Genomic DNA, 121800 nt, shown 5'->3' with positions numbered 1-121800 from the left:
ATACATACTTCCCTCTTTGCTGTGATATTGTTGGTGGGTATAGTTCAGTACAAAGAAATTAGTTTCTACATGAAACTGCTCACAATAAGGTCTGTGGATTATTTTGAGTAACAGGGTCATGATTACTGGAAAGAGACAAGTTTTTCAAATGTATTTTTTGCCGCTTTGAGCTCCACAACCCAAGTGCCGTCTTGATATCTGAAAGAATGCAGACATCCCCATGGCCAGTATCTCCAAAGTTCAACAATTCACACTAAAACAATCTAGATGGATAAATAGCACTACAGATAAGAGTGAAAACATGCCTTTTTGATTTTGGGGTGAACTGTCAACTATCATCCTCAAATATCACTAACACATTTTACCCATGGGGTCAATCTGACCCCAGGGATATTTGCCTCCAGAAGATGATTTACAGAAAATTGTTGACCAAGTTTTTGTGTCAGGCACTTTGTTTATTTGTGGAATACATAAATAACCCATTGATAATGAAACCTTGACTTGTCACCATCAGGCACTAGAGGATTAGAGGAAATTAATTAGAATTAATTTATCTCGAAAAGTTTTCATCCAAATCTTCTCAAATTTACTGACAACATTAATGAACACAAGAGTATGAACCCTATTGTTTTTGGTGATGATGTGACCTTTCCTGCAGCGCCACCATCAGGTCATACTTTCAGTTTTAGAGTTAGTGTATCTTGAAAATCTTTCATCCAAATCTGTTCTAATTTGGGGTGCACATTCATGACTCTCACAGAATGAACCATATTTGTTGATGTTGGTGACCCCCATTTCCTCTCATAAACACGTTTATTTACTTATTTTTATCTCCTTTTTTCGTAACATATTTGTGGTTAGTCACTATAAAGTCTCACTCACCCCTCCTCTTTTGTTAAACTTTTTTTTTTGTTTATGATTTGTTTTGTTTTTGTTTCTTTTGTCTTTTTTGGTTGTTTCTTTGTTTTTTTGGTGTGTGAGGGGGTTTACATGTTTGAAAATTCACCCATTTATGAAACAGAAAATCATAACGAGAACATCAGTCAGATAGTCAGAACATGGAACAGTTCTTTATGCCCACAGTCAAGCTTCTAGTCTGCACTACTTTACACAGGATGTGCAGAGAGTGTGTTCATGCTCCTTGCAGACATGTTTCTTGCATAGCGAACAGGTCATGCTGGTCTTAGAATCATTTCGGGTGGGACAAACCTGACACCTGCCAATATTGTTCCCCCTCCCCCATGTCATGTGTCAACTCAAAAGTATCAACTCTGCACCTGCAGGTGTGGGGATGTTAGGTCACACAGACAGAAGTTTTACACAGCTAAAACAGCTTGGGGTCAAATTGACCCCAGAGGAACACTGATGCGCGCAATATGTGTTCAGCACATTGAAAAAATATCATCATGATAATTTTATGCTTAATCAATTGTACCCATCAAATTAGGAAAAGTCATGAAATATGAAGCCAAAAAAAAGAAAAAAAGTCAACTATTATTTTTTGAATGATAAACATTGAATGGGGTCAAATTGACTCCAAGGATAATAGGAGGGTTAAGAAACGTGCATGATTTTCTCTGGCAATGTCAAATGAAAGATGCTAAGAAATGCCAAGAGAAAAATGAATTCAGACATGTTCCATCCTTTTCAGTAAGAGAATGACACAAGGACAAGTATAAATATCATTGGTGACAGAGTTTATAAGAAATGTGGTTGTACATTTGAGAAACTAATAATACAGCACCAGTGGTGTTAAGTAGTGGCTAGTGGATGTCTCAGCCTTTGGCCTATTTATTCATGATAATTATTATAATAGACAAGCTATCACAGCTTACAGTAGTTGACATTGACATGCTGGTTTAAACTGCTACACATAGCACCTTTAAGGAGTAGCACAACTGTTATTTTACAGCCTACTTTGAGTGGATTGTTCTTTTGTACATCAGAATGTATAAATGTAAGACTATCAGTGAATTACATTTTGCCAAAGACGAGTTTTGCAGCTGCAAGTCGGAGCAGGAAATCAGAACCAAACACTTTACTTCATATAGAGTTTCTTTAACATTGGATCTTCACTGTCATGGACGTGGTTTTTGAGTGCCGTTGCGCAAACTTACTCAGATGTTTATAAGATCAACAAGGCACCTTGTCTGCCTTCATCGTATTTCAGCTCTGCCGTAACTGTGGAGGCACACGTGCAAACCAATCAAGATGTTCAGCAGAGTCAGTGCTGTATCTCATGGACTACCATACCATCAGTAAGGTTGAGCAAGAACTAAATCTAAAAAAAAAACTAAGAGGCTTTAAGCCTGACTAGAAAAGAAACATCTTTGCTGTCATGTGCATGGGTTAATGTTCTAATGAATGTATTACCTATTCTTGAAATGTCTATGTCAAATGAGCTGTTCATCTTTTTCTATGAAAATATTTTAAATGAAAACTTTTTTTTTCTTGCTTGTTGGACATTTGCCAAAACAGTAGAAGGGGAAGGTTTGAACACATGCATCAGAATCTAGAGCAGGGATATTCAACTTGCTTTGTCCAGGTCCACTTTTGCAAAATGAAAAGAGGCCAAGGGACAGGTACAACATTGAAAATAAGATTATTTGTCAGATAAAATTAATTAGCATTAAAAGACCCATAACCTGTCTATAAAAATAAATTACCTGACTTATTAAATTAACTTAACTAAAGCAAGGGTAGGCAGATATTTTTCTGCATTTAATAACTGCACCTGTATTGAGGTTGTAAATGCCTTGTAACAGATGTTTTATCACCTTTTGTTTTTCAGGAAAAAAAGAGTCAAAATTGTCTGATTCCAGCTTCTTCAATGTGAATATTTCTTATTCGTTGCTCTTTTATGACAGTAAACTGAGTATCTTTGAGTTGTGGATAAAACAAAACATTTGAAGTCATCTTGGGGTTTGGGAAATAATGATCAACATTTTCACAATTTTATGACATTTTGCAGACCAAACAAGTAACAAATATTCAACAGCTTAATCGTCAATGAAAATAATAATTAGTTGCAGCCCCACCATGAACAAACTGCTCACTGCTCAGGGACAGAATGACAGTAATATTCAGGCTATGCTCTTAGTATGAAATATGCATTTTTGTCAGCTCCTCTTCTGCTAATGGTTCCCCTGCAGAGCTCACTTTTGATCCTTCTGTACTCTGCACATCCTCAAAGGCTCACAAAGACCAGCCTTCTCTGTTGCTAGTGGCCATTTATCCCATCATACAAAACTGGTATATTTGTCTCCCCTTCCTGGGACAAACAGTGAGTCAGTTAATTTTCATTGTGAATTAGAAAATGGTCAGAGGGTCACTTGGCACTCTTTCGGGTGACAGATTTGGCCTACGGGCCGCAAGTTGAGTATCACTGATCTAGTGGTTTATTATTTTCTTTTGAAACAGTGCCTGTGCTTCAGGTTTTAGAAACTTGTGCATGGTGAGAAGAAAAACAGATGCATAGTCAGATGCAAAGAGGGATATGTGTGATATATTTATGTACAGTATAACTTACTGTAAGCAAAAATAAGGATTATATGTAATTGTACATACTAGAAACAATACAAAATATGGTGCTTCTGGCGTGCAGGGTTTTTCCTCAAGACAGAATTGTTTTCAGAAAATCATTTAATTTCACTTATGAAATGATAAAAAATTGGAATGACTATAACTAAATACTGTATCAGAATAAATCTAATTTATCAACTGAATATTCTGCAAGACTCATCTTTCTGTTTTAGCCTCTCTTGTGCACAAGAAGTAACACAAGGGAGAAGGTTTTGTTGTTTCTCCTTTGGACTCGATGTCACCCTGCTTTTACTCTAAGTGAGACGTTGTCCACCGTCGCTCTCGGCTGTCTCTACGGATCCTGTGGTGCCATATTCAAGCCATCTTCACCGGTGATCGGCCCTGACGGGTGCAAAGCAGCACTGCTTCAGAACATGTCGCGAGCTGGTGAAGAGGAGGTGGGTGTGGAATCGGGAAAAGGGCAACGTCCAAAAACATCGCCTTCCACGTCCTCTCGTTCCCACACGCTGTGACATCTCAGTCACGCTGCTGGAACACTAAAACAGGTTGTCAAGACGCCACCAACAAAAAGAGCAAATCTTCCCTGAAATGTATTTGTCTATTTTTAAAGCCGGAGAGGGGCGGGGGGTGGCTTTTTGGCTCGGGGACATGTTGCTGAAGCATTAGATGTGATTTAATCTCACTTAATGAAAGGCTCCCCTCCCCCTGTGTGAGTCAGTTGTAAGAAACTAATGCTGGAATGCTCATTACTCACCACCTACCTACCAGCAGTGGAGGTCAAACTTTACTCCTCTCACCATGCACGCCATGGTCACTGTCGGTGTCACCTTGGTTGACACCACACTGCACACACCCTGCGTTAAAACACAACACGCTCAACACGTTTTCTCACACAAATGTCCACACACTTAGACTGCACATGCCTCAGGCTTCGCCCCTCATTGTGCATCTGCATCACCACTGCTTATCAACACCAACACAGCACATGACAAAGCACTGAACAACACCTGCACAAAACCCTCTCCTAAAACAGAGCATGTGTTAAAAATATTTCAGATGTGTGTAAGGAAAATGGTCACACAGTAATAACTACAGTACAGAGAAATTGGACATCAGGCCCTTCAACTAACACTGTAGGTCACAAGTATTAAATTTGCAATGCTGAACATTCATCAACTATAGTTGAATTAAATTTTTTCCTTAAAACGTTTTGCTTTTTGTGTTAACAGCATTTACTTTGTGGATATTAACAATTCCAACTTTCTGCTGTTAGCGTTAGGAAAGAAGCTCGTGCAACTCTCAACCAATCAGATTCTGGTCCTCCCTCGTGTGTTCTGTTTTTACTTCCTGTCTTTGTCTGTTTCCCGCCCTTTGTGATTGTCATGTGTTTCACCTGTTTGTCCACCTTTGTCTTGTTAGTTCTCCCCCATTTAGTCCCTGTGTTCCTCAGTGTCTTTGTCGGTTTGTGCTGCTTGTTTCCCATGTCTGCCAGCCTGTGTCCTGTGTTTACCCTCATGTGCTTCTGTCGTGATATTTTTCCCCTGGACTATTTTTGAGTTTGCCTTTTGTGGATTCTGTTTTTCTCTGGATTTTTACCTCCCCTCAGTGTAAGCCTTCTTTCTTTGTTTTATTTTATTAAAACCCATTTGAACTGGTAATCTCCCTGGTGTCTGCCTTTGGGTCTTCCTTTTGTTAAAACATTACAACTATCAGTGTCACAAATCACCAGTGCCTGTTTCAAGCCAGCCAATCAGATGGTGAAATGCCACCCTCGTCACGGCAAGTACATGGCTTGTTGCCTTTTGTATCATGGTGATGTGGTGCCCAAAGATGTGAATGCTGCCATTTCCACCATCAAAACCAAGCGCACCATCCAGTTTGTGGACTGGTGTCCCACTGGTTTCAAGGTTGGCATCAACTGCCAGCTTCCCACTGTAGTTCCTGGTGGAGGCCTGGCCCCGGTAAAGAGGGCTGTGTGCACGCTGAGCAACACCACTGCTATTGCAGAGGCCTGGGCCCGAGTTGACCACAAGTTTGATCTGATGTACGCTAAGTGTGCCTTTGTTCACTGGTATGTGTGTGAGGGTATGGAGGAGGGAGAGTTCTCTGAGGCCAGAGAGGACATGGCAGCTCTGGAGAAGGATTACGAGGAGGTCTGAGTCGACTCCATTGCGGGTGAGGGAGGGGAGGAAGGAGAGGAATACTAGTTAGTGTTAATTAATCAGCATTATTTCATTGATTTGTTCTTGTTTTTAAATGCATTGTTTGTAAAAGCTTTAGTTTAGCTATTGTAGCTAGTTTAAATAAAGTTCCAGAAACATATGAAGTTGTCTGTTTTATTTATAAAACTCTTTCATTTTTTTTTTTTTCAAAGTGACAAATTATCTTTCTGTCTGAATCCTGGACCAGTTTATGTAATCAGATAAGGAAACTGCAGATGTAGTGCAACATTTTTGTACATTAATTAACATACATTACATCTAAAGTTTTGCAGAAAACATGATATCCACAGTGTTTACACTCTACTTTTAAACCCTTGGAATGAGTTAAAAGTAAAATCAGCATATTTAAATTATGGCTTCCCTCATAGGAATTCTAGTCCTTTATGGTAACGTGAAAGAAACCCAACAGCACCCTCTGGCCATCTGAGAAGATGCAGTACAGTATAACATCCAGGACCTTCTGTTCAGAAAATATCTGCAGCTATTGTTGCAAATTAGTTATTGTGTCTCACAAAATAATTGTGCCTTAATAATCAACTCTTGAGATAATAGTGAGATCTAAAATAAAACTTGTTTGTTTTACATTAGATCTTACAATTGTCTCAGTGGTCAAATTAAAGTCTTGTTCCATACGGTCGACAAGGAGAAACCTCTGAGATATTTATCAGCTCAGCAAAAGATCTCTTGCTTTGGTTTTGTTTTACTCCTTTTTTCTCCTAAGGGGAGTTCAGGAGTTCTCCTTACTGGGTTCATTCTTTTTCTTCAGACTAAGAATCCTGTAATAAATTCCCTTTGAATTCATTACAGAATTATTCTCATTGAGTGTTTTCATTATTAAGCTTTTTTAATCATGTTGTAGACAAGATGGGATTAAAATACAATAGCAGCAAATAAGTGGCAGTATGTCACTGCAACCTACTGCAAATTCACGTGACCAACACTAAAATAATGAATTTTTCTTGTATGTGATCAGATGTTGAACATATATAAACCTGATGCCAATTTCTTGCTTTTTCTGAAACTTATAGAATTCATCATTGTATAGGCTATTAAAGTAAAATTTGACACCCCTTATTTAGTTGAATGAAGAAAATAAGCCATTACATTAATACTGAGTCAAAAGATGAATTTGTTGATGCTAATAAATCTAGATAAACAACATGGTTCCAGTATTCCACACTTCATCCAGGCATAATCATCATAATAACTTACAATATCTAACTACCATTTTCAAAGTTTGTGTCACTGTAAAAGTGTTACACATACCATGCATGGTAAGTATAATTCGGTAAGACAGGAGTTTGGGCAAAGTTCTTATGTTCATTTATGTGAGTTTGTTTGTGTACAAAACACCCAAATCTACTACCATATATTTTAGTTTTTATTAACTAAAGCAAATTTTATTGAACGCCTAATTATATATTTTAATTACAGCGACCACCTCGGTGATTTTAACGACCTTTTAAATTTGTTCAGCATCATTGTGCCCATTAATCTCATCAGCACCTGAATGTATTGCTGTCTCGATGCTCCCTTTAAGTGCTGCTCGTAATTTCCTTTTCGAAGTCATCGTGAAAAGTATAACTCCGTAGTTTGTTAAAGGTGAAACTGTCGCAAGTGTATAACTCATAACTCATATAATTTCTCTGTTTAGAAATTATACATTTTTACTGTCTAATAAATAAATGCAGGGGGAGAAATGGCTATGTATGTAACAAAATAAAAGCCTGAAATACCAATCTTCCGGACAGCTTCTGAAGGCAGCAGCAGAGCCTCGTTTCAGTTCTCACTTCCTCCGAGCAGCAGTAACGGCAGCTCACTGGTGCAGCCATTTTGATTGTAAGCGCAGCGCTGGAGATAAACTGTCTGGAAAAGGTGGGGGTTATGTTACTCAAAGCACAGCACCGGTATTAGTTTCCATTACACTTTCCCACTCATACGGAATTATTTTTAATGTAAAGGCATTCTCGTCGACCCAGTGAGATAAAGGTGCTACGAGTTATTAGCTTTTATCTTTTAGCTATGCTAACGTTAGCTTGGGTGAGCTTTCTTAACGTTAGCTCATAAACGGATGACCAGAGGCAGCTTTAGAGGTTTGTACTTCACCGGCCCCGAATTTACCTTAGTGTCATGCGTCAATATTGACACAGGACCTCGCATAACACGGCATTTGCTTCCACATTAACACGGGAAAAGGTCCCAAGCTAACTGGCGTTAGCTAGCCGGTTCAGCCCACTGTAACGTTAGCACTGTTATCGAAGCTAACGCTTGCTCATTTCTGGCCATTAGATGAGGCTCAAGTGTAATGTTACAACACATTAAAGTGCTGCAGGTTTTGTCTTGTTAGCACGCGAGGTGCTGAGACATCAGATCAAAGTCTAAATCTAGCTGGGTTGGATATTTCAGGTGTGAATCCAGAAGAGAGTGATGTGGGACCAGGGAGGACAGCCCTGGCCGCAGTGGCCTCTGAGCCAGCAGCAGTGGATGCAGTCTTTCCAGCACCAGCAAGATCCAGGTAAGTGAGCGATGCACATGCACCATGAAAGCACAGAGAAATGTTTCTTTGCACAGCTTATTACTGCTCGTACTGCCTTGATAATAAGTTTTCCCAGACTTGTAGTAGTCTCTAGATGGTGCATTTTCCAATAAAATATGTGATGTATTTTCTGGCTTTGTGAAGGTCAAGTGGACTGGGCTGCCCTGGCTCAGGCATGGATAGCCCAGAAGGAGTCGACAGGAGCAGAGCAGCCGAACATCCAGCCCAATGGCCAGGACATCCCAGGACTTGAACCTGTCGGACCAAGCAACCACGGCGCCTTCCAGGGTGACCCAGTATTTGGCAGAATGTGGCAGCCAGGTACAAGTGAAGCCCCTTAAACTATAGCAAATTTTTCCAGTTGGCACAGGGAATACATACTCAATAGCAAAACGTTACTTGAAATAATACTGATTCTATACTCGATACTGAATAGATCGCAGGCAGAACATCGACAAGGGACATTAAGCCTGGACATATAATATTCTGTTGTGTGCACACAGAACATTTACAATGAAATCTTAACTGTTCATTTTAATTGTATACATATGAGGCCAAATTGCCATTATATGTTTATATTTTTATCATCAAAAGTCAATAATTATGCCCTGCAAAATGCCCAGTATTATTTTATGAATAGTTCAAAAACTACAAATCATGATTCTACAAACAGGCCATTTCCACATAATTGGTCTAAAGCAAGCCAGTCACATTTATTATCTTTATGGTGTGGTTATCATGTTTGCTCTGGGCACTCTTATGGACTCAAAATTTACAGTGGGAGCTTGTGTTTTTTTTTTACTGACCATTCTGTATGACACTGAAGAACTACCAGTCTAAATGACATGTAGCTGGTGCTAGTAGCCCTATGCTGTTTAGCTATTTAATAACAGTTTAAAAACATTTTTAAAAATCACCAATTCAATATTCAATATTGCTGACAGTGTATTAAGCACAAAGTGAAAATATTCAACTTACCTGAAAATTATGCCTGTGTGAAACAACATTTCACTCCTCTTTCCTATGTGAATACACCAGTATTGACCTACAATAAGTGTTGATTGTTGGGAAATTCTGATATTAAACTGTTTTAAACAAAAAGTATTTAAAAATCACATACATTATGGAATAGTGTGCAAAAATATTCGGTACTGACTTACAGTCATTTATTAGACCCAGGAGAATTTGTGTTTTTTGAATGCAATTTGTGATCTTATGTTGACACACTTAGATAAACTTTAATGGCTTTACACCAAGCCCTTCTTGAGCAGATATTGAGAAGTATAAACAGTAAAAATTCCTTTTGTGGGTAAAGCTGGAAGTTCATATTGCTTTGGCTTTTATGTATTAATTGTTTTGTCATTAACAGAATGGGGAATGCATGGCCAGCCCCCACCTCCTCCACCTCCTGAGCAGGCCTGGATCCCTCCAGGGTCAGGACCAATGGATGTGGTGAACCCCAGTGAGGACAGCAACAGCCAGGACAGCGTGGAATTCAACTCAGAAGCCCACCATGGGGTTTACCCCCAGAACAGCCATGGGTATGGGGCACAGCCCGACAGCTACGCCATGGCCCCCATGGCCATGAACCAGTTTGATTATCAGGTATGCAGATGCTACAGTAGAAACTGTTGAAGCGTTTGGGTTTTAGTGTGACAACCAAGTAACACAGGAAGGAGCAATCCATAAAAACTGTGCCGGGTCCCAGCATCTAGGTGTATCAGTCATTGCTTTCTTGATGCAGAGGAAAGTGTTGGCTTATTGAGGATCCAGCATGGTTTGGCATAATTTTATTAGCTGATTTTTTTCTTCCGTGTGTGTTTTTTTTTTTAAACAACCAATCTGGCTTTCTAGCCCAGTCAGGAGTGATGAATGAATGTGAGCTACTTAATATTGGGAAAGACAACAACAGCCCCTACCTCAATGCATGCCACTTGGTGGCAGTTAAGAGAGGACCTTCCATACTTTGAAATAGCTCTAATTTTCAGTTTTGTGCCATCTCCGTACAGCATGGTGCCGCCTCATCTTTTGGCCCCACGCCCGCAGGCTTCCACTCCCCATACTGGCAGGGTCCCCCAGGGAACAGACGAGATACCAGACCACCTGGGTTTAGAGACCGTCCCAGATCCCCCATCCAGCTCCCTGTCAAGCAGGAACCCCCAGCACCTCTAGGTGAGTGTGTTTTTCTGACCAGTGACCGGCCAGTCAGTGCCACATATCCGATTCTGTGCCAGTCATATACACACACATGCTCAGCACAATGGTCATGTCATGTGCCCATAATGGCACACCCATCACAGCGCTGATCACAGCAGGACACACTCAGACACATGCATGCATGAAGTCAGTGTTAGCAACCAACTCCAAGAACAGGATAAAGAGAAAACAGTCTACAACAAGACAGAGCAGATGAAGGTGTCACCAAACAGCGGTAAACTTTCTAGCTCTTCAGGCTAATGTTAGCCAACAGCAGACTGCTGTTCACAGACTGACAATTAAAATCTCACCTCCTGTTCTGGCTGAAGAATAAACAACCAACAACAACATGTTTGAGAAAAGGGAATCAGTGCATCTCTAGTTAATAGTTCTTGTGAAGAATATTTTCTGTGTGTCAGCATTTTCTGTGTGTGCCTTTAAACATCCTTCATTAGTCAGTGTGGCTCGGTATATTGGCTTTCATGTCCAGTCAACACATTGGGCCATAGAGATGCTCAGTTAAAGTGCCAGCTATCTTTGAAGCGCAGCCAAGTACCCCAGCTGCACAGATAACAAAAAGAAAAACAATGGACTATAGTCTTGTGTGTGTGTAGATGATAGATAGACACTGTTTATGACTATCTGTTCATTTTTAAAAATGCCAACTGGACAGTCTTTGACCTAAGGGTGACAAACAATGTCCATATGACTCATTTGGAAAGCATCTCGAACCCCCCCAAATGGCCACTCACTGGTATGTTTTGATGCAGGTGGAATGGATGAGTAGAGGAGGAGACTCACCAGAGTCTCCAAACAGCATGTAAGAAGGTGTATTGAGTGTCTTTATTCAGTCAGAGTTTTTAGTAAGTGTTGTGGCATTAAGCCCATTTTCAAATTTTTTTTAAGTCACAATACTCTTAAAATTGGTAAAAACAAATTCAACAGAGGTCATTTTACAAGTTGCCGTAAACGTGAATCAGAAGGGATTTAGGCAACAGCACCATTACAGTATGTGAATAATTTGACCTGGATTTCACCTTCAGATGCTGTAAAACGGCGCACACTACCTGCATGGATCCGAGAGGGCCTTGAAAAGATGGACAGAGAAAAGCAGAAGAAGCTGGAGCGAGAGCGGATGGAGAAGGAGCGCGCAAAAACCGCAAAAGATGACGCCAAAGAGCATGAGGCAGATCAAGAGGGTGATGGGCCACGTGTGCCCCGCAAGAGTAAATTTGTAAGTATTTGGTTTTCTTTGATTAAAAAAAAAAAGGTTACAGTTGTGTGTTATGTTACTGATGAAAGGACATCCAAGGGCATGAACTGCTTTATTAATGGAAAGTGAGTACTTGTTTCTGTCTGCATCAGGACAGTGATGATGAGGGAAACGATGACAATGACGATGAAGAGAAGACCTCCATGAAGAAAGACTTCTCTGGACGGAGTCCGTCGCCTCCTGCAGACGACAGTGAACCTGAAATGACTGAGGAGGAAAAGGAATACCAGCTGGTCAGTTTGACCATTTTGATTATTTCTTCTGCATGTCGACTGGGATATACTGGATTTTATATGTTTTCCCTCCTGTCTTTAGATGATCATCACAAAAACACTCCTGACAGAGATCCTTCTTGAGGTCACTAATGAAGAAATCCTACATGTGGCGAAAGAGGCGCACCGGAAAGCCACTCGAGGTCTGCTCTTGTCTTTTCCAGTTAATGCATCATCTGTGCTTGTCACCAAGACATTATTTTAAAATCTGAAGAGATTGCATTATGTACATCATAATCTCTTTAAATTGAACTCAATTATACCCTATAATATGGGGTGATTGAGTGGCAAACATAGGAGTATGTCTGAAATGCATTTTCAACCATTCTCTGCTAATGCATCAGAAGGAGAGAGAGCAGAGCAATAACAGTATTGAAAACATGGTCTACTGGTACATGGTATTGAAGGTCCTGCTGAAAGACTGTATGATATGACTGAACAAAGTCTCAGCACCGAGTCTGACCAGCATCCAGCTGTAGATACAAGTGACTTCCTCCCTTGAAGAGACTGTGCATTAGTACAGATTGGTTCTTTCCCTCCTGTCCGACTGTTTGACTTGGATTGTGTGACAGAATTTTGTTTGTTAACCCTCTCTCTTTTCTCCATTTTTTGTTTTCTTTTTATTTATTTATTTTTTCTCTTGTTACCAATGGCAGCTCTTGTGAATAGTGCTTTATCTGTGACCCCCTTCTCTAGCGACTCTTGCCTTTGAGAAAATGGCAGTATGTGTTTTAACATGTTGTTCCTGTTGTTGATGTGAATCAAAGCTCCTGCAAAACAGCTGGCACAGTCAAGTGCACTGGCTTCTCTGACTGGTCTCAGTGAGTATCCCTTTTTCTGTCATCGGGGGAAGGAAAATATTTGATATTTTAATTTATGGTGGGATTAATAGGAACTTGGAAAAATCTATTAGCACAAGACATAACATCCAAATACACAACCTAATTTTGAAGAAATTACAAATAGAAGAGGAATCTCAGTGACTTGGGTTTAGTTTTGCATTTGATGACCGAAGCATGCTCTTGGATTAGTTTTTATTTAAGGGCTGTGTATTTGTTTTTAAGAGGTTTATTAGTGTATAGTATAAAGTCAGACAGGATTGAAGTGCCTTTCATTGGGACCTTTGGCTGGGGTTGAGGGTTTTCAAAAATGAAACCTGATTATGTGAATGGATCCTCATCCTCTCCAACACTCAACAACCTGGGGGCTCTGTTGTGGCAGGTGGGCTTGGTGACTATGGTTCAGACGAGAGTGATGATGAGGATGATCGCAGCGTGCGAGGGTCTGAATCTTCCGACACAGACGAGGAGGAGTTGCGCCACCGCATCCGGGAGAAGCAGGACGCCTTCCGCCGCAAAGAGCGGGAGATGCTGCAACTGCAAGAAAAACAAGCACAAGAAGCTCTGCTTGCTCGTGGTAAGACATGATGTTCACATCTCTGTGAGTTAAAACCAGGAACACACTACATTGCTTTATTCAAACTAGTGGTGACTTGTTCTCATCTTGAACACCGCTTGAGATTACAACTTTAAAGGGATAGTTAGAATTATTTGAAGCGGAATTGTAAGAGGTACTTGTCCACAGTCAGTGTATTACCTAAAGTAAATGGCAAATGGCTCACCCCCAGAAGCTAAGCAAAGTACTAGAGATGGGTCATGATTTTTGAAGCTTCGAATAGTCATTAAATTATAAAAAAAAAAATGGAATAGCTCATGTGACTCTCATCTTTTAAAATCTATTTTCTCTTGTTCGTTTCCCCTGTTTTATCAGCACATGGAAATATTGCGGTATTACCAGATCTCAAGTTATTACAGGCCCATGTAGTATTGCGGATGGGACATCTGCAGACCCTGAGATATTTTATCGAGGCAGTGCTAGACCACAATCTCCTTTGTTCTGCAAGTCCAAATCACTATTATCGCCAAAGGAGTTTGATGGCTTTGAACAGTGATATTTGTCTTACAAAACGGTGTTGTCCTGTTGTGACAAAAAGGCCATCTGAGGTCAGTGTAGTGCTGTGAAAGTATTTGAAATACAGCATACACTTAAACTGACATTTATGTTTTTTAGGTAGCTAAAATTTGTTTAACTGTGACCCTGTCTACAGCTGTGCATTGCTTAGCTTTCCTATACTAGTACTGCTTCTACAAACTGGAGTTGTGCCAGCCACCATCTACTGGAGGTAATACACTGAACTATCCCTTTTAATAAATGTGAACATTGCGTAGTGCAGCCATTACAAAACTTCAAACTTCAAAAAATCTTCTGTGGCCCACCCAAAACTTAAATCACAACTTTGATCAACACAATAATCTTACTAATGACAAGAATATAAGATGCATTTCGACATTAATGTGACTACTCACCAACACCTGTTAAATTAACACATAAGTAGAATCCCATGGCTTTGTTTTATTAGTTCTGATTACTTTTTAAAAAAATAATCAGAAAGATGTGATTGTAATTTCAAAGATAAAAACATTGAAACATTTTTTTTTTTTTTTTTTTAATGACCTGACCCCACAAGGGCCACCTGCAGGGCCTTCATGGTCCAGCAGTGGACCACAGCCCACACTTTGAGAATCACTGTTGTAGTGTGTTCCTTGTCTGTACAGCACCTGATGTTTCAGGTTTATTTTTAACCTCTATGCTTGTTGTTTGTCTCCACAGAAGAGATGATGAAGGAGAGATTGAGCAGAGAAAAGGGGGAATATGATGAGGGCCAGCCAGAGAATCTACACAAACAGGAAGTAAAAGAGAGGGAGGCGGAGCCCTTGGTAGAGAGGCGTAGGTCCCGTAGTGAGAAGGAAGATAGTGAAAGTAAGCACTCGGGCAGAGGGAAGGAGCGATCAGGGCGAGGCAGCAGTGATTCCCCAGCCAATGGTCACAGCAGCAGCTCCCGCTCCACCTCCAGCCACAGCAGCCATCGTTCTTCTTCCTCCTCTTCTTCCTCCTCAGCATCTTCCCGTAGTTCTTCTCGATCTTCCTCCCCACAAAGGAAGAGGAGGCGTAGCCGCTCCTCCTCCCATAAGGCTCGCCGGCGCAGCCGCAGCCACAGCTCCCACAGGCATCGCAGTGATCGTAATGAGAAGGGCAGGGACAGAAGGAGGAGCAGTGCTGAGAGATCAGGCCGCCACAAGAAAGACCGTAGTGATTCCAGAGAGCGCAGGAGCCGCAGGAGTAGATCCAGGTCCAGAGATAGAGACAGGGGTAGAGGCAGGGCCAGAGACAGCCGGAGTCGCAGCAGAGACAGAGAAAAGGAGAAGGAAAGGGATAAGGAGAGGAAGAGGAGCCGGGATCGCAGAGACAGCAGTCACAGTCGTAGCAGCAAACACAAACAGAAGGCCTCCAGCAAAGATAGAGAAAGGAGGAGGGAAAGGAGTCATAGCCATGAGAAAGACAAGAAAAAGAAGGATAAGGACAAGGAGAAAGAGTCTGATAAAAAGAAAGAAAAGCCAAAATCCAAAGAAAAAGAAAAGGAGAAAGAAAAAGGAAGCTCTGTAGTTGCAGAGGAAAATGGCAAATCCAAGAAAAGGAAAGAGAGTGATTCATATACGGACTCTCAGAGTGACAAGCACTCACGACAGGACAGCAAAGCCAGCAAGAAGGGCTCCGCCAAAGCTAGCAAGAGGCGCTCAGACTCTGACTCAAGTAGATCCCCATCCCCAGAAGTTAGCAAGGAAAAGAAATCTAAAAAATCCAAACGTAGTCGCTCAAGGTCGACGGAAAAATCTCACAAGTCTGGTAAGAAGGCAAGCCGCAAACACAAGTCTAAGTCACGATCAAGGTAGTATTCGTTTTTTTCTCTTTTTTTCTTACTGTATGTTTTCATTGTATGTCTCATTGTGATTTCTCTGGAATCCTTTTAATCAGTATATTTTTAATAACTTTAAAATGGAAAATTATGAAAACGGTTGAGTGAATGTTATGAAACTGTACTGTCAAATGCAGTCACATCTGTCTTAACTGTTAAGTCAAGTCTGGTGCAATAAAGGGTTTTATCTATCAAATGCAAATTTACCTTTTACTGAATTTCAAACAAGTCACAAGAAGTCTCAGTATTTGCCTCCAGGACTCTGTTTTGTAGCACCTTGTTAAAATGTGGAAACTTGAGGTCCTAGTTATGCAAAAGTGAACCAAACAAATTTCTTGCCTTATACTGTGCATGGCAGATTTGCTTCTCTGGAGTCAGATGAACATAAGTTTTTATGGAGATGATGTACAGTTTTTTGTACACTGTATCTGGTGGGAGAGGGGTAGTTGTGCATGTTTGTGTGTTGTAGTCTGCGTGGGAGAGTGTGATTGGTGCAGTATTAATGTCGTGTCCACGCCTCTCTTTCAGGTCAGCATCCCCCTCCCGTCGTAGCAGACGCTGAGGAGCACAGTTAACCTCCTGATCTGTGCACTTTACCATTTTAAATTCCATGAGTTGAGCAGGCTTGTCTCATTATAGAGGCAGTTGTGTAGGTGAACCCCTCTCATACATTTCTTTCATCTTTGTAAATATGTTATTTTTAAAGTGTGACTGATGACTTTTTGAATGGTAGGAGTTTTCACTTGTATTGTTATGCAAAGCCTAATAAGACTCTATGGACACTAAAAACTCAAGTTGTATCATTTTAAAGCATAACAGGATTCAGCTTTTTTCTCCCAAACATTATTGTAAGATGTCCAATAAAACTGTTTGTTCCTTGCCTCGCCTCACAGTCTCTTTTATCTTAATGCAGACAGCATTTCTCAACACACAATGTAGATTCAGAATGGTATAAATCAACACAGAATCACAGGTGCGACCACTCTCTGTAGGTTCATAATGGTTTATATTTAGTTCACTAAGGACTGCATGTGTAAGAACAAAACACTAAGAGGTCAGGGGGTTACATCTCTAAAAATCTCATCCCAGTTACATCAGTGATGGCTTTTATTTCTGTAAAGACCCCCTCCAGTGAAAATAGGGATTTGTGTTTCAATCTTGTTAACATATACATGTGTTTTTCATGTGTTGTAAGAGATATCAGGAGTGAATTAAGTAATAAATATAATTCCCAGAGTTTCTTGCCTTGAAATAGGTAGTGTGAAAAAAAACCTGGCTTTAGTCAGGAACAGTCCTATGGGACTATTTATTCTTATTTATTTATTTGGTGGTGGTGGTCTGTTGGGGTGTTGCATAGTCATAAATCCTTGATTACTGAATCAAGGAAAGGTGTAGAGCTGTATGTAAGCAATTTTAACAGGGTCTTTGGACTTAGTTTGCAAATAAATAAGCTACTTTATCACTTCTTGCACAGCATTTTATATTTTCTAGCAGTGCAGATTTTGGCCTTTTAAGATGCTTGCAACAGTATAATTAGTTTCTCATTTGAAGATAATGCTGCATTTCTAGAAAAGGTGGTGGGCCTTTTCACAGCAGCCATATTGATATGAATTGGTAGGACAGCCAGGTGTGATCAGTTCCCTGAATGGAACAGAACCTTAATTAATATTATTGGTAATACCTGCGTTTATCCTTGTATTTCGTGTAAAGTCCTGATAAAGGTGACACGAACACTCAAAGGATAGTAATGATCCTTGGAGAGCGCATAGTTTGCTATACAGCACGACTACTTGAAGCTTCTGAAAATCAATATATAAAACCTGTTGCTAACTAAGTAGCATATTTATCCAAATCATCATTCATGACCGAACCTGAACATTAAAATTGTGACATACATTTTCTCCAGCCGCTTGTTTCTCGTCGGTACCATGAAGGGTCTGACCACTAGGAACTAAAATGTATGTTGTTTCTACCCGAGCACAAAAGATGTGAGCACGGAGGGTCAAATTTACAACAGAAGTGCAGTGAACAGATATTGCAGTAGCCAGCAGCTCAGCTGTGTCATGACAGCATGTACTCGAATAAGTTTGGCCGCCTCATGTTAGGACTGTACAGCCGAAAAGCGGCCGCTGTGTGCGGGGTGATGCAGCGCAGTTTCAGCTGGACTGCGGTGTGTAAACAGCGGACACTGTGGCTGCAGAGGAGCGCCTGTCTCAAGAGCCAGCGACACACCGTGCCCTGTCACTCAAGGTACAGCACTAAAGGGGGTGTACCCAGGTTGTAAGTTTCAAATTTTGATGCCTCTAGAAGTTGTTTTGAATGTACCACTGAGCTTTTAGCACATCTTGCTAGCTTGTCTTGGTTATGTGCTGGGCTTTGGACGGAAAAAATAGGAGGACTGCAACCACCGGTTGTTTTCATTGTCTATCAATCTTTCAATTACTTTTTCAGTTTGTCAGGTTGTATTAATTACATTGTGAAGACTGTCCATCATCAACAACTTTGCGGAGCCTAACGGGATTTTACATTTTCCACTTTCTCCAACCAACACACCCGTCAATAAAAAAAAAAAAATCTATGATGAAAGTATGACACAAATTCTTTACTTAAATAAAAATAGAAATACCAGTCTAAAAATACTCCATTACAAGTAAAAGTCCCGAATCAAATTGTCACTTTATTAAAAGTACATAAGCGTTATCACTATCACACTGTATACTTCCTGTAAAGGTGGGAGTCTTAAATATGCAGAATGGTCTGTTCTTCAGACTATAGAATACCTACATACATGTTTTTGCAGTAATCCCCCAAATGTGGTTACCAACCTCTTGACAAAAATTTGTATTGAAGGCAGGATATTTACATTTTAACAATATAATACAATATAATATAATTATTATAAGTAGCTATAAATAGACAAATAGAACAAAATCTATATTAAAGAATTGTATTATTTAGTTGTATAATTGATTAATATTTTTCATTTTAAAAAAAGGATCAAATATACTTGCATTTTCCTTATAATGGTAAAAAAAAATCTGCATTATGTGGAAATAAAAAGGTTTCACATCACAACATATCAGACAACATCCAAATGGGTACCAATATAGACAATATAGCTCTGATTGGTCAATGTCAATCTGTTAATATCAGTCAGGCTTTAATTGTAGAATATTATAGTATTCTGTTTTTATTACAGACAACTACGTGTAAAAAATAATTTAATGTTTGAGTTCCTCAATGTGGAACCAATTTTAAATGCTTTGTATACCACCAGTAGCACAGTACTGCATCATATAAGCATATTATGTTATGTTTATATGAAAAGTAGTGTAATTGTGAAATAAAAGTACAATATTTGCCTCTAAAATGTAGTGGGGTAAAAGTTACACCTCTAATAACATTAGACAGACATACTTAAGCAAAGCACAAGTGTATCAAAATGTAAGTACAGTACTTGAGTAAATGTACATAGTTGCACTCCACCACTGGCTAAAACCAGCACATTTTCCACAAAAGTTGCATATTTTGCTTGATTATTTATAGGTCATCAGAATTACAGGCAGTTAATTTCTTCTTTTCCCAGTTGATTAATTTACTAATCATTTCAGCACCAGTTGGAAGATATATAGTATTATAATAAATATAGTAACTTGGGTCCCAAAATATATTTCAAAGGTTGTATTTAATGTGATTAATGAGTTCCTGTCTTTTCTGCCATGCACAGTGTTCGTTCAGCCTCCCACACCACAGTGGACCCCGATGAGGTGAGGAGGTTCCAGTCACTGGCCAGCAAGTGGTGGGATGAACAGGGAGAATTTGGAGCTCTTCATGCCATGAATGACCTGAGGGTGCCTTTTATACGGTTTGTGTTTTTACACTATATGCACTTCAATATTCATTATATATTTTTTGAAATGCCAAGAAGATGTCACACCCAAGTCACTGTCAACGCAGGGGCCTGATTGGCGGAGGCGTCAAGCAACTGTGTCAAAACATGGCCTGGAGGAAATCCAGCCTCGTGGTATTTGAACCCAGAGAACACAAGGGGATGCTCTGAAGTAACGTACATTAAAAGTGACAGGATTCCTCCACATGTCAGCATGTTTTCAGCCAATAGCGATTCCGCTGCCCCAACGCTGCATACATCCATGTTTGGGGGGCTGCAGCTGTTTTGATTGATAAGATCTGCTGTAGGGGCCCCCCACAAGATAACCATTACATTACCCATCCAGCCAAGAGCCCGTTGCTGCCCTCCCCTCCCCACTCTCTCCTGTTGGTGGTGGTGGTGGTGATGATGTGTGTTTATGGTGACAGTATGACAGATCCAGTGCCAGTGTATGTCTGAGTGCGGCTGATTTGCTTGATATTGGTCTGCCCTCAGGGTGTGTCTAAATGAGACACAGCACCACTGCTACTGTTGCTGCTCTGTACCTTTTAGACTCGGACAGTCTTACTATGATTCGGTTAATCTTGACTTTCAATCAGGATAAGAATTCATAAGATTTTGTTGATACCAATGTCATTATTGATTCTGCTTATTGGTCTGATTATTTATTGTCTCCCTCCTCTGTCTGAATCAGATTTAGTCTAGCTGGCTGTAGCAACAGTCTGTTATCATCTAAAGTGGATGAAATGAGAGAATATTTATACAGTGTGGGTTTTAAAGGGATTAGGGACTGTAGATCTTTAGGTTGGAGCCACGTTCATGTGTGTGTACATCGTCTGAACTGGGAATGTGTGAAGTGATGGTGTGTACGTGCAAGTGAACATCATATCGGGGCTTGAGACTTGGATTATGCTAGACGAGCAGTATGGAGGATTTTTTATTTTGTTTTTGTTTTCTCAGTTGTTTTTTTCTGTTTGAAAAGTGGTCACCATTCATTTGAATTGTTTTTGGATTCCGCAACACTGTTTTTCTGTGAAACTCCAGCAGTATTTTGTGGAAAAAAATATTAAACCCAACCTGCAATCGGCATGAGGGTGAGAAGATAATGACTGAAATTTCATTTCTGGGCGAACTATCCCTTTAATTTAGTGTGCAAACACACAATGCATGCAAACACAAATTGTATAGATTCAGTGGTCTGTATGCTTAACAATAAGCCTTTAGTGTTTTGCACTCTGTATTAAAGGACAGTATTTTTTCCCACAGTAGTTTTGCACATTGAAACAGTGTTTCTAAATGACATTTAGAAGTAAGGAAATATGTCTCTATTTTTTAACTACAGTTTGACAGTATTTTTTCTTATCACAGTCACTATAGTTGTTATGTGAATAATAGTTGATCATGTGCAGATGGATGCATGTTCCACTCAGACTGTAGCTAAGTATCCTTTGTCCATTTCTTTCTGTGTTGTGGAGGTGGGGCTGAGAGCGAGTTAGGTGGATGTCTGCCAACACCTAATCTTCCTTCCACTGTTTGCACGAATGCTCCTGCAGCCCAGCAGAGCTTTAATGAGGATGATGCATTCCCAGATCTTGGCCTCTTCTGCATGCTTAATGCCCGAGGCAGGGGGTCATCAGACAGTCGTGTGTTAGGAAGGCAAGTAAGGTAGGGAGGAGGGAACACAGGGATGATTCTGTAGCCAGAGGATATTTGTGGTTGTTAGCTGGCTGATGCTGGAGCTCACGGTGAAGTGGGGGTGGTTGAGACAGCGGATGGTGTAAGCAAAATGTAGAAATTCAAATGATCTCCAGCCTCCAATAACCCCTCCTTATGCTGAGCAGCAGGCTGTGAGTAGCCTGTCACTACAACCACTGCTGCTGGACGTCCAGCAATCAGTCGGCCACTACTAGATTTCTGGGGTCAATACTGATATTAAGGAGTAAAAAAGTCTAAAGTTGATACATTAAATTTATCACCAACTATTCTGATAATCGTTAAATCCTTTTGAGTCATATTTTCATTTTAAAAAATCTACAAATTCTCTGATTCCAGTGATCAATATTTTTCACAATTTTCACATGTTATAGACAGAACACCTCATTGATTAATCAAGAAAATAATCATTACTTGCAGCCCTTATACATGATACACCAGTATAGGGTGAATAATATCAGCTGACTGATATATCTGTCTAGCTATATTTGGATGATAAATTGTCCCAGAAGTAATTGTTATTGTTATTGCCATTTTAAGATCATTTTATTTGTTGTGGGAATCTCTTGGTACCTCATGATTTGATTCAGTTCTGTTTCCTTACAGCTGATCGCTGCTCCGCTCTGTCTCTGGGTGATAGTATAAAAAGTCTTCAAAATACACTTCACATTCGTCTCACAGACGCAATTATACAGATATTAAATAAGAACATGATTGGAACCACTGCCTTTTAAGAGGATTAAGTAGATCTCTCGTTAACCGCTGATAATTCTAGCCTGTGTCGATAAAAGCATTTTTTCAAGCCTCTTCAAAAATTGTGAATCACTGCAACCATGAGAGGTCCTTGAGCTTAGAGTCAGAAATATGCACAAAAAATAATTAGCGGCTGGATCCAGTAGTGTGTTAGATTAGCTGCAGCCACACTGGTAAGTCACACATGAGACTGTCTATAACATGATGGCTGTATGCTGATGATTTGAAATTGAACCCACTGCTCATTTACCTGTTCAGGGATAATCTGCTGAACGTGCACACCACGCGTCATCCTGGGAAACCGCTTGCAGGACTCAGAATACTGGATGTTGGCTGTGGAGGAGGACTGCTCACAGAGGTAAATATATCTGTGTGTACTCTGAGAAAGATGCAGACCAAGTGCAAACAAAAATATCTTTCCCTCCTCCTGTACATTCTCTGTCTGCTCAATTGTTTCAATTGCTACCTTTCATGTCACACTGAGTCTTTTCTTTGCAGATGGCAATCTGTTGCAGTGTAAGATTCTGCTTTGTTGCATTATAGTGCCAGTCCTTTCTCATACATACCAGTGGCCAGAAAACATTTAAATGTCAACCTAATTCTCGTTCTCTTTTGATCTGACTGGTCTCAGTTTGGTGGATGGGACAGTCGGTCATTTACAGTTGTTTATCTGTTTGTTAGCGGTGATAGCTAGGCAGCCGGGACAGCCCTTCTGTCTCTGCCTTCATTTGAACTGAGGACATACCAGCAGTGTTGTGTGATTTGAGAAGACAAAATCAGGTCCTGTACTTACATGGCTCCATCACACAGGCTGCCATATTCAGACATGCACACAAAAAAAAAAAGAAAATCAAAAAAGCGTCTGTTAACATTGCAGCTGTGGTTGTGTCTCTGAGTGTCTCATCACTACAACCCCTTCCATCAGAAGGGATCAGCTCTGGGAGGATGGAGATAGACCCCTGGGCGAGTGAGTGCAGCTCACCACACAGACCTGTGTGTTTAGCTTTTGTCCACAAGAGGGTGTAGTAATTCACATGTAACTCCTTCTCACCCTTATTACCAGGTCTTTAAGAAGCTGGTAAAGCTGGGGAGGTTTTACACTCATTTCTTTATACTGAGTTCACTTTTTCAGAAACCTTATGACAGTCTGCAGTCAGTTGGACTAAACTGTGGATCACTTTTCATTGCTTTGACACAAAGTGCATCTAGTGACCACACCTTTTAAATTTCATGAATTGTTTCCTCACTTGAACTGCATGACAAAATTGTTTATAGTCCATTTGCCACATTTATGTATTATTTTGAAAATCTAACATAACAGGAAATGACTATAAATTTGACTACAATACGCTACATGGAGGCCTGCATCTAAAAAAACAACCCCATTGAGGAATTCTGTCCCTCACAGTGGAAAACATATCATCCATGGTCTCATTTGTTTAAGGCAATTCGACAAATGCATCATAATTAATTTTCTATTTGTATATTGGTATTTAAAAAATCAGCTTGCTATAACATTTTTGTACCATAATTTTTCATTATAACATGTTTACCTCTGAATTTTAGGTGTAAATGGAGCTCTTATAATATAGATAAGAGATTCAGTTGTTCATGTATGTATGTTCTTTAAACTGTTGTTTATTTGATAGTTTGTCCTCATTAATTGTTTTGTATTGTTTTTAGTTTGTTTTTTAAGAAATTACACTTTATATTACAAAATGTACATCAAGACAAAATAAGTTTTGTTGTCCTCTCATTCATAGATTTTTTTTTAAATTTATGAACTTTGTAAATTTTGAGCAAAGTAAAGTGTGCATCAAGAGCAATGTAACTTATGCTGCTGGAAGTATTGAGAGATAATAATACAAAAATTAGTGAGTTTTTTTTTTTAGAAGAAAAACATTACAGGGTCACTAATTCAGTACCTCCACAAAATCCCCAATTTTTACAAGTGGATAACAAAATACAAAACATACATTCGTCAGGATGCCATGCCTGAAAAATCAACATTTCCTGAATATAATGTGGAAAATTGTGAGGGCAGTTTAGTGTTAAGTGTGCTAGTCAGTGCTTTGTGAAACTGCCCAGAAGGATCTTCACACTGGACTCCCAAAGAAGTGCCAGTGATTGGCTTCCAGAAGCCCACACTGTCTCCAGCACTTGGCATCTCCTCCAGTAAAATGTGCTTTCTGCTTTGGCGTAATAAAGAAACAAATAAAACACCATCCATCCATTCATCTGTTCATCCATGGAAATAAAACACTCAGACCCAAATTCCTGCCACATGTGAGAGTTGGTACATTTCCACTGGAGTTGACACACATCCAGCTAGTCCTCATTTGTCATTGAAAGATTTGATATTGTTATTCTCATTTTTCTTTAAAGGGGTCTTGTATTGTTTTTAAAACAGTGTGGTGAAGCTGAGGAGTTTTCCACAGTGTGGAATAAAGTGTACAGCTAAAACATGTTGCTCTAATAAGGCATGTTTTTTTTTAACTTGACACACAGCAGATCAGAGTTTGTGACTTGTCTTTATCTCCTCCCTCCTCCTTGTTGTTCACAAGCCCCTGGGTCGCCTGGGCGCTAGCGTGTTGGGTATAGATCCAGTAGAAGACAGCATCAGCACAGCTCAGCTGCACTCGTCCTACGACCCGGACCTTCGTGACCAGGTCTGCTACCGGGCCTGCACTCTAGAGGAGCTCTCGGCAGATGAGGAGGAGCAAGAGGCGGGCCGGTTCGATGCTGTCGTAGCATCAGAGGTGGTGGAACATCTGGCCGACCTGGAAACATTCGCCTACTGCTGCAGCCTCGTGCTGAAGGTGTGTCCCGGGATTTTCCTCCAGCTGTTAGTTCATGTTCATGTTTCTGCATCAATACAGTATGTGTGTGTGTGTGTGTGTGTGTGTGTGTGTGTGTGTGTTCATCTGAGCATGTGCTGATGTGCATATGGTGATTTTTGTTGTGTTTGCATCTGTTGTGTGTGTTTCTGGGAATAGGTTAGCATGTGTTGTTGTGTGTATGAATTGCATTGAACATTGACAAGCTTTAGCGAAAGCTGTACATCAATACTGAGACCAGATGATCTCATAGGTCAGTGCACCAGAGAAGATCAGAGGAAAAAAGATCTTAAAGAGTTTGGATTGTTTGAAGTGGGGTTGTATGAGATTGTTATTTATAGGCAGCGGATTATCTACAGAAGATGGCGGTCAGCACACCGCATGTTTGGAGAAGCAGGGAGGAGTACCAGTGAGGAAGTTTAGCAATGTTCTACTGTGGACAGTTTAAGTATGTGCTACATTTAGAATATTTTCTGTCTTTACTTAACTGTCGAACAAACCAAATATCAGTCCCTGTCTCTCAACAAAACTTCATTGGCGAAATTAGTAATTTTACCTTGCAGAACAGGAGTTGCCAGTCTACCGCTGCCTTGAACTGTTAGTTTGTTTGTGTTTTATTGTTACTTCGATATTTAAAAGGTTAGTTTAGATTCACACAATAACACAAACAAACTAACCAATCGGAGCAACAGTAGACTGGCAACTCCTGTGTTCTGCAAGGCAAAATGACTGATGTTTCCAGTGGGGTCTGGTGGAGTAAGAGAGTTCAGGATTTGGTTTATATAAGATAAGAGATTATTTTGTTAGTCCCACAACATAACATAACGTCAGTTTGCTGTTGGAAAAGGCTGTCTGACAACAAGGTTAAGCTGCAAAAATATTCTAAATTTAGCGTACACTTAAAATGAATTGATTTTTTTTTTAAGTGGGCCTTTTTTATGTGGCTAAAATACATTTTGTTGCTGATGCACCTATTAATTTTGTAGCTTCCAACACCAGTTCTTCTATGCCTCTCTAAAATGGGGGTGCATCAACCACCATTCACAGTGACTACAGATAAGTACCTTATACAACCCCACTTCAAATAATTCAGATTGTCCCTTTAATGCCTCTAGATTTGGTTTAGGCACAACTGGACTTTCTTTCTCCCTCTCTCTCTGTCCCAAATCTCCCACTTCTGCCCTTTTATTTAAAAAAGAAAACGTAAAAATGTATCTCACTTCAGGGCATGCCTTTACTTGCATTGTTTGGATTCATTTGAAAGAACTGCACTCTTGCACTTTTATTCTCTGTCTCTTCCACTCTCTCTCCCTGTCCTCTACCCCCTCCTGTTAAATTTGTTAATCTTGACCGAGGTTGAACCTCTGGGTTGGCACTGCTGTCCTCTGGGCTTGTGCACTGAAAGCTCTAAATCCACTCTGTAAATAGCCTGGTGACCCAGGTGGATAACCTCAATTGTATATGTAGTACCTGCAGGGATGTGTTGTCACTGTAACATATGTTTTCTGAAGAAGTATTACCAGTAAAAATTGTAAATTATTAATACTCCATAAACTAAAACTGTTTCCTTTCCCTCTATGCAGCCAGGAGGCTCTCTCTTCATCACTACTATTAATAAAACCAACCTGTCATACGCGCTGGGTATTGTTGTAGCCGAGCAGCTGCTGCGCATCGTTCCCAGTGGGACGCACGACTGGGAAAAGTTCATCAGTCCAGTAGAGCTGGAGCGCCTCCTGGAGTCCAGTAAGTCCTTCTAATTTACATACGGAGAAGAGAGCACATATGGTGAAAATGGTTTCTCTTGTTAATGATACACAACAGATTTTTAAGTGTTAATAATAGAATGAATCAGTTAAACACCTCAATCAGACACTGCCTAACTCTGAAACATGTTTCATTGTGTCTACAAGGCCTGGTTTCAACAAATACAGGAATTTATATTTTTGAAATACTTGTATGTCTTTCTACACATGTTCATGTGATATTTCCACACAGGTCAAACATTTTTGTTTTAATTTTTTCTTCTTTTTTTTTTTCTTCTTTACTAAGAAAAAAGTTGCCAAGCATTAATTGGCTCATCCTGAGCAGTAAGATTCTCAGGTTAAATAAAGAACACATGGTTACACTTTATTTGAAGAGGTGTGCATAAGACTGGCATGACACTCTCATAACCATGACAAAATACCTGTCATGAACATTAAGGTGCCTTTAGGAATGTTCATGACTGTTGTCATTAAGAATCATTTGGTCAGTTGTGTAATTTCCAATGCAAATTTTACATTGTTTGCGATGAACCTGCCTGTTATCAAACTGGCCTTATAACCTTTAAGTCCAAAATATATCACTTAAATTAAGGTCTGGGGAATTATTCATGACACTGTTATAAAAGCATTGTTTATGTATAATAAAACTCAATGACATCTTTCAAAATGTGTCACTGTAGTTGAGATAAGTGAAACACAAACTGTCACAGCAAAGACATGTCAAACAATGTCAACTTTGCATTAAAAAGACAAGAATTTCATCATTTTTAGGGGCTGACATCATGTCCTGGTTCCCGCTATAAATGTGGTTTGAATTAGCAATATTTCACTGTGCTCTTACCTGAACAAGACAAATTATGTTACTGTTTTTCCCTTATAGAACATTAATTTCATTTACATTGAAATGGTTCTCCTTTATACAAATTAATTTAATTTAGAGACTTTCTGAGGCTGTTGCCAGCTACTAAAATCAGCTGCACTAAGACTGTCATGTTCTTGCAGCACCTGGTTTTAGAAAATATTCCATTTTAAGTATAAAAAAAAAAGAAAAGTTTGTCTTGTGTGTTGTTGTGATGCTCTCTCCTCTTTTTCATCCTCTGTCAGACGGTTTCTCAGTGCAGTCTGTCCAAGGAATGCTGTACAACCCAGTATCAGGAGCCTGGAGCTGGACTAACAGCACTGCCATCAACTACGCCCTCCACGCTGTCAAAGTGAGAGACGATCCCCAGCAGGACCAGGCTGAGGAGAGCAGCCCCCGCCCAGAGCAGCACACTGCTGCCACACACAGCTGAGTCAAACAACTGGAGAACAAGTCTGAAAACACAAAGCTCATGTGTTCATGTGTGTGGAGTCCTACCTTCCCTGTGGTGGACTGAGGTTTTTGAAGGAAAAGAACAAACAGCATTGAGATAAAATTAGAGATGTACTGTAGTTGCTGATTGTATTGTGTTGTTGACACAGACTGTTTAAGAAATGTTTAGTGTTTGATGAGCTGTACAAAGCAACTGGACATCCTCTAATGACTCAGTAGCAGAGTTACATAATCACAGACAGTTTATGATGTTCACATGCATGATTTTCAGTATACACTGTACTGAATCAGCTCTGTATTTTAGCTTGAGTATTTTGTGATTTGCCAAATCCTCTCTTAAAATGGTCCTTTTGTCAGTAATATTTCTGAAGAGTGAAAGTACAACAGTGAAATGTCTGATTTATTTGGAGCTGATCGCAAAAACAATAAATATGATTCTGTGTTGGTTTAGGCTGCACACTGGAAAGCTTCCTTTTTAGAAGACATGTCCACACACACAGAGGGGACACTCACGTCCTCTGGGATTATAATGGGGTCTCATGTGGAAGTGTTACATAATACAAATCAAGCCTGTGGCGAGTGGAGAAGAAGTCATGCTTGCATGATGTTCTTAAAGAGACTCATAACCAGACTGCAAGTGCTTTCAAAAATGATTTTGATGATGCAACAGTTAATAAAAGAGACTCTGGGGACTGAAGGGGTCCTTAAGAGGTTTGTAGCAGCCGATAATGTAGTAACTGTGTGATAATGTAATGTTATTACATTATTGACATAATATAATTTATTATTAGCTGGGTTTAAAAAATAAATAAATATCTAATAATTGGAGCCAATAATGCAATTATACACTAATATCACTGAGGTTGAGTTTCATTTATTATAAAGATTCAGACTTCCATAACACCCTTACAACAACCTTATAACTTCTTTTAAATAGCTGCTGAAAACCCTGACCACCCCTCACCCCTGAATCTTCACTCTGACTCTGAGAAAACACACACACACACAGTCACACAGACACACTGTCTGTCTAGGAATTAAGTCTATTTATATATTTGTGTAACTTGATGGGCAGGACTCATCTCTGACTTTGTCTTTGATTCAAATATTCACATTCTCAAATTAAACTACTATCACTGTTTTCCATGAAAAATATAATCTGTGTTACACTTTTTAGTAACACTTTATTTACAGGGTTGTGTATTAGGCTGTCATTCCACTGTCATAACTAACCCTGAAGCAGTCTTCATAAATGTTTATGGCCACTGTCATTTAGTGTCATTCACTCAATTATGTCACTTTTAATGCAAAGTTGACATTGTTTTAGATTTCTTTGTTTTAAGAACTTGACAATCAAGCCAATAATGTCTTTGTTATGACAACATGACATTAATCAAGACAATATAATCTGTCAGTCTTTGTCATGACATTGTCAAACTAGAAGAAATTGTTTATGTTTTATGTTACTTTATGTTTTAACATTTGGTTACACTATCAAATGCTTTTGTAATGTCATGAACAATTTACGAGATTTCAACTTAACATTTAATGACACTTTTGACATGTTTGTTAACAGAGTACAGAACCAAGGTGATTTAGCTTACACAGTTACCTGATGACAGATAGCGGTTAGCTAGTTTACTTATGGCTAAAGTAGGCTACAGTGTCAACTGTTAGACTGTCATTACACTGCCATAACCATGTTGGCACCTGTCATAAACTTGAAGGAGCCTTTATAAATGTGTATGACCGTTGTCATTAAGTGTCAGTCTGTCAATTCTGTAACTTTTAATGCAAAGTGATGAGTATGTGTTTAAGTTTAATAATATCAAGTTGTCATAACAAAGACATTATTAACTTGACCGATGATAATGTCAACTTTGTATTAACAATGGCAAAATTGACCAGACACTTAATGACAATAGTCATAAACATTCATAAAGACTCCTTCCAAGTGTCATGATGTGTCAGTCTTATGCACACCTCTTCAAATAAAAGGGTTATCTATTTTTAATCCAGCAATAATGTATCGTGACGACTCATAATGTAATACCTTGTTACATTATGTGCTAAAAGTTGTTATTGGTTCAGAATTTTTTTTTTTTCAGTATTTGCCAGTTATTACATTACTGACTTTTATTAAATGGAGAATGAAAAAAAAAAACAATAATACGTTATGAGCAGTTATTACATTAATTAGCTGCTATTTCAGGGATCCCATTAAATCAGAGGGTTTACTTCTGTTATTTCACTTTAGCGGAAGTTATCAAACTGAATGGGCTCTATGAGACTGATGATCAAAACCACTGTATTGTACATGAATAATGGATATATTTCCAATATTTTCCCATCTGTCCAGCTGCAATAAAACCTGCAGTGGACTGTTGTTCCCACACTTGCTCAGCTGTCTACCAAATCAAACGCTCCTGCTCCAATGCGCGCTCCTTAAATCCGCGGGAGCGCGCACCTAACTTGCAGTAGCCATGGCTGCAGACAGTGAGGACTTTAAAGCGCATCACCGAGCGATAGATTAATGCCGATCATCACTTCATCCTGTCCTGCCTAAACACCCATCGACCTGGACAGACTGTCACCTGTTGACCGACGGGAGACGGGATTTCACTGGCATCAAGGTGGTACTGCTGGTGATGTAAGCTATATTATCTTCTAGGAGATCTGCTTTTCTCCCAAGTTGTCTCCGTCCTCCTCTCGGCATGCTTCACAAACAGACTCCGAAGACACCTGGTGGATTTATCCGTCAAGATGACCGTCCTCATACACTTCCGAAGTTGTCCCAGAGTGAGTAGACTTTGCATTCTGCCTGATATTACATACAGTTAGGCTACAACATGTCTCCATGTTTCTATTCACTGCTTATTCATATATTATCAACTCAGTTTAGACCTACCACAGGTGATCAGTGACCTGCTTTGAAAGCGCAATCACATTAGATTAAAAGGATTTGTTTTTGTTTTTTTTGCATAGTTTTTAACTGAGCATAAAGTGTATTAGAATAATTTTACAATAGTAGTTTCCTTTTTTTTTTCTTTAGCATTTACCTGTACAAAGCCTGTATATGTGTGTTTGCAGTTTTAAACCTGCAAAGTTAAATAAATCCTACAAACTGCGAAAGATACCATGTGGGTGAAGAAGCTCATGGTAACTGAGACTGCTACATACATATAATTTATTATTTTTTTTTATATATATATATGATATCATACAGGGAACATGTCGTCATGTATTGTTGTTGGCCAATGGGCAGTGTGTTCACCGCGGTGAACCACTGCTTTCACTGGGATGCGGGAGGCTCGTCAGGGCGGGGTTACTCCTCCACTGGAGCAGACAATAGGCCAGCTGCGTCAAGCTGCGCCAGTTTGGCACATTAACACCGGATATTCATCTGAGATCCTCTTGAAAATAAAAGCATTAAGATATTACACTATTATTCTTGGCTGCTGGCTGTTACTACTAATGTATGTAAATGTAAGTTTAGAAAATAATAACCTTTTAATTTTTGGCAAAAGACAAGAAGAATACCTCCCATCAGGTCTCTTCCTGATTAAATAGTTTAGATTGTAGATTGTATGGAACAGTCAAATAAGTTAATATAAAATGCATAATGTGTATGGCCAACAATGTAAATGCTACTTGGAAAAGGCCAAATAATACAGCACTGCTGAATAGGATTGCTTTAGCCTGTTAAAATAAATGAACAGCAGTTTGGACACAAGTGCTGTGGCTGGCAACTCTGTTAGAAAAGACAGATCACAACAACCGGTTTGAACATTATTAACATTTAGAGCTGAAACAGTGAGTCACTTTGTTGCTAAACAGAAAATTAATCAGCAGCCACTTCCATCAGTCCAATGAGTCACTCCAAGCAAAACATTTCCTGGTTCCAGTTTCTCAACTAATGATCTTTCTTTTCTTTATCGCCTTTTTTGGTTTCAGACTGCTGATCAGATATAACAAGCAGTTTGAATGTGGCCATTTTGGCCGTGGGAATGACATTTCTTTATATATTGTAGATAAAACAACATCTGGAAATGAACTGGCTGATCCAGCACTGGGGACAGCACCATGGATTTATCAGTACAAAACACAGTTAGACCACTGATATTTCAGAGCTATGATCGTGGCCGTAGATTACTTGCACAAACCTCAGTCAGATATAGGATCAATAAGTCAGGCAAACTGGACTAACATACTTAACTAAACAACACCTTTGCTCCTGCACTCTGTCTGCTGCTTGGGTTTTTTCCATCTGAAAACTGTTCACCATTCACTTAAATTGTTTGGGAGATTCTGCAGCACTGTTTTTCTGTGAAACATGTTTTGTGGCCTTCAATTGGCATGAGGGTGACGAGATAATGACTGAATTTTCATTTTTGGGTGAACTATCCCTTTAGGTCCTGGAGCCTAACTTCTTTCATGTGCTCAAATTATCTTCTGGTTACAGCGGACCATACTGCCTTTGCTTCAGTTTCACTACTTCAGTAAAAATATAATTATTATTAGTGGTGTTGTTTGCCAACATTGGACAAGGCATTAAAATAACACTAACGCAACCTAAACCGTGCCATTTATTTTGAAAAGCTGCGAGCGGAAGTCCGGCTGCTGTATTTCACAGTTTCTTGACACCGCTCACTAAAACCTGCAAAGGAAAGCTCGGTGGGTGCTGCTGAGCATCGTCCTGGGGAGGGGGAGTAGAGATGTTTACTCCTTCAGATTTTCTGGAGAAATTTCAGCCACACCGCCGCCGCCATGCCGTAGACCACCCGCCGGGCGTTTAGATGAAGCCTAACGGGGACTACAGCAGGGAGGACGCGGGGTGGCTCTAACCGAGGGAAGGGAGGATGTACTGGGCTGCTGGCTTCGCCTCTTCCCGGCCGTGTGTGGTTGAACTCGGGCGGAACCACAGCCTGCCCCTCGGGCTGTGCGCCTCCGAGCAGCAGCAGTCTTTGTATGGCTATATCATCACCTTCCCTCTGCAGGACTACGGAGGCATCATGTCGGTTCTGGGCTCGGACTCCTGGTGGAAGAAGACCCTGTACATCACCGGAGGGGCCCTGCTGGCTGCTGCAGCCTACCTACTGCATGAACTGCTCGCCATCAGGTAGGGACCCATCTGTTTCTCACCACCACTTTGTGTTTGATTCCTCCCCCAGATGTGTAATTGTTAATCTGACAGTGAGCGCTGGGTGCCTCTGATAAAACCATGAATGGATATATGGGAGTCAGTCCTTCCATAGGATGTGATTTCTGCGCAGATCTCGCGTTGGTTGCTGAGGTTTCAGTCCATGTTTTCCTCCTCCCAAGGACACGACACTAGATGGAGAGAGAAAAAAAATGAAATAATTAATAATAAAAAAAAAAAAAAAAAAAACGAGTCACGTTTCCGCTCGTGTGCCAGCTACCGTGCCCGCTCCGTCGGCACCTGAGCGTGTCTATATGAAGCGCTCCTCCTCGGGCGCTGCGGAGTCACACCGACCTTTAATGAACTCTGCCGTGAGATACACATCTGCTATAGAGAAATATCCAAGAACATCCTTATATTTTCAGCTGGAGCTTGTAATCGAGATGTGACCAGTGCCTGTAGTGTACGGTAGACTGGGGACTGTGCCAACAGGGGACAGGGATCCACATGCTCCTTGGATGGTCTCATTTTCCAAGATGGGAAATTGTTATTCCGACGTTGGTGTGTTTGTGATTGTAAAGCAGAAACGTTTACAAACATTTACATTTACTCTGGTGTGCCATTATATCAAAAGACAACATATCAGCAACCCTTCCTACAAAATTTTCTCCCTCAGAGTCGTTTTTTCTGACTTGAGGTGTTTACATGAATTTTCCCACTTGGGAAATATTTTTTCCAATTATTTCAACCCCACGTGAATGCAGTCATACTGCACATGCTCAATTAAGCCCCCACTAGGAAGACAGAAGAAACACTCAACATCTGCTGCTTTGACAAAAATGTTTTGGAGGTATGAAAGTATTTTTTTCATGAGCTGCATTTTTGTCATACTGTTTGGACATTTTTTAATGAATTAATCAAAACCTACTTGGTTTGAATCTTTGTTTTGATGACTTCTAAGTGACATGTTTAGCATGTGTGTAGCTAGCACGTGTCTAGCATGTGTCTTCTGTCATGACTGCTTAGCTTGGGGGCAGTTTCAACTCATTGTTGCACCCATCCTTAAGCTAAGCAGAAATATCAAAACAAAACACACATCCATGTTGTTAAACATAAACAAATCATTCTTCCTGTCTCACGCTATAAAGACTTTGAATCTGCACATTGACCCAATGTAGGCCTGTGTTCTTCTCATAAACAAACAAAACTCAATAATTGTTAATTGACAAATACTACTAAGTAAATAAATGAATGAATAACACTGTAATGTTGATGTAAAACATGCATATTTTAGAATACAATACTTACTGAAACCAACATCAAAAATTCTTCTTAAAATGTTGCTACCCCCTGACATTGTGTTGCAGCTGTTGAAAGGTTAGTTGCAACATCGGACTTATTCCTTTTAAATAAATAATGTTATTGACGTGCCACAGGTAATCATCTTTAAATGGTGTGGGTAAAGCATGCACATGTAATTTTAATATTTTAAAAAACTGATTGGGCTAGTCCAAATAGTCTCTGAGTAACTGAGAGAAATGCAAAAACTGTTGCAACTGTCCCCAGTCTCCCCTAATCGTGATTAACTCAGAACTATATACGGTGCAGGGAATGCGTGTGTCAATGGGAGGATTATTTGGGGCCAGGCCAGTGCCGGAGACTAAGTACATCCTGTAACAGTGGCCTGGTAGTTTCTGCTTTCACTCCCCCTCCCCCCTGATAATCTGTGTAACCTTGCATTTCGTGCAGAAACGCTGCTGCTGGATCACGTGCAGGCTACTGAGGCTGGACCCCGCAGCCTGCAGCCGGCATCATCTGTTCGTGCCATGTGATGTGTCTGTTGGCACTGGCAGCAGCTCTGCCACAGTAGTCAGCTACTATTCTCTGTGTCCCCTCCATGAGAGATCTTTAATGTCTGGAAAGCATTTCAATTGGCTCTGCAGGGGGATTTCAGCAGCACATTTCAACTGACAGAGACATTACAGAACGATGGTATGCATATAGGACGCATCAGGCTCAAAGGTGCAGTGGACAAACATGTCAAAGGATAGGCTACTTTCAGCAGCCCGCACAGACATTTGGACCTGTTTCAGCACCATGTGGCTGTGGACAGCAACTTACAAGACTTGGAACAGTTTCAGCACCACAAGACATTGGACAGAGACACTACTGTAGAGCTCATAGTGTACTTTATACAATGAAAATTCTGTGTATACTGTGAGACACAGAATTCCATAGTGGGAGGCAGGCCTCACAGGGACTCCACACAGTGTTAGAGAAGAAATATTACATTAGTGATTGGTTATTTATCAGGAGCTCACATAGAATAACTTAAGTGCAACACCTCCATATGGCTGCATGTTTTCCAAAACTATTAGAAGTACAGTTTGTCAAAATATGGTTGTGTTACACTGAAGCCTCCACCAATATTCTTGAAAATCGGGCCAATAGTTTTTCCATAATCATGCTGACAGACTAGCTAAAGCTAAGCTAAACAACTTTGTAAGCATTGTTTTTCTCATCGACTCCGGGGATGACAAAGACAGACAAGGACAGCAGAGGCCTCCAGAGAGCTCAGACCTGCAGAGTCCTGACTACTGCCAGACTATCGCCTGTCGAGATACAAAGTGGTATTATGAGACAGGACGGGCCAAAGCTAGCTGGTTAGCATCCTGACTTAAGCAGAAATCTCTGCAACGCAATACATTTGATATAATGTCAAAGCTATTACTAAACTTTGTGGTCATTTTGGAGGCTGTGCTTTGGGATTTTGTTAAGTTGTTTTGTTATACTGTGTTTCTTACATTTTTTCAAACGTTAGTGTCTCTGAGGGTAGACTAAATATTAGATATATAAATCTAACCCTCTTACTTTACTTGACCTGCTGAGCTAAAAAGCTTTTCAACTGTTGGTTTTTCTCATTTAAACATACAAAGTAAATGGAGCAAAAACGACAGACATATGAGTTAAAGGTAGGGCAGTAATAGTATATTTAACATTGAGATATTGCATTAAAAATGTCTCAGTACCGTACCAGACTTTGAAACTTTATATCTTGATATAACATGGTTACATGTTACTGTTGCATTATTTTTGTTTTGCAATTGTACATGAAAAAAATCAAACAATTTTTGCTAAAGACAACTTATGACAATTTTTTGCACATTTAGGTCATGGCTGGCTACTTTTATTTCATTTCATTAAAGAAGGAAAGTAGAAACACTTCAAGTTATAAGAAAAAAAAAAAAGAATGTTATACAAACAAAAAAAAATGCTGCAGACATTAGATTTATATTTTTAAAAAGGCAATATTTTCAAGTTGTCATTTTTCTTTGTTTATTAATGTGATAAATATCATATCATGAAGCTTTTATTATAGTGTTATCGTACCTTGAGTTTTTAGTATTGTTACATCCCTAATTAAAGGTGTTGGTAACATCTGTAGAGAAATACAAAGATGTTTTTGTTTACAACAGCTGTAAGAGTGTGGGCTGAGATAGCAGACACAGTGTCCACTGTATACTGCATCCATTGTGTAAAAGCAATAAAAGAGCAGCCGTTCAGATGAAACAATTAACTGTTGGAAAAGTGAAAGTTAGGACGCCTTAACATTTATCCTGAAGTTTATGTTGTGTCTATTTGAGATTTTGCAAAGTTAGGATTCTTGTGTAATACGTGAAACATTAACTTAGGAATTGTTCATTTGTAATGGAAATTTTTCCTAAATCAGATTCTAACCCTGATCACCATGGTTTCCACACAGTTAAGATAGGAAGTTTCTGTAATAACGGCTCCAGATTATTTGGTACACCAGGCTAAAACTAATGCAGTCTAATACAACACTTCAGTTTTTGTTGAAACAGTTTGAGAGGTGTTGATTCAACTTTATGATGTAGGATTGTATTTTGTGGTGCTGTTAAACAGTATTTTATTATACAGACTCTGGGATTTAGCTCATACTCGTTAATATAAATTAGATATCAAGTGACCATCATCAGAAAAACAGCCACCACTGTAAACAAACAAATTTAAAAAAAAGTCAAAATGTGTTCTGTTGACATTCCTCGCCATCTTACAGATCCCACTGCAGTATGTGTGAAACTAATATTAGTAACTGCAAATTCAACTTTTATCCAAATATATATATATATATTTATCTGACTGTGTAAAAGCTGAATATATATGTAAAAGTACTGAAGTGGTGACTCATCCCTTTGCTGCATACTTGACTTACACATTTGATGAAGATGGCAAAATTCTCCCTCAGGATGAGCCAATCAGTACTGGCCAAAATCACTGGATTGGATATTGGGGGGAAAAGTATCTTATAATCCAATACAATCCATCAGCCTAAACTGTCATGTAACTGCTCCACTAAACTTTGAAAGACATGCAGTAAAGAGAGACGTGTCATGAGTAACACAGATGAGCCGCATGTGTCAAGTGACGTGAGTGAAACCTGTCAGCAGTGCTGCCATCATGTCAGTGTGTGAAGTTATTTTAAGCTCACTGAAGAAAAAAGCAAATCCACCAAGTGCAATTTATTCATTTATGCAAATTATTTATATGTCATTTTGAATGTCTGAGTGCTGATGGCCAATCAAAAATGCAGTTAAAACTTCTGCATGTGAAAAACCTGAGTCATTTTCTGAACTTGATACTTATTCCCTCCTTGGAGTAAAATATTTGATTGAGCATAATGTTTTTTAGATGACAAAGTTAAGCAAAATGCACCCATACAAATGTGTTATTAACAACGTAGCTGTTTGAGAGAAAAGAAAAAGACGGTATCAGATTGGTACCAGCAGGTTGCGGGATCGATATTGGACATGAAAGTATGTGGTATGTATTCTTTCTACATGTAGCTTGTACACAGACATGTAGTTTCAAGCCAATCTTTATTATACCAAATAAGGAAATATTTCATGTTTTTATATATGTTATATTGGTTATATATTAACAAATACTGTATGTATCATTTAATGAGCCAAAAGACGTATATAGTGTTCTTACTTGTATTTGATTAAATAACAACACTACATCCCAGAGAGGCCACACTTACTGTTAGAGTGCTTTTGAGCAAACTGCTATAAAACAATAATAAGAGAACTTCAGATAGACCTATAATGGAGTTGTGATGGTAGTGCTTTGTATAAAGTACAGTCAACACCACTCACATATATATACAGTTAGACTATAGTGTATATAGAGTAGGTCTAGTCTAAATATGAGGTCTATAGTTTTAACAAAATCTGACCCTTCAGGAAAGTCAGATTAATTGCAGGGTTGTTGTATTAGACTGAATCATTTTTAGATAGCTGTACTTAATAAACTGGCAACTGACTGTATTATTCATGAAATAATGTTAGATAAAAAGCAGAGTACAGACTGTCAGCTCTGTACAGTTCTATTAAATTATTCAGACTTGAAGAGGCAGTGATAAAAGAGATGCTAAACAGATCAGACAGAGTCTGTCTGTCTGCCCGCAAAATGATGCTAATACGAGTTTGTAAAGTTTAATTTTGCCACGTCCTGTGTGCTGCTTAAAGGTTTGACATTATAGATAAAGTCTGTATCTCTGCTTAATTCTGTGTACCTGCTTATGTAGCATACAAAGAATAGGAACGTAAATGAAACCCTTAACTTGTCCTTTATATCTTCCTCTTGTATCATTTCTAAAGGCTGCTTTTAAACCGTTTCCATTTTTATTTGCTCTTGTTAGACTTTCTTCCTGATTTTTTTAAACTGCTCTTGTTCACCCACTTTTAAAAAGGCCATCTTCCAGTCATCTTAACTATTTTAGGCCTATTTCTAAACTCCCATTTTAGCCAAGGTTTTAGAAGGCAGATCAACTGCTATTCATGATAACAATATTTTTGAGAAATTCCAATATGGTTTTAGAAAAAAAAAGCGTAGCCCTGAAACTGTTATGACCTTTCTTAAGGTCTTAAATGACTTATTTCTGGCAGCTGATGCTGGGCTGGCCATATGTCTATCTGTCCTTGATCTAAGCGCAGCAATTGATGAGATCCTCTTCGGCTAGTTTGAAATCTATGTCATGGTTTAGGTCCTACCTAAAAAACAAACACGAATTTCTGTGTGTATTGCTGATGCCAGGTGTTCACTGTGGGGTGCTGTGGGCCTAAATGTTAGGTCTGTTCCTCTGCTCCGTTTACATGATCCCACTTAGCTACCTTGATGTATACATAATATCATTTCCATTTTTATGCAGATGATAATCAGTTCTACCTTAATTGTGACCTTTCCAACAGCTATCAGAGCATTATCATCCTGCTAAACTGCCTCTATGAGAATTCCTGCAGCTAAATATAAGACAGAGATGTTAATATATATTAAGAGCAAGAGTATTAAGTGCAAATACTCAAATATGAAGTGCACTTAAGTCTCTGTACCATTCAGTAAATGAGTATTGCAGAAATCTCGGCGTCCCTGAAATCTTTTTAACCAAAACTTCAGCTTAGACAAACATGTTCAACTTAGTCCTGCTTTCATCATCTCAGAAACATTTCAAGGATCAGACCATTTCTTTCTGACTTCATAACTAGTTGATTAGATTACTGTACTTCCTCACTCCTCCGGCCCACCCAGAGCTCTGCTGCCAGAATTTTGACTCGGTCCTAAGAACCACAATCAAGACCAGGATTTCAAGATATTGCTGATTACTAAGCGTTATGGAAAAATTGTGAAGTTTCCATTAGTTTCCATGAAGATTTTTTCTTTGTTTTGTTGATGCCCTATTTTATGTCCATCTCGATCAGTTTAATCTGATCACACTTTAAATAATTGAATCTCCTTTTTTTGTGTCAGACGAGACTTTCAGTTAAGAACATTTACTCACCAATGCAGTTTTGGTGATGATAATAATAAAAGGTGTTACAACCGGAGCTCGCATTCACAGCAGTCCAGAGAAGACAGACAGAGAAAGCAACATCAGTAGAACAGTTTATAATTATTTGTGTTTGGACAGCGGGCACACAGCATGACTGTAGCTGAGGGACGGAGAATGTCCTGCAGTGTTTTTTATTACATGTGGAGCAGTGTGATGACTCATCTAGTCAAAAACCTAATTTCAATTCTAACAGAAGCTCTTAATGCCAGCTCAGCTGTGATGTTGATACAGAAGATCAGTATCAGCAGTATTTTTCCTCGTATAAACTCAGCTTGACTCATTTCAAAGGACGGACTGCCTTAAAATCTGATACTGTTAATATAGCTTTGGTTACTGTGGTCATTCAGGTTCCCTAAACTTCACTACATAAACAAGTACACAGAGGAAATCATTTATATATGACGAAATAGACAAATAATACGCAACATTTAATTCACTGAGCATTACAGATCAACAGATTGGATTTTTCATGGAGTTCAACGAGGACAACAAAATGTAGGTCTGCACAAAGCCATTGTTTGAAAGTTAATGAAGTAAAGCCCCCGCAGTTGCTGAAAATAAAGCATGTTGGTGGGAGGTTGTGAGGGTTTTAAAAAACCAGAGCACAGGGACACGGGGACTCACTGCTGTGTCACCATGCTGCTATTATAAACTACAGGTGCAACCTTTTCCTCCCAGGAAGGTTTGTCAGAGCCTGAAACTGAACAGCAAGTTCTGCTTCCTGTTTAGAGGCTGAGTTGTATTTTGTGTTTATCTCACATCTCTGCCTGACCTAGAAAACAGCCAGTAACACCAGTCGCTCTCAGCCAGGCTTGTGACAATTTAACATTTGAATCAAACAATACCATTACTGTGTTTTTACGTTTGCGTCAGTGCTCTTTTTACTATTGTTTTTTCTGGCGTCTAGACATGATCAGCCAAGTTAAAGACACAAAAACACATCATACACAACAATGACAGAGTGAGAAAATCCATCATCACAAACACACAGCTTTGAGGTTAAGTGCTTTTGCTTTTCTGCCTATTATCAATCAAATAATTCCTCAATATAGTATATTTTGGGGCTTTCTATGCCTTTAATTGATAGAGACAGCTGGAGTGAAGTCAGGAAAGAGGGGAGAGTGACAAGATGACATGCAGCAAAGGGCCACAGGCTGTAATCGAACCTACAGCTCTTGCAGAGGACTGATAGCCTCAGTCCACGGGTCACACCATCCACCAACTGATCTACTGGTTCACCCAATTCACCATGTCCAGTCAGAGCTGATGGTAAATGCAGTCAACTGAAGCAGTAAATCTGTTTGATAAAAAAAAGATGAGTTCTCCTGCTTGTGGAGTCTTGTGGACAGTGCCTACGCGTACCATGATGCATTGTGCGTGAGCTTTGGACGGCCTTGCTCTTGTTGCCATGTATCATCAAAGATGCCAAAACATAGTGTAAGTTGATAAATGGTCCCCTAGCATGACCCTTGGCTGCCCAGAGGCAGAGACTAGAAATCCAAGCTGAAACAGCCTGTAGTTCTTCCTTAATACCAACAAGATCACTGCAACATCACTGCTGCCAGGAGAACAGCAGATTTTGCAGCAGGAGGACTCAGCTTTCAATTGACAATCAAGACTGACTGGACAAAATGGGTGAATTTTGCCTTTAATGCCTTTTTATTTAAGGTGGCAGATACATTAAAAATTAGTTTTGATTTCAAATTTAAATGTACCAGTAGATATTTAAAAAATCTAACATAAACAAGGTATATTTAGTTATCTTATACAATAGGCATCACAAAATTATATGAGAAGGTAAGGTTAAAGGGACAGTTCACCCCAAAAATCAAAAATACAATTTTTTCCTCTGGCCTGTAGTGCAATTTATCCATCTAGATTTTCTCTTCTAGTAGAAAGATCTTTGGATTATTTTGAGCAACCGAATCATGATTTCTGCAGAGAAACACAGGTTTTGATTTTTTCAAATTGTTTGTTGTTTGGAGAGGCTTTGAGCAACACCAGCCCAGTGTCACCTGTAATCCCATATTGCTGAGAAAGCAGACATCTCTACAGCTGATTTCTCCCAAACCCTACAACTCACGCCAAAACTATCTAGATGGATTAATAGCACTACAGGCCACGGGGGAAATATGCATTTTTGATATTGGGGTGACCTGTCCCTTTAAGTAGACTGATCCAAAACAACACTGTTTATTTACTAAAGATTTTGTTGTCTCCGTCTGTTCTCTATTGCAGGAAGGAGCAGGAGCTGGACTCTAAAGATGCCATCATCCTCCATCAGTTCTCCAGGCCAAAGAATGGCGTGCCCAGCCTCTCACCCTTCTGCCTCAAAATAGAGACGTACCTGCGCATGGTGGATCTGCCCTACCAGGTGACTCTTAGCAAACTGTGTCAGGGTTGATTAAACACACAGCTGCAGGAGAGGACTCTGAAGTGCTCTTCGCTGCGCTGTTCCCAAACTACATTTCCTAGAGTTCAGCAGCTGCTTAAACGGCCTTCGGCGTCTTTTTTTTCTGTTCTGAAGTTTCTGCAGCTGCTGTCTGTAATGCTGCCTCTCCAGTCACTCATGTTAACTACCCAGTTCTTTCAATGTTTATATAATTATTATCCTCTTGATTAATGACAAGTAGGTTAATGTGTTGCCTGCTTTATTGCAGATGACTGTTACTGCCCTTCTTTTTAGAGATATACAGTATATTTATACATTTCTGCAGTATTGAGTTGACTGGTGGTTCCGAAACCTTTTGGCTTTTGACCCCTTCAGCCATTTCTACTTATGACCTTTCAATACAAGAGGGATTTTTCTTTCTCACGTGGTTTTATTTCAGTACTTTTTAGCTGAATGAAAAGATAAAATTACCAGTAATTCACACAAGTAGGGCTGCAACCAACAATTGTTTACATTAACAAATAATCTGTCAAATACTTCTAATACAAATAATTCTTGAATAATCAATTAGCTGTTTGTTTTTTTTAAATTGTCAGAAACATGGTGAAAAAATGTCAAATGTCAATGTTTGCCAAAGAAGTTCATTTTACTGAGTAGATATGGATAAAGAAACCAGAAAATATTCACTTGTAAAAAAAAATCTCAAACTGATTAATTGATTATCAGAATAGTTGGCGATTAATCTAAGAGTTGAGAACTAGTGAATTTCAGCTCTACACATAGCTACACTAAGATAAACTGGAAATAATGTGCTGTGTTTTTTCCTTCCTCCCTATCATGTTGAGTGAACTGCAAGACAAAACAAGAAATTTACACAGCAGAAGCCAAGTTATCCCAATTTTTACATCTCTAGTTTGGGTTTAGCTCCAAAAACAATCAATCCTACAATTTCCATAATGCAACTCCATAGCATCTTTCATTAGACCTGGGAAAATCCTGCATCATTCAAATTCTACACCTCCAGGCTCTCTGTTATAAATCTGCAGTCTCTGCTGACATCATCATGGTTATTTTTCAGACTTGAAATAGCTTCTCCAGAGCCAGAAAGAGTGTTACACAACTGTTGTCACAGGTTGAATAGTATCCCTCATGATGAGCAAACTTTAAGCCCCTTTTACACTGAACAAAATAAAACTCATTAACATCTGTCAACAGGGCACAATCTGCATTCATTCCCAGCTCAAAAGTCTCTGCAGTCACAGATATTTATCGGCTCCAGTTCCGATCAGCAGTGATGGAAATATGACACTTGTGTGGACAGGTTAATGTCACCGCTTTGCCTGCTATGAAGGCTTGTTGCCTTCGGTAACTAATGCAACTCTTTGTCATCTCAGCCACAAATTCAATCATTCTCCATTCAAGCAGCGTTTGAACATTGTTCCAGATCAGTCTGCACTGAGCTTGAAAGAGAGACCGAAGTAAAAAATATTCAAAAGTAACCACCGTTGTCACTGTCCTCCATGTCCTAAATGTGCGTCGTGACACAGGAAAAAAACAGAGAGGCAAACTCATCTGCTCGCAATGGGAAAGGAGTCAATCATCTATTTTTGGCAGGTTTGCTTGCGTTTAAAAACCTGCATATATGTGCTAATACTGGTTTAAAACAGTATTATTGTGTAAAGTCAGTGGAGTAACCTTTGAGGTCCCACAGGTTGGGAACCACTGAAATAAAACAGTGCAAAACATCCCATTTAAAAAATGATGTATCAGTCTAGAATATAATTTTTTTGTCCCATAAATGCACATACATAGAACCCTACATGTTCTCACATGAAGCTGTTCTCTGCAGAACTACTTTGATGGGAAGCTGTCGCCGCAGGGTAAGATGCCCTGGATGGAATACAACCATGAGCAGGCTTCAGGCTCCGAGTTCATCGTGGACTTCCTGGAGGAGAAGCTGGGCGTCAACCTCAACAAGAACCTCACCCCGCAGGAGAGAGCCGTGTCCCGGGCCGTCACCAAAATGGTGGAGGAACACCTTTACTGGTAAGTTACAGCTGTGTTGTGCTTTTGTTGCTACAACATTTCATTCTCCGCTGATTTCAATAGAAAATCTGATTATTAAGCAACTTTAAGCAGATTTTAAATGCAGAATACCCAAGCATCATCACTGAACTGTATGAGGAACCACCCACATAGATCTCATAGAAAAACAATGCCACATTGATTTTAAAAGCTAAAATAAGACATATTGAATCTCAGCTTTTTATTTTTTTAATATTCTTTTTTAAGCAGTCTTTATGCAGCCTTCCCTCCCAGCCTGACTCTGTCTTCCTCACCATCAGCCGTCCTTCGCTGTGGTGAGTCACTCTAGTGCCTCTGGGTGAGAAACACGCTGCTGCTGCTGCTGCTGCTGCTGCTGCTGCTGCTGTGGCTGCTAGGAAATTGTTTACCACTCCTCCCACGCCCAGAGAGGCTCAGAGTGTTTTCCATTACCTAAAAGCTCTATCCATCTTCCACTATCCACCCCCCTCACACACACTGATCTAACACTGTTTGGTCCAGCGTGGTGTGGTATTCTCCTTGATTTAATAACGTCAGGACACATTTTGAACTAAACTTGTGGATCTCAGGCCCTGCATTCAGGCAATTTAAGGCTGTCCATCCACTAAGAAAAGAGAGTAAATGAGCAGTTTAATGTGTTTAGAAATGTTGTAAAATATAGATGTTGGATTCCATAACATTTATCCAGTGCTTCAGAGGTCAGACATGTAACCCACATCCTCCCTCCCTCCTTCCTTGTCTCTCTCTGCTCCTCCACCCACCCTGTGCCATGTTTAGACCTACCTATTGATTGAATTATTTATGTTAGAGAAGGGCAGTGTGGCGGCTTCTTGCTCTTTTAAGGGCTACAGAGCTGCAGGCCAGCAGCTGTGACGGATGATGATCTCATACAGTTTCCCATCAGCCCCTCTGACAGATGCTGTTATAAGAATAAGATGACAGGAAGGGAACAGCAACTGTGGCAACTGTGCTTTGTACTTTATCCACCATTACTACCCAAACTTGAATTATTAGTCTGTTTTTGATCATTCTGTACTAATCAATATTTTTATGTTGACAGTGGATCAAAGTGCTCAGTGTGGTAGGGATGGGTCACTTAATACCTGACTGCAGTTACATTCAGCTCTTCGGAGCGTTTTAGCTTCTTTTAGCTTCCTGTTTTGGTTTTCCAGCCCGTAAACTCCACTCTCCTATCAACCCTGTTTTTAACAGCAGCAGGCAGCGGTTTTTAATTTAAAATCTTTTAATAAACCTGCTGTACACAACCTGCACAGCTCCAAACAGCAGACAGACATCATTAGCTGCTAACACTTGAACTTAACATGATAATTTATGGATGATTTAGTAGCTAAAGAGGCAGATTTTTTCAGGAGTCAGTGGAGACCAAAACAATGAACATTTGACTGAATCAGTATTCATCAGATGGACACAAACACCACCCTAAATGAAAGCTAATGTTGCTTTGTGTGATCAGGCAACAGCTGTTTGACACCAAGTTTGCTGCAACTTTGTATCGTGATAATATGTCAGACATTTTTACAGCTTGTGCTCTGCCCCAAGTGGACAAAATAAAAAAATAAATGCAATTTAAATCCAAGTTGAGTTCCATTGCTCCCCCACACATTATTTGACATTCAGTACCATTTAAACACCAAAAATTCAAACTGCCTCCTCAATTCATGACTTTTACAAATTAATTATGTCACCATCAAAACAGTGCCTGCATGACTTTTATCCAGAATGGTTGTTACTGTAAGAAATTAATACGACTATACACGTTATCAAGGCCCAAAGGCCGCATCCCCTTTTGGGGGACAAAATAGCACTTTCACATGTGTTAACCTGAGAAACTACAGTGAAACTAGGAACAACCAAACTAATAACCAAAGCGCTCACAGTGAGATTTAAGGCACATCAGATATTCACTGTCAGTGGTAAATACCTACATGATGCTGGTCACAGTTATTACTGATAGATACATAACTGGAGTGGGGGTGCACATGGGAGTACAGTCATAGGCTGCAGCAGCAGTAAAGATGGCTTCACCTCCAACTAAATCTCAGCCCAGTTCATACAGTTATTAGCTTGATTCAAATATGTATAAATTTCCAGATAAGGAACACCTGGCTACTGTGTCGGGTCATTGATCCACTTGGATGAGGGAGGACTGAAGGGGTATGACATCACGACTTACCAGTCACCCCTAGACAAAATAATCATTAAACATGTCTACAAAACAAAGGCTTATTTAACATGGAAGCGACGTACACAGAGTTGTCAGAATTGTAATCTAAATACACATCAGACTGCACTGATATCTATGGAATCTTCAGTTTTCTATCCCCCAAAAAAAGGACATGGCCATGACATTTTGCAAAGTACCCATTTGTGCTGGTCTGATGTATGTCTCATTATCATCACCATCATCATCACATGAAAGTTCAAATGCTGATGTTTAAAATAAGTTTGTAATTTTTGTAGAAAGGACAAAAAACTGTCCCCTGTTTGACTGGCTAATTTTAATTTGACATTTTAAACCGCTAAGAAGGTTTTTTTCTCTATTCAAACAGGTTTCTCCATGTCTGGAAACAAAAGACAGCATATCCTCTTGCCGTATCATATAATGTTACAGGAAGTCGCGTATGGTCACCTCTCCCAGATATAATACAGGCCAGATGCTCTAATTCAATTTATATTGAGCGACTAGTCACGTCTGGTGATCCAGAAGACTGCAGGCTGGAGACAGAGGCTCCTTTACAGTCGTTTCACGGCTCATAGGTTAGTCAGCAGCAACAGAAATATGACTTGAGGCTTCCAGGCTTCCAAACGAGCTGAGAGAAGCTCAGTCTGTATTTCCAATGAGGTTGTGTGAGAAAGTGCAAGTGTGTAAGGATAGAGCAGCTTAATCTTGTTAGTGTCTACACGCACAGCAGCAGAGTTCACAGTGATCGTGCCAAACATCAGAGACAGTTACTCTTGTGTTTTAATGAGGTAAACGCAGGTAAAACAATCATCTCTTATTGTTTTTTTTATTAAATCTGTAATTGTCACAAAGGAGGATATGTAGATCAATATAAGCAGAGTTAGAGGGGGATTCTGAGGCTTTGAGTCAGGCTTGTTTGCACACACACTGGATCTGTCTGTCTACCGCTCTGAGACAAATCTCTGCTTGACGTCAGGATGGCTCGTGCTGCTGCCCGGGTTTCCAAGAGAAGGAGTCTAAATAACTCAACAAAGAAGCTGCGAAATTCAGCAATGCGCTTTTGTTTTTAATCCAAATCTGTGATGGAATTTCTTGGATGTTTGCACAGTCACCTTTTCTCCTCTAACCTATTTCTGTATGAGAGGCAGCGGCAGGCTCCAGGCATTTCCTCATGCACATAACAGCAGCCTGACAGTTTGAGGGGCTGAATATATGATGTTGTTTGCTGGCAGTGAGTTGAGAGCAGCATGGCTGATAAATGGGCGGGGGCAGATGTGGTGGTGCACTTTTATTGATTGGGACGAGGTCAATTGTCCTGCCAATGGACACAAAGCTCGTTAGCAACAGGACACACAGGCTGAATCTCTGATCAGAGGTGGGACAAAGTCATCTTAGTTTTTGTACACAAACAAAATTATCTTTGGTGTCAGTATCTTAACATTATTTCTTTATGGTTCTGTCATGCAGCTCGACTGGATGCTGTCAGATTAGTTCAAAACAAAGTGGATGTGGGGCTTGTGAAAATGAATAGTATTAATGTTGATTCAGGAAATGAAGGGAAGTGAATTGACTGGTCACACATACTTTTTAATCTTTTGATTTGGTGGAGTGTCTCAAGTGTTTTTTTTTAAGTCAAAAGGCTCAAGTCCAAGTGAAGTCAGGAGTCCTTGGTGCTGGAATTGCTGATAAGGAATTGTGCACTGGCTTTTGGTATCCTGAAACTGTAGCTTCTCATCATATGTTGCTAAAAATAGCCTTGGATTAGAGCTGCTTTTTTGACTTTTTTTTTGTAAGAACACAGTGTGTAATATAGTTTCTGAGGACCCAAGCTCAAGGAACAGACAACATGCATAATGTCAGACTTCAAAAACTTATATAGACTTTTTCTGAAGTTCAGCCAGAATGAGAACTGAAGTGGTCTCAGACTTTGGGTGTTGAACTAACTAAATAACATTTAAAGGAGGCAGAACTGACTTCTAGAGTGAAGGTGGATGGTTGAATCTTTTACAACTAGGTGAACTACTAGCCCCCAGTGGGTTTCCAGTCTCCCGACATAAATATCAGGGATTATTGTTTTCTGCTGTTACAAGCAGCTTCACAACTTTGCAGAGTAGTTAGATGGTACTGCTATAAGATGCACATGATTATTGAGATGTAGCATCTTTGGTAACAATCACTTCCTTCAGCAGATCTCTGAGTGAGATTATGGTTATGCTGAATGTGATAACCTTTTGTCAGTTTAGAAAAAGAGTTTTTACTTGCCTTTTGCTGTATAAACATTGTTTTGTTGGTTTAGTACGAGTGATTATTCTTAACCAGAAAATTAATTTTGAGTTAATGGAGAAGTTGCACATTATTGAGTTATAGTGGAACAACCAGGAGCAACATTCTGTAGTATTGTTCAGGATCAGACATTAGGAACCCTCTTACTCCGGACATGTGTTCGGACAGCTGTGATATCAGTAGTTGGGTAACCAGTGATGACATGATGTTGTCTGCTGTGTGTGTTCTCTCAGGACGATAGCTTACTGTCAGTGGGTGGACAACCTGGAGGAAACCCAGAAGCTTCTGGCGATGAGTGGCCCGCTGAGCGACACTCTGAAGTGGCTGCTGAGCCACCTGAACGGCAGCATGGTGCGCAGGGAGATGTACGGCCACGGCATCGGACGTTTCTCTAAGGAGGAGGTCTACGCCCTGATGGAGAAGGACATGAGGACGCTGGCCACACTGCTGGGTAGGAAGAGGACTGTGTTTGTGTGTTCATGTTTGTGGGTGTGGATAAACATTCTTAAAGGGTCGTTTTTAAACCTTGGCTCTATTTTTCACATTTATGAGGTCTAAATGATTAATAGATGGTAAATGGGCTCCATTTATATAGCACCTTTCTAGTCTTCTGACCACTTGAAGCACTCACGCCAACATTCACTCCATTCACACAAACATTCATACACTGATGGCAGGTGCTGCCATGCAAGGTGCCAACCTGCTCATTAAAGTCTGTGGGTACAAAAAGTTTTGGAATTGCTCCAGCCTCAGTCGGCAGTCATAGCTGCAATGGCTGCAACATAATGCTTGGGGACAAATGCACCCATCAAAGTGCCTATTTTTGCCACTGACAGGCTCAAATTGTTATTGAGAGTTTCTGACAACATTATGGAAAGAATCCCTACAGAGAGAGACCTTTTCAGACAGCCTTTTCAAACGGGAAATGAAGCCCTTATATCACTTTCTTCAGATTCCTTTGACAAAAACAGCAAATTTACCTCACAGATCATGGTAGGTATTGGTCTACTACTGCCTCACTCTGTTAGTTTGTTTCTGTTATTGTGTGACTTTGGTGATTTAAAGTTCTACTCAAAACCAACCCTGTAATTACCCTTTAATGCCTCTTACCTGAACCATTTGAATGTATTCCATCAGGGCCACCACTTACCTCATCAAATGTATGAGCAGTAACCTGTGAGGGATTATCTTAACTCTGTTATATAATCTGATAACAGAATTATGAGATTTTTAGGATAATAGAATTACATGCATTAGTTACAAATCCCCAGGCATTAGTGAGAAGAGTTCTGCTTTATTTCTATAAGCACAAATGTATTCAGAGATTCAGTTTGGTTGATAGCTGTGGAGAAATCTGACTTTTTTCCCCCAGAACAGTTGCTTTGTTATTTTTCCATAACATCAGAAGTAAACAGTGAGTCTGTATTCAAGTTGAAATGAGTGTTGAAGTGACATATGTATCAAGCTAATTTGTTACAGCATTGCCAGGCCATAATGACCAAAGTGTAAAATGTTGAATGGCTCTGGCGGGCTAATGAAGCATTAGCGTTAATGACTAATAGATCCTGACACATTGTTTCAGAGTACACACAGTATGCATAGTGATACATCCTGGATGAAAAGGCCTATTTAAAATATGAGTAGATACTATTTCTTTCCTTACAGACAACATACTAAATTAAAGATTCATTCATATATGTGGTTTCCTGATGTCAACACAGAACATACTGTGTCTGTCATTGCCTCTGTGTTTGTTCTTACTGAGGTAGAGATGATATGAATGAAAGCAGGGCATGTTCTGGATGTCAGCCACAGGGATACAATATCAGAGTGTTCGGATGGAAACAAAGAGGCAGATGCTGGAAAGAAAAGTAATTTACATCGATCTGTTTGTGCCATTTCAACGGATGACCACTTGTAGTAAAACGGAAAGTTATTCCCCGAGTGGAAGCATCAGTACACTCTGCAAACATACAGCTTCTCTTTTAATGTTTTTCTGTTCCAGACTCACTCAAGTGCCGCAAGCCTGAATCTAAAATCTGTTACTGCTGCTAAAAGTGCAGCTGTTACAGCTTCGAGATGAAGTGATCTTATTTTGAACTGTGTTCTCTGAAGGGATGGGGAAGGAGATCATTGATTTAGCATAAATCACATTTAAGGCCACAAATGTTTTAGTTCTCGTAGTTCATTAACATTTGGCATTTGAAAAAAATGCCATGATTTCAGCGTTGGGGGTAATGTGTCCAACTAGGGGTACATGTGTACCAAGGGGTACTTGTGCAGCTGCCACAACAGCTCAAATTATTAAGAAAAAAAAACAAGGTTCATGATTAAAAGTCTCATACTTGAATTTAGGTTGAAAAGTAATAATCCAAACTCATGTATTAAGACTGAGAGTATATATGAGAGATATATTATAATGGTTTAACATACATGGTTTAAAAAGTTAGCTAGAAGTACAGGCCAAATGGCTAAAATAGTTTGCTAAAACTTTTGGAAAGTGGTTGAAATTAATTGCGAATGGCTAGGTAAGATAGCTAAAAGTAATGGCTGCAGTCAGTGGTTTGAATAGTTAGCTATGGGAGAATGAACATTTGAAATAATTAGCCAAAATTAATGGACAAACAGTTGAAATAATTAACTAACCAATGGCTAAACAGGTGATGTACTAAGCTAAAACTAATGGATACATGGCTAAAGTAGTTAGCAAGTACTGTAACTGAAAAGAACAGTGAAATAATAAGCTAACATTAATGGTTAAACGGGTGAGATAGTTGGCTAAAAGTAATGCATACAGTAAATTATTTAAATATTTATCTATGGGAAAATGAACATTTGAAGTAATTAGACAAAATTTATGGACAAACAGTTGAAATAATTTGTTAAACTTAATATGTAACAGGTGAAGTACTTAGCTCAAAATGAATGATGTATGGTTTGGGTTTTTTAGAATATTTGTGGGCTTATTGCCTTTATTTGATAGATGGACAGCTGAAGAGCAGACAGGAAAGGGAGTAGAGAGAGAGAGGGGGGATATCATGCAGCAAAGGGCCACAAGGAGTCCAACCAGCGGCCACTGCAGGGCTGATAGCCTCAGTATATGGGACGCACGCCCTACCAACTGAGCTATACAGGCACCCCGTAATAGACGAGCAATGAGTAATACATAAATGACTCAAATTAAAATTAAAATTATTATTAAAGCATAAACAATTGAGATACAAGTGGTACTTGTAGGAAATTAAACTGTATGAAAAACCTATTTAAAAATGAACTTTAAAATCAGTTGAATGACAGGTGGTGTTGATAACCTGGCACTTGACTTCATCTGAAAGGAATCTGACAAAAAAGAAGTGCTGTGACCACTGCAGTATTCAAATTACTTTTTAAACTTGAACTTGAATTTGCTGTTTCTTCTCTGTCCTGTAGGAGATAAGAAGTACTTTATGGGCTCAAAGATATCGACATTAGATGCTACAGTGTTTGGGCATCTAGCCCAGGCTATGTGGACTCTGCCTGGGACACGACCAGAGCAACTCATCAAAGGTCAGTGCATCTGTGATGCATTCAAACACGAATGAAACAGAATTTTATAAAATCTAAATAAATTGAACACAGGTATTAAATCATTGCATATTTACCATAGATATTGCTTTAGTTTGAGCTTTGTTATTGTCCTGTCTTTGCAGTGTATAAGCATTGTTTACATTGTTATTTCCAGTTTTCCTTGCTGGTTTGTCACAGATGCACTAGTCTGTTCCAGCCACTAGATGGCAACGATGTTCCACTGCAATGCAGTGTTGCTGACACAGGCTTTGATTGTTGCTTTCACATCTTGCACAGAGTAGGAAACACTTTAGTCTCTTATCTTTTCAGAGAGCAAAATCAGAGCATGTAATGTCACAAATGAAGATTGTCTGTTATCGTTTTGATGCATAATTCATGATGAAAGGGCTCATAATGAAGAGATAACACAAAATATGTCTCACAAAGTACCCTAGATGTATTGTCTTCCTCTGTATCAGACACCAGAGATTCCTCCTGCTGCTTTCCACTGTACCTGTAAAACCTGCTGTGTCTGATGTCTTCACAGGAGAGCTGATCAACCTGGCCATGTTCTGCGAGCGGATGCGGAGGAGGTTCTGGCCCGAGTGGTTCGTGGAGGTGGAGGATCTTTACTACGACGGAGACAGTGAGAGCAGTGGCGGCGGCTCCCCTACGGGCCTGCTGGACTTTGGCCTCTTCTCCAGGACTGACACTCTGGACGACAGCGACGCCGCCAGCAGCCACTCGGCTGGACACTCGCACACACACACTCCTGACTCCGACCACTCGCTGTTTGACTCGGACGTGGGCACGGGATCTGACAATGACATTCAGCTGAAGGAGGAGCTAATGCCCGACCTGGAGGTTTGACCTGAGAGTAATGGCCGCGATTGGCTGACGGATTGAGACGGACAGGAGGTGGGAGAAGTTGTGTCGGGTAGCTTGATAAATCTGGACAGGTTGCCAGATGACAGCTCTCACAGCTGAAGACACTATTCCAGCTCCTCCATCCCCCAATACTCCAAACGATACACCTTCCTGATGGACAGACTCGGTATTAATATGCAGAGCATTCAGACTGAACCTCATAACACACATGCTACTGTACGGTTTGTCCCCTCCTGTAACGTCAGAACTGTCCCCGCGGCAGTTTCTCTTTGCCTTATTTGTCTCGTCCCAAGATACAGAAGCCGGCGTCGTGAAAGGTTGACACAAAGGAAACATCTCGTCTTGTGAAAAGTGCGGAGATTACAGAGGAGTGTCGTCGACAAGACAGGTGGCACTTCACTTGCTATGAAACGATGCAACTAATCACCACTCTGCCATGTGTCTTAACGCACAAACCCGTTGGAAGCAGGTGGAGACTGATCATGTGGCTAAAAGGAACAGCTGCTGTGTCTCGGCTGTTAACCATCCGCGTGCTGGAGAGGAAACACAGATGACATCGAGTGCCAGTCCACGAGCTAGACTGATCCTCAAGTCATTTCCTTTCAGTGCAAGCATTTTGTGAGGGAAAAAAAAGGGGTGATCCACACACAAAATTGCAACAGAAAATCTAACAAATGTTTATCGCTCATAAAAGTTTCCTCAATAATAGTGGTTCTCAACCTGTTCAAGATGGTACCCCCAAGAATAATCAGGTTGGTGATTCCAACCCCCACCACACCTAGGGCTGGGTAAAAATTTTCAATACTGGATCCACTAACAATACCATGGCTTTGAACAATATTTTTTTTCTCAGGTTTATAAAATCCATTTTAACAAAAAGAAAATTACATTACACATTACAGAAAAAAATATTAATTTTAAAGGAAGAAGCTGTTCAGCTGTTTGACTCTCCGAAGCACACTCTGAAAAATATATTCTAAGGCAAATTATATCACTGGTACAGGTAACATATTGTAATAACTGCATCCCAGTCTAAAATATGTCTCATTTCCCATCATGCCTAGTGCTGGAGTGAATAGTTTGTAAAGTTTCCTATTTTATGTTACAAAATGCAGTTGTTCATGTGTTCATTCATATTTTTAAGCACTGGTGAGGCGGCTGGTTCATTTCTTGAGGCCAGCTGTATTTGACATATTTTTGAGTCCCTTATGTTGCATGTCATTAAGGGACGACACTGATGTCGCTGAGAGCTGCTTCACTGCTCTCATTCCATGTGGCTTGCTACAATATATTTTTTTTTCTCCACAACCATCTGGCACCTGCCAGAAATTATCCCACGACCCCCTTGGGGGTCCTGACCACCAGGTTAAGAACCACTGCTCCATAACATAGAAGAAGTTCTGAGAGATCCAAGTGGGGGTTCAAAAGCATTTGTTAACCATACCTGGGTAGCACCTTTTTGCTTGCTGAAATAATCATTTAAATCAGCATCACTATATTAGTAAACATGTATATATAGCACTCTGTAAATGAAATATAAATCAAATTAAATATTTAAGACTGCCAAATTGGCACTAATCAACATAAATGTGGCCAATAATAAATAAACTTGTTAACCTTATATGACAATTGCGTGTCCAAAGATGAGTAGTGCAGACCAAATGGCAAGTTGGGCCCATAAAGAGTATATGGTTGAAGCAAGTTGTTTCGCCCACCCCCTCCTCCACAGACTCGGGGAAGCTCAGGCAGGCTGCAGAGACACTGCAGGAGCGCAGGACGAGAGCAACATTGTAATTTGACTATAACAAATAATGATGAGTCCTACACTGTTAGCTGCTTATAACTGTCAGTTGTCTGTCAAAATAAAGCTAAGCTCCAAAAACGCAGACTCTGGAGTTGGAGAGTGACTGCCTGCCTTAACTGTTATAAACATCTACTCCTTCTGGAATATTATTAATGATGTGTTACAATGCATAAATAAGACATACTCATTCAGTGATCATTCGGCGTTAATTTGAACTCTAATTAATGTGAAATGAGCAAACAGTAACACAAGTTACTGTAAATATATTCCAGATTTGTCCTTTAAGAATTTTCTTTTGCACATGCGCTATAATGCATCCAACTCCATGTCTCATGTAAAACAGTATCTGGGTTATTATGGAAAGCACTGAACCCTATATCAAACAAAAGGAGATATACAAACATGATTTTAGCCTGGGTGGCAATAAGAAAATGTGACCACCACCCATGTCAGTATTTTTCAGTACTTTTCCCCACTTGGATTACTCTTGAAATGTTATAAATTTCATATTTATGAGACAAGAACAGTTGAAAAAGTTTCTGTTGCAGTTTTTGTGGCGTCGTGTCATATGACGTCTGAACTATTACTACTACTACTGAGTGTGGAAAGAATCTGTATCAAAACATGGCGTACTGTGTGTCTCTATCAGACCACCCCTAGATGTTCTTGTAGTCCTGTGGAGTAGAGGTCAGAAGGAGAGATGAGCAGACTTGTGCCTGTTTCATTTACTGTTGATCATCCTTATTTCTCTCCATTTAGTCATTATTTGCTTGCACTTTGTTATTGGTGAAGTTGGAGCTTCCAATCATTTGTTTAAACATCTTTGTTGAGCTGTAATGTGTATATTTGACCACTAGATGGAGTCAGCAGTCAGCCTGATGCCTCCTTTATTCTGTAACATCAAGGTCATTCCACCCTGATGACCTGCAGTCTGTTTAATGCAGATTTCTCCTGCAGTCCTAATCTTTAATATTGTGGTTCCCATTCATAGGTGACCTGTCAGTGTGTGTGTGTAGGTGTCATGTGCATGCATATGCATGCATCCAGCAACAAATCAGCCTTAGTTCTCTCAGACTGAAGTGGGTGGAAACAGTCTGAAATTGTTTTTGTTGTGATATGATTTATTATCAGTGCCACTTTATTATTCTTTCTATGATCTTATGTGTCAAATCTATATTTTTTTGTTAATATTTCTTTTCTTATTGCTCTCAAAGAGAGAAGTTATTTTGCACTAGTGGAAATTTATTTTCACCTTATTTCAGTGGGAGCAGTCTGCTGTGGAGGGAGAGATTAAAACAGGCCAAATGAATGGGAAACATAAATGTGTGTATCAGTAGTAATGCAGGATGCTGAGTGTTCTGGTAATGATTGTGCTGCGAGGGGACTGTGCTGCTTATGTTGGCTGTGTATGTGTGAATATTACCGGGCGTGAATGTCATTAATGAAGCAGTTGATGAAGAAGCCTCTGCAGAGGTGGTCAGAATACCAAATCAACAGAACTAAATGTCATTAGTTTAAAAACCTTTGGTTTTAAATGGACCAAAATGTTTTACCTGTTACATTACTCGTGGTGGAAGTGCTCGTCATGGCAATAGGATTGCTGTACAATGATTGTGGTGCATATAGAGTAGATGATAGTTAAGTTAAAGGGTCAGTTCACCCAAATTGCCACAAAAAACATGCTCTTACCTACATGGAATCGTATTGAGCCATACCAATAGTCTTGGTGTTATGTCTCGATTAATCGATTAATAGTAGTTTGGACGATAAAATGCCAGAAAATAATGAAAAGTGTTGATCACTGTTTCTCCAAAGCCCAAGGTGAAGTCCTCAAATGTCTTGTTTTGCCCACAACCCAAAGATAATCACTGTACTGTCATAGATGAGTAAAACAACCCGAAAATATTCACATTTAAGAAGCTGGAATCAGAGAACTTTTACTTTTTTCTTAAAAAAATCACTCAAACTGATTAATCAATTGTCATAATTGCTGATTAATTTTATAATCATTTAATAATTGATCAATCATTGCAGCTATAATAATATAGCTTTAACATCTAGTTTTACCAGCCCCCAAGTTATGAAAAAAAATCTGTAATTGCAGCTTTAAATTTTCATTGATAATTGTTTCAGTGCTGTGGGCACCACAGACAGAATTTTATGCACCATCTTTGAATTGGGGTGGAGACAGAAATCTTGGAGACTTAACACAAAATCAAATCTGTGTTGGTTTTTTTTGCCATTTCGGTGAAATGACCCTTTAAATTCAAAGCCTGGACATGTGGGTGAGTTACAGACAGAAGTTTGATCCAGACACTGGGACTCTTGAGACAACCTTCTTCCATCATGTCGTCCTGTGGTTCGTATCCCAACCTGACCCGCCCTGGCCTGGCCTGGGTTGGCTGCTTCTTTTCAGTCGCCTCATCCGGGCTGGGCCTCGTATACAGTTGGACTGCTTTAATCAAGCCATATAAAAACTAAATGTCTTGTTATTGGAACCATGTCATAGCATTACTGCTGGGGTAATGTAAATATTGTATGTGTGACAAAGTGTACCATACTGTATGTAGAGCTGACTGACTGATCAAACTACCTATGGATGTTGCAGTCATAAACTGGAGCGACTGGATGATTTCAATAAAGAATAGCTGTGACAATTTTACATTTGCATCCATATCTTGCGTCTCAGGTTAATAAAAGGGTATTTATGTCATGAAGCTGCTTTTATTGAGTTCTGCACTGTAGTTTAGTAATCATCATACCCCCCAGATTGTGTTATATTGTCATACCTCTAACTGTATTTCATGTATGTGGTTGTGTGTTTTCAATCAGGATAACAAGTCGCAATCATTCAGGTGCGGAGGGGGGCTGATTAAGACTCTGCCAGCCACTGGAGACGAGATGGGAGGAGGAGAGAAGAGCAGGAACTGGAAGAGGAAAAGTTACAAGGGGGGTGAAAGAAAAAAATTTTGGGGATAGGAAGAAGTTGAGCCAGGGCAAAGACGCGAAACAAAAGGTGGAAGTAACCAGGAGCGAGAGGAGAAGGAGGGATAAAGAGGAGGAGAGGAGCAGGTGGTGGAGAGGAGAGAAGGGGTGAAGAGGCCAGGACTGAGGAGTGAAGGGATGGAGGGATAGTCACTGGGGAAGAGGAGAGAGGAAAAGGAGCATCAGGAGTTTTTTGGAAGGGAGAGGTGGGGAGTAAAAGTTTAAGAGGAGGAGAGAAGGAAAGGAAGGGAAGTCGATGGTGAGGAGAAAAAGCAGAGGAGAGGAGAGGAGAGAATGGAGGCGAGGCGGTTGGGCTAGGGGCCCGGGGAGGAGAAGCGAGGGCCACGGATCAGGAACCAGGCTCCCGCGGGACGGAGCAGGTGCAGGCTGTGAGCGAGGCCTTTGGGCCTGAAGGGGCTGCCAGAGCTTAAAACAATCTGCACTGCTCCTTTTTTAATTTGGCTCCGTGAGCAGCCCACCCTGCACACTGACTGTCTCTGCCTCTCTCTCTGCTTAACAGATCAGCGATCCACAAAGAGGGGTAAACACACACAGAGCAAAATTAAAATCGGAACTCCCCTGGCACAGCAAAACAAATTAGAGCAAACAAATTACAGAGAGTCAACACACAAACAGTGGAGCATCTGTGGCTCTCTGGACTACTGGAGCCGGTGGCTACCTCCCACACCACCACCACCACCACCACCATCATCACCTATAGTACACGTTTACAATAAACACTCTCGTAACATATTCTCTGCAACTCACTGTGTTTCAAACAGTCCTCTGTATGGTGAAAAAGAGACTTGATGATTGGTGGATGTATATTTATGAGCATCTGCATGCTGTACACAAATACATAGATCGCAGTCTTGAATACTATTAAGTGTTTTCTGTTTGAAGTAACACCTGCTTTCCCTGTTGTCCTGTGGTGTGGTCATCCATCTGAGCTAAAGCTATCATTCAGTTGTGCTTTGAGCTAATTGCTAATGGCTAGGTTGTAGATGTTTTATTTTGAACCAGACAGTGAATGCAAAGACTAAGACTAAAGGCAGCTATTCAGTCCAATGAGAGTTGCTCGCCTGGCACACAAAAAAGTTTTCTAGCTTGGGGTTTACTTCCTGGTTATATGCCCCAGTGAATATGTGCAGTAGTGTTTCTCCCCTTTCCCTCACCCATGAGTTCCCACTCAGCCCATAGACTTTACATTGTGATGACGTCGCAGATTTTTAAATTACTTTTTTCAGCTCAAGAAGTCTTATAAAAACTAAAAACTCAGCGGACCAAAAATTAATGATAGAAAAAGTCATAACTGACCTGTGTTTACAGTTTGACATGTCCTGTCAACAGTTTTACATACATTCCTTTTATAATGGTGGCCAATGGAGGGAAATTCTTTTGCTGGAATACCATAAGTGGCCACTGGGAGAAATTGGCGGCAAGGCTGAGCAGCTATGTTTGGTCCAGTTTTATTATAAAACTATGGTCTAGATGCAAACAGGGTCACAGTGACAATGCCAACAAGCTGATGTTTAGCAGGTACACTGTTTATCATGATCATCATTCACTATTTTAGTTGAATTAGCGTGTTAGCGTGTTAGCTTTTATTAACTAAATACAAACTACAGCTGAGGCTGATTTGTAATAAACCAATGGAAGATATTAAAATTTTGATTTTGATTTTGATTTTTTTTTTTTTTACAATGACTAGATTACCAAAGTTATTATCAGTCATTAAAGGTGGAGAAAGTACACAACTCCATTATCTGAGGCATGTCCTGGTCAAATGGTAATTCAATATAGGTGAAAGTTGTTTGACCAGATTTTTACTTCAAGTTAAAAACTTTTTTTAAAAGTACTGAATTTTTTAAAATGTAGATTATTTTCTCATTATTTTAATGTTTAATATCAGGTTGCAGTGCCCAACCCTGCTACCGTGTTTATTTGACATGAATATCTTCTGAAAGGACTTTAGTCAATAGGCTGACATAGTACCATAATGTGTCAGGAGTGGATTTATACAGGACAGCTTGACAGGCAAATCCATAAAAAAATCATTTGATCAACCACAGCATAAAACCTGCAACTGCTAGCCTGCATGCACGGACAAATGTGTTTAAAATATGTATCTGGAATTGAACATACCTTGACATACTTTCTCAGGTTGGACAGCTCCCTTTTTGTAGGCTTTGGTGAAGTTTGTGCAGGGTAAACAGAGTAATGATTTAAATGATATGAACATTTCTTCAATTCAGACATCTCAAACACAGACTTCAACTATGGCCATGGGTACACTGGTGAGGAATCGTCATCTTTACCTGCCATAGGTATCATTACTACCACCATCATTCAAACTGATCTGTTCAAAAAATGCAGTAAACACCTGATTGAGGGTGTAAGAGTAGTTTACTCTGATTGTTTTTTTTCCTTCTGTGACCAAGAGTGTCTGGCTTATCACATTTTAGAAAAGAAAAGAAAGTCGTCTGCTGATTTCAAAGTTATGCTCTAAAGTAATGAGTAGCAGGAACCTTCATGGACATGCAGTCAAAAAGTACAATCATTGTCTTACAAATGTAGTGGAGTAAAAACAGGCCTACTCAAGTTAAGTATAGAAAAATGTACTTCAGTACATTATTAAAGTAAATATACCTTGTTACTGTCAATCCCTGCAATTCATCCTGTGGGGGGACATGAAAGTGCCAAAATTCTATAGCAATCCATCCAAGTGGTGTTGACAAATTTCACTCACAACCAAAAATGTAAACCTTGTGATGGTGTTTGACAAAAAGGTGGAGGTTCACCAAAGTCATCAAGATTCATCCTCTGGGAACCATTAATGTCAGTGCAATCCAATCAGAAGCTGTCAGGATATTTCACTCTGAACCAAAGTTGTAGATGGACTGACACTGCCATCCCTTGAGCCATGTCGCTAGCATGGCTAAAAATATAAGTTAACATCAGGAGGAAAAGAGACATGTCTAATGCTCTGATGAACAGTTATGTGGTTGAAAGTTTGAGTAATAAACTAGGTATTTACAATAGAGAGACGTGTACGGATATTTCGATCTTTTTTGATTCATTTGCTTTTTTGGCATTCAGCACAGTCTAGTCTTAGTAGTTTGCAGTAGTTTTGTGAAAGTTGTGATCAGTGAAAGTCAGCTGCTGAAGAGGCACTGATACCAGTTGTTTCACAAAGTTTACTCAACTTACAGATTGAATGAACTTCAAAATTCAAAAAGCATTGTGGAAAATATTTGGACTGGAATGGGCAAGTTAAATGACTGCAACAAACTTTTTTTTTTAACAACAACAAGAAACATGAGCACAGGTCAATAACAGGTTGCAATAGTATATAGTGCAAGAAATGAATGGAGCATCCTTGACGTCACCCACAGGTTTCTGAAGAGCCGTTTTGCAGCTCACAGTGTGGAGACTCAGCTCATTGCCATCTTGCCAGTGACTGACTCAGCTAACTCCCTGGGTAGAACATAAGCAGAGATGAGGCAGGTCTAATAAAGCAGCTACCTAGTGGCTAGCCATCTGTGACAGTACCCACCTGTTACTCAAAGCAGGCATGCCCTTACTTATACATAACTTTATATACTTTTAATATAGATTAAATGGGGGACTTATATAAAAATTCATTCCCTGTACAACTGATATGATTTCTGGTGTAAAGTTTGCTATTTTAATATGGGGCACATGGATTAACTCATTTTTGGAGCCAGCCTCAAGTGGCCATGTGAGGAACTGCAGTTATTGACTCTTCAGCGTTGGCTTCATTTTTTGGCCCTGGATGTTGCTGCTTAGTTGCAATAAAGCCAACAGTCTTTCTAGATTATGTAAACTACTTTATTTGGAGGTGAAGCCTAAAGTAAATGCACCAAAATCTCTCTAATAATAACTCACTGCACAGGAACACTGTACACACATCTGCAGCAATCACGCTAGGACACTTTGGGTCACACTTTTAGCATTAGTTTCCCCTTTTTCTATCAGATAAATTTGACTAACCTGGGTTTTTGTCAGACAGCTTGTGCAACCTGTCAAATTTCTTTTTGGATCCCGATCTCAGCAATTAGTTTGGTGAAAACAAAGCCATTATAACTAGTATAAAGAATGGCCAAAGCTACAAAAATAAGAGCCAACTTGTAATAAATTGAATGATCCTTTACGAGTTATTAGAGCAACTAAAAATGGAAATTACAACATAACTCATTCAATACACTGTACACCACAGATTAACATGAACATCTCTCTGTGCATATCATGTAACCTTCTCCAGTTAAAGAATAAGGCAAAGAATGATACAATTAGTATCTAAGGATCAGTATAAATTCATTCAATTTTGTATTTTGCATGTATTTCATCTGTTACTGTGTTTCTGTGAGTGTGTGTGTTTTCTTTCTTTGTGTGAGCTCAGTTGGTCTTGGCTGGCCCTCTCCCTCGGCCCTGTGGCCCCTCTGGCCCTCTGGCAGTGGCTGTGGCCTGTCCATCTGCCTCCTACTGTCTGGGTCTGGTGGGACAGGGGCGATGGAAGACCCCCCACACCCCTCTCAAACCTCCCCCCCTCCACCCAAAACCCTCACCAGCCCCCAGGCCAGCTGCTCAGGCCCCAGAATCTGCACAGCGCTGCCAGGTGGGCCCCAGGACACGCAGTTGGACCCCTTCACGTACACACGCGTACAGGGAGGAGCACACAAACACACACACACTCTCACAATACCAACACATATGCTCAGTAAGCCTCTTTACAAATGGAAGCCATGCAACACACATGGTTACACGGGTGGCCCACATGAAAAAACTTCCTTTCGCACACACACAGACACGCACACACAAATCGTGCATGCATGCCAACCCTTTAACATACAGCCTTTGCATGCTCAGGTGTTTCCCACAGCACCCCATAATGGTGTGAGTTCACAGGGGTGGGACGCCAACAGGTGGCGCTGTTTTCTTTACTAATTACAGCTTTATTTATTCATTGGCATGTGAAAGCTTCCAGATGACTTTGGCTGGCCCGCTCATTTACAGGATAAAAGCCAATGTGTGAGTGTGTGTGTGTGTGTGTGTGTGTGTGTGTGTGTGTGTGTGTGTCTGTGTGTTTTCCAGGATGCTTTCTTCTTTCCAGTGGGACACAAGCCATCACCTGCCTTTTAGTACTCATAATGTACCCTGCAGTATTTTTGATATGTTCTTCCTTTGAGTATTTCATTTACAGGAACAAAGAGATACTGTGTCATCTGTAACGCTGTCTACCAGTGCCAACAGCCCCAAAGGATACTCATATGGCTCCTGAGCTAATATCATATCATATCTGAGTGACAGAACTACAACATGGTGAGTACAAAAATACTTTATACCGCTGTTCTAAGGTGAAATACAGGAGTTCTGCAGGGATCAGTACTTAGATTACTTTTGCTCTGTGTGCACATGCTGCCACTTGGTCACATCTTCAAAAAAGTACAAACAAATTTGATTTTATGCTGACAACACACAAATTTGCCAAAAGAAAGCAGAATTCTTTAGACATCTTGTCAAAAGTTCATCACTGGATGTGTAACAGCTTCCCACATTTGATTGTCCAGAAGACTGAAATGTTGCTGTGTCAGTTCTGCTAAATATAGATCACTTTTAATGGGTGTTTTTCATGAACCTTGATGGCTGCACAATATGTGAGAGCCATACAGTCAATAATCTGAGAATAGTCTTAGATCTCTCTCTCTTCTGCATCAAAAATGTCACCAAAATTTTAATTTACATATTGTAGTTAAGATCCATCCCATTTTTTCTTTCTCTACATTTATAACAACAAAAGGCTATCATCTGGTGCAAACTCAGCAGCCAGAGTTTTTACAAAATTTAAGAAGCGTGACACCTGCCCTCATCTTCCTGACTTTCCCCCCCATGCTATGGTATTATCTGGTTTTCACTAGCTTTGAAAACATTCAACTATTTTCTAATGTAATAAGTAGTTACTGAAAACAAGCTGCAAGTTATTGATAAGTTTGTGTATCAATAACTACAAAATTCAACAAAGTGCAATAGAAATCTGCTTAAAAAATCATGTTGTATATGGAATATGTGACTTAAATATGGTTTATTGTTGAGTCTCATTCCCCAATTGTCAAATACATTTTGGGAGTGAGATTTAACAATTAAGTATCTTACCGACTTATGTTTGGTCAAAGTCTTCAAGACTGATTTTTGCCCAGTGGCACCAAAAATAAACTCCCAACTCCATCTTTAAACATCCACTGAAGCTTCCACTTAACGGGAGAGCCAAAAAATATCGGCACACGGAAGCATCAGATCGGTATGACTGATGAGGAGACTGTAAGGTGCCAAAAAGTGACCACAACCATAAATGTCGTATTTCCAAATTTGGCTAACATTTGTGCTATATTTGGATGGAAGCTTGGTTACTGACAGACAACATTACGTTTTAAGTTGATATGGCTAACTTTTTAGCAAACAGTTACACATCCAGCAGAGGCAGAGAAACATTAGCATTCAATTTGTGCCATGTTTCTAGCTACCTGATGAATGTAAGACTATTCACTCTCCATTTAGGTCTGTTTATATCTGACTCTTAAGTTTCTCCAGTATGTTTAGCAGCTAGCTGCTAACTCTAGCTGTCTATTCTTTGGTACTTGAGCAGCTTTAAGTCAAGAAAATAGCTGCTGAAAATGGCCAAGTGAAAACCTTTGGACTGAACCCTAATGTGCACTAGAAAAACAAAATAATATGTAGAATGTTGTTAGAAAGCTCCTGGCCTGGTCTGGTCTGGCTGCACCCATTATCATTCAGTCTTGTCTTGAACAGCAGCCCATGCAATGACGGTGCCCTTGCAGAATTGCGTTGTGAAGGGAATTTGTTTTTGGTGGGATATTTACACATATTAAAATGGCTAAATCCCTGCAAAAGAAAAGGTAACAGCTGCTAGCTTGTTAACATTTGTACTGTTTACCACCAGGTTATGGTTAGGGTACCATTTTCAGCATGTAGGTTGCTACCTCTGAGGTAGTGATAGGGACTTTTAAAACGCTAATACGCTCATAGTGGAAAAGGAGGAGAATGGCAGTGGCTTACCTACAGTCTATATCTGTTTAGAAAGACTGGGCCATGATTTCCTGAGGGTCATCACTATGAGTGAAGTCTGCCACATATAATAATTGATGTGATCCATTGTTAATATAGGCATAACGATATCCATGGTAGCACCTTAGACTTTTTTAATTTCTTGATCTAATTGCTAGTAATCATTGGCTGTGCTGTTCTCCTTCACTTTCTTTGATTCCTGTCGATCCGTAAACTAAGCAACACTCAAAACTTTTCCTTGTCAAGTTTCCTTCACTTTTCAAGATCCTTGGAGACGGAGTGAGTCAGTAAGTCTCCTGATACCGCCCTGTGTTGTAGCAGAGAGTCAGAGACACCGCCACAGACCAGACCCTATCATAGCGCCCCTTCTGTCAACCCATTATCTTTCTCCCACATGCTCCTCTTCCCTTTTCTCTCCTCTCCCTCCCCTCGCCTTCCTCTGGATGTTATCTCCAGCCGCTTATGCCCTAATACCCCAATTGTTGTACTCTAAAAACAATAATTAGCAATCCCAAACGAGACTGAGGGGCGAATTTAACAGCTTTCTTCTGATGTGTTTCCCCCCTCTTTTTTTCTCTTTATCTCCCCCTCCTTTTTTCATAAGAGCAAAGAGAGGTGGAGGGGAGGGGGTTCGGGGAGGTATTGGCAAAGCCTCTTTAAACTCTCTGGTATTATGGAGGATTATTTTGTGCCGAGATCCTGGCTTGTGTGTCTGTGTTTTTTTCCCCCTTCTTTTCTCTTCCTGGTTGTGGCAGACACGCTAGGTAAACAGTTTGTGTCACACTTGATTGCGTTCGAGAAATTAAAAAACAGGAATGACAATAGGCCGGGGCTGGGGATGAGGACTGGGGGGACATTGACACCATAAGACCCTGGCTCTTTGGGGACCCCTGGTACGCCGTGTGACAGAGCGGCCCTCGCAGCCACAACAATACAAGACCTCGTCCTTCAGAGAACACTCCTCGCTCCCAGTCTCTCAGTCTATCTGCGCTGGGCCATCTGCTCTCCTTCCCTCTCCTCTTCCTCCTCCTCCTCCTCCTCCATGACTCCGTTTGGAGAGACGGTGTGTTTGAATCAGGCTCAATTATTCAAGTGTTTACAAGCACAAACACTCTGCCAGGTTGGAGGTGTGTGTGTGTGAGTGAGTGTGTTTTCTAGACATATTCCCCTTGTGATTCACATACAGGCTGTGTATATACACATAGACAGTGCAACATCTGTGCCTGTCACTGAAATCAGTGCAGAAGTTAGAATAAAGCAAGACATTTACAGTTTACACTGAATGAAGCTCGGTAGACTTAAATGTTGCTAAAAAGCTTCTCAGCAAAATGTAAGTCTCTCTGTGTTGAAATGTAGATCAGTAGAGTGCTGTGAAAACAGCTTGAGAGGGTCTATGACTGACTGAAATACACATCTCTGTGCCGAGGATTAAGGCAGAGCAGTTAGGATCCAGCCCTATAGAGGGCAGTGTGATACTACAAAAGAAAACTGGTCTAAACATCATGATATCAAAGACAGTATCGAGCACTGGAAGTACAGAGAGGTGTAACTAACAGTGTTCATATTGACACCCTATAAATATTTTGTGTCGTTTGCTGCTTTAAATAGTCATGGTCACAAGCGTGAATAAAATGTGGTTAAAGGCATACTATGCAGGATTTTCATAGAAAACAAGCCTGCATTTTCTTATTTTCCCATTATTTTGCTGTGTTCGGGATGCTTTACTAACCCAGAGTGTCTGTTTTTAATGACCTGGGAATGACAAATAACTATCTGTTGCATTAACAAACTGCAAATGACAAATCCTGGATATTCTGCCTTTAAATTTCAAATTGAGGTTACAGATTCAGGTTTAAGGTAATAAACTTTGCTCAGTCTGGAAATCTGCTTATACATGTGTATTTGTGTTTGCAGTTTCAGTCTGTGTTCTCTTTTTGTAAAATGTCAGGTTTTGTATAAATGTTTTACAATATCTGTGTGCAGTTATAGCCAAATCAAGATTCAAGATAAACAAGAAAAATAATATTTACCATCAAACCTGAAGTATGGGCTAATAAAAAAAACTTAACCCTAAATCCAAACTATAGCTGAAGCTAAAATTTAGCTACATCTAACGTTTCAGTTCTTAAATCAATCCTTAAAGATATTTGAAGTTTAATGGCAGTTAAATCTGAAATTCAAGCTAGCCACATCTAACCTTTCAATCCCAATCTTAAAGATTAACCTCAGTTAAATCGGAAATTCAAGAGTAAAAATAGCCTCAAACTAAAGCTAACATCTAGCTACATCTAAGCTTTTAACCCTAAACTCAAAATGTAACTTCAATCAAATACAAAAACCCAGATAAAAGTAACCTAAAGCTAAAAAAAAACTTATTGAAGATACATTTATAACCCTTATGTCTTAATATACATCTAAATCTAGAACTAAATCATTTTTCTACATAAACCTGAGAGTAAACTTAATGCCAGAGCAAATTAATAAAGTGAAAGGTAACTTTGAAAACTGAAAAGCAAAATGCTGTCTCTCTCCACCACACAAAAAGATTGAATGAGGTGAGACTCTACTGTACTCTACTGCAATGGAAAACATTAGTGTCAAGAGAGGTGAATACAGTTAAACTCCACGGATACATCCATGTTACACTGCAGAAAACATTTGCTAAACTTCATTATTACAGCAAATTATTTCATATGCCTAGCCTAACCGCTGGATTGAAACTATTAGTGAGCCTGTTTCAATATAAAACACATCATAAAGTTGAAGTCACTCATGTTGTATTTGGAATTTGCACATTATTCATGTTGAGTTTGTGTACCCTGCAGTTCATCCACATTTAAAGACCATTTCAACTGCAGCAGGAGGCTGAACTTTCCAACTATTTCTAACAACTTAGTGTCAGCCTCAAAGACCCATGCCTCGTTTCATTTCCTTTAGTCTTTATTTTGTGTGGAAGCATTTACTTGTGGCTGGCCGGTGCCACGGAGACTAGCTTAAAGCCAAACACGGGCGCTAACCCATTTATCACCCTGGGCTTTCTTGCCTCTGTTTGTGTTCTCCCTGTGTTACAATCAATCATGTTTAATTCAATAGGCCTCACTTTGCTAAATCAAATCTGGAGTTTTGGATACAAGTTTGTGTTTACTCGTGCAGCACATTTGCTTATGATTATTTGCATTTGACAATTTAGCAGGAGTAAACCTGAGACAGGTTCCACCCAAACTGTCACACGTCGCGTTCTGTCGGGGGACCAGCCTGCACCGGCCTGCCTGCAGCTCGCAGGCCTCCCCTAATATATAATCTGTTGTTATACTGTCACCGCGAGGAGCACAACCAACCCCGCAGAGACGCCACCGAAATTCATTAATCTAATTAAATATGTCGTATTGCCCAAATGAGACGCTGGTATGGCTTTGCTGCAGGATAAGAGCAAAGTAAGGCTGGGTCCCACAAGAGTAGCATACAGCCGACGTGCGCTAACGCTACTGCGCTTCATTACACTCTTAATTACCTATTGTTTCTAACTAGTTGGTGGCGTTTTAATGAGAATCTACAGGCAGTTAAATGTAATCTAAATTTTCTAATCTACTGGTCCATTACCAAGGAGTCAAAATGTTATTGGTTTTGTGAGTAATCAGACTTTTAAATGGTGCTGATATCACTCCCGGAGGGCAAGGAGTGGGTTTCGACTGTGTAATTGAATTCTGTTTTTTTTTTTTTTCCACTCCTTCTTCTTCCTCCTCTTCTTTTTCGGGGGGCTGAGAGGAAGATTTTTCTGTTGCGGCTGGTCGCTCGGGTCGAGGAGCATGTCTTCGGTTCCGGTCGGATCACAAGGTTTTTCCGCTCATGGGTCACCATGGCGACCCCTTCAAGAAAACGTGCGCGTGTGCCTCTGCAGAACGTGCGTTGTTTATGTGGAATGTGACGATGTGTGTGCGCGCATGCATTTTTGTGTGTGTTTCTGTGTTTGTGCCCCAGTCAGCCTCAGTGCTCTGCTGTGCTGTCACCTGCAGCCAGATAAGCCAAAGGATTTATCACCCAGTGAATTGCCTTTGAGTGGTGGATAAAATGGCTCCAATACATTCTCATATGAAAACGCTGCGAGGTTAATGAGAGCCAAATTCACAGAGGGCTAAATCTATTAGGTTTTCATGGATGGAATCAATCAACATGCACCACACCGGCTGATTTGTCATATTGAAGCATTGCCCGTTTGAATTCCAAAACACAATCCTCCTCACGGAATGATTCACTTTGATTTTGATTGCCTCTTCATCAAGAAGATGACAGCTATGAACTAATTTTCTTTTCTATCATGTTACACACTTATTAGCTCCGGCTGTCCTTGGCAGATGACTGATCCTCTCCTTTTATAGAGCTACAGTTGGATTTTCCTCAGGTCTGTTCAAACAGTCACAATGTTCCTGTATTCTTTTTTAAATCAAATTATTCTGTTTTCAGGATTTTCATTTGCATAAAGGATTAGCCCTTGACTAATTAAATTCTCTTAGAGATGTGCTCATGCACGTTCTTGCAGATGGATTTGACTGATACTGCGAGTTGTTGCTCATGTTTATGTACCTTTACATTCCCAATGGTACAATGATTAAAAAGGTCAAGTTAAAGGAATAGTTACATGTTTTTGAGAATTCACTTTTTTGCTTTGTTTACGTAGAGATATACTGTATTTGTGTCATGTCAGAATAATCAGAAAAATTAGTTTCCCACTGGGAAAATTCACATTAATTCCCCCTACAGTTAGAACAATAACTTGAAAAGAAAAAAGAAACATGGCAGACGAAAGTTTGGTTGTTGGTAATAAAACTTTTCATTATTTTCTCGTACTGCATATCAATCTTGCTCACATGTAATTTGTAATACGGTATAAGGTTGTAACCAACCATTTCTGTCCATATAGAGTGAGATAGATTAGCCACCCTGATAACATCCTTAACAAGTAAGGACAGCAATATTTATTGGTGTTAGGGAATGTAAACTACTGGTTTTGTAGCATCTGGGACAACATCACCCATATGCTACAAGTTCAACAACAACCCCACCCACCCGTATTCTTTGTAGTGTCCATGTTGTTTCCACATTATGACTAAAAGCACATGATCGCACTAAAGTCAGAAGAACGACTTCCCAACATGGGAAAAGGTACCAGCCAAGGAGCATGTGAATGCAGCATTAGACTGATACCACTCTCATATCTGTATGTTTTTTTTCCTACAAGGGTGAAGTCGTGACCCATCCTACTCTGAGTGGCTTGCGCTCATTATTTTCACTAGTTTGGGCCTTTTGGAGTGGGCATGACAGGGTAGGGTTTGCTATCACCATCACCATCCTGGGAAAAAAAAAATGTTGTATATGGTAAAGCCTAAATATGAAGCAGCTCCAAGTGGCCACTATGATTTTGTGTGGATTAAACAAATGAGATATAAAGTTAATTATATAATAATATTAATTAGGAAGTTTTAGAGGTGAGGTGAGATGATTTTTTCACCTTCGCACAGAGCCAGTCTTTATCCTAAGCTGAGATAACTGGCTGTTATATTATATTTACCACACAGACATGAGAATGGTATTAATCTTCTCATTTAACACTCAGCAAGAAAGCAAATAAATGTATTTCCGAAAATGCTCAACTATTTTTTTTTAAATCACACAGCTTGTAAGTTCTGCCGTTAAGGGTCTGTTTCATATTAAAATGATAACAAAAGCTGTAGCTAGATGATGTCGTGAAGTGGCATGGGATCATGAAAGTTGTCTTCTTCACTTTTAAACAGCCACCACAGATGATGAAAATTTATCTGACATGACTCAGGCAAAAATCATGTTCATGGATGAGATGATATTAACATTTTATTTGTGTTATGTAAAATCACAGGCGCTGACATCCTTCCTCAGTTTTTGACATATCTGATGTATCCTGTTTTCCCAGAAGTTTTATCAACTAACCACTAGCTAGCATCAGCTAGCAGGAAATGCACTGTTACCTTGAATAATTAATAGATTCCTTGGGTTTCAACATTGTTGGAAACATTTGGGATAATGTAAATGCAAAATTTCAAACAAACAGACATTTTAATGAGGCAATGTTACATAATATAACTTTAATAAATGTTATTGTTTGTCTTATTTAATCCTTACAAAAGACCAAAAGCATGAAATCAACACATTGAGTTATGCACCAGACTATTTCTTGGCTTGTTTTTACACTTTGGTTTTTGTACAGATTAAACAAATGAGACACAACATGTTAATTAGTCAGTTTTAAAGGTGTTGGTGGGATGCTTTTTTGTTACCTTCACACAGAGCCAGTTTTCATGCTAAGCTAACAGGCTGCTGGCAATAGCTTCATATTTCCCATACAGACATATATACAGAGAGTGGTATCAATATTCTCATCTAACTCTCAGCAAGAAACCCAATAAGTGTATTTCCCAAAATGTTGAACTGTTCTTTTAACTGAATATCGAAAGCCAGACAGACGTACTGAGAGTCCAGCATCTGAGACTCCTCTTATTTGGAAACGAAACATCCTATTTGAATGCCAAATTGTACTGATAAGTGCTTTTGTGTCTGTGCCCGGAGGTTCGTTATTGTTTAGTGTGTTGATACGGGAGTTGATAAAGAATTTCCAGAAGCTCAAGTCTCCACTGGATTTTCAGATCTTTCTTCAATAGCTCTTTTCAGATGGCGCCGTGTACAGTATGAGAGAACTGGCGTCACTTTATTCTCTCTGCCTGGATGCTGTGATGCTCACCAAGAGGAAATGTCTAATCATCGTGGATGAAATAAAAAAACAGAAAGACGCATTTGTCTTGGGCAGCTCGTACCTTTCTCTCAGTGCGGTGATGGATGACAACCTTGGTGTTGAGTGTGTGTGTTTGTCTATCGCAGCGGTGCAAAGTGACCAGGGACAGGCGCCAACAGAAAAAGGCCCTGTCCCCCAACTAATGAGCAGCATTATTCAAATGGAGTCTTTGTTGTCAGTGCACTGTGCTGTAGTCCGCACGCTGCTGTCACAGGCAGCATCGCCTGATGCAGCGCTTCTTCATTCTGATGCTCTATCAGTTTATCTCTTATTGATATGCATGAGGGAAAATAAAACACCTTGAAAGTGTTGGTAGTCCAGATTTCATTGTATGCATGTACATCATCATATGCTACAGTATTGATAATTTAAACAATATTCTCATCCTCTAAAAACAATAAAAAGCTGTCATTTAGTTGCACCATAGATTCAGAGGATTCAGATGAAAGGGCAGGATGGAGGATTACCCTCTGGGCTGCCATACATGGTGTCAGCACAGGATCAAATAGTAGGTGGGCACTGAGCAAAAGGCACAAAAAAAGACAGCAAACACAAAATGTCAACAAATAGAGGAATATCACCCAGTTTGTCTATCACACTGTGGAGTCACATGGAAAAAAATGTCGAGAGGAGCTTTCAAGGCCTTTGCCGGCTGACAGGAGGAGCAGCGGTGAATAAAGGAGGAGGGAAAAAAAAAGATGGGAGTCGAAAGAGAAAAATCGGCCTTTCTACAAAGAAGGACGGGGGGAAGAAGAAGGCAGGGTGTTGGAGGAAGCTCCTCCGACCGAGCCCATCTCCAGCTGTCACAAATCATTTCTGCTCGGGAAGTGAGGGGAGGCGAAATGTCAAAATATTTGAATAAATTCCACAGAAGCCTGTTGAGAGTGGGGCGGTGCGGCGCGAGGGGTATTGTTGGCGCAAATGGGGTGGAGAGGGGATGAGAGGGTTGGGGAATAAAAAAGGTGGGGTTGGGGGGCAGCAGCGGAGGGGGTTTGCATGTGAAATAGCCTTCACGGGCCTGAGGAGGAACATGAGCTAAATGGAAATCAAAGGTTTAGCCACTGCAGTGATATTTTAGCTCATTTTAAACAATTTCCTCCCTCGGCTTAGATGACTGATAATGACACTGACAGCACACAACAATGCAGATTTGCACCCTCACAGCTTCTGTGCACTGCATACAGCTGAGTCGCCTCACCTTTACATCAGTATGTACATTATGTTATCTGCCTCTGTGTAATGGATATATGTTCATGAGATGTATGTTTTTGTAGTACATTTATAGTTTTCATACCCACTGCATGTGTGTCCATCCAATAAGTTGTTTTCACATCCTGCGGCAGTGATTTCCAAAATGTTTTAACATGAAATATGTTTCCCATTTTGTTACAATAGTATATATTTTATGCCTGGTATCTGTTCATATCATATGTACTAGAGATGCACAGAGACATCATTATTTGTATCTGCATCTGTTTAACCAATGAAATGATCTGTCTCTGTATCTGTATACGCATAGAAGACCGGAAGTGGGTATGGTTTATACAGTTTAAACAGTTTATATAAATTGAGCAAATGTTATTTTCTATCCCAATATTCATGTTGTATTAACATCATATTATATTTTCACATCCTCATATTGTACTTCGCCTATATATATATATATGTGTGTGTGTGTGTGTGTGTGTGTGTGTGTGTGTGTGTGTGTGTGTGTTTTGCACCTTCAGTTGAAAGGAATAATCTTAAATTGCCATGAATTATGATATAATACTAAAATTAAGTTCTTGTGTAAAAAGGTAGTAGATAAAAGTAAAATTAAGCAGTAAAAACATTTTGCAAATAATTTTTTTCACAAATAATAACAAGCATATTCAGATTGCACCATTTGTGCTTGTGTGTACGTATATGTATTCCCTAATACACACACTGTAATGCTGTATTTCATCAGTTTCATTGCACATCCTTATACTGCAGTAATCCATGCTTTTTCTCTCAAATTTCCATTCACATATTTTTAATTAAACCTCTTTAATGTTGACATTGTTACATTGGCATAATTCCCATTTGCCATATTGTTAATACACTCCTTCAGCCATATACAGGTATTTGTTTGCTGTATCCCGTCTCCACTTTACTCTGCAGAGGCACCCTCGGGCATGATTTTCATATCATTCTCTAGTTGGTTAAGTTCTTCATTTCAATTTATTACTTGGACAAAAACTATTATGCGTCTGCTATTTTCTGTCTTTTCAGATGAGGATGGGACTTACTGCTTTGCCATTGAGACTGAGGCGTCATTATCACATTGTGTCAACTCTGTCAGGCTTAGCAGCGGAGACGTTAAAATATGAAAAAGTTCTCCTGCCTCAAGTTCTGATGATGAGTCTCAACAGCTGAGTTCTGTGGGAAAAGTGACTGTGAGCCACTGAAAATCCTAACAAAACCTTGGACTGAGGTAGGTTCAGGTCAGCAATTCTTTTTCTTTTGATCCAGTCAGCATACCTAATTTTGACCTTTGTTGTTTGACTAGATACTACCGGTTTAATCACTGCTGTCTGGGCAAAATTACACAACTGTTTTGGCAATTTTCAAGATTTAAAGATTAAAAGCTTATTAAAGAGGACATGTAAGTACTGCATTAAGCATTGTCTGCTCCTCTTAAGTTAGTTAATCCTTTCAGAAGAAAAAATAAACTAAAAAAAATGCATGTTACCAAGCTTAAGACAGTTTTCTGAAAATTAGACATTTTCATTGTGGGGTTTTTACAACAGCTCTCTGCTCCTCCTCTTCTATTGTCACAAGAAGCATCTGGGTTGAAGTGTCCCTTATTATCTCAAGGCTCCAGCTGCATCTTTACTACAATTATGTAGTCAGTTGTCTGCAGCTATGGTGTTAAATAATACATTTATTTGCTGCTTTTGGTTTACATTTCATAACATTTCAAAACACCATTACATCATTTGATGAAAGGGGCATTCCACCAATTTTACACATGAGGTTCAGTTTTTTCTATGAGACTACAAAAGTTTGGGAGACAGGCTATGTTACAAACTGTGAGTGGAGACTGAAAGACATGGAAATCTACCACTGGCAGGGGAAGTCAAACGAATTATGCTATTGAGTTGCATTATGGGACATAATGGGTTGCGGCATTTTTGAAGCTTGCCACATACTGGACGCACTAAATGGCAAATTTGATTTGGCTCTATATGTCTCTCGCAAGTCTCCCCACTTTGTGGAAGTGCAGTTCTGAGTGATCTCATGGGGGGGAGCATCAATAGCACACCACTTTTAAGGACATTTCATATGTAATATAGACACATTTTAAGTTTTTCACCTGTCATTTAATCTAGTTTAGTCTGGCACATCTTCTGAATTTTGGAGGTTGTAACTTTAGTCAGGTGACCATCACAGCCATGGTGATTATGACCATGGTTAACACTGTAAAACAGTCACAGTTTGGTAGGTTTAGGTGCCAAAATTTGTTAAGTTTTAGGAAAGATTCAGGTTTGGGTTAAGATAAACCCGGTCTTTTGGGTGAAAGTTTGTTTGGCACATCTATCCATTCCAACCTCCTGTGTATTCAGACTTTGTCGCTCTTTATACTACATCACCTGACATTAATTTCTGTATTATATATGCATAAGTCAGTCTAAATGGAAAGAAATTACATGCAAAAAGCAAAAATGTGATAACATGCAAAATGACTTAAGACATTGACATATTATTTATATGCTCTTTAGTGGGACCAGGCTGGAACTTCTGGAGTATTCTTTTAATATACTGTAGCTTTCCAAAGAATGGCACCACCCACTTAAAAAAAGCAGTAATAATGTTTACCTTCAACCAGTGATGAATGCAATGTGATATTTTTTTTAATCATCCACTTTGCTGTCTCCAGGCAGGAGTTGCAGGATCACACCCTTCAGTGACAAGACGAGGCTCAGACAGACTGAGACTTCCACTCCATAAGTTTTAAGTGAAACGTGCTGTTTCTTACATACTATCACAGCCCAAACATCGACTTCTCATACAAGAACCTCAACATTCTCACGTTAACTATTTCATTATCACTCTGAAACGCACATCTGTTACATCAACACAACAGAGGGACGTACATTAATAATGTGATTAGCTGTTGATGGCTACTGACAGCACAAATGTCTGCGAAACCCAAAATGTTTTGACACGCGTTTCTGCAGAGTTTCAGAAGGAATAAGTGATGAACGTCCAGTGACTTTGAGATTGTAGCTGGCACAGTTAGTCTTGGGCAAGATTATGACATTTTTATTGGTGTTTATATATACTGAGAGTTTGCGGCTTTTTTTACCCCGCGGGCCTGAAATGAAGCCAACATCATCATGTGCTAATGTTTAGTTTTGCTTAATTTCCCCCTGCCCTCCTATTAATATTTATCATGCAAGGTGAAGAGTGAATTAAGGACAGGTTCTGGTGATAAAGGTCTGATGATGCTTGTTTGTTCAAAGTCTCTGAATGCATGTTCTCTATCAGCCTGTGTGCATCGACTCTCTTTGTTCAGATGATCCCCGGGGTGCATTAGAAGTCGCAGGGTCAGTGTCTCCTCTGTTTGCCTCTGAACTCACTAACACTGTATTTAATTAGGCCTCTAATCAGCCACTAAACACACAATAAAATGAGACAATCTGTATCTGTTTACCTCCGTCGCAACTCTCGAACACACATACACACACACTCTGCATATTTGCATGTATAGTTGGTTAAAAAAAATCACTTATCAGGGAGAAAGATCAAGGTCATGACTCCTCTTCACACCCGACTCCCTGAAACCAATTAAACTGTCGGTCGGTGAAGTTCAGTTGGAGGACACGGACTGGAAAACAATAGCAGATGACAGCTTCTCTCCGCTATCTCTGGCTGGGTTTTCTTGCTGCAGTAATTATATTTGCAGATTCTGTCATTAAGACTAAAAAGCCGGAGAAGTTTCGCAATCAGGCGGATATATTCAAAACGTTCTGTTAATGGGCATTATCAGCGTTTGGTAACAGAGTCAGATGTCAAAGATTGTAATGGGAGGTCAGACCTGAGTGAAGACTCAAATGATGTGATCTGCAACGGTAAATCAATTGTGTGGGCTGTATGAAAGGCAAAAGTTAGTAAAGTAACGTGAAGCATTCATAATTGTATGAACACATAATACACAATATAACACAATATAACATGCTGTAGCTCTCATATAATCTAATATAATCTAATATAATATAGTATAATAATTTTCAATGAGAACAGAGAAACTTGAGTGATGAATATGAAAACATACTCCAGTGTTAAACACATACATCATTCTGCACAATAAAACTCAAACATCCACCTTGACAAAGAAGAAACATATACTTTTGAGGGGGACTTTAGAATGAATTGTCCTTTCTCAACTCCTGCCCTTTCTTGTTCTGTGTTCTCTGTCAAATTTACTGTTTCTGTAAAAGTGACAAACAGGGTTACATCTTCTAAGTAAGCAAATAACTATTTGTTAGCAAAATACAAGCTCATGAATGATTGATGTAGATAGTTAACTAGCATTTTATAACATTATCTAACTTGAGATGTGAATGTGTATCACTTTTACAGGTCCTCCAGCAGCTTCTTTTAACCATCTTCAAATTTGAGCTTTCTTTTCAACATAGATGAACCTGTCACATAGCACATGCAGGAAACAGTAGAGGAGAAAGTTGACCGAGGGACCAAGCTTACTCAACTGTCACTGGAGCACAGAGTGAAAGGGGGCGGGACTTAGGAAAGGTTGATTGTAAAAACTCGGTCATCACTTAATATTGTCTCTAGCACCTTCATCTGGTCTATATTTATCCAGTACTTTGGTTACACCAAAATGCCTGCAATTCTAATAACATTCCCACAGGACACAAACTTAGATGTACCACCGGCCTAATGCTGGTAAAATATGCAAGTTGCTGGTAGATTTGTTTCACTTACAAGCTATAAAAAATGGTAATCTGTTGAGTGGATTGTAAAATCTGCCCATTCACTTGCCATTTGGCCAACGGATAAAAAGGTTAATTTTGCACCCTGCATTCCCATCAGCTTCAGCTGTACTTGAATGACCTTTTTTCAAATTTAGTATCCTAACATGCTAAATTAAGGTGGTGAACACTTTAAACTGGCATTTGTGTTTTCAGAGTCCCCAGGATCCAACAACAACTTTTCTGAGCAACCTACAAAATAAACATAGCTGGCAGCCATTTTTCTTCTGCAGGGATTTAGCCATTTTCATGCTAGGTTTTGCCTCCCAACATGCAAGTGTCCCACCAAAAGTTCCCTCCAACATTATTCGGCAGGAACACTGTCACTGCGTCCTGGGTCTAGCACTGCCTAATGCAATTGTGATTGGTTTAGAGAAATGCAAATAAAGCATACATTTTTTTCCCCTATGGCAGGATGAACATGTGTAGAGACAGTGCTGAGCGCTGTGGAGAAAGGTCTGGCTATGCGAGACTAGTTCACCGCTGTCCCAAAGTGCAACCTCACAGAGCAGCTAACTTGGATGCAGTTAGAATAAATATTCAAATGTGGTGCATTTCCTTTATTGACTTTAACATGCAGTAAACCTTTACAACAAAAGTGAAACATATATCATTAAGTCCCTACAGTCTTACAGTTTTACATTTGCACTCAGCTCTTATCTCTACTGACTGATTAACAGCAAAATAAATCTTCACCTGAGAACAAGTGCATTGCTAACTCCACTCTCTGTCAATCATATGCAACCCTCTCAGCTCCAGGTACTTCACACTTTAACTGCCCATACAGGTTTTGCACAAAACTAAATGCATAAAACATGTTGGACTGTCAGATATATTTAAATGTGTGTGTGAATAATAAATGTTGTGCCACCTGGAAGTCATGTTTATAATGGTACTGACCACACATCTGTCTGAGGTAAATTATGCTGTACTATAACTTACGAAGATCCATTTACAAATCACAAGCTTCTACAACTCCTTTGGGCAGGCAAGGTCCCACGGTGCATAAACTAGGACAAAACATATGATGCACTGCTACATAACAAACTTTTTTTTTTCCTGGGAAGTGCATTAAAATCGGAGGTTAGCTATAGTGCAAGGCTGCCTATCACTGCCTCAATCTAAACTGAGATGGGCAGGCATGCCTGGGTATTCTCACAGCCTCATGAGACGTTTCCCCATGTGGGCTGACCGTGCTGCAGCTGGGAGAGAAAAGCACACACACACACACACACACACACACACATACTGTTCCATACAAGCAATAACCAGCTCCTCAGCCTCTATGCAAAAAGGAAGGAGAGCAGCAGACTCGTTATTTAACTGGCTTTTGACAGCTGGGGCATAGCAGAGGGACAGAAAGTGTGTGAGTGCATGTGTGTGTGTGAGTGACACAGAAAGAAAAAGAAAAGAGTGTGCGTCTGTGTGTGTGCGTACACATGTATGCGTGCATGCGCTTATGTGTGTGTCCATCCCCATTTGCATTTGAGTGTGTGCTCGGCCATGTGCATATGTATGTGTGGCACAGTGGACCAGAACAGAGCTCTGACAGTAGCAGGACTGCTGCTCGCTGATGCCTGCCTGGAGGAGCTGACAGCGGCCCGGCCTGTCAATCACAGAGCATGCCCACTAGCCCTCTATTCACATCATCCTATCTTGTTAACTCTAAATCTGGCTGGGTGCTGTTTATATACTCTGTGTGTCTTTGTGTGTGTGAAAGAGACGGCGGGGTGGTGCATCCCTTTTCCTCTGATGTGTTTCTGTGTTATGGTCTTAGCTGCATGGGTCTGTTTCAGGCAGAGATCAATCAAGGCAAAGTGATGAAAAAACAGTACAGGAGTTGCGAAGAAACACACCATTCTGTCAGAGTTAATCCTTCTTGGAGAAACAAGTCAGAGGAGTCGATATAATGCACTGATGTCAAAGTGTAACTGATTATTCAACATCATCAAGAACTACTTGGGATTGCACTTTATTTTGCAGTACACTACTAAGATTTAATAAGCTGTAGTTCGTATCAAATTTGTCAAAAAATAGGAATAATATGTTCTTTATTTGACAGTAATAGACCCTTTATTAAACCTTCATTATACATTATGAGACGTAAGTTGGGACACATTACAACCAGTGTTGGGAAAGTTCCTGAAAATTAGTAACTAGTTACAGTTACTAGTTACAGCACTCAAAAAGTAACTGAATTACTGAGTTACTGCATTATAAGAGTAACTAGTAACTGGGGAAAGTAACTTTTACACTACTTTTTTTGCTTCAATACTCTGTTAATGCACACATTATTTTAGTGCTGCTGCAGTGTGAGACACATGAACCCAAGTTTCATCTTATCATTTTAGCCATCATCACTATGATGAAAAGTAAGTCATGAACCAATAAAACACAATAGATATGTTTTAAAACTTTTGATATATTTGGCACATTTATTGTAGCTTCAGCAGGCCTTCAAATCAAGCTTTAGTATAATAATAGACGTTTGTTAGTGGATGGCCCCTTGAGATGAACCATCGCGTTTTTGAGGGGGTCCAACAAACAAAACAAAAAACTGCCTAGCTTAGCAATTCAGGCTAATCTTTAGCTAAACGATTCACTTGTTTTTGGCAAATCACCAACATGTATAATACATATTTTTAGACCAGGATAAATTTGTTTCGACTTTGACTTGACAGTTATTATACATGTTATCTATCCATCCCTGCTGGGTAGAAATTATAGGTGCTTCCTAAATTTATGGTTACATGACAACAGTTGTGCACAACTGCCTAGAAACAGAGGCTGGGTCAACTTACCCACTGACTCCTCTCACCCCACTTCCCCCTATCTAAGAAATTCAAAGCATGTCATGTATTATCAGCATGCCTTTATCTATTCGCACAGTATTAGCACTGATTAGATGTTTAGTGTCTGACATCTCCATAATATCTAACATTCTCCATCAGGGGATGAAGTCTGAGAACAAATAAAGCTGACTGTGCTGAGAAAGCGCAGATGAAGGTTATGCACAGTAATCCCTCCAGATGTTGCATTCAGTGATTCTTTTGTTTGGGCCTTGTGTGACGTTATTACAGCCAAAGTTTGTGACAAATGCCATATAAGCTGCAGGTGAGCTCGCCACAGTGTTGTGGCTACTGCAGTCACCTGTGGTTGATGATAACAAACCTTAATCCTCTGAAGTAGTCGGCTTTTTTCCCATAAAGCAATTAGTAACAAGCTCTTTTATTTTCAGTATTTATAATTATAACAGCGTTATTGAATTTGAAAAGTAACTAGATACTTGTCACTTAATAATGCATTATATCCAACTCTGATTATACTAGAACTATACTGTAAAATAAAGTGTATTATTTCCTAAAGTTAAACCCTTACTAGACTTTCTTAGAAGACAATTAATGACACATTAAAAAAGAACTGTACTGTAAAATAAAGTGTATTATTTCCCACTGCTGGACACATATTAGACTTTATTAAAAGGTAATTAAAGACACATTACAACAAAACTGCACTGTAAACTAAAAAGAAAACACAAATCTACTATTTCCCTATTTAAATAATAAGACTAATAAGGGTATAATACTGTCTAATAAAGAACATATTATTACTAGTTTTTGTCTGATTTGATACAAAGTACAGCATACATCTTATTGCATACTGTAAAATAAAGTGCAACCTTACACAGGATTACAATCAAAGCACCTTGCAAGACTAAGACCATAAATGAGACAGATTTTGTCACACTGGGTCTATATTTATCTCTAAGTGGTCCCCGGTTTCTATGATAGGCCAAGCATTGCTGCCATTAGGAGAAACAGAGCAAGAGCTCTTGTGGTCAAAGTTAATTATCTACTCTTGTCACCCACAATGGATGCCTACTAATGAGAGTTGGACCCGTGATTGGTTGCCCGCGGGTGAGTCTGTGGAGACGCTCGACTCCTTTGCTTTTGACAATAGAGCCTCGGTGACTGGACAAGTCATTCATCTATGCAAATGCCAGCCAAAATGTGACCACCACACCACCATACACAAGATCCATTAGGCTCTTAATTATCAGGGTGGTGTGTGTGTGTGTGTGTGTGTGTGTGTGTGTGTGTAAAAGAATCTGCAAATATGAGATTGTGTGCATGTGTCTGTTGTCTACATGTACTTTGGAATACTTTCATTAGAGGTTATAGTGAACAAAGAAAGAAACAAAGACAGAAAGACACCTCATGTGCTGAGCATTAAATGCTCAAGTCCAAAACAATTTTATATTCTAAGTGTGATTGATGTAAGCTGTCTCACACCAGCAATATTAGTGTTAATATCGAAACCTGTTCAATATTAAGTTCATCAGAAGTTCTCACACTCTCTGTCAGATTTTGTCTATTTGTTGCTGCCTCAAGGCCTGAAATGACACATATTCAGTTTTCATATCTACCAGACAAGAAACTGTATGAAATGGAAAAAGATTTTGCCAGATTGATTAGTTAATTATTACAGAACAACCAAATGTTCAACTTGGTGATAAAAATATTATTATTATTATTATTATTATTGTTGTTGTTGTTGTTGTTGTTGTTGTTATTGTTATTGTTATTAAATGTATGTGTTGTAATTGACCCTTCTAATGTTGATGATAATGACTGTATTTCTGTCATCTATCGTCTAAGAGTTTGTTTTTCATCGTCCAACCAGTCTCAGCTGGGATGTATCTTTAGCCACAGTATTTAGTATTAATGTTATATTGTGTACACAGCTGTTAACTTTATATATTTCAGACCCTTTTACCCTTTTAGGCTCTCATTTTAAAATGTGTTACATTGAAAGGTGAGCTGGTGACGGACTTCTCAGCTGACTCAAGGAGTTCATTAGCATTAGCTTGCATCAGCTAGCCACACCTATGAAATCTCAGAGTGAGAGTCATCCCTTCAGACGACAAAATCCACAGCTAGTTAAATCTAGTGTTAAATCTGCCACCATTTACACTGTAAACTGCATATGTGTAGTACAAGAATGGAAAGCTTGACAGGCAACAGGAACTAAAGAGGAAGTGGTTTATAGCAAAATGTGTGTTGTTTCCTATTTGGGCCTATCTCTACATAATCTAAAATGTTTTACTGCCTCTGGCTTTTGTTCTTTCAAGGGATTTATGTGCTTCTTACCTGTATATTTCCACATCTTGTTCAAAAAGTACTACAACGTTGTTGCTCTTCCAGGCACCCCTTCTAATGAATCTCAGGAACACTATACACAGCAAGGTGCTCTAATGGTCCCTACTACACAAGTAATTTCAAAAGAAACACCAGTCTCAAGTGATGCCTGCAAATCCAGCACATGATCCAGAGCAATATGACTTCATGGCCCAATGAGCTGGCCGAGGTTAAGATTTATGAAAGCCGAGATCTGTGTGCTTTGCGAAACATCCATATGACAAAGCTTGTTACCTTTGTTATACAGTATGAGCCTGGGAAAACAAAATACTCCTCAAACCACCAACAACTCACCACAAATTGCTTTAACCTTTGCAGGACACAGCTGTGGCTTTGGGTCTTCGTATTTATGGACATTGGAGTGTTTCCCAGACAGTGAAGACATCACCATCTCCTCTCCGGTGAACACACACTATTTCTGTGTTGTTGTTTTTTTTCTTGGGAGATGATGATTTGTCTTCCTTTAGTATCACTTCTTGACCTGAAATACACAAAATTACCACCAGAAATAAGCTCAGAGACCTGCAGTGAGAGACTTCATAAACAGCGGATGGATTTTTGTATGAAAACATATAAAAAATAATACGAGTTCAAATACTTCCTCCACACCATGGCGTCTTTGTCTGCTGTGTATGGAGGGTTTGGGTGGGATGGAGCCACAGTGGAGCTTAGAAGCTTCTGATCTGGAGAGAAGAGGCTTTTAGCATGTGGAAGCTCTTCACTTAGACTACTTACTCCAAAACAAACACACTTGTCCTAATATTTGTGAAAATTATATTGTTTGCATCCATTAAAGTTAATGCACCACTAGAAATGATATTAGAGCATCCATACTGAGATTACATTGGCATTATTTATTGATTTAACTACACTGTATCTGCCTTTTAAGCTATTTGTGAAATAATAAAGTGGCATCATGAAAGCAAGCAGAGCACTGAGAAAACTGGCGAAAAACATTTAATGGCTGATTTGGCAAGTAAGTGATGTTTTCTAGTACTTTGTTAATAAACAGAATTATGTCAGATGATGCTGGTAGAACTTCTCATATGACATGATTTGCTTGTTTATTGCTTTCATACTGAATTGTACACCTTTGGGTTTCTTGACTGTTGGTCGCAAAGAAACAGATTTATTGATTGACAAAGAAAAATGATATTTATCACTATATCTGTAAACTGAACTGGGTTACACTTAATTTGAAGGAGTGTGCATAAGACTGACATTACACTGTCATAACCATGTCATGAACGTGAAGGAGTCTTTATGAATGCCTATGACTGTGTCATTCGGTCAGTTATGTCATTTGTAATGCACAGTTGACATTGTTTGAGATGTCTTTGTCATGACAGTAATTATGTCTTTGTTATGACAATTTGACATTAAATAAGCCAGCACAACCTGTCAATGTCTTTGTCAAAACATAATTAAACTTAATGACATCTTTATGACAAGTCCAAAATATCACTTGGCTTGATGTCACGGAAAATGTTTATGACATGGCATAATGGTCTTATGACAGCCAGTGATAAAACAACCACATATGACAGTTTAATGTGATGATAAAACATAAAGCTAAATGGTTTCTTTAAGTCTGATAATGTGAAGGTTATGTTGTCTTGGTTAATGTGTCAACTTTGCATTAAAATGACCTAACTGACAGCAGTCATAAACATTCACAAAGTCTCCTTCGTGCTCGTGACCAGTGTAATGACATGGTTATGACAATGTAATGACAGTCTTATGTACAAATAAACCCTTCAAATAAAGTGTTATCCTTGACTTGATTACATGTTAATTAACATACAGATTAAAAACTGAGGTATGATTCAGTACAACAGCCTCAAAATGTTCCTTGATTATTATGATCAACAAATAAAATATTCTCCATTATCAGATTTATACAGCTGTTAGTCCCGCAACATGCACACAATTTTAGTCAATCAAACCACATTCCCTTGGTTTGCCTGCCTAATTACCCCCAAGTGATAAAAAGGGTCAAACCATCGGTAAAAACAGGCAAAGTGCAGACAGATGAAGGCTACAGCGTTCTACAGGACTGTTTTGAGTGCACAGACTGGCAGATGTGCACAGATGCCTCCAACCCAGGGTAATCACATCAGTCTTGAGAAATATACATCAACAGTGGAGGAGAGCAAAAGCAAAGTGCGAGTGCAGTGAGTTACTGACACACACACACAGTCCAACAATACACCTGACCCCCATCTCTGCTCACACATCTGTCTGTAATGAGGAAGAGAGAAAGATGAAGCTTGTGTTTGAAGGCTCTGGGAGTTTGCAGTAGAGAAATTTGATGAAGCTGACGTCAGACCTCTTCTCCAGCTGGTAAAACCACAATCCTGAAAAGACTCAACAATAGTTTGGGGTCAGCTGTTTGTTGCTATTCATTCTACTTAGAAATTTAAAAGACAAGTTCAGTCATTTTCTAATAATTCAAATATTTCTAATCAAATAAGCTTGATATAAATTCAGTTGTACCTGAGAAAACATGATCAATAAGCTTTAGATATTAAGTTGAACATTGCAAACAATTTTTTTTTGCAACATTTTCTCAGATTGAAAAGTCACTTCTTGATTTCACATAAAGAACTTACAGCTCCAGTTGCTCCTTGTTTGCTTGCTACTTTGTTCCAGAATTTTAAAACTTTCTGTGTGTCCAGCTCTCAGTAGCATCTAACCGAATCTCTGTGGTTTGAATTAAAGTTTCTTCCAGTTTATACTTTCAGTGTCCACTTTAGTTTGCTGTTTCATGGAGTCATGTTAAACAACTGCCCGTAAAAGCATTTCCCAATTTTTACCATCATAATATGTTGTAAAAACTTTTAGATAGCAAAATAATGGGGGCTTTTATTGTGAAGAATTTATAGAAAATAAAATTTCTATCCGTCATTCAGACCCTTGACTAAATCAAGCGGCCATCAGTAAAATACACAACTTTAAGTGAGTGCTGATGGAGCAGAGGCAGGAGGCCCTTCACTCTAAACTGCTAGGGCCACGGGCAGTGGTGATGGAGGTGGTTCCAAAAGTCCTGCAGGGCTTCTGGTTGCCTCCTCCAAACACCTCCTTCAACATGCCCTCCCAGCAGCTCAGTAAAATGGCTGTGAGAGTCACAAAAGCAGTGGAGGACCGTGTCTCATCTGCTCTGTCCTCTATGCTCCATCTAATCACTTTCTGCCGCTCCATCAGAGACTACACAGTCCGGTCTATCCAGGGAAAGGTTAGACAGGGTTACACTGAAGACATCGTGGTGAAGAAGCTCAACTGCTTGACGTTGCAGCGCAAGAGATCTGTGTGCTGTTTGAGCCTCAGACTGAACTGTCTGTAAATATGAAGACGAAAAAGGAGTACATCCAGCCACGAGAAAGAAAAGAGAAACAGCCAGCACCCAGTCTGTGGTTTCTACTCCATCACCTCCTCTGACTCCCAAGCCTCCTGTTGTCATCTCCACAGTGTAGGTTGAGCTGATCATCACAAGGCAGCCAGTCAGAGTGGGTGAATCCTTCAACAGCACAACAGGTAGGGACCATTACTCATGTTGACTTGTGTCTGAGCCATCAGGTCCATTTACACTGTGGTTCGCAGTGTCTTCTGCTGTGATGAGATCAAACTGACTCTCTCCTTTTGCTTTTTCAGAGGTCAGAAAGACAGAGTTGAGTGGATTCAGCCGCTCCTTCGATTGGATACAATAAAACTGTTGCTGCTTCCTGCCTGAAGAGCACACAGAGGCGGAATGAAATGCATCCTCTCTCAAATCATTTTATTGCTGCATTGTTGCAACTGTCCACTTCATATATTGTGAATTAACACAACTGTATTAACATTAAGACAGTTCTGTGTTGCATATATTGTACATATTATTCTGGGCATACAGTATAGGCTTGGTTTTGCACAAGTGCGTCTCAGGATGTATTTATATTTCTTTGAAAATGAGCCCCTCTAATTTGGATGAATCAAGAATAAACAAATATCTTATAGTGAATGTCAAATGTTCTCCCAAACACAAAGATATTAGCTATTAATAGTGGTGTGTCTTTAGATATTCTACCAAGAAAGTTACTCCAGAACATGTCTGATTCAGATTTGATGGGAAAAATAGTCTTCCAATGTTCTATCTGAGAAAATACTTAAATAATAAGACTCAATTCCTGTGGAGTGATATGAAGTGAAAGAATCTTGGCAATTTTAGTCATCCACAGGTTGAAGCTGCTCAATGCAGAATTTTGAGTCAGTTCAGTCAGCATAACTGTGTGAGAGATTGCAGTTGGCAATGAAATTTCTCAACCTGCGCTTGGAGGGGAAAATTATACTGCCAAAGTGGCCTGCTTGCAACACTCTACTGGCCACATACATTCAAGAGAAATGTTTTTGTTTTTTTTGTTTTTTAAATGTTTTCAGGAAATACCTTTAAATTTTCATAGCAATAATACAATTTATTTTCACAAATTTAGCTAAATGCTGTATGAATCTAGTGCTTATATCCAGATCTTTTAGAGGCCAAAACCATTGACCATCTATTTTTTTTTCTTGTTTTGGTCTGATATTTATCATTTGTATATAAACTTTATTTTATGGGCACCTTGGATACAAACACTTATGACATCTAGTGTTTATTTTGGGTAAATACCATAATAAATATCATAATAAATACTATAAATGGAAAGGTAGTACTCCCTCTTTTGTCATTGTTGTATGTAATTTTGCCAACTATTTTAAGTCACTGAACTATGTGGAAAAAAGAAACAGAAAATGCTAAAAAAAAAAAAAAAAAAAAAAAAAAAAAAAAAAAAAAAGCTTTTTAATGTAATGTATCTCTCTTTTTTGTCTTCTGATTTCAGCATGATTCCCCTACTGTATGGTGTTTGTATTCTTGCACTGCAGCATAATTTCCACCATTGATGATTGAAATCTGTACTTTATTTTTGTTCAGGCCTATTTGTTCCCTCTCTTGTTTTGTATACTTTCCTAGTGCTAAATAATCTCTATTTAAAATATATATATAGTGCTTATATCTAGGTTACATTGCGAAAATGTATTTGAATTCACTTGAGTGGTCGTGTTACCGGCTATTGACTAATAACTACTGTTCCCAGAATGCATGCAGGAAATAATGTTGACCGGATGTTGATAAATTCTTGTCCGGAACTAATGCGGCCTTTATAGTTTCTACGTAACTCCGTAACATTATAAATGTCTTAAAAGTCAGTGTGCTGATTTACTCATTGAACGAAAATTACAAAATGGGCATACTATAATGTATCTGCTTTTGTAATATTTTGAAGATTTAGGCGACATTCAGCTTTTTAGTGGGTTAGCAATGCGAGGAATAGGATAAAATAATAATTGTGCAGAATCCTGCGCTTTTATTCTCAAGTCATGAGGCGATCTTTGCCGAAAACACGTTTTCTAAACCTAACGACTCAAAAAGTCGACACCATACAACGCGTCTGTATTACTTGCATTGTTTTCCAGATTATATGGCCATTATGATGTGCATTGAGTGAGGAGTTGCATTGTCCGACTGTTCATGAAGGCACCACAAGGTAAACGGCAGGAATGTGGTTTGATGGGTGAAATATCCTAAAGGGAAGAAGAGAATTGCTCCTCATGAATGGATATATCGATCTACGTTTACCGTAAAGTTACATCGTGTCCCGTATTCTGTGTTTGTTCGAGTTTGCAAAGCTAGCTACGTATGCTAACTGTAATGTTTTGACAGCTCAGCTGGTCTGTAGGCTCGCTAGCTAACGTTGGCTAACTAACATTAACATAACACCAACAACACAAGCTGAGAGAGACAACTCACCTTTTTGTACCTAATGATAGCTATTCCACTAACAGTCAATTTGTTGAATTTACTGAACCGAGGTGTTAACAAAGTAACAGTTTCGTCTTTGAAGCTAGCTTAACGCTAACTGTTGGAAATACCTGTTGTATTGTTAGCCAAGGGTTATGGATAATTAAGTTACCCTAGCTGAATTTTAACCGTTAGTTAATCTACGTGTTCTCGGCACGTGAAGAAAGTCAGAGAAGAGATGACATTTTAAAAGAGAGACATAAAGCTATTGTTATTGATAAAGCTAACTTACTGACTAGCCCGAATGACTACGTGCTGGTTTCCCCATATGTGTGACAATAGAGCCTGTGTTTTATATCAGCGTTCAAGTTAAAGATTTTCCCTCATTTGTATACATTAACAACTCTGATGTAACTGCGTTGCGTTCGTCTAGTATGCAAAATATCTGTCAGTCAATTTGGGATCGATAACAGTACTTTCAGTCCTGTTTTTAACATTACTGATGGGACTGTTTCTTTGTTTACATTTGGGTCACACTGGTTATTTAAGGTCTTGCAAATGTGCATTGCTTGCTGTCGCCTGCAGCCGTGTTGCTGTTTATTTTGAAGTGAGAATAACTGGAGCACTCTAACTAATTTAACTGAATTCGTGCTAAAAAATCTGTATAGCAGGGTTTCCAGGTCCCAGATTTTGTGGTTCCTGACAGTCCTCACGTTTTATAAGCTGTGTGTTCCTGACATCAGGTATGAAGGAACTGTCAAAAAAATCTGCTGGATACCAGCTATTGAGGACTAGAAGAACTACCCAGGCCAGAGCTCACTGGTGGTCAGGGGTGTTAACATACATATTGGCTTTTCCAGTATGACCTGATGAACATGCTCAAACAGTTAAGCATAACTCGCTGGCTGCATGCTGCCTGCAATAGAACTGGGTATTTTTCTGTTGTGTAGATGCAGTAGTACCAGGCTGCCTTCTGTTGGCTGTGGCAACTGTAGAAAGGCAGTAATCCATCTGTGGCAAGATGTCATGTTCCTGTCAATAAGCTGTAAAATCTACATCTTTCATCAGTGAGCTTTGCCTCTGCTCTGATAAGCTTTTGTAATTTACAAATGTACCTGTAGGAGCTGAAAGCTGGGAAGGATCTGTTGATTTACATTCTTTCTAGATGTGAATATGTTTCTATAGTTTGTAAACATTTAGGGTAAACTAAAAATTTGATTGACACACCTTCCTCCCTTTAAACCCATTTTATGAAATAGATACTAGAGCCAGATTGATATATGTAGGTTGGCCGATATTATAGGACCTCTATTGGCTAAGCACAGCTATATTGGTCTATATTGCTATGTGTGTATATGTGGTCTGCTATTTTTTCCTGACCATCATGCAATTATTATTATTTTTATTTTTATAGACAGTATTTTGTTCCTTTCTCTTAATTCAAGTTGTTCTAGTTGTGTCTTTTTATTTATAGTTAATTATTAAAAAATACCAGTGAAAGTTTACTGTTTCACTGCCCTAATGTCATTTTGGATTTTATACATATATAGATAAAGAATATTGGACGATATATCAATATCTGAATTTTTTTTACCTCCTACCATTGGTATCAGCCCTATAATTCCAGTAGTATTCAGAATATTGTAGTTTATATCAGGACTAATCAGGAATTGTACTCTGTGGTGCCTCAGACCTGCTGTCTTGGTGTTCTAACTTGTGTTTGTCTCTGCCTAACCTACAGGTCATGCATGCAGACGGGCCTCTAGCCTGCGCTTTGTTCACCCCCAGCCCCTGAGGCAGCGTGCTTCCAGTAGGTGGAGGCTCTTCCTCCCTCTAGCCTCCGTTTCTCCCCACTGCCCCCATGTTAACCCTCTTGAGCATGTTTTACTATATCTGTCTGCGGCGGCGCTCCAGGAGTGGGACTCGAGGTGAGGCTCTGACCAGTCGGCGGGCCGTGGAGTCCGGCCAGCGGGCGGTGTTGCCGGTCAGCGTGGAGGTGGAGCAGTATGCCAAGGAGGTTCTAGACTTCAGCTCCCACTATGGCAGCGAGAACAGCATGTCCTACACCATGTGGAACCTGTCCGGGGTACCCAATGTCTACCCCAGCTCAGGGGACTTCACTCAGACGGCTGTGTTCAGAGCTTATGGGACGTGGTGGGAACAATGTGCCAGTGCTCCGCCACCTTTCCGCCGCACCCCTAAAGGCTTCTACAGCCAGGATTATATTGAGCTGGGCTTCGAGGAGCCCGTCTACCCAACAGCAGTGGATGTGCTGGAGACTTATTACCCTGGAGCCATCGTCCAGATTCTGGCCTGCTCTCACAACCCCTTCTCCCAGAATCCACCCACTGATGTAAGGTAAAGACAAGCATCTGTCTTTAAAAAACATCATCAGTCATTCTCACTACCGCATGAGCATTTTCAGTGAAGCCAGTTTTTGTTTTGCACGTTTTGATTTTTATGTTACGAATTGATGCCTGACATTTGTATTCTTTATCAAACTGCTTTCCTTTATTACTTTCCTGCATTTGTTTGCTTCTGATGACTTTGTGAAATGCTGTGACAAAAAGCAGCAGGAATGTGTTCAGACGGTAGTCACTTTTGTTGAGGAGAAATGTCCTGTCAGGCAGACAGGACATTTAATACAGGAACAAAATAAAAGGCAAAAATTTAAATAAAAAAGTGTTCAGTACAAAAGTACCAAAATGGTCAGAGTTTAAATACTGTGTGTACAAGAGCAAATCCCCAAAGACACTCCCTCTGTACTTAAAATGTAGGGCATTCAAGCTTGACAGTTTGAGTTCCTGTTGTAGCATGTTCCATGTTGACTGGGTAGACTACAGAAGCTGTTTTTACTAAATTCTGGATGGACTGACGGGATGAAGAAAGAGTAAGCAGGGCCAACATTTATTACTCTCTGTAACCAGCCTTGACGTGCTTGTTCTTGCACAGCACAATCCTGCACAGCACTGACATGGCACTGTGAGCCAAATCCCAATATGTCCCAGTTTGTAATTTGTGCAATTATACCACATCTTTGTATTCCACAGAGAATAATAGGTTTAATCAGTGACTAATATATCGGATTTGCAGACAGATTTTTGTGGGCACAACTCTTTTCCCAAGTTAAGCTTCTTCTAGGCTTGTTTGTCTGAGTAAGAAAATTCATTTTCTTTTCAAATGTGCCTGGCTGGTCAGCAGAGAGAGCCACATCAGACAACCTCATGACTCGTATGTGCAAGTCTTCAAATTCTACATCATCGCTTCTTCACTCTTTTACAGTGCCAAAGGGATATGGAATATTTCCCTTTAAACAACATGAAACAATATAGTTTAGAAGAATGTAAAAATATTATTTTTCATATTTAGCTTGTATTTGTTGTTTGTTAGCTACATTAAGAAATTGCGGATTGTCACTGTTGGGTGGAAATCTGTCATCTCCTTATTTTGTCATATTTGTTCATTTATTTTTTCATTTATGTCTATGAGTTGGTTTTTACACATTTTTAAGCACTGAAAAGTATTTCAAGTGTTACCAACTTTGATGACAGTGTTACATTTTTTTAAAAAACAGGTTTTCTTTTTAAATTTCCTGAAAAGTAATGGCTTTAGACATACCAGGTTTTTGCCCAACAGTGAGCATATTTATTTAGTAACTGATTTGTTATTGAAGTAACCTATAAATTATACCATAGACTCAACTTTATTCATCAAGAAAGAACCGATATAGATGTTTCTGGATTAACTTAGTTTTTTGACGATAAGTAAATATGTGTTTTGTACTTTTATAACTTACACAATAGTTCATCACGGCCCACCAATCGTCCTTCATGAGTCATTGCTGTTTTTTGTCAAACCAGCACTCTGTGAAGTTGTGAATGAGACATGCTGTTGTCACCAGGGCTTTTTTCATAGAGCTCATTATGTATTAGAGTCAGTTTTCTAGGCACACAAAACAAGCTTAGCAACACTGAGCCAGAAACTGAAAGACCAAAGTCAGGGTGTGCAATCCTGAAGGGATCTGAATGTGGTCAGGTGTTATAAAGCCACATAGAGCCTTGTAGTGTAATTGTTGAGTTGTATAAATAAGCAGTCCAGTGGATGGTGTGCGCAATACTACAGATAGACTTTTCAGAAGGAAGAAAAATACGACTTATCGTAGCTTTACAGTGCTACTCTTATACATGCATACACTTTCTTTTGTCCAGGTGGGAGGTGCTGTGGTCTGGGGAGCCCACTAAAGTGCTGACACCCCAGGCACGCCAGTTTTCCCCCACCATCAAGCATATCAACTTCCCTACCAACCTACTGCGCCTGGAGGTCAACAGCTCCCTGCTGGACTACTACACCGAGCTGGACGCCGTTATCCTGCGCGGGGTGAAAGAGAGGCCCATGCTGGCCCTCTATAAGATGCCTGTGATTGACATTAATGACCTTAGTGACAGCGAGGAGGAGCTGTCTGATGTGGGAGGTCCTTTCAGACCAGGAGGAGACGGCAAGCATCAGAGGACAGGAAATGGCTATTTTGACAAACTGCCATATGAGGTGATTAGAAGAGGAATATTTTTGACCAATGCTAATTATCTAAATATTGAGCATTTATTTTTCATGGGGGGGCCTTATGACAAATTGATCAGGCTGCCGTAGGCCAGACGCAAATGATATAAGGACCTGATAATGGTCAAATCCCTAATAATGGAATAAAAGTGTTCTATATAGAGCAGTTCTACTGTTGGTCACACATTCTGAATTGCCATTTGATGAATTGTGGGCTAATGATTTGTTGGCAGTGTCCAAAACTTGATGTTTTACAGTGTACCATGCATGCTGCATACAAGTCGCAACGATAGTCACAGCAAGAGTAGAAGAACAACTACATAACCAGCGTGTGTAACATTGAGAGACTAAAGTTACAGATTAATATAAAGGTTCAGTTCATCATCAATACCAATGAACACAGCACTGACCCCTTTCAAAATAAAGGTTTGATAATGGTTTAATTGTAAGCTAAATGTTATTGACTGTCTTTGCTAGATATTAAATTTTTGGTATTTCCATGATGACCTTGCAAGCCACATAAAACCATTCAGAGGGCCGCATCTGGCCCCTGGGCCTCGTTTTGTCCAGGTCTGAGCTAAGGTGTCCCTCACATGATCATTTTGACTTATTTTGACAAATATGGACGTCCCACATTCTGCTGAAACCCACATTAGTACTAGTAGGTGCCATTAAAGCTGGGGTAGGCAGCAGTATTTTTGGTGTCAAAAGGTGGGCAAAAGTTCCATAATAATAATCATAATAATGATCTTTAAACATAATTTTATTCAAGTGTTCAGGGAGAAAACCGTGGCAAATCTGCTTGCAAAATGACTTTTAATCCATTAAAAATGATTAACTGATTGTAAAGAATGTTGTGTCGCATATTTTATCACTCAGCTAATCAATAATTGTTTCAGCACAGATGCACTGTAGCATGACTGAAAAAAAGTTGTTAATGTTTAAAGTCTCAATTTTTCTCCTTACCTCCTAAAAATAATAAATTGTTTAGATGCACAGAATCATTTATATAAGTTGACTGCTGATGACGATCCATACTAAACTCTGCAGTCATTAGCAACAGCTAGCCCTTAAATCATTATAGTATACGTGCCCCTGACTGAGTGTATATGTTCTCTGTATTTCCCAATATTCCACACAAACACATCAACATTGTGGCTTGGATGCATTCTGACACTTGATCTCGTTTGCACTCACGGACACAGTCATTTTCATGCCACGCAGACGTATCATGTTGTCTGAGGCGAGCTTCAAAACACCGGCAGTACTCTTGATATTCCTTCTCTTATCTCCTCTCCAAACCGCTGCCATTAACAGCAGTCTTCACAACCGCCATGTGTTTGTTTCAGAAACACAATATAGCTATTATCTGTCAGCTGATACCCGCCTGAACACCGTGTATTGTTAATTCTCTGCAACACACACTCACACGAGCACAGTCATTCTTTCTCTTTGAGAAGGCACACGAACGCAGTGCAAAACAAGCCGGCTCACCTCGCCACTGATCCCGCTATCAGTGCTTTGTGTTCCAGATAACCACTATTTAGATCTGCCTGACAGAGGGGATGCTATTAACATTCTCTACTCTGTTATTCTTCGTTGTTTACTTGGTTCTACTTCTCTTTAATGTTCCCTATTATGCTATCCTTTCTATGTTCTCTTACTAGATCTAACAGTCTTATGTTTTGTCTCCTCTTTCTTTCTTTATGCTGCTTTTTCCCTGTTCCTTTCTCCTCTCCTCTCCTCTCCTCTCCTAACCCCTCTCCCCGTCTTCCATCCGTAGCTCATCCAGCTGATACTGAGCCACCTGACCCTGCCAGACCTCAGCCGTCTGGCCCAGAGCTGTAAGCTGCTGCACCAGCACTGCTGCGACCCGCTGCAGTACACCCAGCTGAGTCTGCAGCCCTACTGGGGCCGGCTGAGTGACGCCTCCCTGGGCCACCTGCAGAGCCGCTGCACCCTCCTCCAGAGGCTCAACCTGTCCTGGACCGGCAACCGTGGGGCTCTCACCCTGACCGGTTTCAGCAGGTCAGACTGTCAGTGCTACAAAAAAACAGAGAGATGACCTTGGATAAACACAAAGATTTGTTTTGAGGGAGTTAAACTTTTTCAGTAATTCATGACACAAAGAAAGTAAGAGATCATGTAAACAGACATCAACCTCATTGTCCATATAGGGACAGGTGGACAAGAAGGTTGCTGATGTGGGATCATAAAGAGTTGAATAAGGGGGCCGAGCCCCCATGATGTCAACCACTGACTTGTGGACCATTATTTTGAAACCAGGAGTAGAGCTGCAACAATTAATTGATTAATAAGTGATATTAAATGAATCCCAACTATTCTGATTATCAAATAATCATTTTTAGTTATTTTTTAATAAAAAAAAAAATTCCAATCCAATCCAAATTCTCTGATCTCGGCTTCTCAAATGTAAATATTTTGTCATTTCTTTACTCCTTAATGACGGTAAACTGAATATCCCTTTGTGACATCTGAGGACATCACCTTGGGCTTTGGAAAACACTGATCAACATTTTTCACCAATTTTCTTACATTTTGTGAACCAAACAACCAATGGATTAACTGAGAAAATGATCGACAGATGAATCAATAATAATAGTTACAGCCCTATTCATTATGGGGGTTACCATCTTGTTTTGTTTTTTTTGCAACCAGAGCATAGAGCATACAGTGTCAAGCTGCGACTCAGGTGGTGCTGTGGTTTGGCTCATCCATTCAGCATACAATAATGGCTACCTGCCTGCCTGCTGTCATTCTAGTATTACACCTAAACAGTACACTAAATATGTTTCTGAAAACTTTATAGTGAGAAATAGGCATTGTTTAATAGAATCTTGATCCATACTTGATCAGCACTGTCTGGTTTCACAGTTTGATCTGGCTTTCAGGAGGCTGTGCTGGAAACTGGAAACACAATGGCGACCACCTGTTCACGATGTTTCTTGTATTACAACTCAATGGTACACTGAATTACATTTTTGAGAACATTTAAAGTGAGAAATCAGAGTCTTGATCCATATTTGATCACTGCTGTCTAGTTTGACAGTTTGATCTGAGTATTGTGAATCCTGCGTGTTCACTAAGAATGACATGTAAATCACAATGTAGCCCCGCCCTAAAGCATGCCCTGTTTTTCCAACTATTTTACTCTAATGGGACCATAATTTACAAAATGAGCATCATGCTGTATTTGAGACCATAAATTCATTAGCAAACTATTTACTGGAGTAATAAATTGGATGAGAAGTAGCTTAATTTTCTCATAGACTTCCACACAATCAGACTTTTTTGTTTTTTAAATCAGTTGAGCTGCCCGCTGCTGGTTATTATAAGGAATGCAGGTTTCACTTTCCAGACCCGGAGGCTCTGTCCACTTATCCTTATGTGGGATGAATTTACTCCTCTCTGCTTCCACTCATGTCTGTCCCTCTCTGTCCATTCCTCCCCTCAGCTTCATGAAGGCCTGTGGCCTCAGCCTGGTCTGCCTCGAGCTGTCGTGCTGCCACTTCCTGAACGAGGCCTGTCTCGAGGTCATCTCGCAGGCTTGTCCGGGGCTTCAGGAGCTCAACCTGTCCTCCTGCGACCGCCTCAACCCACAGGCCTTCACACACATCTCTAAATTAACACGCCTCCGCAGGCTGGTGCTCTACCGGACAAAGATAGAGGTAGGCACGGTCAACACACCTGTGAACTTTTATCTGGAGGCTGTGTTATATGATTAAAAGCACCAAATTGAGATTGGTTTGTTAAAAGTCAGATCTACTGAAGCTATTAATCCGCCTAGTTGATATTTATGTGCAAGTGACAATTAAAATATTTGAAGTCTTAAAATGAACACAATTTAAGTGTTGTGTTACAACAGCAGTATTTTTTTATTTGCTGTTGCAAATGCTGTTGCTGCTTTCACTGAGTCATTTCCCATGTTGGCTATCTCCATCACAACTGATGTAAACTGGTCAAGGGCACAAAAAACCATAATCATCACAAGTCAGTCACAATCAGATACTAAACTAATAGGTCACATCCGTATGCTACCTTTTTCACCACATCATGACAGGTTTAATTAATTGTTCCTTTTCATTTGACTCTGTTTCATTAGTAATACCTATGTTTACCCTACTATTTCATGTAAAAATGGCTGCTGTGAAAAAGGTCTATTACAAGGCATAAAAAAGGCTTTGGTGAATATTCACATTACTAACAGCAAAAAGACTGATATGCTTGGATGTCAACACGTCTGTGTGACAATAACATGAGCATTTTAGCAAAAAAAAACAAAGCCATTTTATCGCCAATCCTCATTCCCTGCTGCTTTCACAATTCAGGGCATTATCAATTTTATTTTGCTACAGTGGTAATCATTTTCTCTCTTGCTTGCAGACATTTTGCACAGCAGATTCATCTATTGTTGGTAGAAAAGATGATTGTCTCTTTATCTGCAACTGTTTGGAACAAAACAAACATACAAGTAGGTAGCTTGCATGATTTCCACTGTTCCAAGAAACTATAGTGATACACAGCGATCCTGGTCTCACCTCACCACTTGAGGCTTTAGTCTAGTGGTTTCCGACCTTTTTAGCTTGTGACCTTTCACAGCCAAGTCATTCTCACTCACAACCCCTTATCAATGCCTGCACGCAGTAGGTTTATGAGCTGTGAGCAGTCCAACTAAAGGTGAGGTTTCAGACTGTGCCACTGTGTCGATAGGAAAACAATGATTTAGTAAAAGTTGTAATTAAATAGACTTTCAGAAGCCTTGACTTCAGGACTAATACAATGGTTCCCAGACGGTGTGCCATGAGGTACGACCAGGTGTGCTGTGGGATTTTTTGACACTCATACTTTATTATTGCAACATGCAACTATACAAAAAGCTATGAATGAATTTTCAATTTACAATTCAGTATTCTGTACACACTTATCACTCAATACACAGACAAATTCTAACATCCCTGTAAAATTCTTTTAAAAAATCCAGTATGTATGTATGTGTAGCTGCTTAGATTGTTTAAGTTTAAAAGGAACTTTTATTATTTTATTATTTTGGTAATAAATATTTTATGATTAATATAGTTTTTTTTATAGTTATAAATTTTAGTCAGAATTAGCAAGTAAAACTAAACATTTACAGAGTGATAAGAGTAATGTGTAATAGAACAGGAGTTCCCAAAGTTTTAAAAGTAAACTTTTAAAATTTTAGAAATTTAAAAAAAAAATCATTTTTATTTTTTTATTTCCCCTCAGTTTGAAGATTATTAGTTCTTCATAGTCAGTAACCAAACTAGGATCACTATAAATGACAGTCAATTAAAACAGCCAACCCTGATTTTTCCCTTTCAGTTCCAACTTCTAAAAAAGTGATAGAATTTAATATATTTTATTCCTCTATAACCCACTGAAGGACACCCTTTGGTCCCCAGGCCCCAGTTTGAAAACCACTGTTGTAGAGGCTATTCTGCACAGATATGAATACAGGTGTGCCTTGATATTTTGGCTTGTCATGTTTGTGTGCCTTGGGCACAACACATACATCTCCAGAAGCTGCTGATTCAAAGGTACATGTTTCGTGATTCTGTGTTGTTGTCTTTTAAGATGAACTGAGTCAACTCTGAACCCAGGGGGCCTAAAAGACACGAACAGTACTGAATCAGGTTCAGGCCTGTCTGCCGTGTAAAACCACTGTCTTGTGTTTTGGTGTTGCTCCTCAGTGTTTTCTCCAGTGTTTGTCATGTTTCAGAGTGGCGCTGTGGGCAGGAGGCAGTGTAGAGTTTCTGCGGTGGAGCCAGGCAGCATGCTCCAGGTTGTTTATACCCCGGCAGGCAGACAGAGCGAGCTGTGTGTCTGTTTGAGGCCCTGACATCTCAGCTGTCATTACCCTGTCACTGCTCTAATTAAATGGCTAGCTCGCCGGAGAGAGGCGTTTATAAAGATGCCAGCGACAGACTCAAGCATACACACACACGCACCAAACACACACTCACACAAAAGGCTTTCACTTTCATGTCTCACACTTTCGGCTGCCACTGAGGTACATGTGTTGGCAGTTGCAGTGTTGAATTCCCATATCTCTATCCAAGCTGCAGTGCCACTGGAGAGGTGTCTGTCCTCACTGCACTCGAGTCTGTGAGGAGACGTAAAAACTATCTGTTGTATCATATTAAATTTTCTTAAATACAGCAAGTGTTACCTGAGTGAGCCAGGCAGCAGACAGGAAATCACTTAGGAGGAACTTTGGATGACATGACAGGACATGTTGCTGTTTCTTAAACGTATATTGTTGTCTTAATGTATACCCTGGAGATTTACACTCAGATAAGATGTCAGGGGTTAATTTTGTTGTCGAATATGTGGCTCCAACATGGTTATTTAAGTGAGGTAGAGCCCAACTGATTCTGGATTTCTGGGGCCGATACTGATATTAAGGAGTGAAAAAATTCTGACATTGACATATCAGGCAATATTCTTTATACAGAATATAAAATATATTACATATACACACATTTGTTTGTCAATGGTCCCTCAAAAGTGGATAACATTTTTTACAAACAAATGTAACAGAGGCTGCATATTTTACTGTTTAACAATAAATATTATTGTGCAAAATTACAGTTCAGTAACTATGAATAAACAAATAGAGCAAAATGTATGTAAAAATGCACACACACATATATACACACACACAGAAATAAATAAACAGTAATATATAAATAATAAATAAATATATCAAAATATTAATATACATAAAATGCTAAAAATTAAAAACATCTGCATTATGTTCTGTTCATACATGCTCATATTGGACAACATATATGCCAGTACTGATATAGCTGTGATGAGCCAATATTGGTCTGATATATCGACCAATGTATCGGTCAGAGTCCAAAGTGAAGTTTCCTTTTTTCTTTCTTTTCCTTTATTATGTTCCCCAATGTTTCCTGATCTAGGACTGCAACTAATAATAATTTGCATTATCAATTTATCTGCCAGTTATTTTTATGAGCTATTGATTACTTAGGCCAAAAATTCTGAAAAATGCTCATCACAATTTCCCAGAGCCCAAAGTGAAGTCTTCAGATTGCTTCTTTCATCCATCCAGCATTTTTTATTTTTAGAAATGACAAAGAAAACCAGCAAATCCTCACATTTAAGGTGCTGGAATCAGCAAATGTTTTGCTTGCGGCTCTAGTTAGGTCTTGATTACAAGCTATAGGTTCTTATATAATACCAGGGTACCAAAGTGGAATGAATAAGATGTTTGATAAATATAGTAAAGGTAATAAAATGACAAATCTGCATCTTTCTCTTTTTTTCTTCCTCCTTGTTGTCTCTGCAGCAAACAGCTATTCTGAGCATCCTGACTTTCTGCATAGAGCTGAGACACCTCAACCTAGGGAGCTGTGTGAGGGTGAGAATGCACACACACACACACACACACACAGAGAGAGAGAGAGAGAGAGAGAGAGAGAGAGAGAGAGAGAGAGAGAGAGAGGAAGCAGTCCAAATAAAGCGCAGCCTGTTAAACACACAACCTTCCATGTGTCCTTGTTGAATAGCAGCTTGTCCAGAAGATGGCAGAGACATCAGTAGTGTTGCAGTAATTGAGCTGCTAACAATAAACTGGTTGGGTGTAAAATAGGCAAAGCCAGCGATAATGAACTGAACACAGATTATGTGAATACTTTGTTTGTCCCTCCTTGGCTAGAAATTTATTTTCAGCCTCACTTCACAAGACAGTTAAAACATTAGTGAACTATACACACACACTGTAACACAAACACGGTACAAACACAAATAACCCACAGTCTTGATTTCTCACTAAACAGATATAATAACACTGATAGGCTCTTTACTTTCTTAATGAACAAATTTGCTGCCATCACTTTTTTTTTACATACTGTAGGCTTAAAGGAATAGTTTGACATTTTTGGAAATGTGTTTATTTGTTTTCTTGTGGAGAGCAAAGAACCATCCACACACCAAGAACGATAACTAGAACAATGACTATAATGATAACAACGGGAACATCCACACTGATGAATAACAATGTTCAGCTCCAGCTGTGTCGGCAGCTTAGGAAAATGAATATTGGAGACATTTTACTGCTGTACATTGCACAGAGGAGAAAAAAACAATATATGGTTCACAAAAATCTTAAAAGATTAAAAGATGAGAGGCATCAGTAGAATCCAATACTCTGGTACAAAATTTTATTCCCACTTTGGAATGATTCAACATTAATTTGATGGTATCCTGGCAGTCCTCAAGAGGACATCAGCAAGGACCAAACGAACATCAGAGACCCCATCAGCACCAAACTAAAATGATGGTTTGAAGTGTAACTTGCCTCCTAATATTTCGCTATATAAGCATTTAAGAAGTTCTATACAACAATATTTTATAGATTTTGATTGGCTGTCAGTGTTTCATTCACCATTCATCAAATCACTCTGAAAGTGATCCCAGTGTATCCCAGTGTTCTTTGTCAAATTTTTCAGACTATTCCTTTAATGATGGTAGGCTCAGTGTAGTGCATGGTATACATGGTATGTGGCATTTATGGACAACCATGAAAATACAGCATTTCTTTGGTACGCCACACATTAAAGGTGCAGTAAGCAGTTAAGGGGAAATGGAAGTTTATTTTTGAGTCTCATTCACAGGTCATCAATTACCATAACTCGGGGTTGGTGGCTCGAAACCCAAGCGTCTGTGTTTGACAACCTGGGAATGAGTCCCAACAATCAACGATCTTTCTCCAGAATCGCTCGCTGCGATTGGCCAAAGTCTCCTGTCATGGGCTACGTTTTCTGAAACCTAAAAACAGAGCCAAGACGAGGTGCAGAAGTTGAGTATTCTCTCACACCTCTTGAATTACAATATGCTGAAGATTTATTATGAAATTTTTGCCCAATAACGTCAAAACCATCCACCACAGTTTTTATTCAATTAGCAATTGAGACAGTTTAGTAAATGGCAGATAGTGGGGCAGATCCAATGCCTGGTTGCATTTATCTTTCTTAACGATTATTTAAAAAGAAGGGAAAATTTACCACAAGTATATTTTTCCTCATTTACTCTGTCTAATTTGCAAACTTGCCCAGTCTTTAACTGATTGACTCAGTAATTCTCCCACGTTGTCACTGGCTGAGTTTCCATCAAATTGATGGATAGTTGATGCAAATTATGATGTAGCAAGCGAGAAAAGGTGAAAATAAATTCATAATTTCAGTGCAGTTTTCTCTTGTGCTTTATCTTAAGGCATAAGTGTCATCATTGGTAACGAAGTTATGCAACACTTGGCAATGGAAACACACAATGACAGCAACTCTTTCAGCCAAAAGTTTTAATATCCGTCCACTGCTACCTTAGAGAAATGTTCTGCATGCTGTCATTTCTCTGGGTAAGGTGCCTGCACCGGCTGTGTGGCTGTTAAATTGCATTTCTTTGCTTTCATCTTTGGATGAAAGGATGAAATATGGCCAACATTACCTGACACCAAAGAACAATAACAGCTTCGCAAACACAAATCAGTTCTTGAAAGACTATTTCATTTATTTTCTGGTGAAGCTGTTCTCTGTTAGTGCTTTGTTCTCTCTGGAGGAAGTCAGGTTATGTCCCTCAGACCAGCCGATACAGCTAATCAGCTTTTTATTATCACTACTTTTCAAAAGTTTGCTCAGAATACACCAGACAATTGCTGGGAAATGGCTACAGACTCTCTCGTTACTTCATTCCTTCTCACAGCATCGTTTCCTCAGGCCCCCATAGGCAAATTATTGAATTCTGTTCCTCTGTGTGTCACAGAGGAACAGAATTTTTGTGCATCTACATAAGCTGAAGCAAAGATCACAGAATATCTGCTTATGACAGTCACACAGACTTAGTAACCGTTTAAAAATCCAATCCTCTGAGTCATTGCATTTGATGGGGCTGCTGAAGAGTTGCATATTTTGATTGAGTCCATTCTAAAGCCGATGTGCACCATCCAAAGTCCCTCCATGACACACTGCACACAGACTGGATGCATTATGAATAGATGTTAACTGCTGTCCGTCTCTCCTGCAGATTGAGGACTATGACGTTGTGGCCAGTATGCTGGCTGCTCGCTGTCGCTCTCTCTGCTCACTGGACCTGTGGCGCTGCAGAAACCTGACTGATCGAGGCCTGGCCGAGCTCGTCTCTGGCTGCAGGTAGGCAACGCCAGTGTAGTCATTGTTGTAAAAATGTCTTCTCCTTGTCCTCATGAGGAACATTAACGTGACTGAAGTCAGTTTTCCAGCTTTCTTGCTTTGTCTTTGCTGGAGCACAAGTTTCCTCCTTATTTGTACTATAAAGCAATACTGTAGAAGAGGTGTCTCATGATATAAATATAACGTAGAGACCAGTAAAGGCTAAATATATTCTCAGTAATATTGTATCCTAGATGTATTTTTATGCACATTTTGAAGTATTGCAATAGACAAGGTTGATGGAAACAAAAAAGCTTAATTTTAAAAACTTCCTCAGCTTTGCAAAAAGTTTTAATGCTCAGACTGGAGATGGAAACACCTTTTCCGAATAATTCCTGAAGTCATGAACGTCTGACTCTCATGACTGATCAGCTGTTTGCACTCTGAGAGAGAAAGAAGAAGAAGCTGTCCCTGCTGTAATGATTATACCTGACATTAGAGGGCCAAGGTTTTTGTTTCCTCTTCTTCTTCTTTGAGGTTTATTGGTGGTTTCCAGACAACTGGCTTTAATTCTAGTTTGCGATCTCTATTTCTTCTACTCTGTCTATTAAAACCATGCATGAAGTTGCTTATCATTTATTTGATCCAAAGCAGCTGATGAAATTGCACCTAATTTGCATTGTTCTATTTTTTTCCATTCTTTTGCCAGTTAGATGAAAACATGGTTACTGATCACCTTGTATTTGTTAAATCACCATCAGATTGCAGTTATTATCAGTTTTTAAAAGGTCAGACATAATATTTTTAAAAGCAAACATAAGACCCACCTTTTTAGTCTGGCTTTTAACTAAATTTTTAATTTTATCAATTTTTAGGTATTTTATTAATTTTATTCTATTTCATATTTGTGAAATGCTTTATTTTATCTTATGTATTTATTTATTTATTTATTTTTGTTTTTATTATTATATATACTTTTACTGTTTAAATATTTCAAATTTATCTCCTGTGTTTCCTCATTTCATTTCTTTTTAATTCATTATTATTAATATAATCATCAAGCCCCATTTATTTAGATTGCAGTGATGAATACAGTTAACACACTCTGAACAGAAACTACTCCTGTAGGAGCAGAGAGTCGAAGCATCTGTTTTCAGTGAATGTGTCCTGCATGTTCTGTGGTTGCTCAGGATGCTGGAGGAGTTGGACCTGGGCTGGTGTCCCACACTGCAGAGCAGCACCGGGTGTTTCCAGCACCTCGCCCGCAGCCTGCCCCGCCTGCGCAAACTCTTCCTCACCGCCAACCGCACCGTCTGTGACTCTGACATAGAGGAACTGGCCACCAGTTGCCCCTCACTGCAGCACCTCGACATACTGGGTAAGCTCGTACATCAAGCAGGCAGTTTGTTCATTTGTAAGTGGGTGGGATGGACACGATTTGTACCGTTCACCCATGATGGTTCTCTCTCCAAGACAAAACTGACAGATGTGCAGGACTCAGAGACAAAGTCATAACTGCATACCTGTCTGCTACTTCAGCACCATGGACAGCGCCATGGATCTATCAATACACAGAACAGTTAGGCCACTGATGTTCCAGAGCCATGGTCAGGGCCATATAATCTAACTTGCACAAACCTCAATCAGATCATGTTCAAAGAACATATTCAACTAAACAACCCCTCTGCCCCTGCTCTCTCTCTCTGCTACTACAGTGAGAGCAAATGACCTGCTTTGGATATTTCTTCAAAACATTTGCCATTTATTAGTTATTTGTTAATGATGGTCATGACCTATTTATTTAACAATACATGCAAATATGTTTTTCATATATACATACATGATTCAGTTTGGGATGTGATCAGATGTCATTGTGAACTGACACAGATCCAGAACAGGTAGCTGTCAAGCCCAGAATCAAAACCACACAAATATGCAAACACTGCCTTAGGTAAAAAGTAGGGATGTGCCAATATACTGTATTGAATATCACAATATCAATTCAGTACCAGGCTGTGATGATACCTGCTGTGATAATACATGATTAATCATTTTACTTTATTTTATAAAAGGACTGGTATTGGCTGCTGCATTGTTTTTTTGCAGTTGTACATCCATAATTCAAACATACATTGCCAAAGACAATGACACATGCTTAAGTCATGGCTGGCTACTTTTATTAAAGTAAAGAAGAAAAGCATAAGTACTTTAATTTACACGGAAAAACAAACAAACAAAATATGCTGTACACATCAGACTTATTTAATTTTGTCATTTGTATTTTTTCTTTTCTTTTTCCTTTTTTTTTTTAATATCACAATAAACATTGAATAATTTTCCGAACGACTGCATGTATTTTTTTTTTATTTTTGGATGGCCATAATTGAATCGTCACTTTACAATGGACATGTCTGTGGTGAGCCACGTCCCAAGTTTGTATTTGAGACTTTGTGAAAACTTCCAAGACAGCTGCAGACAGAAACCCAAATAATCTGCTCAGTATTAATATGAATAAAATATTGCTCACTAGGCAAAGTTGCAGCAGCACCTCACAGCAGTAACTGTTGTGCACAAACACTATAGTTCCAGTTGCGTAAGATGATGGGCTCAGCAACACAGAAGCATGACAAGTGTTAGGCAGGTTGAATATGCTGAGGTGACAATTCTGTGGCTATTACAGGTGTGCTATAGTGGTTGGGCTGGTTTGTATACTGAAAAGTAAATTATGAGGTGCAGGTAATAAATGGGTCCGGACTCTCTCATATCCGTTTCTATTGTAATTGAAGAGGAATTGGAGAGGAATTTGTATCTAATTCACTCAAAAATGTAAAAATGCTGTTTATTTTTTTTTTAGCTTTTCTCAGACCTAGAATTGTGATAAATTGTTTCTCTGCTCATGTTGTGTTTTTGCAGCACATCTTTTACATTGTCTTCTCATCCCTGTTGTGACTTGTCTAATTGACAGGAACACGGCTGGTGAGTGCTGCCTCACTGAAGAAACTCCTCCAGTCTTGTCCACAACTTCTCCTCCTGGACGTCTCCTTCTGCTCACAGATAGACATGCGGGTTGTCCAGGAGCTCTCGGGCCTCTTCCCTAACGTGGCCATCAAGAAGAGCTTCACTCAGTGACCCCCGGGGTCGCCTCGTTTCATCATCCACAGCACAGAGGAAGAGAAGAGTGCTTGCCAGCAGACACTGCCCCGACATGAATAAGAGTCAGGTCAGATGCTGAAGGAGATTGCTGACCCGCCTGCGTCTGTATCACAGATGAGATCTTCTTTTAGCGGCCAGTAAATAAAGCAGTTCAACTGGGTGAGGAGGTTCTTTGGATTAACTGGCTCAACACAAACAACTACAGACTCCTAGTCACAGGATTACAGAACGTGAGACTTTTTTAGTTATTTCTTTTTTTCTTTTTTTTTTTTTGGGACACTTGAAATCAGGGTTGTTGCAGTAAAGCTGCTACATCTTCTCGGAATATGAATCACCACTTAAGTATTGCCAAGCAACACAAGGCAAGGAAATATGCCTTGGTACTGGATGCAAAACACAAAACAAAGCAACATTTGTGAGCAGTCCTCCCTTGAACATCTTGTTTGGACATTGAAAGGGGACAAAACAAGTGTGAAACATATCTTTATTGGAAATTGCAAGAAAAAAAAACGACTTGTTTAGTTGTTTTTGGTAGTCACAGACTCGTTTTAGCTGGCAAAATAATTTAAGATAAGGGCCTTGGTCAGTGCCTTGCCAGAATGTGCAGAAATCCTGGACTGTTTTAATGCATAAGGGTCCTTCTGAAGGCATCTGTCAAGTCAGTTTGATTTAATTCTAAGAAATCATACTTGATGCTACTGTGTTGGAAGGTAAAAGGAGCTTTAAAGGTGAAAACAAAGGAGCGAACGCAGCCTTATTTCATATGCTGTCCTGTGCGGACAGTGTCAAGTCGAACCTTAATTCAAGTCTGTACAAGCTAATTTGTGTTGCTGCAAACTAAGTGCAGAATCATACACGAGGATCTCACGCACCATCAACTCGTCCTGCACCTGAGATTCACTGACAACATGTTTTACATCCAAAAAAATATGTGAGAACTTGTGAAAAAGCAGACTGGGACAACATTTGTTTTAATTTACACATGCGGAGAAACACCCAAGGTATCAACAACAAGGATCAACAGACAGACAGGCCAAAACACAAAGATTTACGATGATATAAAACCAAGAAAAGCTGCAAATCCTCACACTGGAGAACCTGAAACCAGTGGCTGTTTGCCTTTTAGCACGGGAAAAACATGTAAATCATCTAAAGTTTGCAACGCACTTTCGTTCCACCTACAGGTAGATAGGATATTGATATAATAATTTGAAAAGAATTGTAATTGAGATTGTGGCATAATAGGTGCCTTCTTAATCAGATATATGATACAAGACCTATGTTCTGAATTTGATTCTTTTGTTGGATTAGATCTGTAGAGAAAAACACCAGATCTAACATGCCTGATCTGGGTCGATTTCTGTTTAAATCTGCCTCTTAAATTAAATAGGGTGTTTCATAGTTAGGTTTTTGGTTGAGCAATGTTTTCTGCTCAAGTAAGAAAATTCAGGCCAGGGTTGATTGTGAATACTTAAGTCATACAGGTCATTCTTTCGCTGTTTGGTCGTGTAATTTTAAGGGAATAGTGACTGACTTTTGTCTTCAAAGTAAAATGAAGGTTCCACAATGTTTTCATGATGTTGCATGCTTTCCTTGTTGTCATTGAGTCCCCTGTCACTACTGTTTGACTACAGCTGCCTAATGTGCGTACGTACCTGCGAAAGGTTCCGCCAATAGGAAGGAGTTCTGTGGATTAATTTGAGAATCGTGTGTTATAATAACACAGTGTATATTCTCTCTTTGACCTCAGTATTTTGTCCTGTAACTCAGGGGTTTTAATATTTCATCTGGTTTTATTTCTTTTTATTTAGACATGTTTTTCTCCAGAAACCAGCACAGAAGACGTCTTCACAGTGACACCAGAATGAGTCGGCGTTGAGGTTACCTGTCATCAGTGTTGCTGTTAAAACAACAAACACGTGACAGTGAGAGAAATGATCAGACAGCGCTGATGTAACTGAGACAGAGAGGAAATGATGGCTTACTCGATGTGGAATGTTGCAGTAATCGTATTATTGTGAAGAATATACTGCTGTTCCTGATTATTTAATTTTTGTAATATATAAAGCCGCAGTTGCAATGTGGCAGAAATGCTTGGAAAGCATCTTTTTTTGAAAAAAAAAAAAGAAAAAAACTTGAAGTTTTCTTTTAAGCACATGCTACTAGTCAATATTTGTGCCTTATACCCTTGTTTGAATGTGGTGTGATGTCCCTGTGGTGTAGATTGTAGTGAAGTGCTTTGCTTTTACACCCCTCAACCAAAGTAATAACAAAGAGCTGGTCTTTAATCCTGCAACTATATTTGACCAGTTTATATGCCATATCCTGTATATCAGCCATGGTGATTAATATGCAAAATATTTATTTGTTTTTCCCTGTGTGATAAAAATGTTATTTAAAGTCATATCCATTAATACATAAAAGGTTTTATTCATTTTGGGAAACTTAGTGTTTTGTTTTCTTACCTAGAGTCAAATGAGAGGAATGGTTGTAATCTCATTTCATTGCATTCACTAAGTGTCTAGCCTCGCTTAGCACAAAGACTGGTACTGTGTCCCTAGCCTACCTTAGAAAAAAGCTGCTAATGTCAAGATCATAGCAAGGATTTCAGATTTCTTTAGTCAAGCAGAGTACAAAAACTTGAAGTATGTCTTCAGTCTAGCTGAGCACAAAGACTAGAAATATGTCTTTAGCTTAGATTAGTAAAAGACAGCTAGCATCAAGACCGTAGCCAGAATTTCAGATTCCTTTAGCTTAGCACAAAGACTGGAAGTATGTCTTTGTCTAGCTTCGTGTCTGCTAAAGTCAGTACCTTAGCCAGGACTTCAGATTTCTTAAGTCTAGCTTATCATGAAGACTAGTGGTAGGTCTTTAGGAATTATGTCTTAAACTCAGCAAAAGGGTGCTAATGTCAAAACCACAGCCAGGATTTCAGATGTCTTTAGTCTGACTTCGCACAAAAACTTGAAGTATGTCTTTAGCCTAGCTTAGCACAAAGACTAGAAATATGTCTTTAGCGTAGCTTAACACAAAGACTGGAAATATGTCTTAAGGAAGTATGTCTTAAGCCTAGCTTAGCAAAAGGCTGCTAACATGAAAACTGTAGTGAGGATTTCAGATTTCTTTAGTCTGGCTTCGCACAAAAGTTTTGACGTATGTCTTAAGCTTAGCTTAGCACAAAGACTAGAAATATGTCTTTAGTGTAGCTTAACATAAAGAATAAGTATATCTTTAGCCTAGCTTAGCATAAATAATAAAAGGGAAATTGTTAGTTAATAATCTCTGTCATCAGTAGGAAAAATATGCTCCCCATCAAGTGGAGCTCATGAACCTCTGTATTTCTAAAGTCCTGGCTACTGTTGTAATGCTAGCAGGATCCCTCTCCAGTCTTTGTGCTAAGCTAGGCTAAACACACAGTTCAATAATTGTACAGGATGTCTACTGTTCAAATATATATCAATCTTCTAATCTAATTATGGGTTTATGGAAAAACCCCTCACATGCTCTACTGTCCCGTTAACATTGCATTTATGTTGTGATGGATATACTTTCAGTTTATTTCAAGTCTCAGTTGTGTTTTAAACAGAATGGGTGTGGTAACAGTGTGACACACCAGCCCTCCCATTCAGATGATGCAAATATTACTTCACTGACTGGAAATTAGGTGGTTGAGGCTGAAAGCAGCTTTATACTAGCTGGTTGAGTGGAAGCCAAGAAGTGCACACATATTATTTTCTATTTATTTACATATTATAATAACTTCCTCAATGAAAACAGTTAATGTATTGCGTGAACAGCAGCTATCATAATTTATTTGTTGAGGCGGGCTATTTAAGAATGAGCACCATTGTAATATTTGTGTTGTTTCAGCTCCCTGCCTTGAGTGACTGGTTTGGCCCTGCTTTCCTGTAATGAATATGCATTCTCTCTTCTCCCACTCTGGATGTGTGATCAACCTTTGTGCCATTGGTAGGACATGCACTGATGCTCCCCGTGCTGCAGTGTGAACGCCACTGTTGTGTGAAAAGACTGTGCCTCTGTCATGATGAAACTGGGTGCTTCACTTTCACCAGATTTTAAATAAACTGAAGGCTGATACGGTGGGCTCAGTGTCTGACTCCTTTAGCCCTCTGATCCTGTAAGGACACACTGTTAGAACTTAAAACTTTACTTTTGACCTTTTATTTTTGTTGTGATCATGGTTCACAGTGTGAAAACACATAAAAAGTTTCCTTCAAAGAAATACAGGGACTTGCAAAAGTTTTAATTTTCAAACAATGCATGCTGGGAAGTCTGCAAATATGCTGATCACGTTTCTTTAGAGCTAAGTTTAATGAGTTGATTAAACTTTGTTCAGTGTATTCATTCAACTCAACATTCAAGTCAAAGGACTAAAAGTTAGAAGAACTCATGTTTACTGTATAAGTCCTGATGTGTCCGAAAACAATTAACCTGAATAACTAAAACATGTATATAACATTTCCACATTAAAATAGCTAGAAACACGAGATGTATATATTTTGTTGAGTTGTGTCTTTATATTATCTCAGATGTTTCCAATAATGTTCAAATGTGCATAAATTTCTTCAACATAATGATGTGTTTTTTGCTAGCCATTGCAAGCCAGCTGCTTTCGGGATATGGAAGACATCACAGAGACAGAGTGAGGACGGACATTGCCAAATGTGAGAAAACATAATGCGAATAAAAGTATATTATCTCGTCCATTCCACATGAGTCATGTCAGGTAGACTTTCATCAGCTTTGGTGAACAGTGAAGAAAACATCTCCCATAATCCCACAGCACTTCACAACGTCATCAAACTACATCTTTTGTGATTGTCCTAGCAGCAGAATTTACATATTGTGCGTTTAATTTCTTGAGTTGATTCAGCTCATCATTTCAACAATTTCAGATTAGAACTTTTGTTTAAAAGCTCTGAAGTGTGATGAAAATGACACTATAAATTTTAAGTTTAATTTTATAGAGCAAATGAAATGTTAATATTTCTGATAAATTAATGAGAAAAGATTGGTTGTTTCCAGTAAATTCCTGTATGATTTGTTTTTACAGTGCATGGATATTATAAGAACTGTGACAGTGCAACAAAGTGGCTTGAATTAACTCGCTAATATTCTATTTTCCCCCGCTCTTCAGTGAACGGCACACCATCACTGACAAAACAAATGAAAACTGTGTTACTGTATCACGCTGAGGCCTCATAAGTAGTCGTGTAAGTGTGATTGGGAGAACAGTAGGGTCGCCTACTGAATCCACAACAACTAGCGAAGCCATTAGTCAGGATGACTGACTGGATAGTAGTGGCGGAATGATCCTTTTTGCCTTAACCCTCTGCCATTTTACAGTCTATTAATACCACAGAGAGAAGTGACATTAGCTTGTCTTCTTAACGGCCTTTTAATGAATTGTTTATGCCTGGTTTAATGATGTATATTGTGGCCCTGTAATGTGCCCTAATGACGGAGAACGAGGCGGCCTCGGCTGAAGTATTAATTTGGACTGCCTCCCCAATGATTATTCCTCAGCCAACAACACCACCGCCGCCGCTGCCGCCTCTGCTGCTCTGCGTGTGTGAGTGCGGATACAAGCGTGATTCATGGAGGCTTTCCGCTCTGCACTACAGCTTGATTTCTCGCTGTCACACTCCTCTATGAGGCTGATATATCCAGGGGGGATCCACAGCAATTAGTTCAGCTTTTTATTTGTCTTTCAAGAGCTTACAGACGTGGCTTGATGAATCTGCGAGGGGGATGTATGGATGGAGATGTTGTTTCGGAATAATAAATCCAGCATTAAAATGTAAACGTGGGAAGGGTGAGGAGGCTGGAGCAAGGTTGCCCCATGCCTCTTGTCTTTCTTTTTCTTTCTCCACCCTTCCTACAAACCACATGAGTGACACCAGAACATACCTTGACAAATATGGCAGCACCCCATCGGTGCAGTAATAGTCCTCTCTTCAGCGAGACACACGTCTGCAGAGAGCTGTGGTCTGCCTCCTCCGAGCCGTCCTCAGGCTGAGACTCGACAGGCCTCAGACCTGCCTGAGGGAGGCCTCACCGTGATACCCATCATTATGTGGCTTGGTGTTCCTTCTCTAGTTTCTCGGCTTAGACTCTAATAATGAAGACGTCCCTGTCAGTCCCCGCACTGCTGTGTCTAAAGCTTATTATTTTTGTTTTGTTTTTTAAGGATGCTGAGAATGTCAGACGCTGAGTTGCTCAAATCCATCTAAATACTTTAATCCATGGGCAGCTTTTTGAAGCAGCAGAGATGCAGTGATTCTTTTAGCCAAGTCTAAATTCACGAGGAGAACTGTTTTCATTTGTACACTTTGTCATGGTCAAATACCCCAGTGTAGTTACTGTAAACGACACCACAGTTGAGAAAGTTCGTAGCCCTGACCTGGTGCTTGTGTTGCAGGTATAGTGCATGTGTATGGTTCAAACTGGATGTCTCATAAAACCCTTTTTTTTATGTTATGGTGAATCTTTGCTTGTCCTTTGACTTAAAGTGGCCAGAGTTTTTCTTCTAAACACACCAGACAAAAGACTAAGAACTCTGTAGTAATGAATTGTGGAGTTAGACCATTGAACTGTTGTTAATGGTCAGTTACAAACGTACATTCGTCGACTCTCTCAGTCCAAATCAGCCCAGCAGTTCACTTCAGCTCACTTCAGTTCCAACAAAATAGTACCATCCTGTCACCGTCCTGTGCTCTGCTAGACGGAGTGTCCACGTTTCAGGTTGTTTTCAGGTTGTGTTTTTTTCTGCCATTGTGGTGTTTGACATTGAGACAGCGACATGGACATGCCCTCAGGACACATTGCTTTACATGACCTTTAAGTTCATGCTTTTATTTTAGGTTTCTACTTGAATAGGTTCACATACTTTAATGTTCAAAAACAACATTATTTTTCTCAGACTGGCCAAAGCTGCAGCACCTCTATTCACCCTCTGTCTTAAACAGTTTCATCTTCTGTCTTCTTAATGCGCCACAAACTAGTTGTGCATAATGCCAGTGTGTTACATAGTGATGTCACCAAGTAACAGAACGAAGGCTGGATTACAAACGAGGCATTTTAGGTAGCTCAGGAGGAGTGTTTTCTTTAGAAGTGAATAACTTCCTTTGGCATGCACTTTGGTCTTTGTGACTTTGCAGAACTTTTACAAGCACAAAAAATTACAGAACACACTAATGGAAAAAAGCATAATATGGCCACTTTAAAGGTTGTTGTCTTTGAAGGCAAATAATACACATTACATAAAACTATTCTAGACCAAAGGTTCCTAACTGTTTTTTCACATGACCCTAAAATGTGGGTACATTGTGATCCATTAGCACAGGTCATGGCCTCAGAGTGGATATGAGTTATGGAGAGTTAATTGTTTCATTTGAATGTTTTTTGGAGCCCAAAGAGGTTAGTTTGTCCTGTATTTCACAAGAAAAAAAAGCATTAAAAAAGATATGTTTTTATTTCTTATATCTTGTGACCCCGCCGTTTTGTCATGGGGCCCCTTGAGAGGACTTGACTCCCAGGCTGGAACTACTGCACTCTTGTTTTGTGCTATTAGACAACCTTGCATATTTCCCACCAGCTCTGACTCAGTGCCACAGACCATTTAAAGGCACTTCAGAGACACATCTCTCCAGCTGAATTATTGAAAACTGTTGCCTGGATAAGCTGAACTTGATGGCATCTGTGTTTCAGTGGAATAAAACCAAAATGGGTAAATGTAGAGAATGTACAAACAACACTGGAAATACATATAGTTGGAGTCTTGAAAGTTTACCCTGGTTTAATTTAATCTTTAAAATTATATATGAAATCCCTGAAATTAATGAAAAGTAAATGCTGTATACTCACTTTATTATTCTAATGATGTGTATATAAAAGAATTTTATTTATCTTTTATATATCTTAATATTTTGTTATTTTTTGTGAGATTAAAAAGATGAGAAATGTTTCATGTTTTAATCATTTTCTAATATGGATAACATCAGAATCAGAAATACTTCATTGATCCTGGAGGGGGAATTGGGTAATAATAGGCTGTGAATGTTTGCATATGAAACTTTAATTTTAAAGTTTGTGGGGGAAAAAAAACTTTTCAAAGTATTTCTAATTTTGACCATGAGATCAGTGTGACATAGTAATGTCAACTCAAGGTTCACTCACAAGCTTTTTCTAAGCTTTAAAACGTCTCACTGTTTTCATCAGCAAATTAAATGACCAAACTCTATTGCGACTGAGGCAGACCATGACACGCAGTTGAAAACTCCAAATAGTTTGTAAATGGACTTTAGGAATATTTTTTCATGTGTGAACAATTTATTAATTTAATACATGAATCTATCATGTTTAAAGGTATAATATGCAGGATTTGAAAATACAACATTCAAACTTGGTCCCATTTATATACACTGTAAAATATCATACAGGAATTTAGTAGAATCAGCTCATCTTTTCTTATTAACTTTACATGAATGTGTAGGTTTTATCAATCTCAGATTAATACAGCTTCAAATTTCAAATTTTCAAAAATATATTAAAAAAAATTATTTTGTCTTAATTACTGATGGAAGTGTCAGAATGAGCCTGGTACTTTTCTTCATTTAATGTGGAATTGTTCATTTCTCCTTTACGGGAAGCAAGTAGTGAAATGTATTGGAGAATGGCTGCTTTAACCACTGCCAGAATCTTATTAGGGGGCGGGTCTCTTCTAGCACCAGGTATATCCAAACAAAGCATTAGCAGGATTTATTGGTGCTTCAAGGATTGTTCTTTGCCATTGGAGAAGATGGACAAAGTGTGTTTTTGATGAATGGTTGAAGCTGATGATGGATATTGCCTCTTTCGAGTCACTAATAGCAAGGATCAATAATTACCACGAGAGGTTTTATGAGGTATGAGGTTTTAATGTACATAAGAAACATAAAGTGTTGAAAATGTTCCTGCCCCCTTTTTTCTTTTTCTTCTTTTCTTTTAATTTTTCTATTTATATGATTATTAGTTTTGCATTACTATCATTATCATTATTAGTATTGTTTAAACTGTCGAGAAGAACTTGTTTTAATGGAACATGTTAGAAATGATTTACAATGTCAACATCTATCGTCAGGCCAGGCTAACGTAAAGTCAAGATAACATTAAGTCATGCTAACATTAGCAATTATATTCATTGTATTTAACAAACTGAAATAACATGCTAATGTTACATTTAAAAACCACTGAAATCACACTGTTAAGTTGTTAAAGAGCAGTATTTTACTTTTGGGTAAAGCAAATAACTGTGTAGAAAAACTGGAAACTTTTAAGTTGACTTGCCTTAAATTTAGGTTACATTTATGCAAAGTGTTCATTTGAAAGTGATCAGATTACCAAACACATCTGACCTAAAGCATTTGTGTTCTTTTAATTTGTTAACTTGATTTGAAAACACTTAATTCATTTGTTTGTTACAATTTAAGTAATTTTACAGTGTGGACATCTACTGTCAGGTCACCTTTCCTGAAACCACAGTGTTGTTAAGGAGCAATATTTTCAAATAATTAAGTTGGAAAATTGGGAATTTTCAAGTTAACCTGCTTTAAATTTAGGTCACATTAATGCTGTTAAAACTGTTCATTTGAACACAATTAGATTATCAGGTACATCCGACTTAAAGCAAATGTGTTCATACAACTTGTCAACTTAATTTTAAAACACTGAATTCATTTTTTGTAACCACTTGAAGTAAAATTTAAAGGTTGGTCCAACAATTCTCTTTTTACAGTCCTGACCACACAAACGTCCTGAACACAGTTTAATAAGAAAATACAAGCAGAGGGTAGGATCTCTGCACATACAGACACCACAACACACTTCTAGTGGGTCATAAGAAATGACTGAGAGGGATTATTTTTACACAAATCTATAGGGGTTTTGTTTGTTTTTTTAAAGGAAAATCCTGCATGGTATACTTTTACTAGAAACACATCATTTTGTTTATTTCTGATGCGGAAACAACATGTTTTTACTCAAAGTATCACCTGACCAGAAAAACGTTCCTTTTTTTTTATTACCTCCTGATTATCTTTGTCACTTGTAAACTTTAATGACTGCTGTCCGTCTGAAGCTTCCTGTTCTGTCAGCAGCCTTAAACAGAAGCCACTTAGAGGCTCATGGGCGTTCTCAGAGAGGATCTGGCGGCGAAGCCGTGTAAGATGGCCTTGCTGAGAGAGACGAGCATGTTTCACAAACAGGCCGAGCAATTATAGCCTGAATAATTACGCGCTGAAGGGGAGACACGATTCGCCCCACTGATCAGCAAAGTTCATGTGAAGTTATAATTAAACAATAACTCGTTTACAAATGAACGCACACACGCATTTGTGTACTTAAGTGTGCAAAGTGTAATTAGCTGCGATGCATCTGAGTGAGATTGAAGAACAACAATGTCAAATGGTGGAATTATGTTCAGCTTGTGAGCTTGTATCACTGTTATCTGTGTGCAGGGGGGGGAGGAGGAGAAGGAGGAGGTGTGTGTGTGTGTGTGTGTGTGTGTGTGTGTGTGTGTGTGTGTGTGTGTGTGTGTGTGTGTGTGACGAGGGAGAGACAGATTGAATGAGTGATTGATACAGAAGGCTGATTCATCTTCGCACGACTCAGAGATGGACATGATGTTTGACAGGGAAACTTTATACAAAGACATTAGATTGAGATCTCTGGGGGGTAAATAAAGTTGGTCACAAAAACATTCATTTTCAACATTAATTAGAGGCCAGGAAATCATATTGAAGCATTATGTTGTTACACACGATGTTAAATGACATTTATGTGATCTGAGTGAGATGTGTTAATGTTGCTGCTTCTCACAGACAGAGATACATCGGCCTGTTGATAAATGACACTTTGATTTGTTGCTTTTACAACAAGCAGTGGCAGTAAAAGTACTGAAAATCTGTACTCAAGTACAAGTACTCTTACATGACTATTTTCATGACTATTACTCAAATACATGTAAAAACACTGGTTTAAATAAAGGTACAAAGTATCTGTTGTGCTCAGTAGTCACAGTCACCCCTCCAAGGGTTGCTAATTTTGTGCACTTTTCTTAACTGATAGTTGAGAATGCTAACAATAAATTAATTATTAATAATCTATAAGATATAATTTTTCTCATTTTCATTTGTTTCTGTTCTGTTTTGTCTTTTTTTTTTTTTATGTGACTTTAAGTTTCCTTAATCAACAAATGGCTCCTCCAGACAAAGCATCAAATGAGGTGGAATTACTGCCATTTCTAGACTATTGATTAAATATCCATGGATAGATTTTTAATTGGTTAAATTCTCAATGGTGATTAATTGCCTGATGATTAATCATTAACATCCCTGCTCCATACCTTTGCCTGTTGCAGTGTTTTGGAGTTTTTTGTCCATATGTTTTTTGTCCAGGTTTTCATTGGCCTGTTTGCGATCAGATCACCTAATTGGCTACAAAAATGCAGATGAAAGGTGTGGACATTAATCTGAATTATACTCAGTACTAAGTTATGATTTTAAAAGAGTAGATTACATTGTGTAGTGCATACTAAAGTACAAGTAAAAGTACAGACTTAAGTGCAAGTACTCAGAAAAATGACTTAATTACAGTAGTTTGAGTATCTGTAATTAGTTACTTCCACCCCACCAAGAAGTTAGTGAATCTGCTCCTTACAAATAAAAAGTTGTATTTAGTGTGCTGAATCAGCATTGCTCATTTAACCATGTCTTGACACCAGAGAGTGTACTTTATGTCCCACGTCATCACCTGTAGCTGCAGGAAGGGGACACCTCTGTGTTGTTGATCAGCAGCATTAAAGTAAAACAGGTTCACTTACAGACGAGGCCTTTTCAGTGCAGACTAGAGGGTAAGAGTACCCTGATCACCTGAGGAAAATGTGTGTAAAAGACATTTCAAGCTGTTTATCAAAGCTGATACCCCGCATGATGTTGCCAGCTTGCCTGAACATGCTGCTTTACAGGCGGAGATGTCCTTTCACATTCGGCATTCGGTTTTACAGGAGCACTTTGCAACAATAAGCAGAAATCTGCAGGGCAGAGATGTGCAGTTTGGTAAAAGGTCTGTAAAAGCAGTGTGTGGGTTAGTGTGATTATCTTGCCAGGACTCTTCCTACAGCTACATTTTTAGAGTTGAGTCTATAAGGCTGTAACTACCAGATATTTAAGTTACTGATTAACCCAACAATTATTTTTGCTATTAACTATGTAGTCAGGTGTTACTAATAACATTAACAACGGCTTCTTTTCTATTCATGTGCTCCAATAAGCTCCTTCTGTGAGATACGGAGCCAGCATGCACAAAGCCAGAACCCTGAAACTGATGCAGCTAAGTGGAATTCAGCCATCATTAATTGCATTATTTACACCTGTGCTGTCCTTTTAGTGACATGTCAAATGTCCCATGAAACAGACCTGTTGCTTGTTTTGTCCAACCATTGCTTCAAAATCCCAAATTATTCAATTAACCATAATATCAAACTGACAAAAAAAAAGCATGATTTGAGAAGCTTGAGCTGGAAATATTTGATAGATGACTTTAAACCCCGAGAGGTCTTCAAATTTTAACTTGTGGTACCTTGTTGGAAAATTGGTTGTACTTAATGCAATCTGATTGAGCCATCTGAAGCACTCGGGGCACGAGGTGCACTTCAGTTTGTCAGAAAATTTCAATTGGATTCTTTCCAGGAAATTAGCAGCAGAAAAATCCCCTCTTGGCTCCTGTTTATGGAGGAGTTTCATCTTCAATCATTTTTGTTTTAATTTTAGAGGGTTTACTGAACAGAATGGTATAAATGAATACTCACCAGAACGTGTAATCATTTTATAGTAAGCTTATCAAAACGCGTTCCACCTGTAAGTTTAAATGTTCATTAATAGTAAAGTCAATATTTTGTACCAAAACTCAATTTTATTGTCAAAATAATTATATCAGCCAGATTTTTTAAAATTTTTAAACTTCAATGAAAATACAGCACTCCTTAAGTCAGTGGTTCCCAAACTGGGGGGCGGGCCCCCCTGGAGGTGTATGGATGACCAGGGGAGAAACATACAGAGTGAAACAAACTTGATTTATGTAGGGAAATAAACAAACAAGAGTTTGCTGATGCTATCATGTAATCTATATTTCTCTAAAATTCAACGTGAATCCTTCTGTATCAGTTTATCCCCCATTTATTGTTAATGATTGATAATAACCATGGGGTGGGAGATGTAAACTTTTTTCAGCTTCTGAAAAAAAGTTAAAGCAACTTCTGCAAAAAGTCTGTGTGAAGATTAAAGTGTATAACAACATGCAGCAACGGTTTGAATCAGTCACAATCACAGGAGACTTCATCCTAAAAACCGACAAATGAGCTACTGCATGTTGGCTTTTTCTTATTGTTTATGTGCCAGTTATTACTTTTTAAATTGTATTCATTCATCTTTAATAAACATTTCATGTTTATGCTTTATGTAAAATGTTTAATTCGTCAAGTTTTACACTTTCATCTCATTCATAAAAGTGTGTTTTGTGCCAATAAAATTTATTTCACCAGAATTGAGGAAAATGTATCCAGATTGTTGAGTCTACTTTCACTGTAAATTAAAGAACTAATAAATAGGTTGCAACCTTTTTTTTTTTTTTTTTTTTTTTTTTTTAATTTGGTGGGACCATTTAAAGGTAAAATCAGAGGGATTGTCAGTGTCATTCCCAGGCTGTCAAATATTGACATTTTAGGTTGGATTGCATGCATTTAAAGGCTAAACCATTAATTCATTCATTTCACTGACCCCCCAAAATAAATGCAAATTATACCACAGACCCCATCAATATGAGAGGATTTGTCTTAAGGAATCCCCTGGGTGTTTGTTTAGTTTTAGGTTTATTTTTTTAGGTGTAAAGATAATAATTGAAAACTGAACATTATCTTCTAAATAGTAAATTACGGTGATCCTAGTTTGATCATAAGTCAGTCAGTGAAACAAAAAGGATCACTATAAAGTACAATTAATGAAAACAGCCTACCCCTTTTCTTCCCTTGTTCTTTCAACTTCCAAAAAAGGTGATAAAAGTTGAAATATTCTATTCCTCATTTTGCTGAGGACCCTGCGACCTACTCAAGAACTCCTGTTAGTCCCTGGGCTAACCATTTAATCAGTTACATTAAATAAATAAAGAAATAAATAGATACATATATGTCTCAGCACGAGAATTAATATGAAAATAATAAAGTAACTCTATAATATTTATTCTCACAAGGACCTGTGACCTTCTTGTATCTTTATTTGATGGTGTTATACTACTCTGATACTATCTTCCTCACATTTATTAAGTATTAAATCCTAAATCTCCACCTCACTGTTATTTTTATTCTACGTATTTTTGTCCCAACCGTCACAGACAATAAAATGACATAACAGCTTGGACTCACCCTCGGCTCATGCTGGCTGCTGTCGCTAGATGGCGCTAGAGTATCGACTATCCCCCCTCTGTGTGTCTCCACAGCTCAGCACCACAACACTGGAGGAGTAGTGGGCTCTTTTTTTTTTCTTCCCTGGGAGCC

The 121800-nt window shown here is 39.3% G+C and overlaps 4 protein-coding genes and 2 pseudogenes across 12 annotated transcripts; all 6 read left to right on the top strand.

Annotated features, from left to right (window-relative positions):
* Positions 1-5249: 5249 nt before the first annotated feature.
* On the top strand, positions 5250-5709 carry LOC146321072 (tubulin alpha chain pseudogene; annotated as a pseudogene).
* A 1807-nt stretch (positions 5710-7516) lies between these two features.
* On the top strand, positions 7517-16736 carry pnisr (PNN-interacting serine/arginine-rich protein). The gene is made up of 12 exons (XM_084726105.1): positions 7517-7640; positions 8172-8280; positions 8446-8622; positions 9671-9906; positions 10311-10473; positions 11541-11731; positions 11863-12003; positions 12086-12185; positions 12810-12863; positions 13264-13458; positions 14713-15829; positions 16385-16736. The coding sequence occupies exons 2-12, from the start codon at positions 8193-8195 to the stop codon at positions 16416-16418; spliced, it is 2496 nt and encodes an 831-aa protein (XP_084582231.1). The 5' UTR covers positions 7517-7640; positions 8172-8192; the 3' UTR covers positions 16419-16736.
* Positions 16737-17702: 966 nt separating this feature from the next.
* Positions 17703-28580, top strand: coq3 (coenzyme Q3 methyltransferase). The gene is made up of 6 exons (XM_084726104.1): positions 17703-18106; positions 19584-19721; positions 22470-22569; positions 24776-25030; positions 26632-26791; positions 27916-28580. The coding sequence occupies exons 1-6, from the start codon at positions 17928-17930 to the stop codon at positions 28101-28103; spliced, it is 1020 nt and encodes a 339-aa protein (XP_084582230.1). The 5' UTR covers positions 17703-17927; the 3' UTR covers positions 28104-28580.
* A 1545-nt stretch (positions 28581-30125) lies between these two features.
* On the top strand, positions 30126-58015 carry faxcb (failed axon connections homolog, metaxin like GST domain containing b). Of its 2 annotated transcripts, XM_084726102.1 has the most exons (7): positions 30126-30922; positions 33121-33242; positions 42412-42547; positions 44415-44611; positions 49349-49566; positions 52545-52661; positions 53209-58015. In XM_084726102.1, exons 1-7 carry the CDS (start codon positions 30887-30889, stop codon positions 53529-53531), a joined length of 1149 nt encoding a protein of 382 aa, XP_084582228.1. In that variant the 5' UTR covers positions 30126-30886; the 3' UTR covers positions 53532-58015. The 2 variants fall into 2 exon arrangements, with proteins under 2 accessions (XP_084582228.1, XP_084582227.1); XM_084726101.1 differs by lacking the exon at positions 30126-30922 and having other exon boundaries at positions 32764-33242.
* Positions 58016-62871: 4856 nt separating this feature from the next.
* On the top strand, positions 62872-86915 carry LOC146321068 (uncharacterized; annotated as a pseudogene).
* A 1744-nt stretch (positions 86916-88659) lies between these two features.
* Positions 88660-109624, top strand: fbxl4 (F-box and leucine-rich repeat protein 4). Of its 8 annotated transcripts, none has more exons than XR_014771382.1 (10): positions 88661-89128; positions 91031-91647; positions 93498-93834; positions 95630-95874; positions 97322-97535; positions 101204-101275; positions 103936-104060; positions 105230-105417; positions 107005-107422; positions 109004-109624. XR_014771382.1 is itself a non-coding variant. In XM_084726099.1 (9 exons), exons 1-9 carry the CDS (start codon positions 89100-89102, stop codon positions 107166-107168), a joined length of 1818 nt encoding a protein of 605 aa, XP_084582225.1. In that variant the 5' UTR covers positions 88660-89099; the 3' UTR covers positions 107169-108418. The 8 variants fall into 8 exon arrangements, 6 of the variants coding, with proteins under 6 accessions (XP_084582225.1, XP_084582223.1, XP_084582221.1 ...); XR_014771381.1 differs by having other exon boundaries at positions 107005-108376; XM_084726099.1 differs by lacking the exon at positions 109004-109624 and having other exon boundaries at positions 88660-89128; positions 91204-91647; positions 107005-108418.
* The last annotated feature ends 12176 nt before the right edge of the window (positions 109625-121800 follow it).

The sequence above is a fragment of the Lutjanus erythropterus genome, chromosome 9, assembly GCF_056507025.1.
Source record: "Lutjanus erythropterus isolate fLutEry1 chromosome 9, fLutEry1.hap2, whole genome shotgun sequence".
Lineage (NCBI taxonomy): Eukaryota > Metazoa > Chordata > Actinopteri > Lutjaniformes > Lutjanidae > Lutjanus > Lutjanus erythropterus.
This window is presented reverse-complemented; position numbering and strand designations above follow the sequence as displayed.

Bases quoted from the DNA above. Each gene is read 5' to 3' on its own strand.
- coq3 (XM_084726104.1), top strand. From the start codon at position 17,928: ATGTACTCGAATAAGTTTGGCCGCCTCATGTTAGGACTGTACAGCCGA. The intron at 19,722-22,469 runs GTTTGTGTTTTT...TTACCTGTTCAG, and splicing joins CTGAGGGTGCCTTTTATACG to GGATAATCTGCTGAACGTGC. The intron at 22,570-24,775 runs GTAAATATATCT...GTTGTTCACAAG, and splicing joins GAGGAGGACTGCTCACAGAG to CCCCTGGGTCGCCTGGGCGC.
- faxcb (XM_084726101.1), top strand. From the start codon at position 32,983: ATGTACTGGGCTGCTGGCTTCGCCTCTTCCCGGCCGTGTGTGGTTGAA. The intron at 33,243-42,411 runs GTAGGGACCCAT...TCTCTATTGCAG, and splicing joins CATGAACTGCTCGCCATCAG to GAAGGAGCAGGAGCTGGACT. The intron at 49,567-52,544 runs GTAGGAAGAGGA...TCTGTCCTGTAG, and splicing joins GACGCTGGCCACACTGCTGG to GAGATAAGAAGTACTTTATG.
- pnisr (XM_084726105.1), top strand. From the start codon at position 8,193: ATGTGGGACCAGGGAGGACAGCCCTGGCCGCAGTGGCCTCTGAGCCAG. The intron at 12,864-13,263 runs GTGAGTATCCCT...CTGTTGTGGCAG, and splicing joins GGCTTCTCTGACTGGTCTCA to GTGGGCTTGGTGACTATGGT. The intron at 13,459-14,712 runs GTAAGACATGAT...TTGTCTCCACAG, and splicing joins AGAAGCTCTGCTTGCTCGTG to AAGAGATGATGAAGGAGAGA.
- fbxl4 (XM_084726097.1), top strand. From the start codon at position 91,151: ATGTTAACCCTCTTGAGCATGTTTTACTATATCTGTCTGCGGCGGCGC. The intron at 91,648-93,497 runs GTAAAGACAAGC...TCTTTTGTCCAG, and splicing joins AATCCACCCACTGATGTAAG to GTGGGAGGTGCTGTGGTCTG. The intron at 101,276-103,935 runs GTGAGAATGCAC...TCTCTCCTGCAG, and splicing joins ACCTAGGGAGCTGTGTGAGG to ATTGAGGACTATGACGTTGT.